This window comes from Rhinoraja longicauda, chromosome 2 (assembly GCF_053455715.1).
Source record: "Rhinoraja longicauda isolate Sanriku21f chromosome 2, sRhiLon1.1, whole genome shotgun sequence".
NCBI classification, from domain to species: Eukaryota; Metazoa; Chordata; class Chondrichthyes; order Rajiformes; family Arhynchobatidae; genus Rhinoraja; species Rhinoraja longicauda.
This window is the reverse complement of record NC_135954.1, coordinates 7,837,217-7,964,712: the sequence shown is the minus strand read 5'-3', so window position 1 is coordinate 7,964,712 and position 127,496 is coordinate 7,837,217. Positions and strand designations below refer to the sequence as shown.

Below are 127,496 nucleotides of genomic sequence, written 5' to 3'. Positions count from 1 at the left end.
AACTCTCTCCAGTGGGTGGTCAGGCAGCATCCCTGGGGGGAAAATGGTGTTGTTTCTCCACTAGTCCAGGACTACAGGTCAACATGCCTCAGAATTACAGGAGGTTCCTTCAGGAAGGAGACGAGGAGGAATTTCTTTAGTGGTGAATTCTTTAGTGGTGAATTCTTTAGTGGTGAATTCATTGCCACAGAAGGCAACAGGATAGCGGAGTCAGGGGGTATGGGGGAGAAGGCAGGAACGGGGGTACTGATTGAGAATGATCAGCCATGATCACGTTGTATGGCGGTGCTGGCTCGAAGGGCCGAATGGCCTCCTGCCCTTCGAGCCAGCACCGCCATTCAATGTGATCATGGCTGATCATTCTCAATCAGTACCCCATCCCTGCCTTCTCCCCATACCCCCTGACTCCGCTATCCTTAAGAGCTCTATCCAGCTCTCTCTTGAATGCATTCAGAGAATTGGCCTCCACTGCTTTCTGAGGCAGAGAATTCCACAGGTTCACAACACTCCGACTGAGAAAGTTTTTCCTCATCTCAGTTCTAAATGGCCTACCCCTTATTCTTAAACTGTGGCCCCTTGTTCTGGACTCCCCCAACATTGGGAACATGTTTCCTGCCTCTAATGTGTCCAACCCCTTAATAATCTTATACGTTTCGATAAGATCTCCTCTCATCCTTCTAAATTCCAGTGTATACAAGCCTTGTCGCTCCAGTCTTTCAACATATGACAGTCCCGCCATTCCGGGAATTAATCTAGTAAACCTACGCTGCACGCTCTCAATAGCAAGAGTATCCTTCCTCAAATTTGGAGACCAAAACTGCACGCAGTACTCCAGGTGCGATCTCACTAGGGCCTCACTAGTCCAGGACTACAGGTCAACAGCCTCAGAATTACAGTAGGTTCCTTCAGGAAGGAGACGAGGAGGAATTTCTTTAGTGGTGAATTCTTTAGTGGTGAATTCATTGCCACAGAAGGCAACAGGGTCTGTTGCCCAGAGTGGGGGAATCGAGGACCAGAGGACACAGGTTCAAAGTGAAGGGGAAAAGATTTAATTGGAATCCGAGGGGTAACTTTTTCACACAGAGGGTGGTGGGTGTATGGAACAAGCTGCCAGAGGAGGTAGTTGAGGCAGGGTCTATCCCAACGTTTCATAGTTAGACAGGTACATGGATAGACAGGTTTGGAGGGATATGGACCAAACACGGGCAGGTGGGACGAGTGTAGCTGGGACATGTTGGCCGGTGTGGGCAAGTTGGGCCGAAGGACCTGTTTCCACGCTGTATCCCTCTATGACTCTGAGGCTGTGGCGACCAAGCCAATGGGTATTTTTTAAGGCAGAGATGGATAGATTCCTGTACGGGTGTCAGGGGTTATGGGGAGAAGGAAGGAGAATGGGGTTAGGAGGGAGAGATAGATCAGCCATGAATGAATGGCGGAGTAGACTTCTTCAGGCAGAACGTCACCTGTCCATGATCTGCTGAGATGCTGCCTGACCCGCTGAGTTACTCCGGCACTCTGTGCCTTTTTTCCAGGGAAGTTATTGCATTGCACAAAATAACTCCCCAATAAAACAAATGCCAATAGGAACCAAACTTAATGTGGGGTGAGACTAACTTATCAAAATCTCACACAATAATAAGAAATCAATTAATAGTCACATAATAATAATAATGATATGATACAATACAACTTTATTTCCCCCAGAGGGAACAACTAGCAACTATTATATTATTACAGATCTGCAAAAATCAATGCAGTACAATAAACTAAGATTGCAGCTCCAGCAGTCCTGAATTGAACGTGGAGGCAGATTCATAAGATCATAAGATTTAGGAGCAGAATTAGGCCATTCGGCCCATCGAGTCTGCTCTGCCACTCGATCGTGGCTGATCTATTTTTTCCCCTCTCAATCCCATTCTCCTGCCTTCTCCCCGTAACCGTTGATGCCATTACTAATTAGGGTTTTCTCCGGGACCTCCGGTTTTTCTCCCTCACTCCAAAGATGTGGAGGTGTCAAGAATCAAGAGTGCTTTATTATAGGCAATAGGTGCAGGAGGAGGCCATTCGGCCCTTCGAGCCAGCACCGCCATTCAATGTGATCATGGCTGATCATTCTCAATCAGTACCCCGTTCCTGCCTTCTCCCCATACCCCCTGACTCCGCTATCCTTAAGAGCTCTATCTAGCTCTCTCTTGAATGCATTCAGAGAATTGGCCTCCACTGCCTTCTGAGGCAGAGAATTCCACAGATTCACAACTCTCCGACTGAAAAAGTTTTTCCTCATCTCAGTTCTAAATGGCTTACCCCTTATTCTTAAACTGTGTGGCCCCTTGTTCTGGACTCCCCCAACATTGGGAACATGTTTCCTGCCTCTAACGTGTCCAACCCCTTAATAATCTTATACGTTTCGATAAGATCTCCTCTCATTCTTATAAATTCCAGTGTATACAAGCCTAGTCGCTCCAGTCTTTCAACATACGACAGTCCCGCCATTCCGGGAATTAACCTAGTAAACCTACGCTGCACGCCCTCAAGTCCACATGTCCCAGATGGAACAATGAAATTCTTACTTGCAGTAGCACAGCAGAATATGTACATGTCGGTATGTAGATTCATTAGTTTGGTATAATTGTAAATTGTCCCTAGTGTGTGCAGAATAGTGTTAATGTGCGGGGATCGTTGGTCGGTATGGAGTCGGTGTTTCCGCGCTGTTTCTCTAAACTAAAGTCATCTAAAACAAACTGAAGGTACGTCCTTTTATTCTGAGGGTGTGCCCTCTGTTCCGAGACTTATCCTCTACTGGAAACATCCTCTGCACATCCACTCCATCTCGGCCTTTCAATGAAACGTGGTGCAAATGCAAATAGCTTTGTATTTCGTGGGCAAAATTTCTGAACATTATTATAAGGAGTGATATCTCTCCCTGGCAATGCCCTCATCAACAACTAGAGGGCAGTCCTGAGCTACTGTCTACCGCATTGGGTCCTTAATCGGACTCTACTGGACTTTATTTTCCACTAAACGTTATTCACTTCATCATGTATCTGTGCACTGTAAATGGCTCGATTGTAATCATGTATTGTCTTTCCGCTGACTGGTTAGCACGCAGCAAATGCTTTTCACTGTACCTCAGTGCACGTGACAACAAAGAGAATGAAAACTTTAAAGTCCAGGTTCAGGAACAGCTTTTTAACAACCTTCAAGCTGCCAGACACTATAAACTCCAACTAAACTCCAAACCACAAACTGTCTGAGTTGCACTAGGGATTTGGGGCTTTCTTTCATGCCCTTCCCCCCCCCCCTCTTAATTAACCCCATTGTCCTCCTCTGTTGAGTTCTAAATTTCTCCCAGTCCTCCGGTTTGCTGCTTCCTCTGGACAATTTACAGTATATGTCTTTTCCTTGGATTTAACACTATCCTTGATTTCCCTCGTCAGCCACGGTTGAGCTGCCTACCCCATTTTATTTTTCCGCCAGATATGGATGAACAATTTTTGGAGTTTTAAATCTTTGCCATTCTATCTCCACTGCCAATCCTTTTAAGCATGATTTGCCAGTCTATCCCAGCCAATTCCAGTCTCAATAGACAATAGACAATAGGTGCAGGAGGAGGCCATTCGGCCCTTCGTGTCAGCACCGCCATTCAATGTGATCATGGCTGATCATTCTCAATCAGTACCCCATTCCTGCCTTCTCCCCATACCCCCTGACTCCGCTATCCTTAAGAGCTCTATCTAGCTCTCTCTTGAATGCACTCAGAGAATTGGCCTCCACTGCCTTCTGAGGCAGAGAATTCCACAGATTTACAACTCTCTGACTGAAAAGGTTTTTCCTCATCTCAGTTCTAAATGGCCTACCCCTTATTCTTAAACTGTGGCCCCTTGTTCTGGACTCCCCCAACATTGGGAACATGTTTCCTGCCTCTAACATGTCCAACCCCTTAATAATCTAATACGTTTCGATAAGATCTCCTCTCATCCTTCTAAATTCCAGTTTATACAAGCCTAGTCGCTCCAGTCTTTCAACATATGATAGTCCCGCCATTCCGGGAATTAACCTAGTAAACCTACGCTGCACGCCCTCAATAGCAAGAATATCCTTCCTCAAATTTGGAGACCAAAACTGCACACAGTACTCCAGGTGCGGTCTCACTAGGGCCCTGTACAACTGCAGAAGGACCTCTTTGCTCCTATACTCAACTCCTCTTGTTATGAAGGCCAACATTCCATGCCTTCAAGGTCTCCTTTCTTTAAGTCCAGGACCCTAGCCTCTGAATTAACCGTGTCACTTTCCATCCAAATGCAGAATTTCACTGTATTATGGTCACTGTTGCCCAAGGGGCTTTGCACAACAAGACCGCCAACTAATCGTCCCTTATTAGACAATATCCAGTCCAGGATAGCCTGTCCTCTAGTCGGTTCTTCTACATATTGATTTTTTAAAAACCATCCCGTATACATTCCAGGAAATCCTCCTCCTCAGCGCTGCTACCAGTTTGGTTGGCCCAATCTAAATTTATATGTAGAATAAAGTCACTCCAAAGTTTCCTAACATCCAAGATAAATACTGCTACCTATCTGAATGGTGTCAAGTTAGGAGGAGGGGGAGTTCAACGAGATCTGGGTGTCCTAGTGCATCAGTCAATGACAGGAAGCATGCAGGTACAGCAGGCAGTGAAGAAAGCCAATGGAATGTTGGCCTTCGTAACAAGAGGAGTTGAGTATAGGAGCAAAGAGGTCCTTCTACAGTTGTACCGGGCCCTGGTGAGACCGCACCTGGAGTACTGTGTGCAGTTTTGGTCTCCAAATTTGAGGAAGGATATTCTTGCTATGGAGGGCGTGCAGCGTAGGTTCACTAGGTTAATTCCCGGAATGGCGGGACTGTCGTATGTTGAAAGGCTGGAGCGATTGGGCTTGTATACACTGGAATTTAGAAGGATGAGGGGGGATCTTATTGAAACATATAAGATAATTAGGGGATTGGACACATTAGAGGCAGGAAACATGTTCCCAATGTTGGGGGAGTCCAGAACAAGGGGCCACAGTTTAAGAATAAGGGGTAGGCCATTTAGAACGGAGATGAGGAAGAACTTTTTCAGTCAGAGAGTGGTGAAGGTGTGGAATTCACTGCCTCAGAAGGCAGTGGAGGCCAGTTCGTTGGATGCTTTCAAGAGAGAGCTGGATAGAGCTCTTAAGGATAGCGGAGTCAGGGGGTATGGGGAGAAGGCAGGAACGGGGTACTGATTGAGAGTGATCAGCCATGATCGCATTGAATGGCGGTGCTGGCTCGAAGGGCTGAATGGCCTACTCCTGCACCTATTGTCTATTGTCTATTGTCTAAAGATAAATACTGCTACCAGAATTAGCCACTAGATGGTGCTAAGAAACAAGTATATGATCCCATTCATTAGCTTCTTACCTGTTGGGTCGAAGGCACAAATCGCTGGAGTTACTCAGAGGGTCAGGCAGTTTCTATAGAGAATATGGAGAGGTGACGTTTCAGGTCGGGACCCTTCTTCAGACTGACCATTCAAGAGGATGAGGGGGTGATCTTATAGAAGTGTACAAAATCATGAGGGGAACAGATCTGGTAAATGCACAGTCTCTTGCCCAGAGTAAGGGAATCGAGGACCAGAGGAAATAGGTTTAAGGTGAAGGGGAAAAGATTCAATAGGAACCCGAGGGGTAACTTTTTTCACACAAAGGGTGGTGGGTGTATGGAGGTAGTTGAGGCAAGTATTATTGCATCATTTAAGAAACATTTAGACAGGTACTTGGATAGGACAGGTTTAGAGGGATATGGGCCAAATGCAGGCAGGTGGGAATAGTGTAGTGTAGATGGGATATGTTGGTTGGTGTGAGCAAGTTGGCCGAAGGGCCTATTTTAACGCTGTATGTCTCTATGGCTGTTTCTTCGTTCCTTATCAGGCTGGGGAGTTCTTAATTATATTGCTTGTTCATCTTTTCATTCTTATCACACAGTCCCTTTGCAAATTGGCCTTATCGTCTCAAGGCCACAGTGAATTGCCAAGAAGTTAAACCCTCAGCTCTACTTTCACTAGATGTCAATTACGAGACTTCTCGTAAGAAGCAAAGTGCTTCTTTGTTTTCATGAAGCGATTAAACCCAATTAGAGTCACAGAGTGATACAGAGTGGAAACAGGCCCTTCAACCCAACGTGCCCACACCGACCAACATGTCCCAGCTACACTAGTCCCACCTGCCTGTTTCCATGCTGTAAGACCCTAATGGGTGACGAAGCACTGTGAAAACGGACTCGTGGTTAGGGGTTGCCAACTATCCCACTCCCAAATAAGGGACAAGGTGATGTCACCGCCCCACGCCCCACGTGACCTCACCCAGCCAGCGTCCACGTGCTCCCGCTCCACCAATGGCGGCAGTCCAGGCCGGGAGGCGGGTTGCTATGCAACCTCCGTTAGGCGGTGCCCGGGCCTACACTGTCCAGGCCTACACTGTCCGGGCCTACAGTGTCCGGGCCTACAGTAACCGGGCCTACAGTAACCGGGCCTACAGTAACCGGGCCTACAGCGCCCCCCGGGCCTAATAAGGGACAAGGGCAAACCAATTTAGCCCAATATACGGGTTGTCCTGGCTAATACGGGACAGTTGGCAACCCTACTCGTGATTCACATCTGGGGAGAGCAGAGCTGAAGTTACCTTCGTGGCGATGCAGTGTGGCCTTGAGACGATAAGGTGTTTGGGAACAGGCGATTTGCAAAGGGACTGTGTGAGAAGAATGCAAAGATGAACAAGCAACATAATTAAGAACTCCCCAGCCTGATAAGGAACGAAGATAAGAGTCATAGAGTCTTACAGTGTGGAAACAGGCCCAACCTGCCCACAACGACCAACTTGTTCCATCTACACGAGTCCCACCAGCCTGCGTTTGGTCCATATCCATCTAAACCTGCCCTATCGATGTACCGGTCTAAACATTTCTTAAATGATGCAGTAGCAACTACCTTAACTACCTCCTCCGGTAGCTTGTTGCATACATTCCTGTAGTCAGGATCTCTGGCCCTGTAAGGCAGCAACTCTATCATTGCACCACCGTGCCACCCTGTATATAGAGAGCAAGAATATCACTGTACTCAAAGTTTCTCTTTTACGTTGTTTCTTAGGGAATATTGACTGGAATCAGTGTTTTGCAAGTAGTCTTAATTCAAACAAAAATCTAATATCATAATCATGGTCAGACCTTTGACCTTGTGTCCCCCCCCCCCCCCCCCCCCCACCCGCCTTTGGCCCTTGACATGACCCCTTTACTCATCTGATCATCAATACTGGACGGCTTCCTCGTATCACAAATCACCCTGCACTCTATGCATCTTATCTCCCCCAACACTTCGCCTGCAATAAATTCTTCGCCCTGCCACTTACAATGTGGCACTTCACGCACAAAGCTAATTCCACTGCTACCAATCAGCTCAACCTTTAATGCTCTATTTTATAAGTCATGATCACATTGAATGGCGGTGTTGGCTCGAAGGGCCAAATGGCCTCCTCCTGCACCTATTGTCTATTGTCTATTGTAAGTTCATAAGTCTGAGGAGCAGAAGTGGGCCATTTGGACATCGTCTTCTCCGCCATTCAATCACGGCTGATCTATCTTTCCCTCTCAACCCCATTCTCCTGCCTTCTCCCCATGACCCCTGACACCCGCGCTAATCAATCTCCGCTTTAAAAATATCCATTGACTTGGCCTCCACTGCCGTCTGTGATAATAAATTGCACTGATTCGCCACCCTCTGACGAAACAAATTCTTCCTCATCTCCTTCCTAAAAAGGTACGTCCTTTTATTCGAAGGCTGTGACCTCTGGTCCCAGACTCTCCCATGAATGGAAGGTCCTCTCCACATCCACTCTATCCAAACCTTTCACTAGTCGGTAAGTTTCAATGAGGTCCCCCCCCCTCATCCCTCTGAACTCCAACGAGTACTGACAAAGTGCCTTCAAACGCTCATTATTTGTTAACCCCCCTCATCCCTGGGATCATTCTTATAAACCTCCCCAGGACCCTCTCCAGCGACAGCACACACTGGAATTTAGAAGGATGAGAGGGGATCTTATCGAAACGTATAAGATTATTAAGGGGTTGGACATGTTAGAGGCAGGAAACATGTTCCCAATGTTGGGGGAGTCCAGAACAAGAGGCCACAGTTTAAGAATAAGGGGTAGCCCATTTAGAACTGAGATGAGGAAAAACTTTTTCAGTCAGAGAGTTGTGAATCTGTGGAATTCTCTGCCTCAGAAGGCAGTGGAGGCCAATTCTCTGAATGCATTCAAGAGAGAGCTGGATAGAGCTCTTAAGGATAGCGGAGTCAGGGGGTACGGGGAGAAGGCAGGAACGGGGTACTGATTGAGAATGATCAGCCATGATCACATTGAATGGCGGTGCTGGCTCGAAGGGCCGAATGGCCTCCTCCTGCACCTATTGTCTATTGTCTATTGTCTATAGCATATCCTTCCGTAGATCTGGGGCCAAAACTGCTCACAATATTCTAAATGTGGCCTGACCAGCGCCATGTGGAGCCTCAGCATTACACCGAAGGTAGACACGAAATGCTGGAGTAACTCAACGGGTCAGGCAGCATCTCAGGAGAGAAGGAATGGGTGACGTTTCGGGTCGAGACCCTTCTTCCTTCACCGTCACCCATTCCTTCTCTCCAGAGATGCTGCCTGACCCGCTGAGTTACTCCAGCATTTTGTGTCTACCTTCGATTTAAACCAGCACCTGCAGTTTTTTTCCCCCTCAGCATTACATCCCTGTTTTTATATTCTAATCCTCTCAAAATAAATGCTAGCATTGCGTTTGCCTTTCTTACTACCGATTCGACTTGCAAATTAACCTTTTTTTTAATCCTGCAGCAGCACTCCCAAGTCCCTTTGCACCTCCGATTTCTGGATTCGCTCCCCTTTTAGGAAATGGTCTGCGCTTTTATTCCTACCACCAAAATGCATGACTCCACACTTTGCTGCACTCTATTCCATCTGCCACTTCTCAGCCTTGTCCAAGTCCCTCTGCAGGGCCCCTGCTTTCTCTGCACTACCTGCCCCTCCACCTATCTTTGTAAATTCTTCTTTAATTAGTAAGGGTGTCAGAGATTTGGGAAGGTTAATGGGGTTAGGAAGGAAAGATAGGTCAGCCATGATTAAGTGTCGGAGTAGACTTGATGGGCCGAACGGCCTAAATCTACTCCTATAACTCCGTATAAACTGGCCGTATAAGCAGCAACTCTACCGCTGCACCGCCCCATTTTCTGCCTGTAGAAATGATTGTTTAGTTTAGTTTAGAGATACAGTGTGGAAACAGGCCCTTCAGCCCACCGAGTCAGCGCCGACCAGCGATCAATAGACAATAGGTGCAGGAGGAGGCCATTCGGCCCTTTGAGCCAGCACCGCCATTCAATGTGATCATGGCTGATCATTCTCAATCAGTACCCCGTTCCTGCCTTCTCCCCATACCCCCTGACCGCTATTATTAAGAGCTCTATTTAGCTCTCTCTTGAAAGCATCCAGAGAATTGGCCTCCACTGCCTTCTGAGGCAGAGAATTCCACAGATTTACAACTCTCTGAGTGAAAAAGTTTTTCCTCATCTCAGTTCTAAATGGCCTACCCGTTATTCTTAAACTGTGGCCCCTGGTTCTGGACTCCCCCAACATTGGGAACATGTTTCCTGCCTCCAGCGTGTCCAATCCCTTAATAATCTTAGATGTTTCAATAAGATGTATACTTGGGGAGGGAGTACACCATGAATGGAAGGACCCTAGGGAAGACAGGGGTACAGAGGGACCTTGGAGTACAGGTACACAAGTCCTTGAAGGCAGCAGGACAGGTGGACAAAGTGGTTAAAAAGGCATATGAGTTACTGGCCTTCATTAGCCGGGGCATCGAATATAAAAGTAGGGGGGTAATGATGGAATTGTACAGAACATTGGTGAGGCCACAGCTGGAGTATTGTGTACAGTTCTGGTCACCACATTATAGAAAGGATGTGATAGCTTTGGAGAGGGTGCAGAGGAGATTCACCAGGATGCTGCCAGGGATGAAGGGCCTCGGCTATGAGGAGAGACTGAGCAGACTGGGGTTGTTTTCCCTGGAGCAGAGAAGGCTGAGAGGGGACATGATCGAGGTGTACAAGATCATGAGGGGCATAGATAAGGTAGATGGCGGGGAACTTCTTCCACTGGTGGAAGGTTCAACAACGAGGGGACATAGATACAAGGTAAGGGGAGGGAGGTTTCGGGGGGATGTGAGAAAGAACTTTTTCACCCAGAGGGTGGTTGGAGTCTGGAACTCACTGCCTGGGGTCGTGGTGGAGGCGGGAACACTCACAACGTTTAAGAGGCATTTGGATGGGCACTTGAAATGCTACAACATTCAGGGCTACGGTCCAAATGCGGGAAAATGGGATTAAAATTAGGCTGTGTTTGGTAACGGGCGGCACGGACACGATGGGCCGAAGGGCCTCTTTCTGTGCTGTAGGACTCTATGACTCTATGACTCTAAGATCCCCTCTCATCCTTCTAAATTCCAATGTATACAAGTCCAGTCGCTCCAGTCTTTCAACATACGACAGTCCCTCCATTCCGGGAATTAACCTAGTAAACCTACGCTGCACGCCCTCAATAGCAAGAATATCCTTCCTCAAATTTGGAGACCAAAACTGCACACAGTACTCCAGGTGCGGTCTCACTAGGGCCCTGTACAACTGCAGAAGGACCTCTTTGCTCCTATACTCAACTCCTCTTGTCATGAGAGCCAACATGCCATTAGCTTTCTTCACTGCCTGCTGTACCTGCATGCTTACTTTCAGTGACTGATGAACAAGGACACCCAGATCTCGTTGTACTTCCCATTTTCCTAACTTGACATACTGCCACCCAGCTTTGTGTCATCGGCAAATTTGCTAATGGTACTTTTAATCCCTTCATCCAAGTCATTAATGTATATTGTAAATAGCTGCGGTCCTAGCACTGAGCCTTGCGGTACCCCACTAGTCACGGCCTGCCATTCTGAAAGGGACCTGTTAATCCCTACACTTTGTTTCCTGTCTGCCAACCAATTTTCTATCCTATTGTCATGAGAGCCTGAAGAAGGGTCTCGACCTGAAACGTCACCCATTCCTTCTCTCCTGCGATGCTGCCTGACCTGCTGAGTTACTCCAGCATTTTGTGAATAGTTATCTATCCATGCCAGTACCCTACCCCCAATACCATGTGCTCTAATCCCCGCACACTCACACTATCCTGCACACACTAGGGACAATTTACATTCATAACAAGCCATTTAACCAACAAACCTGTAGGTCTTTGGAGTGTGGGAGGAAACCGAGGATCTCAGGGAAAACCCACGCAGGTCACGGGGAGAACGTACAAAGTCCGTACGGACAGCACCCTTTAGTCGGGATCGAACCCGGGTCTCTGGCACTGAAATCGCTGTCAGGCAGCGACTCTACCGCTGCGCCACCGTGCCGCCCTTAAGCGGAAAGATAAATGAATAGTCAGCTCACATGTTTTTAATAAGAACAGTTCTGATTAACAGTTCTGATTGACAATTCTGATTAATATTATCAAGAGGTTGTTGTTCCCATGTAAACCAAACTTTGGGTTTTACTTTCCCCCCCAGAAAAGTTGAGTTCTGGTAGAAAGAGGATACACAATACCTGCACATACATTGTCTTTTTAAAATTCACGATATCATTCTTTATTTCCGAGATTACAATGGACATTGCACCCAAATGCATTATGAAAAGATCAACAGGAAAAATGTTTTCGAATCGACAGACAGCGTCGGTAAGACTCTGTATTATTATTCATATATATAAAATTATTACGAAGATTTTCTCACTTCGTTAAATCATTACAACATCTCAGTATATGAAACACATAAAATATATATTGCAATTCCTTTATACACTATATTTGGTCTTCCATTGTTATTCTTTGACATGTCATGGCTAAACAAATCTCTCTCTGAGAAATTGGAATCATCTTATATTTTTTTTACACACGTTACTAATTCTTATGGTCTTTGTGCAAAAGGTCGTGAAGATTCTTAAAAATTCAAATTGCAGTAGTCGGTTTAAGGTATTAAAAAAATAAAATCATTTGCTTCCGTAATATAAGAGTCCCACAAATTAAATCGGATCAACATAGAATCTTGAAGACGAAGTTAATAGATATTGCTTGAAAAGTCCCCCCAATAGTCATAGAGTCATAGAGTGATACAGTGTGGAAACAGGCCCTTTGGCCCAACGTGCCCACACCGGCCAACATATCCCATCTACACCAGTCTCACCTGCACATGTTTGGTCCATATCCCTCCAAACCTGTCCTATCCATGTACCTGTCTAACTGTTTCTTGAATGTTGGGATCGTCCCAGCCTCAACTACCTCCTCTGGCAGCTCGTTCCATACACCCACCACCCTTTGTGTGAAAAAGTTACCCCTCAGATTCCCATTAAATCTTTTCCCCATCACCTTAAACCTATGTCCTCTGCTTCTCGATTCCCCTACTCTGTGCAAGAGACTCTGTGCATCTACCCGATCTATTCCTCTCATGATTTTATACACCTCTCTAAGATTATCCCTCATCCTCCTGCGCTCTAAGGAATAGAGTCCCAGCCTGCTCAACCTCTCCCTGCAGCAATGTGTAAACGCCTTCATTATTCAACTGCTCACTCACCTGAAAATACTCACGTCACTACGGTTACTTCTTACTGTTGATGAAAATGTTTTCTGGAAAATCAGAAACTTTAAGAATCCTTAAAGCCTTCTTTTTCCAAAAATATACTGAATAGTTCACATCACTTTATTTATTATATTGTCGTTAACAGAACAGACATTTCTTTGGTGAATTATTTTTGCTCCTCAGGCAGTTTGTCTTTTTACATCTTATTTGACATCTAATATTTCAGGTTTATTTTTGATATCTCATTTTCAGATATCTTCATATAGTCACAATACTTGGAGTCGCTGTGAGGTTATTCGAAATACAAGAAGTTCAGTAGTCATCTTGTTGCTTTCCACTGCTGGCTACCATTACTAGAAAGTCACACAAACCAAGCTCGTCAGCATTCAATAATTGACACAAATTGCTGGAGAAACTCAGCGGGACAGGCAGCATCTCTGGAGAGAAGGAATGGGTGACATTTCGGGTCGAGACCCTTCTTCAGAAGAAATCTAAAGAAAAATCCCTTCTCAAAAGATGATGCCTGTCCCGTTGATTTTTTTAAAAATAAAGTACTCGTATTTTTGAACCAATTCCTGCGCAGGATTTTTTTTTTCTCTCTCTTAAAAGACGTGTACAAAATTGACGCGGTACCAAAGAAAGAAACCGATGACAGTGTAACCAAAGATACTAGAGGAACAAGATAGACCACTCGACTCTAAAAACCGTAGTACGTAATGGCGCCATTTTAGTAGGCAGAAACTTGCAGAAACATTTTTAAAGAAAAATAACAAAAATCTGTGAATTGATAGATGAGATATATTCTGCATTATAATGGTATCATCACACACACTGTTCCCCCAAAACACTGATTACACTACGAGAGGCATAACGGACAACGGGTTTTGCCTACTAAAATGGCTCCTTAGGGTACGACACTTCAGTATAGACGATTTCAACGGATTGGTCCATCTTGTTCATCTAGTAGCTTTGAGTGTAACCCATTTAAGTAGAGGCAGGCGGTGAAGCAGAAATAAAAGCAAAGGATCAAGTATATCCCAGTCCATGGCTCAGTTTAAGATCATTCCCTTGTTCCCGAGCTTTCTTCCCCTTCTTTTTAAAGAGCAACACTTTGCGCCATCTCATCTTCCATCAATGGCGTTCTGACTGAGTGTGCGGTTCAGTATCCTATACTCCAGGCATTCCAGAGTCGGTGGGTAAGAGTTAAGTTCAAATTTGTTGGCAAACAACGCGTCCTTTTCATTTAACCATTTCAAATCCTCCGGTCCGTAGATGCAAATATTTCTGGAATAATGACCTGCAAGACAAAAAAAAACAGGCCGATACATCTCTTACAGTCTTAGGTTCCCATTGTTCAATTCAGCCACACTAAAAGATGGTGACACGATATCGTCAATTGTACCCCTGGGGCAGTGAAATTCTTTGTTTCTGCGTACACAGAATACACAAGAGAGTCGCCCTAACGACGGGGACAAAGTTACAAACAGTACTCATAATTTCTTCGTTTGCAGCAGATAGCAAAGGGCCAGATTGCAGCAGATAGCAGGGCTCCACAGCACTATAAGTTATAAATCCGCCCTCAGGACTCTAGACTTCAAATCTTAATGGCATGTCAATGACAGAAATAGGAAACTTTTGGCCTGACAATGACAGAAATGTACAGGGCTTGTACTCGCTGGAATTTAGAAGACTGAGGGGGGATCTTATAGAAACATATAAAATTCTTAAGGGGTTGGAGAGGCTAGATGCGGGAAGATTGTTCCCGATGTTGGGGGAGTCCAGAACCAGGGGTCACAGCTTAAGGATAAGGGGGAAGTCTTTTAGGACCGAGATGAGAAAACATTTCTTCACACAGAGAGTGGTGAGTCTGTGGAATTCTCTGCCACAGAAGGTAGTTGAGGCCAGTTCATTGGCTATATTTAAGAGGGAGTTAGATGTGGCCCTTTTTGCTAAAGGGATCAGGGGATATGGAGAGAAGGCAGGTACAGGCTACTGAGCTGGATGATCAGCCATGATCATATTGAATGGTGGTGCAGGCTCGAAGGGCCAAATGGCCTACTCCTGCACCTGTTTTCTATGTTTCTATGTTTCTAAATAGGAAATAGAAATAGGAAGATTGTTGATTCTTTACCGGAGAGAACAAGTATTGTGGTTGTCACAGGATACTGCACAGATGCATTTTAGTTTAGAGATACAATGCAGAAACAGGCCCTTAGGCCCAATGAGTCCATGCCAACCAGTGATCCCCACACACTAGCACCCAGAGATACTAGAGGAGCAAGATAGACCACTCGACCCTAAAAACCGTAGTACGTCATGACGCCATTTTAGTCGGCAGAAACTTGCAGAAACATTTTAAAAGAAAAATAACAAAAATCTGTGAATTGATAGATGATTTTAATGGTATCATCACACATATTGTTCCCCCAAAACACTGATTACACTGCGAGAGGCATAGAAAACGGCGGGTTTTGCCTACTAAAATGGATCCTTTGCGTACTACACTTCAGTATAGGCGATTTCTACGGAGTGGTCCATCTTGTTCCTCCAGTATCTCTGACTAGCACCATGCTACTACACACGAGGGACAATTTACAACTTTTACTGAAGTCAATTAACCCACAAACCTGAGATAGACACAAAAAGCTGGAGTGACTCAGTGGGACAGGCAGCATCTCTGGAGAAAAGGAATAGGCGACGTTTCAGGTCGAGACCCTTCTTCAGACTGAGAGTCAGGGTAGAGGGAAACAAAAGATATCGATGGTGATGTAGGGAGGGAGTGCAGCGTAGGTTTACTAGGTTAATTCCCGGAATGGCGGGACTGTCATATGTTGAAAGACTGGAGCGACTAGGCTTGTGTACACTGGAATTTAGAAGGATGAGAGGAGATCTTAGCGAAACGTATAAGATTATTAAGGGGCTGGACACGTTAGAGGCAGGAAACATGTTCCCAATGTTGGGGGGAGTCCAGAACAAGGGGCCACAGTTTAAGAATAAGGGGTAGGCCATTTAGAACTGAGATGAGGAAAAACTTTTTCAGTCAGAGAGTTGTGAATCTGTGGAATTCTCTGCCTCAGAAGGCAGTGGAGGCCAGAAACCAGAAATGAATCTGATTTTTGTTTAGTGGGTAAACTGGCAGTTTACTGGAGCTGACAGTTGAATCTTGTATTCAGCATTGTTGCCAATAATGTGTCCTCCTGACCTATTCGACACTTAAAGCAGAGTTTTCTGTAAATTCGCTTTGTACTATTACATTGCGAGAGAGAGCTGGATAGAGCTCTTAAGGATAGCGGAGTCAGGGGGTATGGGGAGAAGGCAGGAACGGGGTACTGATTGAGAATGATCAGCCATGATCACATTGAATGGCGGTGCTGGCTCGAAGGGCCGAATGGCCTCCTCCTGCACCTATTGTCTATTGTCTATTGAGATAATGAACAAATGAATGAAAGACATGCAAAGAGGTAACGATGGCAAAGGAAACAGACCATGGTTAGCTGTGTGTTGGCCCCGTAGCAGAAGCGTCCATGTCGTGGGGCTGGAAACTGGAAGCTATTTCTGCTACCACCATCATCTATTGATGGCTCCCACTGATTGTCGCCGGAAGCTTGCGCCCTCTTCAGGACGGACGATGACACTGATGTAACATTTGAAACATAGACGATGGACACGAAAGAAGAAGTTGTGTTTCGGTGAGAACGGGTGCATATCTTTCATTGCTTTGTTCATTATCCCACTGCATCACCATCTATTTGTCTCGTTTCCCATTCCCAGTCTGACTCTCAGTCTGAAGAAGGGTCTCGACCCGAAAACGTCGCCTATTCCTTTTCTCCAGAGATGCTGCCCGACCCGCTGAGTTACTCCAGCGTTTTGTGCCTATCTCCCATTTGAACCAGCGTCTGACACAACCTACAAACCTGCACGTCTTTGGAGTGTGGGAGGAAACCGTGGCACCCGGGGAAAACCCACGCCGGTCACGGGGAGAACGTACAAACTCCGTGCAGACAGCACCCGTAGTCGGGATGGAACCCGGGTCTCTGGCGCTGTGAGGCAGCAACTCTACCGCTGCGCCACCGTGCCACTTTTTCTTTTTGCTATGATGTTGCTGAGAGGAACACAGTTCTTTCCCACTCTGAGGTCAAATAGTACAATTGAGCACTTTACACAAATTAAACAACATATCGGAAAACCATTGCCCTGATATGAACTGGGGCAGCTTTCTGGCAGTCTGTAACTCTGGTTAGATCTTTCGCGAAAAAATCCATTATTGGCTCAAAAGCTGTAATTAAGATGCATTCACAAAATGCTGGAGTAACTCAGCAGGTCAGGCAGCATCTCGGGAGAGAAGGAATGGGTGACGTTTCGGGTCGAGACCTTTCTTCAGACTGATGTCAGGGGGGCGGGACAAAGGAAGGATATAGGTGGAGACAGGAAGATAGAGGGAGATCTGGGAAGGAGGAAGGGAAGGGAGGGACAGAGGAACTATCTAAAGTTGGAGAAGTCGACGTTCATACTGCTGGGCTGCAAGCTGCCCAGGCGAAATATGAGGTGCTGTTCCTCCAATTTCCGGTGGGCCTCACTATGGCACTGGAGGAGGCCCATGACAGAAAGGTCAGACTGGGAATGGGAGGGGGAGTTAAAGTGCTCGGCCACCGGGAGATCAGTTTAGTTAATGCGGACCGAGCGCAGGTGTTCAGCGAAGCGATCGCCGAGCCTGCGCTTGGTTTCGCCGATGTAAAGATGCATGCCCTATCACATCAGGCCAATTGGTGCCAATATCTCAGGATGGACATGCTGGCATTGGAGAGGGCCCAGAGAAGATTGAAGAGAATGATCCTGGGGACGATTGATTTACTGGATGAGGAGGGTTTGACGGCACTGGGCCTGTACTCACTGGAGTTTAGAAGGACGGGGGGGGACCTCATTGAAACGTACCGAATAGTGAAAGGCCTGGACAGAGTGGATGTGGAGAGGATGTTTCCACTAGTGGGAGAGTCTAAGACCAGAGGCCACAGCTTCAGAATTAAAGGGCGTACCGTTAGAATGGCGATGAGGAGAAATCTCTTTAGCCAGAGGGTGGTGAATCTGTGGAACTCGTTGGCCAAGGACAGTGGGTGTTTTTAAAACAGAGGTTGATAGGTTCTTGATTAGTGAGGCCGTCAAACATTACGGGGAGAAGGCAGGAGAATGGGGTTGAGAGGGAAAAATAGGTCAGCCATGCTCAAATGGCAGAGCAGACTCGATGGGCCGAATGGCCTAATTCTGCTCCTTGTGTCTCAAACTTGCCAATATATGGAGCAGGAGCACGGTGGCGCAGCGGTAGAGTTGTGCCTTACAGCTCCAGAGACCCGGGTTCGATCCCGACTACGGGTGCTGTCAGTACGGAGTTTGTACTTTCTCCCTGTGTCCGCTGGGTTTTCTCCGGATGCTCCGGATTCATAGAGTGATACAGTGCGGAAACAGGCTCTTCGGCCCAACGCGCCCACACCGGCCAACAATGTCCTAGCTACCCTAGTCCCATTTGCCTGTGCTAGGTCCATAACCCTCCAAACCTGTCGTATCCATGTACCTGTGTACCTGCTTCTTAAACAATGGGATAGTCCCAGCCTCAACTACCTCCTCTGGCAGCTTGTTCCATACACCCACCACCCTCTGTGTGAAAAAGTTACCCCTCGGATTCCTATTAAATCTTTTCCCCTTCACCTTGAACCTATGTCCTCTGGTCCTCGATTCCCCTACTCTTGGTAAAAGCCTCTATGCAACTACCTAATCTATTCCTCTCGTGATTTTGTACACCTCTATAAGATCTCCCCTCATCCTCCTACGCTCCATGGAATTGAGACCCAGCCTGCTCAACCTCTCCCTATACCTCACACCCTGTTGTCCTGGCAACATCCTTGTAAATCTTTTCTGAACCCTTTCAATTCCTTTCACACTCCAAAGACGTGCAGGTTTGTAGGTTAATTGGCTTTGGTAACAAATTGTAAACTGTCCCTAGTGTGTAGGATGTTGCCAGTGTAAGTAAGGGGTGATCATTGGTTAATTGGCTTGGTATAAATGTTAAATTGTCCCTAGTGCGCGTAGGATAGCGTTAATGTGCAGGGACCGCTGGTCGGCACGGACTCGGTGGGCCCAAGGGCTTGTTTCCGTGCTGTATCTCAAAACTAAAAGGACAACCTATGCCTGATTCTGCTCCAATGACTTACAAACTTTCCATAAAACTTTCTACGTTCACTGGAAGGATAAACAAACATCAGTGATTACTCCCAGTCACCATCCTGGGTATGGAGTCCCTCGACACATTCACTCAGTTACATCGTACCTGAGCAGATTCCCTAAACAGAGAGTATTCTCAGCTCTGCCATGGAAACAGACTTGCAGTCAGACAAAGGAAAGTAGCAAAGAAAGCAAACTCAATGCTAGCATTTATTTCAAGAGGGACTGTATATCTCACTCATAAATAAGGGACAAGGTGACGTCACCGCCCCACGTGACCTCACCCAGCCAGTGGCCACGTGCTCCCGCTCCACCAATGGCGGCCGCCTGGGCCAGGAGGCGGGTTGCTACGCAACCTCAGTTAGGCAGCGCCCGGGCCTCCAGACCTACACTGTCCGGACATACAGTGTCCGGGCCTACAATGTCCGCGCCTACAGTGTCCGGGCCTACAGTGTCTGGGCCAACAGCTCCCCCCCCCCCCCCCCCCCGGGCCTAATGCGGGACAAGGGCGGTCCCATACAGGACAAACCAATTTAGCCCAATATACGGGATATCCTGGCTAATACGGGACAGTTGGCAAGCCTACCTTTATATAGGGCTGCCAACTTTCTCACTCCCAAATAAGGGACAAAAGATGACCTCACCGCCCCGTGCCCCACGTGACCTCACCCAGCCTGCGGCCACGTGCTCCCGCTCCACTAATGGCGGCCGCCCGGGCCGGGAGGCGGGTTGCTATGCAGCCTCCATTAGGCGGCACCTGGGCCTCTGGGCCTACAGCGGCCTCCGGGCCTACAGTGTCCGGGCCCACAGTGTCTGGGCCTATAGTGTCCGGGACTATAGAACCCCCCCGGGCCTAATAGGGACAAGGGCGGACCCAAATGGGACAAACCAATTTAGCCAAATATACGGGATGTTCCAACTAATACAGGACAGTTGGCAACCCTACCTGTATACAAAAACAGGGATGCAATGCCGAGGCTCTATAAGGCACTGGTAAGGCTGCATTGGCAGTATTATGAGCAATTCTGGGCACCATATCTGAGGACGGATGTGCTGGCTCTGGAGAGGGTCCAGAGGAGGTTTACAAGAATGATCCCTGGAATGAGTGGGTTAACATATGATGAGCGTTTGTCGGCACTGGGCCTGTACTCGCTGGCGTTTAGAAGAATGAAGGGGGGAACCTCATTGAAATATACAGAATAGTGAAAGGCCTGGATAGAGTGGATGGGGAGAAGATGTTTCCACTAGTGGAAGAGTCTAGGACCAGAGGTCACAGCTTCAGAATTAAAGGACGTTCCTTTAGGAAGGAGATGAGGACGAATTTCTTTGGTCAGAGGGTGGTGAACCTGTGGAATTCTTTGCCACAGAAGATTTTGGAGGCCAAGTCAGTGGATATTTTTAAGGCCGAGATAGATAGATTCTTGATTAGCATGGGTGTCAGAGGTTATGACCTTATGACGTATGACCGTAAAAGATTCACGGGTGTGACGAGATTCAACACCTTCCAGTAGAACATTAACTGTGTTTCCATCCACAGATGCTGACTGACCTCCAGCATTCCATTTCAATTTTCCAATATCTGCAGTTTCAATAGACAATAGACAATAGGTGCAGGAGGAGGCCATTCGGCCCATCAAGCCAGCACCGCCATTCAATGTGATCATGGCTGATCATTCTCAATCAGTACCCCGTTCCTGCCTTCTCCCCATACTCCCTGACTCCGCTATCCTTAAGAGCTCTATCCAGCTCTCTCTTGAATGCATTCAGAGAATTGGCCTCCTCTGCCTTCTGAGGCAGAGAATTCCACAGATTCACAACTCTCTGACTGAAAAAGTTTTTCCTCATCTCAGTTCTAAATGGCCTACCCCTTATTCTTAAACTGTGGCCCCTTGTTCTGGACACCCCCAACATTGGGAACATGTTTCCTGCCTCTAACGTGCCCAACCTCTTAATAATCTTATACGTTTCGATAAGATCTCCTCTCATCCTTCTAAATTCCAGTGTATACAAGCCTAGTCGCTCCAGTCTTTCAACATATGACAGTCCCGCCATTCCGGGAATTAACCTAGTAAACCTACGCTGCACGCCCTCAATAGCAAGAATATCCTTCCTCAAATTTGGAGACCAAAACTGCACACAGTACTCCAGGTGCGGTCTCACTAGGGCCCTGTACAACTGCAGAAGGACCTCTTTGCTCCTATACTCAACTCCTCTTGTTATGAAGGCCAACATTCCATTGGCTTTCTTCACTTTCATTTTCTAAGCAGCACCCTCTGACAGCGAGGAGCAAGCAGCTCCTTAGTTCGACATTGAAATGCATTTGTGGCGCGCAGCGGTAAAGTTGCGGCTTTACAGCGCCAGAGACCCGGGTTCGATCCTGACTGCGGTTGCTGCCTGTACGGAGTTTGTACGTTCTCCCTGTAACTGCGTGGGTTTCCTCCGGGTGCTCTGGTTTCCTCCCACTCTCCAAAGACGCGCAGGTTAATGGGCTTCGGTACAATTGTAAATTGTCCCTAGTATGTGTAGGAAAGTGCTGGGGATCGCTGGTCGGTGGTGTGGAATCGGTGGGCCGATGGGCCTGTTTCCGCGCTGTATCTCTAAAGTAAAGGTGCTGCCTGACCTGATGAGTTACTCCAGCATTCTACAACCTCTTTACAGTCTGAAGGTAGGGTCTCGACCCAAAACGTCACCCGTTCCTTCTCTCCAGAGATGCTGCCTGTCCCGCTGAGTTACTCCAACGTTTTGTGTCCATCGAAACTAAACTAAACATTTCAATGTCTTAATCTTCAAACCAATCATGTCTTGGTATTCCAAGTTCCATGGAGTACGAATGGTGGTTATGTAAACACTCCTCATGACTCAACCCTTTCTGGCAAATATACAGTTCCCATGGTTAATGCATCCTTGTTATGTTGTGGTGATCAGAACTGCAGAGAGATCTCCAGGCGTGCTCTAACCGTGGTGTTGTGCAATAGTAATCCAATAGTAAGTAGTAATTTAGTGTAATTAGAACACTAAAGGCCAGCGTTCCATTCTGAATGAATAATTCTAAATGGATAATTCTGAATTAATAAGATTGAATTAATAAGCTGCTGCTACAAAATAGTGCAAGAGTGGGGGATGCATTTCAATCTTATTTGCATGTTAGGTCATAAAGATGATCTAATGAAGGTGGACAAAATATATCTTTTTTACACAGAAGATGGACGCAAAATTCTGGAGTAATTCAGCGGGTCAGGCAGCATCAAAGATACTAGAGGAACAAGATGGACCACTCCGTTGAAATCACCTCTACTATAGACAATAGACAATAGACAATAGACAATAGGTGCAGGAGGAGGCCATTTGGCCCTTCGAGCCAGCACCGCCATTCAATGTGATCATGGCTGATCATTCTCAATCAGTACCCCATTCCTGCCTTCTCCCCATACCCCCTGACTCCGCTATCCTTAAGAGCTCTATCCAGCTCTCTCTTGAATGCACTCAGCGAATTGGCCTACTGAAGTGTAGTACGCAAAGAAGTCATTTTAGTAGGCAAAACCCGCCGTTCGTTATGCCTCTCGCAGTGTAATCAGTGTTTTGGGGGAACAGTATGTGTGATGATACCATTAAAATGCAGAATATATCTCATCTATCAATTCACAGATTTTTGATATTTTTCTTTTTCAATGTTTCTGCAAGTTTCTGCCTACCAAAATGGCGTTATGACAGACTACGGTTTTTAGGGTCGAGTGGTCTATCTTGTTCCTCTAGTATCTTTGAGCAGCATCTCTGGAGAAAAGGGCATGGGCGACGTTTTGGGTCGAGACCCTCGGAATACAAGTCCAGAGATTAATTAGAGTTAGTTTAGTTGTTCATAAGTTCTTGGAGCAGAATTAGGCCATTTGGCCTCGCCGATCAAGGTGCCCCATCTATACTAGCCCCATACCATGGTAAAAGTTTGTTTTGGTAACAAAAGCTTTTCACTTTTGAGGGGAAACTTTTTCATAGAAAAAAAGTGGTGGGTGTATGGAACAAGCTGCCAGTGAAGGTAGTTGAGGCTGGGACCATTCCAACGTTTAAGAAACAGTTAGACAGGTACATGGATTGGACAGGTTTGGAGGGATACGGACCAAATGCAGACAGGTGGGACTGGTATAGCTGGGACATGTTGGCCGGTGTGGGCAAGTTGGGCCGAAGGGCCTGTTTCCACGCTGTATCACTCTAAGACTCGATGACACTGTACCACAACGGGGAAATTTGCAGGGTTACAGCAACAAAGTGGATAGCAAAAATAAATAAGTTTTCATTAAAAATAATAAAATAACGGTAATTATCGTTATTTACTGGTCTGCTGGGAGCAGAGCTGGTTGTGCAGTCTGATGGCAGCAGGAAGAAAGGGCCTTCGTTATCTCTCCTTCACACACTTGTGGTGAGGAAGTCTGGCTCTGAAGGAGCCGCTCAGCGCAGTGACATTGTCCTGCATGGGGTGGGAGGAGTCGTCCAGCAGTGATGATAGATTTGCCATCATCCTCCTCTCTCCCACCGCCTGCACTGAGTCGAGGGGGCATCCCAGGATGTCAGGGGTTATGGGGAGAAGGCAGGAGAATGGGGTTAGGAGGGAGAGATAGATCAGCCACGATTGAATGGCGGAGTAGACTTGATGGGCTGAATGGCCTAATACTGCTCCTATCCCTTATGACCTCATGACTTTCATAGTCTGAGGTTGGATTTATGCTACAAAAACCAAGCACCCTTCAAAGTGCAAGCTATCCAGATCTGGCTTCGGCCCAAGATCCTGTCGTTGTGCTTATAATGAGGGTGCAAATGCTTTGTTGGGCCCTCCATGACAACGAACTGCTTAACGTTCAAAAATATACTGCCAGTGTGGAGAGCTGATTCTTTAGCTCCCCACCTCTCTCTCCCCCATATGCTTTGTAGACTTTGGTCTTGTTCAAAATTTAACTGCAAGGCTCAGGATTTAAATGCAGCTCTTTTCGATACAGTCTGTCAAGCGAAGCAAAGGTACAAAGATCTCAAAATATATAAAGCATGTAAGAATGAAATACAGATGCTGGTTTAGACAATAGACAATAGGTGCAGTAGGAGGCAATTCGGCCCTTCGAGCCAGCACCGCCATTCAATGTGATCATGGCTGATCATTCTCAATCAGTACCCCGTTCCTGCCTTCTCCCCATACCCCCTGACTCCGCTATCCTTAAGAGCTCTATCCAGCTCTCTCTCGAATGCATTCAGAGAATTGGCCTCCACTGCCTTCTGAGGCAGAGAATTCCACAGATTCACAACTCTCTGACTGAAAAACTTTTTCCTCATCTCAGTTCTAAATGGCCTACCCCTTATTCTTAAACTGTGGCCCCTTGTTCTGGACTCCCCCAACATTGGGGGATTTAAACCGAAGGTAGGCACAAAAAGCTGGAGTAACTCAGCAGGACAGGCAGCATCTCTAGAGGGAAGGAATGGGGGACTGAGTCTGAGTCTGAAGAAGGGTCCCCCGTTCCTTCTCTCCAGAGATGCTGCCTGTCCCGCTGCGTTACTCCAGCTTTTTGTGTCTATCAAAATATAAAGCCTTCCACTAGTGGGGGAGTCTGTCACAGCCTCAAAATAAAAGGACGTTCCTTTAAGAAGGAGATGAGGAGGAATTTATTTCGTCAGACGGTGGTGGATCTGTGGAATTCATTGCCACAGACGGCTGTGGAGGCCAAGTCAATGGATATTTTTAAGGTGGAGATAGACAAATTCTTGATTAGTGTGGGTGTCAGGGGTTATGGGGAGAAGGCAGGAGAATGGGGTTAGGAGGGAGAGATAGAGCAGCCATGATTGAATGACGTAGTAGAATAGATGGGCCGAACGGCCTAACTTCAATCATTGCTGATCTATCTCTCCCTCCTAACTCCATTCTCCTGCCTTCTCCCCGTAACCTCTGACCCCATACTAATCAGGAATCTATCTATCTCTGCCTTATAAATATCCATTGGCTTGGCCTCCACAGCCTTCTATGGCAATGAATTCCACTTGAACAACTAAAATGGGTGCACATAAAAATCAGGAATGTTGTCTATATTGGTGGGTTTGAGTTATAGGGCAAAATTTGATGGGGTGGTACTATTTTCCTTGGTAGGATGGAGGCTGAGGAGAGTCCTTGTGGAGGTTCATAAAATCCTGAGGAATTTAGAGAGAACAGATAGTTTCAGTTTAATTTATTCAGGGGTATAGATCGCAGTCACGCAGATGGTTGGCATGGTGGCGCAGCGGTAGAGTTGCTGCCTTACAGCCCCAGAGACCCGGATTCGATCCAGACTACGGGCCCCGTCTGTACGGAGCTCGTACGTTCTCCCTGTGACCTGCGTGGGTTTTCTCCGGGTGCTCCGGTTTCCTCCCACACTCCAAAGACGTACAGGTTGATCGGTGAATTGGCTTCGGTTACAAAAATCGTGAATTGTAAATTGTCCCTAGTGCTCGGAATAGTGCTAGTGGTCGCTGGTCGGTGTGGACTCGGTAGGCCGTAGGGCCTGTTTCCACGCTGTATCACGAAACTAAACTAAAATTATTCGAGTTGTGCCAATTGCCGAGTGTTTGAACAGCCAGCCAACCTGGCGAGAACAACATCTAATCCAAAAACACCCTCAAAGCTTCTTTGAAACATCAGCTTTCATAAAGTGTTTAGTTCCTGGTGTGCGAGAGGCTTGAAGCATTGGCTTCGATTCAGTGCTGTGCCAAATCTGTTAGAAACAGCACAATATCTTAATTCAATATTTTGACTTCAGAGAAAAGCAGGAGATATGATGTTACTAATGCCAAACAAAGAGCAAAAAATACTGGAAGTGCTGAACAGATCAAGCCACGTCAGTGAAACGGGCAACAGAGACAACATCTCAACACAAGGACACTTTGCCAGAACTGAGATGGAAACAAAAAAAATAGTTCTTTAAGTTGCAGGGAGGGTGACAGAGCATAACCAAGGCGACCATGGACATAAGGATGGGCGGACACGGTGGCACAGCGGTAGAGTTGCTGCCTTACAGCGAATGCAGCGCCGGAGAACTGGGTTCGATCCCGATTACGGGTGCTGTCTGTACGGAGTTTGTCCGTTCTCCCCGTGAGCTGCGTGGGTTTTCTCCGAGATCTTCGGTTTCCTCCCACACTCCAGAGACGTACAGGTTTGTAGGTTAATTGGCTTGGTAAATAAAAATTGTCCCTGGTGAATGCAGGATAGTATTAACGTGCGGGGTTCGCTGGTCGGCGCGGACCCGGTGGGCTGAAGGGCCTGTTTCCATGCTGTATCTCTAAACTAAACTAAACTAAAATAAGGTGCAAACATGTTTATATGGTCAATAGGTGAATGGAAGCCTTCAGAGAACGCGCATGTAGAGCACGACCAGGTTAACTCCCGGGACGGCGGGACTGACATATGATGAAAGAATGGGTCGACTGGGCTTGTATTCACTGGAATTTAGAAGGATGAGAGGTGGATCTTATAGAAACGTATAAAATTCTTCAGGGATTGGACAGGCTAGATCAACCTTTTTACCCTTGCGGAACCCTTGAAATAATTTTCATGTCTCAGGGAACCTCTACATAAAAATTATTATATATCTTCATTAACTTGATAAATAACACTTAAACAAATAAAACTGAACCCTCCGTTCAAACCTCTCCTGTGGGCATGGCAACCCCCGTTGCGTCCAAGCCTCTCCTGTGGGCATGGCAACCCCCGTTGCGTCCAAGCCTCTCCTGTGGGCATGGCAACCCTCCACCAACGCACGATCCGTGGACCTGTTGGTGGCCGGGGCCGTGGGTGGGCGAGGGGAGACAGGAAAGGGGAGAAGGAGTCACTCACCTCGGCCCCGGGGTCCCATTGGGTGGAAACCTCTCCTGCAGCGGCAAATCGGCGGCCAGGGCCATTTTGTTTGACCCTCTGCCGCCGCGCTGCACCCACGGGCGCCGGTCCTCCCAGCAGGGAGGGGTTGGAAGAGCATTTCAAGTTTCAGCTGGACGGCTCAGCAGCAGCTGGATGGCTCAGCAGCCCCCCCCCCCCCCCCCCCCATTGGCCGCCACTCCCGGCACTCGGGCGGGTGCCTTTCTGAGGTCGAACGCGGCTGAGGGCGGGTGAAAATAGATAACAGGTTGAAGACTTTATTATAATACCCAAGAATTTTCCAATTATATGCCGTGCGTGTATAATAAAATTACAAATATGAAATTAAACACAAAAATGACTCAAAAATTCATTTACATATGATTAGATTATTTATCACTATTTCTCTCGGAACCTCTAGCGACCTCTCGTGGAACCCTAGGGTTCCGGGAACCCCGGTTGAGAAATGCCGGGCTCGATACAGTAAAATATTCCCGATGTTGGGGGAGTCCAGAACCAGGGGTCACAGTTTAAGAATAAGGGATAGGCCATTTAAGACTGAGATGAGGAAAAACTTTTTCACCCAGAGAGTCGTGAATCTGTGGCCAATTCACTGGATGTATTCAAGAGAAAGTTGGATGGAGCTCTTAGGGCTAACGAATCAAAGGGTATGGGGAGAAGGCAGGAATGGGGTATTGATTTTGGATGATCAGCCATGATCACAGTGAATGACGGTGTTGGCTCGAAGGGCCGAATGGCCAACTCCTGCACCTATTTTCTATGTTTCTATAAATAATGATGTAGCAAAATGCTGGAGTAACTCATCGGGTCAGGCAGCATCTTTAGTTTTGTTTAGTTTAGAGATACAGCACGAAAACAGGCCCCTCAGCCCACACCAACCTGCGATCCCCGCACACTTGCACTCGCCTACACACACTAGGGACAACTTACATTTATACCCAAGCCAATTAACCTGTACGTCTTTGGAGTGTGGGAGGAAACCGGAGATCCCGGAGAAAACCCACGCGGGTCACGGGAGGAATGTGCAAACTCCGTGCAGACAGCACCCGTGGTCGGGATCGAACCCGGGTCCCTGCCTCTGAAAGGCAGCAACTCCACCGCTGCGCCACCGTGCCGGCCCTGCATCTCTGGAGAACCCAGACAGGTGACGTTACAGGCTGCGATCCTTCTTCAGACCCTTCGTAGGGTCAATCGACAATAGACAGTAGGTGCAGGAGTAGGCCATTCAGCCCTTCGAGCCAGCACCACCATTCAATGTGATCATGGCTGATCATTCTCAATCAGTACCCCGTTCCTGCCTTCTCCCCATACCCCCTGACTCCGCTATCCTTAAGAGCTCTATCTAGCTCTCTCTTGAATACATTTAGAGAATTGGCCCCCACTGCCTTCTGAGGCAGAGAATTCCACAGATAATATACAATTGGCAATAGACAATAGGTGCAGGAGTAGGCCATTCAGCCCTTCGAGCCAGCACCACCATTCAATGCGATCATGGCTGATCACTCTCAATCAGTACCCCGTTCCTGCCTTCTCCCCATACCCCCTCACTCCACTATCCTTAAGAGCTCTATCCAGCTCTCTCTTGAAAGCATCCAACGAACTGACCTCCACTGCCTTCTGAGGCAGAGAATTCCACACCTTCACCACTCTCTGACTGAAAAAGTTCTTCCTCGTCTCCGTTCTGAATGGCTTACCCCTTATTCTTAAACTGTGGCCAGACAGGTGACGTTACAGGCTGCTGTTACAGATTCACAACTCTCTGACTGAAAAAGTCTTTCCTCATCTCAGTTCTAAATGGCCTACTCCTTATTCTTAAACTGTGGCCCCTGGTTCTGGACTCCCCCAACATTGGGAACATGCTTCCTGCCTCTAACGTGTCCAACCCCTTAATAATCTTATACGTTTCGATAAGATCCCCCCTCATCCTTCTAAATTCCAGTGTATACAAGCCTAGTCGCTCCAGTCTTTCAACATACGACAGTCCCGCCATTCCGGGAATTAACCTAGTAAACCTACGCTGCACGCCCTCAATAGCAAGAATATCCTTCCTCAAGCGTATGTAAACCGATAAGGGGACAAAAAAGCTCAAAAGGTGATTTGCGCCTGTTGTACATTTTATCTTGAATGTATTTGTTTGGCCAGGAACAAACATGATGACTCAGCATTCCATTGCTAGTGCAAGCAACTGCCTAGGTGACTAAACCTGGCAAGAACAATATCTAATCGAAATACTCCCTCAATGCTTCTTTGAAACATCAGCTTTCATAAAGTGTTTGGTTCCTGGTGTGCGCGAGGCTTGAAGCATTGGCTTCGATTCACTGCTGTGCCAAATCTGATAGAAACAGCACAGCACTTAATTCAAATTCTTGATTTCAGAGATAAGCAGGAGATAAGCAGAAAGATGTTACTAATGCCAAACAAAGAGCAAAAGAGTTTTTTAAGTTGTAGGGAGGGTGACAGAGTAGCGGTCCTGGCTCGAAGGGCCGAATGGCCAACTCCGGCACCTATTTTTTATGTTTCTACAAATAATGATATTGTAGCGACCATAGAGAATGGTCCAGGTCGTCGAACCCTCGGATTGGCCAGCGAGGTCACGTGGGAACGTGACCATAGGGATTGGTCCAGAGAGCGACATCGCTGATTGGCCAGCGATGTCATGTGCGCGTTTGGCGCCCGATTGAGTCAGTTCGGCGAAGTCTTCAAGGAAGACAGTAAGTTTGTATTGGTTGTCCTTTACCTTGTTGTTTAACTCTGTATCCGAATATTGCGGCTGCAATAAACTCCTCTTACAACCAACAAGTTTCGGACTCGCCATATTGGTGACCCCGACGTGATCTGGACGATCACCGACTGAGCAGGAACCCGACGCCTCGTTGACGATGACCGAGCAGGGCACACCGGAGTCAAGCGCGGTAGGCGTTCATCTACCGTTGTTTTGGACGCACGCACCGCAAGCTTGGTTTATCCATGCCGAGGCTCAATTTCATATAAAGAAGGTGTCGGACGAATCCACGAAGTACTTCTACCTCGTCAGCGCTCTATCACCAGACACGGGAGCCATCGTCAGCATAGTGCCGCCGACCGACCTCGAAACCAGATCGGGTAAGACAGGTCCCACCCTCATCGCGGTTAATGGCAGCCCAATTCGCACTTTCGGTACACGGAAGATGTCCCTTGTGTTAGGCCTCCGCACGTACGAATGGCCATTCATCATAGCCGACGTCAAACAAGCGATCCTGGGCGCAGATTTTCTCTGGGCTTTTTCACTGGTTCCTGATGTCCGCGGTAACGACCTCCGACCCTCCGCCGAAGATGAGCACGTCGCTCCGACAATCGCCCAGCCCAACTGCCCAGGCCGTCGTCACGGCCCCCGACTCGTATGCTGCGATTCTGGCAGAGTTTCCGGAGCTGCTCGTCCAACGTTTTGACACGCCTTCGGCTAAGCACGGTGTGGTCCATCACATCCGCACCGAAGGCCCTCCCGTTTTCGCTCGGGCCAGGAGACTACCGCCAGACAAACTGGTGGTGGCAAGGGCGGAGTTCAGGAAAATGGAGGAAATGGGAATTGTCCGTCAGTCTGACAGCCCATGGGCCTCGCCGTTACACATGGTCTCCAAAGCATCTGGGGGGTGGAGACCATGTGGCGATTATCGGCGTCTCAATGCTGTCACCACGGCTGATCGCTACCCCATACCGCACCTACAGGATTTTTCATCTGGGCTGGAAGGAGCGGTGGTGTTTTCCAAAATCGATTTGGTGCGAGGATACCATCAGATTCCGGTGCGGCCGGAGGACATACAGAAAACTGCAACAATTACTCCGTTCGGGTTGTTTGAATGGTTGTGTATGCCTTTCGGTTTAAAGAACGCGGCACAGGCTTTCCAGCGACTGATGGACCGCGTGGGACGGGGTTTACCGTTTTTGTTTATTTATTTAGACGACATCCTGGTAGCCAGCCCCTCCGTGCAGGAACACCAGGCCCATTTGCAGACCGTGTTCCAGCGGCTCCAAGACCACGGGCTCATAATCCAACCCTCCAAATGTCAATTCGGCCTTCCTGCTCTTGATTTTCTAGGGCACAGAATTACCCCTGCCGGCGCCTCCCCTTTGCCCGAAAAGGTGGAGGCTATCCGGGCATTTCCTAGGCCCACCACAGTAAAAGGGCTACAGGAGTTCGTAGGCATGGTTAATTTCTACCATAGGTTCGTTCCGGCAGCTGCGCGAGTCATGCGCCCACTCTTCCAATGCCTTGCAGGGAATCCGGTAGAGTTGTTGTGGTCCCCGACCGCTGAGTCGGCTTTTACAGCAGCTAAGGCAGCTTTGGCAGACGCCACCATGTTGGTCCATCCGAGCCCCTCCGCCCCCACGGCCCTGACGGTTGACGCCTCTGACGTGGCGGTGGGCGGGGTTCTGGAGCAGCAGGTCGGTGGCCGTTGGCAGCCTTTAGCGTTTTTCAGCCGGCAACTAAATTCGGCCGAGCTGAAGTATAGCGCATTTGACCGAGAGCTTCTGGCTCTCTATTTAGCTGTTCGTCATTTCAGGTACTTCCTCGAGGGCCGCCCATTTGTGGCATTTACGGACCACAAGCCATTAACATTTGCTTTTTTGAAATTGTCTGACCCATGGTCGGCCCGCCAGCAGCGGCACCTGACCGCTATCTCCGAATTTACCACCGATGTCCGTCATGTCGCGGGTAAGCTTAATGCCGTTGCTGACGCCCTGTCTAGACCTGCTTTTCCCCCTATTTCGGCGGTGGACTGCGAAGTGGATCCCAAGGAGCTTGCGGAGGCACAGCTCCTGGCGGATACCGTTTCGGCTTACCAGTCCACCACTTCGGGATTGAAGTTGGCCCAGGTAGCTTGTGGGTCGGAGGGCACGAAAGTCTGGTGCGATGTTTCTCTTCCCCGTCCCAGGCCGGTAGTACCGCCCTCCCTTCAGCGCCGGGTTTTCGATGCCATTCATGGGCTGGCGCACCCGTCCATCCGCTCCACCTCTGCCTTGGTAGCAGCGAGGTTTGTTTGGCATGGCCTGCGGAAACAGGTAGCGGGGTGGGCACGTTCCTGCGTGCCCTGTCAGACCGCTAAAGTCCAGCGCCACGTCCAGCCCCCCGTACAGGATTTCGAGGTCCCGGCTGTTCGTTTTTTCCACATCCACGTAGATTTGGTCGGGCCTTTGCCTTCCTCCCGGGGCTACACCCACCTCCTCACGGTGGTGGATCGGTTCACCCGGTGGCCAGAGGCTTTCCCATTGTTTGATATTTCGTCAGCGTCTTGTGCTAGGACTTTGGCCCTTCATTGGGTAGCTCGTTTCGGGGTCCCGGCAGTTATAACCACTGACAGAGGGCCACAGTTCACTTCGTCCCTCTGGGCCGCGCTGGCAGAACTGTACGGGTCCAAGTTACAACCCACGACTGCATATCACCCCCAAGCAAATGGACTCGTAGAAAGGTTCCACCGCCAACTTAAGGCGTCCCTCAGTGCAAGGCTTGAAGGCCCGGACTGGGTAGACCAACTCCCTTGGGTTCTTTTGGGCATCCGGACTGCTCCTAAGCCAGATCTCGGTGCGTCGTCCGCAGAGCTAGTATATGGCTCGACACTTCGAGTACCCGGAGATCTGTTTCCGGACTCTTCAGACCTGCTGCCTACAATCCCATCAGTGTTAGCATCTCTCCGGGAACGGGTGGGCTCCCTGGCTCCAGTTCCGACTTCACGTCATGGGTGTCCCATGGTACATGAACCGTCTTCCCTGAAGGACTGTGAGTTTGTTTTTCTGCGTAAAGATGCCCATCGCGCCCCGTTGCAGAGGGTCTATCAAGGGCCGTTCCGGGTTTTGCGTAAGGGAACGGCTACCTTCACCTTAGACATGTGCGGCAAGAGTGAGCTCGTCTCAGTGTCCCGGCTCAAACCTGCCCATTTGGACCCGGATCAACCAGTCCTGGTCGGTCAAACCCCTAGGAGAGGCCGACCTCCGTTAGTTCCGCTCAGTACGGGACCCCCCGTTCCGACAGTTCCTCAAGGACCCCCCGTTCCGGCAGTCCCTCCAGGACCCCCCGTTCCGGTAGTTCCTCCAGAACCTCTCGTTCCGGCTGTTCCGCCAAGTCCGGAACCTCCGGCTCCTGTGGTTCAGGCTGTCCCTCTCCGTACTCGTTATGGTCGCGAAATCCGGCTCCCTGCTAGGTTCCGCACCTCGGGTTCTGGGGGGGGTCATGTAGCGACCATAGAGAATGGTCCAGGTCGTCGAACCCTCGGATTGGCCAGCGAGGTCACGTGGGAACGCGACCATAGGGATTGGTCCAGAGAGCGACATCGCTGATTGGCCAGCGATGTCATGTGCGCGTTTGGCGCCCGATTGAGTCAGTTCGGCGAAGTCTTCAAGGAAGACAGTAAGTTTGTATTGGTTGTCCTTTACCTTGTTGTTTAACTCTGTATCCGAATATTGAGGCTGCAATAAACTCCTCTTACAACCAACAAGTTTCGGACTCGCCATAATATAGCAAAATGCTGGAGTAACTCATCGGGTCAGGCAGCATCTTTAGTTTTGTTTAGTTTAGAGATACAGCACGAAAACAGGCCCCTCAGCCCACACCAACCTGCGATCCCCGCACACTTGCACTGACCTAAACTCACTAGGGACAACGTACATTTATACTAAAGCAGACAGCACCCGTGGTCGGGATCGAACCAGGGTCCCTGCCGCTGTAAGGCAGCAACTCTACCGCTGCGCCACTGTGCCACCCCAGCATCGCTGGAGAACCTAGACAGCTGACGTTTCAGGCTGGGATCCTTCTTCAGACCCTTCGTAGGGTCATCTGGCCAGGTTCTGCAGGGACACTGCCTGAGCCGCTGAGTTACTCCAGCACTTTGTGTTATTAACTAACAGGGGTCAGGAAGGGAGAATAGGAGAACAGGCTAAAGGAATCAAGGGATATGGGGAGAAAGCAGGAACGGGGTACTGATTTTGGATGATCAGCCATGATCATGTTGAATGGCGGTGCTGGCTTGAAGGGCCGAATGGCCTACTCCACGAGGTTAATCCCCGGGATGGCGGGACTACTCCATTTTCACAAGGTTAATCCCCGGGATGGAGGGACAGTCATATGAGGAAAGATTGGAAAGTCTGGGCTTGTATTCACTAGAGTTTGGAAGGATGAGAGGGGATCTTATAGAAACGTATCAAATTATAAAAGGACTGGGTAAGCTAGATGCAGGAAAAATGTTCCCAATGTTGGGGGAGTCCAGAACCAGGGGCCACGGCCTAAGAATAAAGGGGAGGCCGTTTAAAACTGAGGTGAGAAAAAACTTTATCACCCAGAGAGTTGCGAATTTGTGGAATTCTCTGCACAGAGGGCAGTGGAGGCCAATTCACTGGACGGATTTAAAAGAGAGTTAGATAGAGCTCTGGGGGCTAGTGGAATCAAGGGATATGGGGAGAAGGCAGGCACGGGTTACTGATTGTGGATGATCAGCCATGATCACAATGAATGGTGGTGCTGGCTCAAAGGGCCAAATGACCTCCTCCTGCACCTATTTCCTATGTTTTTAAGTTTCTAACTCAACCCTTTTGATTGCAACCTTTTGATTGCAACCCCCAACCCCCACCCTTTGTGCCTCCCCTCTCTTCCCCCCCCCACCCTCCCACCCCTTGTGCCTCCCCTCTCTTCCCCCCCCCCCTCCCCCACGCCCTCCAACCCCCACCTTTTTTGCTGTCTGGGAGTGGAAGACTGAGGCAACCTGACGTGTTGGCCTTGTCCTTCCTGCTCTACATTTTGTACCTCACGCATTCTTTTGGCCGCACGTTGGATCACCAGTGGCGGCACGGTGCCACAGCGGTAGAGCTGCTTCCTCAGAGTCCCTGGTTCGATCCTGACTACAGCTGCTGCCGGGAGACCAGTCTGAGGAAGGGTCTCGACCCGAAACGTCACCTACTCCTCTTCTCCAGAGATGCTGCCTGAACCGCTTTAGTTACTCCTTCATTTTGAGTCTATCTTCCCATACTAAGCTTTCTGTCCTGGGCTTTCTCCATTGTTGGGAGTCAAGGAGAAAGCCACACGTAAAATGGAGGAAGAGCACTTCATATTCTATTTGGGTAGTTTACAACTCAAAGGTCTGAACGTTGAATTCTCCAATTTTAGGCAACTAATACACAGTAAATTTGTAAATTTCCCCGGTGTTGTAAATTTCCCCGGTGTGGGACGAATAAAGGAATATAGACAATAGACAATAGGTGCAGGAGTAGGCCATTCGGCCCTTCGAGCCACCCTTCAATGTGATCATGGCTGATCATTCTCAATCAGTACCCCGTTCCTGCCTTCTCCCCATACCCCCTGACTCTGCTATCCTTAAGAGCTCTATCTAGCTCTCTCTTGAATGTATTCAGAGAATTGGACTCCACTGCCTTCTGAGGCAGAGAATTACACAGATTTACAACTCTCTGACTGAAAAAGCTTTTCCTCATCTCCGTTCTAAATGGCCTACCCCTTATTCTTAAACTGTGGCCCCTGGTTCTGGACTCCCCCAACATTGGGAACATGTTTCCTGCCTCTAACGTGTCCAACCCCTTAATAATCTTATATGTTTTGATAAGATCTCCTCTCATCCTTCTAAATTCCAGTGTATACAAGCCTAGTCGCTCCAGTCTTTCAACATACAACAGTCCTGAATATATTACAAACCAATCCTCCCCTGTTCTTCCTTGTGTCTTGTTGCTCTGGGATCAATGGTTTTCAACTGTGCAGAGAAAATCTGAGGATATTGCCAGGACTTGAGGACCGAGATAGAGGGAGACATTGTGCATGCTAGGACTTTACCTCTTGGAGCGCAGGATGCCGAGGGCTGAGGTAGAAACATTGAAACATAGAAAATATAAGGGGTAGGCCATTTAGAACTGAGATGAGGAAAAACTTTTTCAGTCAGAGAGTTGTGAATCTGTGGAATTCCCTGCCTCAGAAGGCAGTGGAGGCCAATTCTCTGAATGCATTCAAGAGAGAGCTAGATAGAGCTCTTAAGGATAGCGGAGTCAGGGGGTATGGGGAGAAGGCAGGAACGGGGTACTGATTGAGAATGATCAGCCATGATCACATTGAATGGCGGTGCTGGCTCAAAGGGCCGAACGGCCTCCTCCTGCACCTAAATTTCACTGTACCTTAATTGGACAATTAAATTGAATCTTGAACGTAAATCTCCTGTGCACCCTTGCCAATTTGCCAACATCTTTCCTGTAACATGGTGCCCAGAAGAGGACATTTTTGGTCGGCGTGGACAAGCTGGACCAAATGGCCCATTTCCATGCCGTACGACTCTAAATACATCAAGATTTCGGGACCCTTTTAAGATTACTGCTAGAAAATCCGTCTCTTCCAAAAGGTCACAACTGACTTTGAAAGCTTTTTAAATTGCAAAACAAAGCCAGGGTGAACAATGCCTGTTCTCAATGGAATGGCTGGCTTACAACAAACTGAAGTTGTTGACCCAATGTCAAAGGGATCCATGTTGTAAGCTTATGCAAACCGATAAGGGGACAAAAAAGCTCAAAAGATGATTTGCGTCTGTTGTACATTTCATCTTGAATGTATTTGTTTGGCCAGGAACAAACATGATGACTCAGCATTCCATTGCTAGTGCAAGCAACTGCCTAGGTGACTAAACCTGGCAAGAACAATATCTAATCCAAAAACTCCCTCAAAGCTTCTTTGAAACATCAGCTTTCATAAAGTGTTTGGTTCCTGGTGTGCGCGAGGCTTGAAGCATTGGCTTCGATTCACTGCTGTGCCAAATCTGATAGAAACAGCACAGCACTTAATTCAAAATCTTGATTTCAGAGATAAATAGGAGATAAGCAGAAAGATGTTACTAATGCCAAACAATGAGCAAAAAATGCTGGAAGTGCTGAACATGTCAAGCCACTTCAGTGAAACGGGCAACATAGACAACATCTCAACACAAGGACACTTTGCTAGAACAGAGATGGAAACAAACAAAAAAGTCGTGTAAATGTGCGGGGATTGTTGGTCGGTGTGGACTCGGTGGCTTGTTTCAATGCTGTATTTCTAAACTAAACTAAAAACTCTTGGCACTTTCTTAATTCTGACTTGTCAATGACATTTCACAACCTCTTTTGGCCCATCTAATTGCCTGCTTGAATTAGAATCATAGAAAATAGGTGCAGGAGGAGGCCATTTGGCCCTTCGAGCCAGCACCGCCATTCATTGTGATCATGGCTGATCATCCACAATCAGTAACCCGTGCCTGCCGTCTCCCCATATCCCTTGATTCCGCTAGCCCCGATAGCTCTATCTAACGCTCTTTTAAATTCATCCAGTGAATTGGCCTCCACTGCCTTCTGTGGCAGAGTATTCCACAAATTCACAACTCTCTGGGTGAAAAAGTTTTTTCTCACCTCATTTTTTAACGGCCTCCCCTTTATTCTTAGACTGTGGCCCCTGGTTCTGGACTCCCCCAACATTGGGAACATTTTTCCTGCATCTAATTTGTCCAGTCCTTTTATAATTTTATACGTTTCTATAAGATTCCCTCTCGTCCTTCTAAATTCCAGTGAATACAAGCCCATTCTTTCCAATCTTTCCTCATATGACAGTCCCGCCATCACGGGGATTAACATGGTGAACCTTCCTCAAATTAGGAGACCAGAACTGCACACAATACTCCAGATGTGGTCTCACCAGGGCCCTGTACAACTGCAGAAGGACCTCTTTACTCCTCTACTCAAATCCTCCCGTTATGAAGGCCAACATGCCATTAGCTTTATTCACTGCCTGCTTCACCTGCATGTTTACTTTGAGTTTGTTTCTCATTCCTCACAGCCTCTATCCGATTTAATCCTTCTTATCCTTACATACTGTATGCTTCACCAAGAGAGAGTCACGAGTGCCTAAATTTAGTCATATTTACTGAAACGGAACAATGAAAATCCTTACTCGCGGGAGCATAACAGCTTTGTAAACACAATACTCAATAGGTAATACAATAGACAAACAAAATTGGTTAATAACAAAAAACTCAGTATTAGTTGATGACGCATTCATGCAAGAAATTGCAGAGAACAATGGACGCAGCCCAGTCCGTCAAACAAACCAACCTCCCTTCCATTGACTCCATCTACACTTCACGCTGCCTCGGCAAGGCCAGCAGCATAATCACGACCAGTCTCACCCCGGCCACTCCCTCTTCTCCCCTCTCCCGTCAGGCAAGAGGTACAGAATCTCCAGATTCAGGGACAGTTTCTTCCCAGCTGTTATCATGCACTATTATCAACCAGAGAATAGTACTGAGCTGCTATCTACCACAGTGGATTATCTCTAATTGGACTTTACTGGCACCAAACGTAATTCCCTTTATCATGTATCTGTGCACTGTGAATGGCTCAATTGTAATCATGTATTGTCTTTCCGCTGACTGGTTAGCACACAACAAAAGCTTCTCACTGTACCTCACTAACTACACTAAACAAAAGCCCACGGTCCCTGGTGTAACATAGAAACATAGAAAATAGGTGCAGGAGTAGGCCATTCGGCCCTTCGAGCCTGCACCGCCATTCAATATGATCATGGCTGATCATCCAACTCAGTATCCCGTACCTGCCTTCTCTCCATACCTCCCTGATCCCTTTAGCCACAAGGGCCACATCTAACTCCCTCTTAAATATAGCCAATGAACTGGCCTCAACTACCTTCTGTGGCAGAGAATTCCACAGATTCACCACTCCCTGTGTGAAAAAAAACTTTCTCATCTCGGTCCTAAAAGACTTCCCCCTTATCCTTAAACTGTGACCCCTTGTTCTGGACTTCCCCAACATCGGGAACAATCTTCCTGCATCTAGCCTGTCCAACAAAGACAGTTCTTAGTTTGAAGTTTAGTTGGTTGTTTGTAGTGTTCAATAGACTGATGGCAGGAGGGAAGAACCTGTTGCTGAACCTAGACATTACAGTTTCCGTCTTCCTGATGGTGGGAGTGAGATGAGTGAGTGGCCAGGGTGGTGTGGCTCCCTGATGATGCTGGCTGCCTTTTTGGGGAGAGTCTAGGGCCAGAGGCCAAAGCCTCAGAATTAAAGGACGTTCTTTTAGGAAGGAGATGAGGAGACATTTCTTTAGTCAGAGGGTGGCAAATCTGTGGAATTCTTTGCCACAGAAGGCTGTGGAGGCCAAGTCAGTGGATATTTTTAAGGCAGGGATAGATAGATTTTTGATTAGTACAGGTGTCAGAGGTTATGGGGAGAAGGCAGGAGAATGGGGTTAGGAGTGAGATATAGATAAGCCAATATTGAATGGTGGAATAGACTTGATGGGCCGAAAGGCCTAATTCTACTCCTATCACTTATGACTCCTGTGGATTCCTTTGATGGTGGGGAAGTCATACCCATGATGGACCGAACTTTTCTTTTTGACCGTTGGAAGTTTGGAACCGCTGTGATCATCTAGATTCTTTTTTTAGATTTAGAGATACAGCGCAGAAACAGGCCCTTCTGCCCACCGGGTCCGCGCCGCCCAACGATCCCCGCACATTAACACTATCCTACACACCCTAGGGGGAATTTTTACATTTGCCCAGCCAATTAACCTACATACCTGTACGTCTTTGGAGTGTGGGAGGAAACCGAAGATCTCGGAGAAAACCCACGCAGGTCACGGGGAGAACGTACAAACTCCGTACAGACGGCGCCCGTAGTCGGGATCGAACCTGAGTCTCCGGCGCTGCATTCGTTGTAAGGCAGCAACTCTACCGCTGCGCCACCGTGCCGCCCTAGGTTCTTACTTTGCTCTCCTTATCATTCCTCCACACTGGAGGAACATGCCAATCCTGAACTTTAATCAGCTGATTGTTAAACAATTTCCACATGAACAGTGAGGACTTGCTCAATAACAACTGCTTCCAATTTACTCTCCCCGGCTTCTTGCCTAAGAAATGTGATTATCTGCTTTACCCCCAATTTAGTACTTTTCGAAACCATTGACTCCATCTAAACCTCATGCTGCCTCGGCAAGGCCAGCAGCATAATCATGGACCCAGTCTCACCCCGGCCACTCCCTCTTCTCCCCTCTCCCATCGGACAAGAGGTACAGAAGTTTGAAAACGCACACCTCCAGATTCAGGGACAGTTTCTTCCCAACTGTTATTAGGCAACTGAACTATCACCAACTAGAGAGTGGTCCTGAGCTGCCATCTACCTCATTGGAGACTCTTAGACTGTCTTTAATCAGACTTTATCTTGCACTATATGTTCAGTTTAGTTTATTGTCACGTGTACCGAGTAAAGCTTTTGCTGCGTACCAACCAGTCAGCGGAAAGACAATACAGGTATGTAGGTTAATTGGCTGGGTAAATGTAAAAATTATCCCTAGTGGGTGTAGGATAGTGTTAATGTACGGGGATCGCTGGGCGGCACGGACTTGGAGGGCCGAAAAGGCATGTTTCCGGCTGTATATATATGATATGATGATGATAATCGAGCCGTCCACAGTGTCCACAGATACAGGATAGAGGGCGTTATTCCCTTTATCATGTTTCTGCACACTGTAAATGGCTCGATTGTGATCATGAATGAATGAATAAGTAAGTTTATTGGCCAAGTATGTGCATATACAAGGAATGTGCCTTGGTGCTCCGCTCACAAATGACGACACAAAACATACAGTTAACAATTAGGAATAAAGCATAACCACATCAAAACAATAAGGATACAACATTACGGTCTAAACATGTGGGTGAAAATAAACCAGAGCAAAAAAGAGACTACAGACTTTGGTTATTGAGTAGAACTATCAGTCGTGGAGAAAAGCTGTTTTTATGTCTGGGTGTGGCTGCTTTGACAGTCCGGCGTCGCCTTCCAGAGGGAAGTGCTTCGAAGAGTTTGTGGCCAGGGTGAGAGGGGTCAGAGATGATCTTGCCCGCTCGCTTCCTGGACCTTGCAGTGTACAGTTCGTGTACATGTATTGTCTTTCAGCTGACTGGCTAGCACGCAACAAAAGCCTTTCACTGTACCTTGCTACACGTGACAATAAACTAAATTAAATGTATACTGCAAGGTAAAGTCTGATTAAAGATAGTCCGAGGGTCTCCAATGAGGTAGATAGTAGCTCAGGCCTGCTCTCTGGTTGTGGTAGGATGGTTCAGTTGTCTGATAACAGCTGGGAACACCTATCCATGTTCTCCAGAGATGCTGCCTGACCCGCTGAGTTACTCCAGCACTTTGCATTGGGGTTTTTTTGGTATCATCAGTTCCTTGTTTCTACATTGTTAACTAGATGGAAATAATGTGTTCAGAAGTAAATAAGTCATAGGAGCAGAATTAGGCCATTCAGCCCATCGAGTCTAGTTCAATCATGGCTGATCTATCTTTCTCTCTCAACTCCATTCTCCTGCCTTCTCAGGGACATGGATAGGAAAGTTTTAGAAGGCTACGGGCCAAATGCAGGCAGGTGGAACTAGCGTAGATGGGGCATCTTGGTCAACATGAGCATGTTGGGCCGAGGGGCCTGTTTCGATGCTGTATGGCTATTTTATTGGCGCTGTTGACAATCCCCATTGAGGAAAAATGGGATGCATCGTAGACAGCAACTGTAAAGGTCATAAGTGATAGGAGCAGAATTAGACCATTCGGCCCATCGAGTCAACTCCACTATTCAATCATGGCTGATCTATCTTTCCCTCTCAACCCCATTCTCCTGCCTTCTCCCCGTAACCTTTGACACCCTTACTAATCAAGAATCCATCAATGACTGCTTTAGAAATACCCAACGACTCGGCCTCCAAAGCCAATATTGCGTTGAAAAGGTCAATAAGCACAGTTTTTTGTGTTACAGTTGTATTCCTTGAAGCACAGGAGGATAAGGGATGATCTTATAAAGGTGTACAATATCATGTGTACCACCCTTTGTGTAAAAAAAAAAGTTATCCTTCAGATTCCTAATAAATCTATCCTCCCCCTCGCACCTTAAACCTATGTCCTCTTGTTCTCGATTCCCCCACTCTGGGCAAGAGACTCTGTGCATCTACCCGATCTATTCCTGGTAGAAGTTGTTTATAAATGAGGAAGTCTATTTCAATTCCCTTGAACTCCAGACCTGCGTAACTAAAAGTTTAGATTGTATTGTTATCACGCAACATATCTTGCAGAAATGCAAACAAAGGCTAAATGAAGAGGGCGGACATGTACTAAAAATATTATTTTCATGGTGGAAACAAATGCAAAAGAGATGATAACATTTAAGATCAACTCCTGGGCAAGAATTGCAAGTCATGTACTGACTGTGATCCAGTCAACCACCACAAACTGTTTCCACACACTCGCATTTAAAGGCCTCTCTATCCTTTGGAGCGCAGGAGAATGAGGGGTGATCATATATAGGAGGACAAAATCATGAGAGGAATAGATCAGGTAGACATACCGAGACTCTTGCCCGGAGCAGGTGAAATCGAGAACTAGAGGACGTGGGTTTACAGGTGAGGGGGGGAACAGATTTAATAAGAATCTGAGGGGGTAACATTTTCGCATAAAGGGTGGTCCAGGAGTTAATCTTAAATGTTGAGACCTGCCTGGGTTTTCTCCGATATCATCGGTTCCCTCCGGCACTCCAAAGGTGTACAGGTTTGCAGGTTAATTGACTCCAGAATGAAGGAGGGTCTCAACCCAAAACGTCACCCATTTCTTCTATCCAGAGATGCTGCTTGCCTGTCGAGTTACTCCAGCATTTTGTGTCTATTTTCGATGTAAACCAGCATCTACAGTTCCTTCCTACACTTAACCTCAAATGATTTATTATGGAGATACAGCGCGGAAACAGGCCCTTCAGCCCACCGGGTCCGCGCCGACCAACGATCCCCGCACATTAACACTATCCTACACACACTGGGGACAATTTACACTTTAACCAAACCAATCAACCTACAAACCTGTACGCCTTTGGAGTGTGGGAGGAAACCGAAGATCTCAGAGAAAACCCACGCGGTCACGGGGAGAAGGGCGGCACGGTGGCGCAGCGGTAGAGTTGCTGCCTTACAGCGAATGCAGCGCCGGAGACTCAGGTTCGATCCCGACTACGGGCGCCGTCTGTACGGAGTTTGTACGTTCTCCCCGTGACCTGCGTGGGTTTTCTCCGAGATCTTCGGTTTCCTCCCACACTCCAAAGACGTACAGGTATGTAGGTTAATTGACTGGGTAAAATGTAAAAATTGTCCCTAGTTTGTGTAGGATAGTGTTAATGTGCGGGGATCGCTGGGCGTCGCGGACTAGGTGGGCCGAAGGGCCTGTTTCCGCGCTGTATCTCTAAATCTAAAAATCTAAACGTACAAACTCCGTACAGACAGCACCCGTAGTCGGGATCGAACCTAAGTCTCTGGCACTGCAAGCGCTGTTAGGCAGCAACTCTACCGCTGCGCCACCGTGCCGCCCATTTTATCCTTTATCCTTCAGTCTGAGCATTGGTTTTGCAAATCGTGGTGGAAATTAATATTGTTACGTTTTATAATTATACACAAAGGTTCTTAGGGAACGAAACAAAAGCCTTTTGTTTCCTTTGTAGGTCATTGAACAGGAAATAACCCTCTTAACTTTGCAAAGCAAATGGCAGTCGTTAGACTTCCGCATTCCACACTAAATCCAAGCAAACATCCCTGCCAAGAGGAGGCAAATAAAAATAGAACAGCAAGATTAATTATGGTCCGTGACTTCTCTGTAAAGCTGGCACTTTGGTGCAACTGTAGAGCTGCTGACTCACAGCACCAGAGACCCGGGTTGTATTCTGACCTCGGTGAGGAGATTGTACGCACGTTCACTAGTCATTGGAGCAGAATTAATCCAGTCCACTCCACCATTTCAATCATGGCTGATCTATCTTTCCCTCTCAACCCCATTCTCCTGCCTTCTCCCCATAAACCTTGACATCCTTCGTAATCAAGGATCTGCCAATTTGCACCTTACAACATACCCAATGACTTGGCCCCCACAGCCATCTGCGGCAATGAGTTCCACAGATTCACCACCATTCAACCCCATCTCCTTTCTGAAGGCACGTCCTTTTATTTTCGAGGCTGTATTGTCTTTCTGCCGACTGGTTAGCATGCAGCAAAAGCTTTTCACTGCACCTCGGTACAGGTGACGGTAAACTAAACTTGTAAACTGACATGACTGGCAAGATCGGTACAGCATGGCATTCCTCACCCAGTAGAGTGCAATGCTGGAAGCCCTCTGATCCATTCCTCTGATCAGACGATTGTCGAAGACAATCTCCAGTCTGAAGAAGGGTCTCGGCCCGAAACGTCACCCATTCGTGAGTTCATAAGTCATAGGAGGTGAATTAGGCCATTCGGCCCATCGGGTCTACTCCGCCATTCAATCATGGCTGATCTGTCTCTCCCTCTCAGCCCCATTTTCCTGCCTTCTCCCCGTAACCCCTGACACCCGCACCAATCAGGAATCTGCCCATCTCCACCTTAAAAATACCCAATGACTTTGCAAAACTACCCAATGACTGTCTGCGGCATTGAATTCCACAGATTCAATAGACAATAGACAATAGGTGCAGGAGGAGGCCATTCGGCCCTTCGAGCCAGCACTGCCATTCAACGTGATCATGGCTGATCATTCTCAATCAGTACCCCGTCCCTGCCTTCTCCCCATACCCTCTAACTCCGCTATCCTTAAGAGCTCTACCTAGCTCTCTCTTGACTATAGAGACCCTTGTGCCCACAATGTTTTGTGTGGAACATGATACCAAGATAAACTAATCTTATCTGTCCGCTCTTGATCCATATCCCTCCATTCCTGGAATATCCATGTGCCTATCTTAAGCCTCTTAAGTTTGAGTCTGAGTGCAGTTTATTGTCACGTGCACCGAAGGTACAGTGAAGTTCCTCTCCATCTCCTTCCTAAAGGTACATCCTTCTCTCCAGAGATGCGGCCTGCCCCACTGAGTTTCTCTAGCATTTTGTGTCTACCCTCGGTTGTTGCACGACTCCATGAAAGTGGTCGCTCTGTCGGTCTGCCTTCAATACCATCCTCCAAACCAAGCTCATCTGCAAACTCATGTAAGGTGGAGTCCCCACCCACCTCTGCCACTGGATCCTCGACCTCCTCGCCAACAGACGGCGGCGCGGTGACGCGACGGTAGAGTTGCTGCCTTACAGCGAATGTTGGGGGAGGTCCAGAACAAGGGGCCACAGTTTAAGAATAAGAGGTAGGCCATTTAGAACTGAGATGAGGAAAAACTTTTTCAGTCAGAGAGTTGTGAATCTGTGGAATTCTCTGCCTCAGAAGGCAGTGGAGGCCAATTCTCTGAATGCATTCAAGAGAGCTGGATAGAGCTCTTAAGGATAGCGGAGTCAGGGGGTATGGGGAGAAGACAGGAACGGGGTACTGATTGAGAATGATCAGCCATGATCACATTGAATGGCGATGCTGGCTTCTGCACCTATTGTCTATTGTCTATTGAAAGTTTCATTCCATCTCATTTTATAAATGGACCACTTGAAAACAAATCAAACAGAAAGCTGAAAAAGGGTGCAGAGAAGATTTACGAGGATGTCGCCAGGACTAGAGGGTGTGAGCTATATGCAGAGGTTGAGCAGGGTGGGTCTCTATTCCTTGGAGCGCAGGAGGATGAGGGGTGATCTTATAGAGGTGTACAAAATCATGAGAGGAATAGAATGGGTACAGCAGAGTCTCTTGCCCAGAGTAGGTGAATCGAGAACCAGAGGACATAGGTTTAAGGTGAAGGGGAAAAGATTTAATGGGAATCTGAGTGGTAACATTTTCACACAAAGGGCGGTGGGTGTACGGAACGAGCTGCCGGAGGAGGTAGTCGAAGCTGGGATTATCCCAACATTTAAGAAAGATAGACAGGTACATGGATAGGACAGGTTTGGAGGGATATGGACTAAACGCAGGCAGGTGGGACTAGTGCAGCTGGGACATGTTGGCCGGTGTGGGAAATTGGGCTGAAGGGCCTGCTTCCACACTGTATCACTCTGTGACTCTAAATACACTTTGAACAAATCCGATTAAGATAAATAGAAACACTGCGAATCCTGAGAGGAATAATAAAGGGGCCACAGTTTAAGAATAAGGGGTAGGCCATTTAGAACAGAGATGAGGAAAAACTTTTTTAGTCAGAGAGTTGTGAATCTGTGGAATTCTCTGCCTCAGAGGGCAGTGGAGGCCAATTCTCTGAATATATTCAAGAGAGAGCTAGATAGAGCTCTTAAGGATAGCGGAGTCAGGGGGTATGGGGAGAAAGCAGGAACGGGGTACTGATTGAGAATGATCAGCCATGATCACATTGAATGGCGGTGCTGGCTCGAAGGGCCGAATGGCCTACTCCTGCACCTATTGTCTATTGTCTAACAACTCCAAATCACGCAAGTCTTCATGTTACGTAAAAACTGTTATATCCGGTTAGGCTTCACGACAGAAGAATGAAAAAAATTGCTCCCTAAGAAGTGATTTTACACAGAGGGTGGTGGGGGCCTGGAACGGATCGCCAGGGGTGGTGGTGGAGGCAGATACGATGGTGGCGTTTAAGAGGCTTTTGGAAAGCTTTGTGATCATGCACAGGCAGATGAGATCAGTTTAACTGGGAATCATGTTTGGCACAAACATTGTGGGCCGAAGGGCCCGTTTCTGGGCTTGACCGTTCCATTTTCTTTCATCAACCAGTTCAGCGTCAGGATTCCATCTGTAGACTTTAGCGATACAGCGCGGGAACATGCCCATCGGCCCACCGTGTCCGCAATGCCCCGCAATCACCCCGTCCTGACTACGGGTGCTGCACTGTAAGGAGTTTGTACGTTCTCCCCGTGACCTGCGTGGGTTTTCTCCGAGATCTTCGGTTTCCTCCCACACTCCAAAGACGTACAGGTATGTAGGTTAATTGGCTGGGTAAATGTGAAAATTGTCCCTAGTGGGTGTAGGATAGTGTTAATGTGCGGGGATCACTGGGCGGCACGGACTTGGAGGGCCGAAAAGGCCTGTTTCCGGCTGTATATATATGATATGATATGATATACACTAGCACTATCCGACACACTAAGGACAATTTACAATTTTACACATTTTTTTTAAAACCGAAGCCAACTAACCTACAAACCTGTACGTCACGAGATCATAAGGAATAGGAGTAGAATTAGGCCTTTCGGCCCATCAAGTCTGCTGCACCGTTCAATCACGGCCGATCTATTTCTCCCATTCTCCTGTCTTCTCCCCATAACCCCTGACACCCGTACTAATCAGGAATCTATCTATCTCCGCCTATAAATATATCCACTGACTTGGCCTCCACAGCCGTCTGTGGCAAGGAATTCCACAGGTTCACCACCCTCTGACTAAACGTCTTCGGAGTGTGGGAGTAAACCGGAGCACCCGGAGAAAACCCCCGCAGGTCACAGGGAGAACGTACAATCTCCGTACAAGCAGCATCCGTGGTCAGGATCGAACCCAGGTCTCTGGTGCAGTAAGGCAGCGACTTCACCGCTGCGCCACCGTGCCACCCTTCTTCCTACATCTGTTAAACCATTTGACATTACAGAATACATCTACCTCGTGGCAGGTGAATATAAAAAAAATGTAATAAGTAAATATCATTTTGTGTAGTTTCCAACTGGTTATGCAGAGGACTCAAAGTTAAAGGTTAACTAGACCAAGTGGACCCGATGGGCCCAAACCTCTCCTGCATTGGTGCAGCACCCTCTCCCCTCCCTCCCCTCTCTCCATCCTCCCCCACCCCTCCCCCCTCCTCCCCCTCCCACCTTCCCCCCCTCCACCCTCCTCCCCCTCCCACCTTCCCCTCCAAACCTGCCCACCTCCCTCCCCGTCCCCCTCCCTCCAACCCCCCTTCCCCTCCCCCCACTCCATCCCCCTCAACCTCCCTCCTCCCTCCATGCCCCTCCCTCCCTCCCTCCAAAGGAGATAGATTTAACCTTTAGAATGCGAATAACTTTAAAAATAAAACACCGATTTCAATGAAACTTCTTCCATTAGCACCGAAGGGACGACGGTGAGTAAGATGGGCTGAATATTGTCGCGCTACCGTGTACCGTTTTGGCTGCAGTTCAGGAACAAACAAACAAACAAACAAACGCGAGTTTTAGTATATAGATATCAATTACCATGGCAACCATCGTGGGTTTTTTGATCGCTCCATTTTATGGCTCGTAGGTTTCCCTGCCACTTCCCTGTCGGCATTGCACCAGGCACACCTGCAGAACCGAGAGACTGTATTAACAGGGAGCAGAGTTTACAAAAATATAACAACCCTCTCGTCTAGAACCTCTCAGTTCACTTGTCAACAGAACAGGGGCATCACAGTGACGCAGCGGTAGAGTTGCTACGCCATACATTAAACGCTATCCACATTATTCCCTTGATCGTGTATCTGTACACTGCCGATGCAATCGTGCACTGCCTTTCCGCTGACGGGATAGCACGCAACAAAAGCTTCCCCCTGTACACATGCCAATAAGAAGGGATCTTCATATCATCATATCATATCATATATATACAGCCGGAAACAGGCCTTTTCGGCCCACCAAGTCCGTGCCGCCCAGCGATCCCCGCACATTAACACTATCCAACACCCACTAGGGACAATTTTTACATTTACCCAGCCAATCAACCTACATACCTGTACGTCTTTGGAGTGTGGGAGGAAACCGAAGATCTCGGAGAAAACCCACGCAGGTCACGGGGAGAACGTACAAACTCCTTACAGTACAGCACCCGTAGTCAGGATCGAACCTGAGTCTCCGGCGCTGCATTCGCTGTAAAGCAGCAACTCTACCGCTGCGCTACCGTGCCGCCCCTTCTTATTGAAACATATAAGATTATTAAGGGGTTGGGCACGCTGGAGGCAGGAAACATGTTCCCAATGTTGGGGGAGTCCAGAACCAGGGGCCACAGTTTAGGAAATAAGGGGTAGGCCATTTAGAACGGAGGTGAGGAAAAACGTTTTCACTCAGAGAGCTGTAAACCTGTGGAATTCTCTGCCTCAGAAAGCAGTGGAGGCCAATTCTCTTTCAAGAGAGAGTTAGATAGAGCTCTTAAGGATAGCAGAGTCAGGGGAGAAGGCAGGAACGGGGTATTGATTGTGGATGATCAGCCATGATCACATTGAATGGTAGTGCTGGCTCGAAGGGCCAAATGGCCTCCTCCTGCACCTATTGTCTATTATAAACTACCACTCATACTCAAACTCAAAATACGACGTTATGACAATGGAGGACAAATTTGCTACATTATATACTTTTTTAAAAGGTAGATACATTCCTTAATGTCGAAAGGCTTAATAGATGTAGGAGGAATGGTGGCACGGTGGCGCAGCGGTAGAGTTACTGCCTCACACTGCAAGAGACCCGGGTTCGATCCTGACTACGGGTGCTGTCTGTACGTTCTCCCCGTGACCTGCCTGGGTTTTCTCCGGGCGCTCCACTTTCCTCCCACACTCCAATGACATACGGGTCTGTAGATTCATTGACTTCTGTAAATTGTGAATTGCCCCTGGTGTGTAGGCTAGTGCTAGTGCTCGCTGGCTGGCGCGGACTCGGTGGGCCGAAGGGCCTATTTCCGCGCTGTAACTCTAAAGTCTAGAGCTTTCACATTTTTTACCAAAGTTGCTGCAAGTTATAATTGGTTTCTCTAAAGTCCAAAAGCAGTAGCATGTGAAGATACCTCTTGCAGGTGAGGCTTTGTCAAAGTGATGGTTATGAGACAGTGGAAATTGTAGTGAGGCAATTTTTAGATTTTCATTCTGCAGAGTTCGTGTCTCGAAAATACATTTTCATCTAAAGGAGTGTAACTGTTTTTGGATACATCTCTCACCAGTGGAGTTCTTCACTGTGGCAGTCTAACGTAGTGACCTAACTCAGACAATAAAAAGCTTTATAGAACATTACATTATAATGACGTGCTTGCTGTATGTGGTCATCAGCATGGAAAATAATTTGCCATAAAACCGGCATCTAACTGAACCTTTTTAGACTTTTTAAAAAGACTTTTAGAGACCCAGCGCGGAAACAGGCCCTTTCGGCCCACCGGGTCAGCACCGACCAACACCAAGGCTAGTGCACTAGTTCTATCCTGCACGCAGGCAACAATTTACAGGAGCCAATTAACCGACAAACCTCTCCGTCTTTGGAGTGTGGGAGGAAACTGAAAACCCATGCGGTCACATGGGAGCAAAGATGTCCTTCTGCAGTTGTACAGGTGCCTAGTGAGACCGCACCTGGAGTACTGTGTGCAGTTTTGGTCTCCAAATTTGAGGAAGGATATTCTTGCTATTGAGGGCGTGCAGCGTAGGCTTACTAGGTTAATTCCCGGAATGGCGGGACTGTCATATGTTGAAAGACTGGAGCGACTAGGCTTGTATACACTGGAATTTAGAAGGATGTGAGGGGATCTTATCGAAACATATAAGATTATTAAGGGGTTTTGACACGTTAGAGGCAGGAAACATGTTGACAATGTTGGGGGAGTCCAGAACAAGGGGCTACAGTTTAAGAATAAGGGGTAGGCCATTTAGAACAGAGATGAGAAAAAACTTTTTCAGTCAGAGAGTTGTGAATCTGTGGAATTCTCTGCCCCAGAAGGTAGTGGAGGCCAATTCTCTGGATGCTTTCAAGAGAGAGTTAGATAGAGCTCTTGATAGCGGAGTCAGGGGGTATGGGGAGGGGGCAGGAATGGGGTACTGATTGTGAATGATCAGCCATTGTCCATTGTCTATTGAGAGCGTACAAACTCTATGCAGACAGCACCTATAGTCGGAATCGAACCTGGGTCTCTGGCGCTGTAAGGCAGCAATCTTACCGCTGTGCTGCCCTAGCATGTTTAGTTTGGAGGCACAAGAGATTACAGATGCTGGAATATTGGGCAAAACAGAAAGTGTTGGAGGAAGTCCAGTGGGCCAGGCAGCATCTGTGGAGGGTGTGGACATATCACACTCCCTGATCAGAGGGATAGATGCATTCTGGAGATGAACAATGTTTGCTGAGATATCAAAGGTGATGGTGAGTGGTGGGTATAGATTTGGGAGTCAGTTGATGAGGGTAAATACCAGCTCGCCATCTTGGAGGGTAGCCTGGGTAGTATTTGGGTGAGGGTGAAGATGGATGGATCGGGTCTATTGGTGGTGAAGGGAAGGAGGAACCTTGAAGAGCCTGATTTAGTTCAGTTTACTTTAGAGACACAGCATGGAAACAGACCCTTCGGCACACCGTCGGCAACACAGTGGTGCAGCAGTCGAGTTGCTGCCTCACAGTGCAAGAGACTCGGGTTCGATCCTGACTACAGGTGCCGTCTGTACGGAGTTTGTACGTTCTCCCCATGACCTGCGTGGGTTTTCTCCGGGCGCTCCGCTATCCTCCCACACTCCAATGGCATACGGGTCTGTAGGTTAATTGACTTCTGTAAATTGTGAATTGCCCCTGGTGTGTAGGGTAGTGCTAGTGCCAGCGGGCGTGGACTCTGTGGGCCGAAGGGCCTGTTTCCGCGCTGTATCTCGACAGTCTAGAGCTTTCACATTTTTTGCCAAAGTTTCTGCAAGTTAGAATTGGTTTCTCTAAGGTCCAAAAGCAGTAGCATGTGAAGATACCTCTTGCAGGTGAGGCTTTGTCAAAGTGATGGTTATGAGACAGTGGAATTACAAGTGAGGCAATTTTTAGATTTTCATTCTGCAGAGTTCGTGTCTCGAAAATACATTTTCATCTAAAGGAGTGTAACTGTTTTTGGATACGTCTCTCACCAGTGGAGTTCTTCACTGTGGCAGTCTAACGTAGTGACCTAACTCAGACAATAAAAAGCTTTATAGAACATTACATTATAATGACGTGCTTGCTGTATGTGATCATCAGCATGGAAAATAATTTGCCATAAAACCGGCATCTAACTGAACCATTTTAGACTTTTTAAAAAGACTTTTAGAGACCCAGCGCGGAAACAGGCCCTTTCGGCCCACCGGGTCAGCACCGACCAACACCAAGGCTAGTGCACTAGTTCTATCCTGCACGCAGGCAACAATTTACAGGAGCCAATTAACCGACAAACCTCTCCGTCTTTGGAGTGTGGGAGGAAACTGAAAACCCATGCAGTCACATGGGAGCAAAGATGTCCTTCTGCAGTTGTACAGGTGCCTAGTGAGACCGCACCTGGAGTACTGTGTGCAGTTTTGGTCTCCAAATTTGAGGAAGGATATTCTTGCTATTGAGGGCGTGCAGCGTAGGCTTACTAGGTTAATTACCGGAATGGCGGGACTGTCATATGTTGAAAGACTGGAGCGACTAGGCTTGTATACACTGGAATTTAGAAGGATGTGAGGGGATCTTATCGAAACATATAAGATTATTAAGGGGTTTTGACACGTTAGAGGCAGGAAACATGTTGACAATGTTGGGGGAGTCCAGAACAAGGGGCTACAGTTTAAGAATAAGGGGTAGGCCATTTAGAACAGAGATGAGAAAAAACTTTTTCAGTCAGAGAGTTGTGAATCTGTGGAATTCTCTGCCCCAGAAGGTAGTGGAGGCCAATTCTCTGGATGCTTTCAAGAGAGAGTTAGATAGAGCTCTTGATAGCGGAGTCAGGGGGTATGGGGAGGGGGCAGGAATGGGGTACTGATTGTGAATGATCAGCCATTGTCCATTGTCTATTGAGAGCGTACAAACTCTATGCAGACAGCACCTATAGTCGGAATCGAACCTGGGTCTCTGGCGCTGTAAGGCAGCAATCTTACCGCTGTGCTGCCCTAGCATGTTTAGTTTGGAGGCACAAGAGATTACAGATGCTGGAATATTGGGCAAAACAGAAAGTGTTGGAGGAAGTCCAGTTGGCCAGGCAGCATCTGTGGAGGGTGTGGACATATCACACTCCCTGATCAGAGGGATAGATGCATTCTGGAGATGAACAATGCTTGCTGAGATATCAAAGGTGATGGTGAGTGGTGGGTATAGATTTGGGAGTCAGTTGATGAGGGTAAATACCAGCTCGCCATCTTGGAGGGTAGCCTGGGTAGTATTTGGGTGAGGGTGAAGATGGATGGATCGGGTCTATTGGTGGTGAAGGGAAGGAGGAACCTTGAAGAGCCTGATTTAGTTCAGTTTACTTTAGAGACACAGCATGGAAACAGACCCTTCGGCACACCGTCGGCAACACAGTGGTGCAGCAGTCGAGTTGCTGCCTCACAGTGCAAGAGACTCGGGTTCGATCCTGACTACAGGTGCCGTCTGTACGGAGTTTGTACGTTCTCCCCATGACCTGCGTGGGTTTTCTCCGGGCGCTCCGCTATCCTCCCACACTCCAATGGCATACGGGTCTGTAGGTTAATTGACTTCTGTAAATTGTGAATTGCCCCTGGTGTGTAGGGTAGTGCTAGTGCCAGCGGGCGTGGACTCTGTGGGCCGAAGGGCCTGTTTCCGCGCTGTATCTCGACAGTCTAGAGCTTTCACATTTTTTGCCAAAGTTTCTGCAAGTTAGAATTGGTTTCTCTAAGGTCCAAAAGCAGTAGCATGTGAAGATACCTCTTGCAGGTGAGGCTTTGTCAAAGTGATGGTTATGAGACAGTGGAATTACAAGTGAGGCAATTTTTAGATTTTCATTCTGCAGAGTTCGTGTCTCGAAAATACATTTTCATCTAAAGGAGTGTAACTGTTTTTGGATACGTCTCTCACCAGTGGAGTTCTTCACTGTGGCAGTCTAACGTAGTGACCTAACTCAGACAATAAAAAGCTTTATAGAACATTACATTATAATGACGTGCTTGCTGTATGTGATCATCAGCATGGAAAATAATTTGCCATAAAACCGGCATCTAACTGAACCATTTTAGACTTTTTAAAAAGACTTTTAGAGACCCAGCGCGGAAACAGGCCCTTTCGGCCCACCGGGTCAGCACCGACCAACACCAAGGCTAGTGCACTAGTTCTATCCTGCACGCAGGCAACAATTTACAGGAGCCAATTAACCGACAAACCTCTCCGTCTTTGGAGTGTGGGAGGAAACTGAAAACCCATGCAGTCACATGGGAGCAAAGATGTCCTTCTGCAGTTGTACAGGTGCCTAGTGAGACCGCACCTGGAGTACTGTGTGCAGTTTTGGTCTCCAAATTTGAGGAAGGATATTCTTGCTATTGAGGGCGTGCAGCGTAGGCTTACTAGGTTAATTCCCGGAATGGCGGGACTGTCATATGTTGAAAGACTGGAGCGACTAGGCTTGTATACACTGGAATTTAGAAGGATGTGAGGGGATCTTATCGAAACATATAAGATTATTAAGGGGTTTTGACACGTTAGAGGCAGGAAACATGTTGCCAATGTTGGGGGAGTCCAGAACAAGGGGCTACAGTTTAAGAATAAGGGGTAGGCCATTTAGAACAGAGATGAGAAAAAACTTTTTCAGTCAGAGAGTTGTGAATCTGTGGAATTCTCTGCCCCAGAAGGTAGTGGAGGCCAATTCTCTGGATGCTTTCAAGAGAGAGTTAGATAGAGCTCTTGATAGCGGAGTCAGGGGGTATGGGGAGGGGGCAGGAATGGGGTACTGATTGTGAATGATCAGCCATTGTCCATTGTCTATTGAGAGCGTACAAACTCTATGCAGACAGCACCTATAGTCGGAATCGAACCTGGGTCTCTGGCGCTGTAAGGCAGCAATCTTACCGCTGTGCTGCCCTAGCATGTTTAGTTTGGAGGCACAAGAGATTACAGATGCTGGAATATTGGGCAAAACAGAAAGTGTTGGAGGAAGTCCAGTGGGCCAGGCAGCATCTGTGGAGGGTGTGGACATATCACACTCCCTGATCAGAGGGATAGATGCATTCTGGAGATGAACAATGCTTGCTGAGATATCAAAGGTGATGGTGAGTGGTGGGTATAGATTTGGGAGTCAGTTGATGAGGGTAAATACCAGCTCGCCATCTTGGAGGGTAGCCTGGGTAGTATTTGGGTGAGGGTGAAGATGGATGGATCGGGTCTATTGGTGGTGAAGGGAAGGAGGAACCTTGAAGAGCCTGATTTAGTTCAGTTTACTTTAGAGACACAGCATGGAAACAGACCCTTCGGCACACCGTCGGCAACACAGTGGTGCAGCAGTCGAGTTGCTGCCTCACAGTGCAAGAGACTCGGGTTCGATCCTGACTACAGGTGCCGTCTGTACGGAGTTTGTACGTTCTCCCCATGACCTGCGTGGGTTTTCTCCGGGCGCTCCGCTATCCTCCCACACTCCAATGGCATACGGGTCTGTAGGTTAATTGACTTCTGTAAATTGTGAATTGCCCCTGGTGTGTAGGGTAGTGCTAGTGCCAGCGGGCGTGGACTCTGTGGGCCGAAGGGCCTGTTTCCGCGCTGTATCTCGACAGTCTAGAGCTTTCACATTTTTTGCCAAAGTTTCTGCAAGTTAGAATTGGTTTCTCTAAGGTCCAAAAGCAGTAGCATGTGAAGATACCTCTTGCAGGTGAGGCTTTGTCAAAGTGATGGTTATGAGACAGTGGAATTACAAGTGAGGCAATTTTTAGATTTTCATTCTGCAGAGTTCGTGTCTCGAAAATACATTTTCATCTAAAGGAGTGTAACTGTTTTTGGATACGTCTCTCACCAGTGGAGTTCTTCACTGTGGCAGTCTAACGTAGTGACCTAACTCAGACAATAAAAAGCTTTATAGAACATTACATTATAATGACGTGCTTGCTGTATGTGATCATCAGCATGGAAAATAATTTGCCATAAAACCGGCATCTAACTGAACCATTTTAGACTTTTTAAAAAGACTTTTAGAGACCCAGCGCGGAAACAGGCCCTTTCGGCCCACCGGGTCAGCACCGACCAACACCAAGGCTAGTGCACTAGTTCTATCCTGCACGCAGGCAACAATTTACAGGAGCCAATTAACCGACAAACCTCTCCGTCTTTGGAGTGTGGGAGGAAACTGAAAACCCATGCAGTCACATGGGAGCAAAGATGTCCTTCTGCAGTTGTACAGGTGCCTAGTGAGACCGCACCTGGAGTACTGTGTGCAGTTTTGGTCTCCAAATTTGAGGAAGGATATTCTTGCTATTGAGGGCGTGCAGCGTAGGCTTACTAGGTTAATTCCCGGAATGGCGGGACTGTCATATGTTGAAAGACTGGAGCGACTAGGCTTGTATACACTGGAATTTAGAAGGATGTGAGGGGATCTTATCGAAACATATAAGATTATTAAGGGGTTTTGACACGTTAGAGGCAGGAAACATGTTGCCAATTTTGGGGGAGTCCAGAACAAGGGGCTACAGTTTAAGAATAAGGGGTAGGCCATTTAGAACAGAGATGAGAAAAAACTTTTTCAGTCAGAGAGTTGTGAATCTGTGGAATTCTCTGCCCCAGAAGGTAGTGGAGGCCAATTCTCTGGATGCTTTCAAGAGAGAGTTAGATAGAGCTCTTGATAGCGGAGTCAGGGGGTATGGGGAGGGGGCAGGAATGGGGTACTGATTGTGAATGATCAGCCATTGTCCATTGTCTATTGAGAGCGTACAAACTCTATGCAGACAGCACCTATAGTCGGAATCGAACCTGGGTCTCTGGCGCTGTAAGGCAGCAATCTTACCGCTGTGCTGCCCTAGCATGTTTAGTTTGGAGGCACAAGAGATTACAGATGCTGGAATATTGGGCAAAACAGAAAGTGTTGGAGGAAGTCCAGTGGGCCAGGCAGCATCTGTGGAGGGTGTGGACATATCACACTCCCTGATCAGAGGGATAGATGCATTCTGGAGATGAACAATGCTTGCTGAGATATCAAAGGTGATGGTGAGTGGTGGGTATAGATTTGGGAGTCAGTTGATGAGGGTAAATACCAGCTCGCCATCTTGGAGGGTAGCCTGGGTAGTATTTGGGTGAGGGTGAAGATGGATGGATCGGGTCTATTGGTGGTGAAGGGAAGGAGGAACCTTGAAGAGCCTGATTTAGTTCAGTTTACTTTAGAGACACAGCATGGAAACAGACCCTTCGGCACACCGTCGGCAATAGACAATAGACAATAGACAATAGGTGCAGGAGTAGGCCATTCAGCCCTTCGAGCCAGCACCGCCATTCAATGCGATCATGGCTGATCACTATCAATCAGTACCCCGTTCCTGCCTTCTCCCCGTTCCTGCCTTCTCCCCATACCCCCTCACTCCGCTATCCTTAAGAGCTCTATCCAGCTCTCTCTTGAAAGCATCCAACGAACTGGCCTCCACTGCCTTCTGAGGCAGAGAATTCCACACCTTCACCACCCTTTGACTGAAAAAGTTCTTCCTCATCTCCGTTCTAAATGGCCTACCCCTTATTCTCAAACTGTGGCCCCTTGTTCTGGACTCCCCCAACATTGGGAACATGTTATCTGCCTCTAATGTGTCCAATCCCCTAATTATCTTATATGTTTCAATAAGATCCCCCCTCATCCTTCTAAATTCCAGTGTATACAAGCCCAATCGCTCCAGCCTTTCAACATACGACAGTCCCACCATTCCGGGAATTAATCTAGTGAACCTACGCTGCACGCCCTCCATAGCAAGAATATCCTTCCTCAAATTTGGAGACCAAAACTGTACACAGTACTCCAGGTGCGGTCTCACCAGGGCCCGGTACAACTGTAGAAGGACCTCTTTGCTCCTATACTCAACTCCTCTTGTTACGAAGGCCAACATTCCATTGGCTTTCTTCACTGCCTGCTGAACCTGCATGCTTCCTTTCATTGACTGATGCACTAGGACACCCAGATCTCGTTGAACTCCCCCTCCTCCTAACTTGACACCATTCAGATAATAATCTGCCTTTCTATTCTTACTTCCAAAGTGAATAACCTCACACTTATCTACATTAAACTGCATCTGCCATGTATCCGCCCACTCACACAACCTGTCCAGGTCACCCTGCAGCCTTATTGCATCATCCTCACAATTCACACTACCCCCCAACTTAGTATCATCTGCAAATTTGCTAATGGTACTTTTAATCCCTTCGTCTAAGTCATTAATGTATATCGTAAATAGCTGGGGTCCCAGCACCGAACCTTGCGGTACCCCACTGGTCACTGCCTGCCATTCCGAAAGGGACCCATTTATCCCCACTCTTTGCTTTCTGTCTGTTAACCAATTTTCTATCCATGTCAGTACCCTACCCCCAATACCATGTGCCCTAATTTTGCCCACTAATCTCCTATGTGGGACCTTGTCGAAGTTGCTGCCTCACAGTGCAAGAGACTCGGGTTCGATCCTGACTACAGGTGCCGTCTGTACGGAGTTTGTACGTTCTCCCCATGACCTGCGTGGGTTTTCTCCGGGCGCTCCGCTATTCTCCCACACTCCAATGGCATACGGGTCTGTAGGTTAATTGACTTCTGTAAATTGTGAATTGCCCCTGGTGTGTAGGGTAGTGCTAGTGCCAGCGGGCGTGGACTCAGTGGGCCGAAGGGCCTGTTTCCGCGCTGTATCTCGACAGTCTAGAGCTTTCACATTTTTTGCCAAAGTTTCTGCAAGTTAGAATTGGTTTCTCTAAGGTCCAAAAGCAGTAGCATGTGAAGATACCTCTTGCAGGTGAGGCTTTGTCAAAGTGATGGTTATGAGACAGTGGAATTACAAGTGAGGCAATTATTAGATTTTCATTCTGCAGAGTTCGTGTCTCGAAAATACATTTTCATCTAAAGGAGTGTAACTGTTTTTGGATACGTCTCTCACCAGTGGAGTTCTTCACTGTGGCAGTCTAACGTAGTGACTTAACTCAGACAATAAAAAGCTTTATAGAACATTACATTATAATGACGTGCTTGCTGTATGTGATCATCAGCATGGAAAATAATTTGCCATAAAACCGGCATCTAACTGAACCATTTTAGACTTTTTAAAAAGACTTTTAGAGACCCAGCGCGGAAACAGGCCCTTTCGACCCACCGGGTCAGCACCGACCAACACCAAGGCTAGTGCACTAGTTCTATCCTGCACGCAGGCAACAATTTACAGGAGCCAATTAACCGACAAACCTCTCCGTCTTTGGAGTGTGGGAGGAAACTGAAAACCCATGCGGTCACATGGGAGCAAAGATGTCCTTCTGCAGTTGTACAGGTGCCTAGTGAGACCGCACCTGGAGTACTGTGTGCAGTTTTGGTCTCCAAATTTGAGGAAGGATATTCTTGCTATTGAGGGCGTGCAGCGTAGGCTTACTAGGTTAATTCCCGGAATGGCGGGACTGTCATATGTTGAAAGACTGGAGCGACTAGGCTTGTATACACTGGAATTTAGAAGGATGTGAGGGGATCTTATCGAAACGTATAAGATTATTAAGGGGTTTTGACACGTTAGAGGCAGGAAACATGTTGCCAATGTTGGGGGAGTCCAGAACAAGGGGCTACAGTTTAAGAATAAGGGGTAGGCCATTTAGAACAGAGATGAGAAAAAACATTTTCAGTCAGAGAGTTGTGAATCTGTGGAATTCTCTGCCCCAGAAGGTAGTGGAGGCCAATTCTCTGGATGCTTTCAAGAGAGAGTTAGATAGAGCTCTTGATAGCGGAGTCAGGGGGTATGGGGAGGGGGCAGGAACGGGGTACTGATTGAGAATGATCAGCCATTGTCTATTGTCTATTGAGAGCGTACAAACTCTATGCAGACAGCACCTACAGTCGGAATCGAACCTGGGTCTCTGGCGCTGTAAGGCAGCAATCTTACCGCTGTGCTGCCCTAGCATGTTTAGTTTGGAGGCACAAGAGATTACAGATGCTGGAATATTGGGCAAAACAGAAAGTGTTGGAGGAAGTCCAGTGGGCCAGGCAGCATCTGTGGAGGGTGTGGACATATCACACTCCCTGATCAGAGGGATAGATGCATTCTGGAGATGAACAATGCTTGCTGAGATATCAAAGGTGATGGTGAGTGGTGGGTATAGATTTGGGAGTCAGTTGATGAGGGTAAATACCAGCTCGCCACCTTGGAGGGTAGTCTGGGTAGTATTTGGGTGAGGGTGAGGATGGATGGATCGGGTGTATTGGTGGTGAAGGGAAGGAGGAACCTTGAAGAGCCTGACTTAGTTCAGTTTACTTTAGAGACACAGCATGGAAACAGACCCTTCGGCACACCAAGTCAGCAGCACAGTGGTGCAGCAGTCGAGTTGCTGCCTCACAGTGCAAGAGACCCGGGTTCGATCCTGACTACGGGTGCTGTCTGTACGTTCTCCCCGTGACCTGCGTGGGTTTTCTCCGGGCGCTCCGCTATCCTCCCACACTCCAATGACGTACGGGTCTGTAGGTTAATTGACTTCTGTAAATTGTGAATTGCCCCTGGTGTGTAGTGTAGTGCTAGTGCCAGCGGGCGTGGACTCTGTGGGCCGAAGGGCCTGTTTCCGCGCTGTATCTCGACAGTCTAGAGCTTTCACATTTTTTGCCAAAGTTTCTGCAAGTTAGAATTGGTTTCTCTAAGGTCCAAAAGCAGTAGCATGTGAAGATACCTCTTGCAGGTGAGGCTTTGTCAAAGTGATGGTTATGAGACAGTGGAATTTCTAGTGAGGCAATTTTTAGATTTTCATTCTGCAGAGTTAGTGTCTCGAAAATACATTTTCATCTAAAGGAGTGTAACTGTTTTTGGATACGTCTCTCACCAGTGGAGTTCTTCACTGTGGCAGTCTAACGTAGTGACCTAACTCAGCATTGTTCATCTCCAGAATGCATCTATCCCGATGATCAGGGAGTGTGACATGTCCACACCCTCCACAGATGCTGCCTGGCCAACTTAACTTCCTCCAACACTTTCTGTTTTGCTGAATATTCCAACGGATTTTGCATTCGTTGAGTTTGGATGGCGGGTAGAGAACATGGAGGTGTTTGATGTGGGTAAGCACCAGCTTGCTAGCTTGGAGGGTAGCTGGGGCAGTATTTGAGCGAGGGTGGGGAAAGATGGATCAGGTGTATTGGTGGTGAAGGGCAGGAGGAACCTTGAAGAGCCTGGTTTAGTTCAGTTTACTTTAGGGATACAGCATGCCTTCCAGATACCATTTGCCTTCCTAAATACAGTACCTGAATGTTTGACCTCAGGAACAAGTGTACAAAAGTGCACCTCTACCATTCCCACAGTGGCGTAGCGGTAGGGTTGCTGCCTTACAGCACCAGAGACCTGAGTTCAATCCTGACTACAGGTGCTGTCTGTACGACGTTTGTACGTTCTCCCCATGACCTGCGTGGGTTTTCTCCAAGATCTTTGGTTTCCTCCCACACTCCAAAGACGTACAGGTTTGTAGGTTTATTGGTTTGGCATAAAGGTAAAATTGTCCCTAGTGTGTGTCGGGTAGTCTTAATGTGCGGGGATCGCTGGTCGGTGCAGACCCGGTGGGCCGAAGGGCCTGTTTCCACACTGTATCTCAAAACTAAACTAAACTCAACTAAACCGGGCCGGGATAGAGTGGATGTGGAGGGAATGTTTCCACTAGTGGGAGAGTCTAGGACCAGAGACCACAGCCTCAGAATAAAAGGACTTACCTTAGGAAGGAGATGTGGAAGACTTTCTTGGGATTACTTGGGAGGGCAAATCAAAGGATATTTTTAAGGCAGAGATGGATAGATTCTTGATTAGTGCGGGTGTCGGGGGTTATGGGGAGTAGGCAGGGGAATGGGGTTGAGAGGGAGAGATAGATCAGCCATGATTGAATGGCGGAGTGGACTTGATGGGTCGAATGGCCTAATTCTGCTCCTATCACTTATGAACCTTTCAAATTCTTTGTGTTTGGATAACAAATTGGATCATTTGATATTTAGCCGGACAAAACTGCAACTCACCCCACCTCCAGCCTCGCGTCATCTGCAAACCTGGAGCTTACGTTTAGTTTGCTCGTCCTGATCTGCCCAACACTGAACCCTTGTCACACTCTGCTCACTTTCTCCTCCCCCAGAAAGTAAACGCCCATTAATTACGACATAGTCTCCCACTTGCCAACTAATTGTTTATTCGGATCAGTACCGTGCCTTCACTATGCACTAACCTCCCATATTAGACCTCACTAAAGGCCTTCTGAAACAATGGACCCGGCGTGGGGGGAGACTGCCGGGAGGGAGGGGAGAACAATGGAGGAGCCAGCTCAGGGGTACTTTGTAACTTTATGGCGACTATTTGCAGACCTTGAGTATGCATGCAAAGAATCTCACTGTGCCTTGTCACATGTGACAATAATGTATTCCGTTCCAACTCCAAAAACCAGGTCCACTGGTTAATTTGCACATTCGAACAGTTGCCAACAGTCAATAAACTACAGCAGACTTCTTGGTAGAATACCAAGATCACAAGTTAAACTTGGTTGTCAGAACAAAACCGTGTTTACATTGGCCAATCCTTAACTGTTTATCAAGTGCTGTAGGAAGGAACTGCAGATGCTGGTAGAAACCGAAGACGGACACAAAATGCTGGAGTAACTCAGCGGGACAGGCAGCATCTGTGGCGCAGCGGTAGAGTTGCTGCCTTACAGCGAATGCAGCGTCGGAGACTCAGGTTCGATCCTGACTACGTGCGCCGTCTGTACGGAGTTTGTACGTTCTCCCCGTGACCTGCGTGGGTTTTCTCCGAGATCTTCGGTTTCCTCCCACACTCCAAAGACGTATAGGTATGTAGGTTAATTGGCTGGGTAAAATGTAAAAATTGTCCCCAGTGGGTGTAGGATAGTGTTAATGTGCGGAGATCGCTGGGCAGCGCGGACTCGGTGGGCCGAAGGGCCTGTTTCCGCGCTGTATCTCAAAATCAAAAAAATCTCTGGATAGAAAGAATGGGTGACGTTTCGGGTCAAAGGGTCTCGCCCCGAAACGTCGTCCATTCCTTCTATCTAGAGATGCCACCTGTCCTGCTAAGTTACTTCTGCATTTTGTGTCCATCTACTGTTTATCAAGTGTTTTATCCTTGCACCTTCTATAATCAACTCTGGCATATTTCTGTTCAGTTCGGTTTTAGTTCATTGTCATGTGTACCGACAAACAGTGAAAAACTTTTGTTGCGTGCTAACCAGTCAGCCATCCACAGTGTACAGATACATGATAAGGGAACAACGTTCAGTGCAAGGTAATGCCAGCAAAGTCCGATCAAAGATAGTCCGAGGTCCCTGATGAGGTAGATTGTAGTACAGGACTGCTCTCTAGTTGCGGTAGGATGGTTCAGTTGCCACAATTGAAATGCTCACCATTTCTACTACTGACATTAGGCTTTTGTCTGTAATTGTTATTTCAAATGTGTGGTTACATGTGCACCTCTTTGATCTGTACAATGTGCTCTAGCGTCTAAGAAAAATGAACACCAATGAGCGGCACGGTGGCGCAGCGGTAGAGTTGCTGCCTTACAGCGAATGCAGCGCTGGAGACTCAGGTTCAATCCTGACTACGGGCGCCGTTCTGTACGGAGTTTGTACGTTCTCCCCGTGACCTACGTGGGTTTTCTCCGAGATCTTCGGTTTCCTCCCACACTCCAAAGACGTACAGGTATGTAGGTTAATTGGCTGGGTAAAATGTAAAAATTGTCCCTAGTGTGTGTAGGATAGTGTTAATGTGCGGGGATCGCTGGGCGGCGCGGACTTGGTGGGCCGAAGGGCCTGTTTCCGCGCTGTATCTCAAAATCAAAAAAATCTCTGGATAGAAAGAATGGGTGACGTTTCGGGTCAAAAGGGTCTCGCCCCGAAACGTCGCCCATTCCTTCTATCCAGAGATGCCACCTGTCCTGCTAAGTCACTTCAGCATTTTGTGTCTATCTACTGTTTATCAAGTGTTTTATCCTTGCACCTTCTATAATCAACTCTGGCATATTTCAGTTCAGTTCGGTTTTAGTTTATTGTCACGTGTACCGAGGTACAGAGAAAAACCTTTGTTGCGTGCTAACCAGTCAGCCATCCACAGTGTACAGATACATGATAAGGGAACAACGTTCAGTGCAAGATAATGCCAGCAAAGTCCGATCAGGAATAGATAGATCAGCCATGACTGAATGGTGGAGTAGGCTTGATGGGCCGAATGGCCTAATTCTGCTCTGTCCCACTGCTGCTGTACAGGGCCCTGGTGAGACTGCACCTGGAGTGTTGCGTGCAGTTTATGGTCTCCTAGTTTGAAGAAGGACATTCTTGCGATTGAGGGAGTGCAGCGTAGGTTCACCAGGTTCATTCCCGGGATGGAGGGACTGACATATGATGAAAGAATGGGTCGACTGGGCTTGTATTCACTGGAATTTAGAAGGACGAGATGGGATCATATGGAAACAAATAAAATTCTTAAGGGTTTGGACAGGCTAGATGCAGGGAAAATGGTCCCGATGTTGGGGGAGTCCAGACCCAGGGGTCTCAGTTTAAGAATAAGGGGTAGACAATTTATGACTGATATATAACAAACATATAACATATAACAACTACAGCATGGAAACAGGCCTGTCCGGCCCTACCAGTCCACGCCGACCATTCTCCTTGACCTAGTCTCACTCTACCTGCACTCAGACCATAACCCTCCAATCCCCTCCCATCCATATACCTATCCAATTTACTCTTAAATAATAAAATCGAGCCAGCCTCCACCACTTCCACCGGAAACCCATTCCATACAGCCACAACCCTCTGAGTAAAGAAGTTCCCCCTCATGTTACCCCTAAACCTTTGTCCCTCAATTCTGAAGCTATGTCCCCTTGTTGGAATCTTCCCCACTCTCAAAGGGAAAAGCCTACCCACGTCAACTCTGTCCGTCCCTCTCAAAATTTTAAAAACCTCTATCAAGTCCCCCCTCAACCTTCTACGCTCCAAAGAATAAAGACCCAACCTGTTCAACCTCTCTCTGTAGCCTAAGTGCTGAAACCCAGGCAACATTCTAGTAAATCTCCTCTGTACCCTCTCCATTTTGTCGACATCCTTCCTATAATTTGGCGACCAGAACTGCACACCATACTCCAGATTCGGCCTCACCAATGCCCTGTACAATTTTAACATTACATCCCAACTTCTATACTCGATGCTCTGATTTATAAAGGCAAGCATACCAAACGAGATGAGGAAAAACCTTTTTAACCCAGAGAGTTGTGAATCTGTGGAATTCTCTGCCACAGAAGGCCGATTCACTGGATGTTTTCAAGAGAGAGTTAGATTTAGCTCTTAGGGCTAACGGAATCAAGGGATATGGGGAGAAACCAGGAACGGGGTACTGATTTTGGATGATCAGCTATAATCATATTGAATGGCCGTGCTGGCTCGAAGGGCTGAATGGCCTACTCCTGCATCTATTTTCTATGTTTCCATGACTCTAAGTGTTTCTAGGTTTGCTTTGTGAAGGGCGTTGTTCTGAGCTAATTTCATCTTCTCTGGGTGGGGGCCAAAAAAAAAAGGAAGTGAATTTTCTGTATCTACTCCGACAAATCGTCTAATATTTAAACCACTGCTGATAAAGGAGTGCGTTGGTGTCTAATTGATTATCATTCTCCAGAATTAGTCAGAAACCAAGCAGATAAGATAGACAATAGCCTTTTGGCTAAGATCAAGTGTAGTATCTGTTCTGGCACAATCTAATGTTCTTATAAGAACAGTGTAAGTATAAGAGCAGTATTTGCATTGGATCATCGACGAGGAGCGGAGGTCAGGAGCACGTGTCTGGTTTAGGGGTGGATCCATGCTGGTTGGGTAACCAACCTAACACCCTTATCCAGGTGGGATGGCAGCAGCAAGTGGAGCTGGAGGGCAGGGTATCCGGAATACCCTGCGAGTATCGGTGAAGGACCTCAAGGAGGGGAACCCTTTCTCAAGGGATCTCTTCATCAAGAAGGTGCTGCTGGAGGCCTGTGGATTCAAGGCCGGGGACATCTTCTGCCTCCAGGACTTCCCAGGTAACGGATATTTCGACGTTACCTTCCAGAACCCGGCGGGATGGCAGAAGTTGCTGCAGGACTTCCGGGAGAAGGGGGATGAAGCCCCGCTGTCGCTCCTGAAGGTGCAGCCGCTCTTCACCCTCCCCACCCAGAGGGAACGGATGATCACGGTGCACATGTTTAACCCACATGTGCCCGTCGTGGATGTCCTCACCTTCCTTGCGCGCTACGTCGAAGGGGCCGGGAACTGCGTGGATATAAAGGACTTGTTCGGGATCTGGACGAGCAAGAGGCAGGTAAAGGTGAAGCTGAGGGTGGACGGGAAGGGATTCATTGTCCACCCTGCCTCGGTGTTCGCTATCGGAGGGAACCGGGGCTACATGACGTACGCGGGGCAGCCCAGGGTGTGCAGGAAATGCAACAAACCTGGGCACGTGGCGGCAGAATGCAGGACAGTCGTCTGCAGAAACTGCAAGTTAGAAGGCCATGAGACAAGGGATTGTAAAGAGAGTAAGAGCTGCAACCTATGTGGGGGGGCAGGCCACCTTTACAGGGCCTGCCCTAAAAGAGCAAGCACTTATGCACAGGCGATAAGAGGGGCCGCTGCCAGCACCCCCAGGGTGGAAGAGACGCCTCCTACCACGGAAAAAGTCCAAAAAGGAAAGGAGAGCAGGGGCGAGGACAACGCGACCACCAGGAGCCCCCAACCGCAGGACAGAGCCCCCCAGGCCCCCGCCCACGAGGGCGAGTCGATGGAAGAGGGGGAACAGGAAGAGGAGGAATGGAAGGTGGTACAGTCGAGGAAAACATTGAAGGCTGTGCGCACGGAGAAAAAGGCGGAGGGGGCAAGCAAGTCCCAAAAAAGAGTCCTCTCCCAGGACGAGGCCAGCAGCCTCTCCGCATCGGAGGATGAGACGACCAGGAAGAGCCGACAACGGAGGCAGAGGCAGAGGAAGAAAACGGGGGAGGAGGAAGGTAAGAGAAAGAACGTGTCTGTTGCCCCCCAGCCCCAGGAGACCGTGAGCGGCACAACGGCCAATGGGCCCCTGCCCCAGGAGACCGTGAGCGGCACAACGGCCAATGGGCCCCTGCTCCGGGAGACCGTGAGCGGCACAACGGCCAATGGGCCCCTGCTCCGGGAGACCGGGAGCGGCACAATGGCCAATGGGCCCCAGCTCCGGGAGACCGGGAGCAGTGCAGTGGCCAATGGGCCCCAGCTCCGGGAGACCGGGAGCAGTGCAGTGGCCAATGGGCCCCAGCTCCAGGACACTGGGAGCAGCGCAGTGGCTTCGCCAGAAAATACACCCTGTGCTGAGGAAGCCACCAACCTGTACCACTACCTGTGCGACAAAAATGTGCAGGAACTCAGCCAGATGATTGGCATGCGGGAGGATCGCCTGGGACAATAAAGGACAATGGAGCTGAAACTGGCATCCTTAAACGTGCGCAGTGTGAAGAGCACTGCGCGATGTGTATCCGCCTTGCAGTACCTGGCCAAGGTAAAGGCGGATGTGACCTTTTTACAGGAGTGCGGGCTGCCACACCTTCGCTGCTATCGGAGGTGGTCGCGATGGTGGCCCCACGGACTGTCTGTATGGTCGGGGGGAAATGATTGTCGTGCGTCCGGTCTGGGGATCTTGCTGCAGGGAGGGGGCTTCACCATCACTGAGGTAAGGGAGGTGGTGGGGGGTCGTCTCTTGGTGGTGGATGTAATGTACCGTGGTTCTCCGCTCCGGCTGATTAATGTGTATGCCTCACCCAGGTGGAGCGAGCGGGTGGCCGTCCTCCAGCAGCTCCCACCGCTGCTGGCCACGTCTAGACCGCTCGTTCTGGCCGGTGACTTCAACTGCATCATCGATGCGGCTGGACGATCCGGCAGTGCCAACCACAGACTGGACGGCACCTCCAAACTCCTGGTGGAAACGGTCAAAGATGCAAAGCTGCGCGACGCCTTCAGTGACCCTGCAGGCGGAGTCCAGCCACGGTTCACCTGGTCAGGACCAAACGGTTCAGCCCAGTCCCGGATAGACTTCCTCTTCACATCGAGGGCCGTCACGGTCAGACACACCGACCTCGCCCCGGTGTTCTTCTCTGACCACTGCCTCCTTCAGGCCACCTGTCACCTACAGGAGGACCGGAAGGCGGGCAGAGGGACGTGGAAGCTAAACGTGGAGCTGTTGACCCCGGAGAACGTTAAGGAGCTAAAGAGGGACTACGCATGTTGGAGAACTGTGAGGCCCCTCTTTGACTCCCAGACACTCTGGTGGGAGGCAACAAAGGAGAACATCAAGAAGTTCTTCGTCTCCAAAGGTGTTCAGAGAGCAAGACAGGGTAAGAGGGAACTGTGTCAACTACAGACAGATTTGCAGCAGCTACTCCTTCTGCAGAGGAGAGGGGTGGATGTGAGGGAGGAACTGAGAGAGTTGAAGGGCCGGCAAGCTCGGCTCTTTACCTCTGAATCCTCCAAGATCATCTTCCGGTCCAGGGTCCGCCATGTTGAGCAGGATGAGACGTGCTCACGTTACTTCTTCCATAAGGTTCACAGGGGGAGCTCTGTGATCAAAAGCCTTAGGGAGGAGGACGGCTCGGTAACATCCTCGCAGACAGACATGCTCAAGATCTGCAGATCCTTTTATAAGGATCTGTACGATGTAAAGACCACAGACAGCACCGCCTCCCAGAACTTCCTGTCCTCCATCACGGAAGTCTTGGACGACAGCAAGCGGGAGAGTCTGGACCAACCACTGACCCTGGAGGAGCTGACTGGCTCCATCCGTTCCTTTGACTCGAGTAAAACTCCCGGAGGCGATGGCTTACCGGCAGAGTTGTACTCGGCTCTGTGGGACTGGGTGGGCCCGGACCTGCTGGAAGTGTACAACGATATACTTCTAGCAGGCAGCATGTCAGACTCTATGAGGAAGGGCAACATCACCCTGATCTACAAGCAGAAGGGGGAGATGAATGACTTAAGGAATTGGAGACCCATCACATTGTTGAATGTAGACTACAAGATCCTGTCTAAGGCCATCGCCAACCGGGTCAAGTCTGCTCTGGGACAGGTGATCAACCCGGACCAAACCTGTGCTGTACCTGGCAGGAAAATCTCAGACAGCCTGGTGCTGCTGAGAGATACCATTGCCTACGTGCAGGACAGACGGGTGGATGCCTGCCTGGTCAGCTTGGACCAGGAGAAGGCCTTCGACAGGATATCGCACACGTACATGAGGGACGTGCTCTACAAAATGGGCTTTGGGGAGGGAATCAGGAAGTGGATACAACTGCTCTACTCTGATATCTGTAGTGCAGTCCAAATTAATGGGTGGGAATCAGACAGCTTCCCCGTCAGGTCTGGAGTCAGGCAGGGTTGCCCTCTTTCCCCTGTCTTGTTCGTCTGTTGCATTGAACCCTTTGCCGAATCCATCAGGAAGGATGCGAGCATAAGAGGAGTGACATTGCCAGGCAGTGGGGGCACTCAGGTCAAGGCCTCCCTGTACATGGACGATGTCGCCGTCTTCTGCTCGGATCCAGGGTCGGTCCGCAGACTGATCAGCGTCTGCGACCAGTTTGAGTTGGCCACGGGGGCCAGGGTAAACCGCAGGAAGAGCGAGGCCATGCTCTTTGGCAACTGGCCTGACCGATCTTCCATCCCCTTCACCATCAAGCCTGACTTCCTGAAGGTGCTGGGGATCTGGTTCGGGAAGGCTGGGGCATGTAACAAAAATTGGCTGGAGTGGATAGCCAGGGTGGGGAAGAAGCTGGAGCTGTGGAAGCAGCGCTCCCTCTCCATCACGGGGAACAACCTGGTCATCAGGTGTGAGGTGCTCTCGGGGCTGCTGTACTTGGCGCAAGTGTGGCCCGTCCCTCCCTCCTACGCCACGGGGATCACCCGGGCCGTCTTCCGCTTCATCTGGGGGTCGGCGATGGACCGGGTGCGACGAGCCACAATGCACAAGTCGGCAGACAACGGGGGTAAAGACGTGCCCAACGTCGCCCTCATTCTGATGGCCACTTTCGTGGGTGGCTGCATCAGGCGGAGCATAGAGCCAAGGCACGTGGGCACCAAATGCTACTACCTGCTGAGGTTCTACCTGTCCCCGGTGTTGCGAAGGATGGGCCTGGCGCAGATGCCACGCAATGTGCCAGTCAGCTGGACATTGCCGAACCATCTGTCGTTTGTGGACAGGTTCTTCCGGACCAACACCTTTGACCACAAGTCCATCGGGCAGTGGTCAGCACGGAACGTCCTGCAGGCACTGCAGGGGAATGACTCCATGGATCCTGTGGCGTGGTTCCCAGAACAGACAGCCCAGCTTGTCTGGCAAAATGCCTCATCGCCAGTACTCACCAACAAGCACCAAGACCTGGCTTGGCTGGCGGTGAGGGGAGCCCTCCCAGTCTGATCCTTCCTGCACCGCCAGAACCTCACTACCAGCGCACGCTGCCCTCGGGACGGCTGCTACGGAGAGGAAACGGTGGCCCACCTCTTCAAAGAGTGTGGATTTGCCAGGAGAGTCTGGAGAGGTCTGCAGGGGTCCCTGTCACGATTCATTCCGAGCAGCTCCGTCACAGAGGACTCTGTGCTCTACGGACTGTTCCCAGGGACGCATTCCGAGACTGACATCGAGTGCTGCTGGAAGGTCATCAACTCGGTGAAAGACGCTCTTTGGTCTGCCCGATCCTTGTTGACCTCCCAGCGGAGCGAGCTGTCCGTCAAGGAATGTTGCCGACTGGCCCACTGCAGACTGCAGGAGTACGTGCTGAGGGACGCTCTGAAGCTCGGTGCAGCCAACGCCAAGGCCCTGTGGGGGAGGACCACAGTCTAGGGTCCTTCCGCTGCTGGACATGGGGGGCAGGGTGTGGTGGAGAGAGACGCCCCTCCAAATAACGGATATGTATGTAAATGTATGTAAATGTCTAAGTAAATGCCTGTATTGAATATGAAACCTCCGGAAATGTCGGATGGGTTTGTTTAAAAATGATGTTTTGTAAATGATATTTATTACTTGAATAAAGTATTTTTTGATAAAAAAAAAAAGAAAAAAAGTGTTGTTTAGCTCAGAGGGCCAGATGATCCATTAGTGCTGGCGTGTGCCATGCTGCCCTGGAGAGCGAAGGCCCAGCCTCCCAGCCGTTCACCACCAAACCTTCACAAGAATCTTTCTTTAGACCTTCGGCTTATCCTCAGACTAGACTTATCTAGACTAAATTATCCCAGGAATGAGTCGGATTAACCTATGATGAGCATTTGTCGGCACTGGGCCTGTGCTCTCTGGAGTTATTGAAGAGCGAGAGGGGGGCTCATTGAAACGTGCAGAATAGTGAATGGCTTGGATAGAGTGGATGTGGAGAGGATGTTTCCACTGGTGGGAGAGTCTAGGACCAGAGGTCATAGCGTCAGAAATGAAGGACGTTCTTTTCGGAAGGAGATGAGTAGGAATTTCTTTTGTCAGAGGGTGGTGAATCTGTGGAATTCTTGGTCTCCACAGCCTTCTGCGGCCAAGTCAGTGGATATTTTTAAGGCAGAGATAGATAGATTTTTGATTAGTACGGGTGTCAGAGGTTACGGGGAGAAGGCAGGAGAATGGGGTTAGGAGGGAAAGATAGTTCAGCCACGATTGAATGGCAGAGTAGACTCGATGGGCTGAACGGCCTAATTCCAGTCCAATCACTTATGACTACAGAGATACAGCGCAGAATAAGTCATACCATCAGTGATAGGAGCAGAATTAGGCCATTCGGCCCATCAAGTCTACTCCCACCAATGGAAACATCCTGGCCCTTCGGCCCTTCCGAATCAGGCCCTTCGGCCTACTGAGTCTATGCCGACCAGAGATTACCCCGTGTACTAGCACTATCCTACACGCCTTCTGGCAGCACAGTGGCGCAGTGGTCGGGCTGCCGCCTTACAGCGCCTGAGACCCGGGTTCGATCCCGACTACGGGTGTTGTCTATGTGGAGTTTGTACGTTCTCCCCGTCTATTGACGTTCTCCCCGCCTATTGAGGGCGTGCAGCGTAGGTTTACTAGGTTAATTCCCGGAATGGCGGGACTATCATGTGTTGAAAGACTGGAGCGACTAGGCTTGTATACACTGGAATTTAGATGGATGAGAGGAGATCTTATCGAAACGTATAAGATTATTAAGGGGTTGGACACGTTAGAGGTAGGAAACATGCTCCCAATGTTGGGGGAGTCCATAACAAAAGGCCACAGTTTAAGAATAAGGGGTAGGCCATTTAGAACTGAGATGAGGAAAAACTTTTTCAGTCAGAGAGTTGTGAATCTGTGGAATTCTCTGCCTCAGAAGGCAGTGGAGGCCAATTCTCTGAATGCATTCAAGAGAGAGCTAGATAGAGCTCTTCAGGATAGTGAAGTCAGGGGGTATGGGGAGCAGGCAGGAACGGGGTACTGATTGAGAATGATTAGCCATGATCACATTGAATGGCGGTGCTGGCTCGAAGGGCCGAATGGCCTCCTCCTGCACCTATTGTCTATTGTCTATTGACCGCGTGGGTTTTCACCGGGCACTCCCGTTTCCTCCCACGCTCCAAACACCTGCAGGTTTGTAGGTGAATTGGTAAAATTGTAAATTGTCCGCAGTGTGTGTGTGTGTGTGTGTGTGTGTGATAGCGTTTGCGGACTCGGTGGGCCGAAGGGCCTGTTTTCCGTGATGTCTCTCTAAACTTAACCAAACTAAACCAAATTTTCTCTGGAAGCTTTCTTTACACTTTAGACTTTAGAGAAACGGCACAGAAACAGGCCGGTCGGCCCACCAAATCCGCACCGACCAGTAACCCCCCCCTTCACATTAACACTACCCTACACACGCTAGGGACAATGCACATAGTATCTTGCCCAGAGTAGGGGAATCGAGGACCAGAGGACATAGGTTTAGAGTGAAGGGGAAAAGATTTAATAGGAATCCGAGGGGTAACCTTTTCACACAAAGGGTGGTGGGTGTGTGGAACAAGCTGCCAGAGGAGGTAGTTGAGGCTGGGACTATCCCATCGTTTGAGAAACAGTCAGACAGGTACATGGATTGGACAGGTTTGGAGGGATATGAGCCAAGCGCAGGCAGTTGGGGAACTGGTGTGGCTGGGATGTTGTTGGCCGGCATGGGCGAGTTTGGGGCCAAAGGGCCTGTTTCCACGCTGGATCGCTCCATGACTGTGGATGATCAGCCATGATCAATAGACAACAGGCAATAGGTGCAGGAGTAGGCCATTCAATGTGATCATGGCTGATCATTCTCAATCAGTACCCCGTTCCTGCCTTCTCACCATACCCTCCCCTGATCACAGTGAATGGCAGTGAAGGCATCAATGCCTGCACAATCCGCAGGCATTGCCACTTTCATTTCACTGCACATCTTATAGACAATAGACAATAGGTGCAGGAGGAGGTCATTCGGCACTTCGAGCCAGCACCGCCATTCAATGTGATCATGGCTGATCATTCTCAATCAGTACCCCGTTCATGCCTTCTCCCCATACCCCCTGACTTCACTATCCTTAAGAGCTCTATCCAGCTCTCTCTTGAATGCATTCAGAGACTTGGCCTCCACTGCCTTTTGAGGCAGAGAATTCCACAGATTCACAACTCTCTGACTGAAAAAGTTTTTCCTCATCTCTGTTCTAAATGGCCTACCCCTTATTCTTAAACTGTGTGGCCCCTGGTTCTGGACTCCCCCAACATTGGGAACATGTTTCCTGCCTCTAACGTGTCCAACCCCTTAATAATCTTATACATTTCATAGAAACATAGAAAATAGGTGATGGGGTAGGCCATTCGGCCCTTCGAGCCTGCACCGCCATTCAATATGATCATGGCTGATCATCCAGCTCAGTAACCTGTACCTGCCTTCTCTCCATTACCCCCTGATCCCTTTAGCCACAAGGGCCACATCTAACTCCCTCTTAAATATAGCCAATGAACTGGCCTCAACTACCTTCTGTGGCAGAGAATTCCACAGACTCACCACTCTCTGTGTGAAGAAATGTTTTCTCATCTCGGTCCTAAAAGACTTCCCCCTTATCCTTAAGCAGTGACCCCTTGTTCTGGACTTCCCCAACATCGGGAACATGTTTCAATAGACAATAGACAATAGGTGCAGGAGTAGACCATTCAGCCCTTCGAGCCAGCACCGCCATTCAATGCGATCATGGCTGATCACTCTCAATCAGTACCCCGTTCCTGCCTTCTCCCCATACCCCCTCACTCCGCTATCCTTAAGAGCTCTATCCAGCTCTCTCTTGAAAGCATCCAACGAACTGGCCTCCACTGCCTTCAGAGGCAGAGAATTCCACCCCTTCACCACTCTCTGACTGAAAAAGTTCTTCCTCATCTCCGTTCTAAATGGCCTACCCCTTATTCTTAAACTGTGGCCCCTTGTTCTGGACTCCCCCAACATTGGGAACATGTTTCCTGCCTCTAATGTGTCCAATCCCCTAATTATCTTATATGTTTCAATAAGATCCCCCCCTCATCCTTCTAAATTTCCTGCCTCTAACGTGGACAACCCCTTCATAATCTTAGGTATTTATTCACAAAATGCTGGAGTAACTCAGCAGGTCAGGCAGCATCTCGGGAGAGAAGGAATGGGTGACGTTTCGGGTCGAGAAGAAGGGTCTCGACCCGAAACGTCACCCATTCCTTCTCTCCCGAGATGCTGCTCGACCTGCTGAGTTACTCCAGCATTTTGTGAATAAATACCCTTAATAATCTTATACGTTTCGATAAGATCCCCTCTCTCATCCTTCTAAATTCCAGCGAGTACAAGCCTAGTCTATCTTCATAAGATCCCCTCATGATTGTGATGGATGTGTCTCACCCTGTCCAACAAGTGGAGTGGCGATCCTAAGGCAAGCCCTTACCCGGTATCCTGTTCAGCGTCACCCAGTAGTGCTCGTCGGGGCTGTAGGTGTCCGCCGACCACTTCAGCAGGTCCAGGGCCCGCCGGTCGTGGAGGACGAAGTCCACGAAGGCCGTGGTCAGGGCGTAGTAGGCAGAGCCGAAGTAGACGGTGAGGTTGTGGGGCGGCGGGTGCTTGATGGCCTTGGTGCGGATGACCCTGGAGTTGTTGAGGGAGAGGACCTGCCTGTGGACGAACTTGGTGCGGCCGACGATATAGGCGGGCGGCAGCACCCCGGGGGTGATGTTCTTGTCCTTGAAGCCCTTGAGGTGCCGCACGATCTCCAGGTTGGTCCTGAGCGGGTAGTCCTGCCCGCACAGGTTGAGCACGTACCTCCAGCCGCCCCTCAGGGGCAGGAGGTCCCGCAGGCAGTGGAGGTCGGCCTGCACCCGGGAGATGCCCGCGTAGACGATGGGCTCGCTCCTGGAGGACAAGAAGACGTTGGCGAAGCAGCTCTGGAGCAGGTGCAGGCGCCTCTGGAAGAGGCCCGGGCTCTTCTGGTCCACGTGGATGCAGTAGACGTTGTGGGCTCGGTAGACGGCCCCGAACAGCCTCTCGAAGGTGGGGAAGTCCTTGTGCAGGGTGATGATGAAGGCCAGGGGGAAGGCCATCTCCTCCTCACCTGGGGGGCTCCTGGAGGCCAGCAGCAGTGGCCGGAGACGCCTGCAGTAGCCCCCCTCCTCCCCCATCTCTAACCTCTCCCTCTCCCTCTCCCTCTCCTCCGCCCCCCTCCTCCACCCAAACGCCTTGCTGCCCTGGAAGTAGGCCTCGCACAGGGGGCGCAAGGCGTCCCCCACCCACAGAGAGGGACCTCGGGCTCGGTCCCAACGAGCCTTCAGTTGTCCACCGCATATCCAGCAACAAACCACGGCCAGCCCCGACAACGCACAGAAGGTCAGCATCTTGCAGCTCGACATCATCACTCAAAGCAAGCCACAACCTTCTTCCCTCTCTCCCTCTCCCCTTCCCTCTCCCCTCCCCTTCCCTCTCTCTTCTCTCTTCCCTCTCTCCTTCCCTCTCTCTCCCCCTCCCTCTCCCCTCCCCTCCTCCCTCCTCTCCTCTCCCCTTCCTACCCTCTCCTCTTCTCCCTCTCTCTTTCTCACCCTCCTCCCTCCCCTCCCTCTCTCCCCTTCCCTCCCTCTTCCCTCTTCTCCCTCTCTCACCCTCCTCCCTTCCCTCCCTCCCTTCCCTCCCTCCCTCCTCTACCTTCTCTCCTCCTCTTCCCTCCCTCTCTCCCCTTCCTACCCTCTTCTCCCCTCTCTCCCCTCCTCTCTCTTTTCTCTTACCTCTCCCCCTCTCCTCCTCTCCCCTCCCTCTCTTTCCTCTCCTCTCTCTCTCCCCCCTCCTTCTCTCCTCTTACCTCTCTCCCCCTCCTCTTCTCTCCGCTCCCTCTCCCTCCTCTCCTCCTCACCCCTTTCCCTTGGCGGCGGCGGCAGTAGCGAGAGGCGAACCCTCCACGCCCGCCTTGGTTGATCCGGGGGGGTGGGGAGGTCACACCGGGAGGTGAGGTGCCTACAGCGCGCTCTCCACCAGCATCTATCTATCAGTCTGTCTGTATCTGTTTATCTAACCTTGCCAGCGCTGGGTTCGCGGGGAAGATGCGAACAATGTTCGGAACTTAACACTTCCCACTCCGGAAACTTTGTGCGGTCTCATCAATTGCTTCTAGCTCTTAAAGTGGCCGTTTCCAGCACTGCGGTTTGAGCTGCAGAAGTTAAAGTCATATTACGATACGATACAATACGAAAGACCTTCATTTAACTTGGGTATTTATCCACAAAATGCTGGAGTAACTCAGCAGGTCAGGCAGCATCTCAGGAGAGAAGGAATGGGTGACGTTTCGGGTCGAGACCCTTCTTCAGACTGGCTTGATTTGCACTTTTTGGAAAATATTTTCAGCATTTTAGGTGTAAAACCCATTTATTATTTATTAGAACTGAGGCCATTTAGAACTGAGATGAGGAAAAACTTTTTCAGTTGTGAATCTGTGGAATTCTCTGCCTCAGAAGGCAGTGGAGGCCAATTCTCTGAATGCATTCAAGAGAGAGCTGGATAAAGTTCTTAAGGACAGCAGAGTCAGGGGGTATGGGGGGAGAAGGCAAGAACGGGGTACTGATTGAGAATGATCAGCCATGATCACATTGAATGGCAGTGCTGGCTCGAAGGGCCGAATGGCCTCCTCCTGCACCTATTGTCTATTGTCTATTATGTTTTTTATTGGTTTTATTGATATTGGTATTTGTTGTGTTGGTTCCTATGTTTCTGCGATTGTCTTTGGAAGATTTACACTGTCGCACTGTTTCAGATGTAACACTTCTAATTTTGTTGTACTGTTCGTACAATGACAATAAAGGCATATTATTATTATTATTATTTTTATCTCTTGCCCACAGTAGGGGAATCGAGGACCAGAGGACATAGGTTCAAGGTGACGGGGAAAATAGGAATCTGAGGGGTACCTTTTTCACACAGAGGGTGGTGGGTGTGTTATGGAACGAGCTGCCAGAGGAGGTAGTTGAGACAGGGACCATCCCAACGGTTAGACAGGTTCATGGATAGGACAGGTTTGGAGGGATATGGACCGAGCACAGGCAGGTGGGACTAGTGTAGCTGGGTCATGTTGGCCGGTGTGGGCAATTGGGCCGAAGGTCCTGTTTCCACACTATCTCTCAATAGACAATAGATAATAGGTGCGGGAAGAGGCCATTCGGCCCTTCGAGCCAGCACCGCCATTCAATGTGATCATGGCTGATCATTCTCAATCAGTACCCCGTTCCTGCCTTCTCCCCATACCCCCTGACTCCGCTATCCTTAAGAGCTCTATCTATCTCTCTCTATGACTCCCTCAGGAGGGAGTTTGATCTGCCACCAGTCATAAAAACACAAGATACATGAAATCAAAGGGACGAATGGAAAGGATTGGGGATGTGGAAAAATTGGGGAGGGGGAGGGGAGTCAGTCTCAGTCTACCCCAGGACGGAAGGGGGAGGGGTTGTACAGTTTGATAGCCACAGGGAAGAAGGATCTCCTGTGGCGTTTTGTGCTGCATCTTGGTGGAACCAGCCTGTTGCTGAAGGTGCTCCTCAGGTTGGGAGAGTGGGCAAATAAGTGACAGATGGAATACTGTGTCGCATAGTGTGCAGTCATGCATTTTGGTCATAAAATCATGTGATAGTAGAATGAGGCCATTCAGCCCATCAAGTCTACTCCACCATTCAATCACGGCTGATCTATCTCTCCCTCCTAACCCCATTCTCCTGCCTTCTCCCCATAACCCCTGACACCCGCACTAATCTATCTAGAATCAAGAATCTATCTATCTCTGCCTTAAAAAAAAACATGCAGTGGGCACATCCAGTATGGTGGGAGGAATAAAGGCGTAGACAATTTTCTAAATGCAGAAATCAGTGGTGCAGAGGGACTTAGAGTGCTGGCACAGGATTCCCGAAAGGTTAATTTGCAAGTCAAATCGGTAATAGGGAAGGCAAATGCAATGCTAGCATTAACACTACCCGACACACACGAGGGACAATTTACAATTTTTGCTGAAGCCAGTTAACCTTCAAACCAGCACGTCTCTGGGGAGTGGGAGGAAACCGGAGCACCCGGGGAAAAACTCACACAGGTCACGGGGAGAATGTACAAACTCCGAGCAGACGGCACCCCGCGTCCCACATAGGAGATTAGTGGGCAAAATTAGAGCACATGGTATTGGGGGTAGGGTACTGACATGGATAGAAAATTGGTTGACAGACAGAAAGCAAAGAGTGGGGATAAATGGGTCCCTTTCAGAATGGCAGGCAGTGACTAGTGGGGTACCGCAAGGCTTGGTGCTGGGACCGCAGCTAGTTACAATATAGATTAATAACGGATGAAGGGATTAAAAGTACCATTAGCAAATTTGCAGATGATACAAAGCTGGGTGGTAGTGTGAGCTGTGAGGAAGATGCTCTGAGGTTGCAGGGTGACTTGGACATGTTGTGTGAGTGGGCGGATGCATGGCAGATGCAGTTTAATGTGGATAAGTGTGAGGTTATCCACGTTGGTGGGAGGAATAAGAAGGCAGATTATTATCTGAATGGTCTGAAGAATTATCGTCTGAAGAAGGGTCTCGACCCGAAACGTCACCCATTCCTTCTGTCTTGAGATGCTGCCTGACCTGCTGAGTTACTCCAGCATTTTGTGAATAAATACCTTTGATTTGTACCAGCATCTGCAGTTATTTTCTTACACTATCTGAATGGTGTCAAATAAGGAAAGGGGGACGTACAACAAGATCTTGGTGTCCTAGTGCATCAGTCACTGAAAGGAAGCATGCAGGTACAGCAGGCAATGAAGAAAGCCAATGGAATGTTGGCCTTCATAACAAGAGGAGTTGAGTATAGGAGCAAAGAGGTCCTTCTGCAGTTGTATAGGGCCCTAGTGAGACCGCACCTGGAGTATTGTGTGCAGTTTTGGTCTCCAAATTTGAGGAAGGATATTCTTGCTATTGAGGGCGTGCAGCATAGGTTTACTAGGTTAATTCCTGGAATGGCAGGACTGTCATATGTTGAAAGACTGGAGCAGCTAGGATTGTATACACTGGAATTTAGAAGGATGAGAGGGGATCTTATCGAAACATATAAGATTATTAAGGGGTTGGACACATTAGAGGCAGTAAACATGTTCCCAATTTGGGGGAGTCCAGAACCAGGGGCCACAGTTTAAGAATAAGGGGTTGGCCATTTAGAACGGAGATGAGGAAAAACTTTTTCTGTCAGAGATTTGTAAATCTGTGGAATTCTCTGCCTCAGAAGGCAGTGGAGGCCAATTCTCTGAATGCATTCAAGAGAGAGCTAGATAGAGCTCTTAAGGATAGCGGAGTCAGGGTGTATGGGGAGAAGGCAGGAACGGGGTACTGATTGAGAATGATCAGCCATGATCACATTGAATGCTGGTGCTGGCTCGAAGGGCCGAATGGCCTACTCCTGCACCTATTGTGTATTGTCTATTGTCTATTGAGAGCGTACAAACTCTGTTCTGTCCAAGCGCAGAAAAATGTTCAGTCCAAACTACTGATGCATGAAAGAGGTTAGGAGGGAGAGATAGATCAGCCATGATTGAACGGCGGAGAAGACTTGATGGGCCGAATGGCCTAATTCTGCTCCTATCACTGATGAACATGTACATTGCCAACAAAATCTGCCTCAATGACTTCCCTTTTGTTCCAAACACTACATAATTTTGTAGTATATAAAATTATGAGATGCATAGATAGGGTAGACAGTCAGGACCTTTTTCTCAGGTTATATCCAACCTAGAGGGCATAGCTAGATGGGTGGCACAGTGGCACAGCGGTAGAGTTGCTGCTTTACAGCGCTTTCAGTGGCAGAGACCCAGGTTCGATCCCGACCACGGGTGCTGTCTGTACGGAGTTTGTACGTTCTCCGCATGGGTTTTCTCCGAGATCTTCAGTTTCCTCCCACACTCCAAAGACGTACAGGTTTGTAGGTTAATTGGCTTTCTCTCAGTGTAAAATTGTCCCTAGTGAGTGTAGGATAGTGTTAGTGTGCGGGGATCGCTGGGCGGCGCGGACTCGGTGGGCCGAAAGGCCTGTTTCAGCGCTGTATCTCTAAACTAAACTAAACTAAAAGGTGAGAGGGTGATGGCTTAATGGAGATTTGCGGCCATGTCTTTTTCGAAGAGGGTGGTGGGGTGGTGATGGAGGCAAAGTGATCAAAGCATTTCAGATGCTTTCAGATAGGCACATGGAGATGGAGGGACATGGGCTATGTCCAGATAGAGTGGGACTAGTGTAGATGGGACATGTTGGACGGTGCGGGCAAGTTGAGCAGAAGGGCCTGTTTCCACACTGCATGACCCTTGATAAGCGAAGGTCATGGCTTCATGTTCGGCAAAGACACTGTGGGCTGAAGGGCCTGTTCTTGTGCTGTACTGTTCTGTGTTCTATGACACATGTGTATGCAAGGAATGGAGGGATATGGATCAGGTGCAGGCAGAGGGGATTGGTTCATTTTGGCACCATGTTTGGCACAGAGGTTGTTCAAAGGTAAACCTCAGGTGTGCCTTGTGAACATACAGGTGCCAGGTGGGAAGGTTATTGATTAAAATAATTTGTACTTTAGTCAGGTAAACACTTTGGAGCTGTGCCGAAGGGCAGTTATTTTTAATACTAACCGTGTACATGATGGCTTCAAGAAAACATCACATTCTCTTCACAGGTTTGGAGGGATACGGACCAAGCGCAGGAAGGTGGGACTAGTGCAGCTGTGACACGTTGGCCGGTGTGGGCGACCTTGGGCCGAAGGGCACTGTATCACTCTAGGACTCTCTCCAAATCCGTCAGGAAAATGTTGCAGAAAAGTGGTCGCAGTTCTGATCGCCCCCATTTCAGCAAAGACGTGGAGAGGGTGCAGAGAAGCTTTACCAGAATGCTGCCTTGGATCAGAAGGTTTCGGCTACAGGGAGTGGCTGGACAGACGTGGGTCGTTTTCTCTGGAACGTCGGAAGTTGAGGGGAGGCCTGATAGAAGTATATACAATTCTGAGAGGCCTAGATGGGGCAGACAGTCAGGAAACCTCTTCCCAGGGTGGCAATGGCCAACACTAGAGGGCATAGTTACAAGATGAGAGAGGGAAAGTTAAATGACGATGTGCGGGTCGCCTTTTTCGTTACACAGTGGAGAGTGGTGGGGGCCTGGAACACACTACCAGGGTCAAAAGGACATAAGGTCATGTGATAGAGTGGAATTATGCCATTCGGCCCATCGAGTCTACTCCGCCATTCAATCATGGTTGATTTATCTCTTCCCCCTAACCCCGTTCTCCTGCCTTCTCCCCATAACCTAAGACACCTGCACTAATCAAGAAACGATCAATCTCTGCCTTAAAAATATCCACTGACTTGGCCTCCACAGCTTTCTGTGGCAAAGAATTCCACAGATTCAACACCCTCTGACTAACGAAATGTCACCTCATCTCCTTCCTAAAAGAATGTCCTTTAATTCTGAGGCTATGACCTCTAGTCCTAGACTCTCCCACTAGTGGAAACATCCTCTCCTAATAATAATAATAATAATAATAATAATAATAATAATAATAATAATAATAATAATAATAATAATAATAATAAAAAAAATTATTTGTCATATGTATGTTGGCACAGGGTCAACGGTACAATGAAATGTATTTGACAAGACAACGGGTCACCTCAGCAGTAATATTCCAAGGATAAAGAAGATTTTTTAAATGACATTAGTAAGGTAAAAAGACAATATTAAAAATAGGTAAAAAGACAATATTAAAAAATAATCAGCATATATGATTTGAAATGTGTTTATGAGTTCAGAAGCCTGATGGCCTGATGGTAGAAACTGTTCTTAAGTCTGGTGGTACGCACAGCCATACTCCTGTATCGTCTGCCTGACGGTAACAAGGAGAACAGCCTGCGTGCTGGGTGGCTGTGGTCCTTGATGATGCTGCGTGCCTTCCGCAGGCACCGCCGGTAGGAAATGTCCTGAACGGCCGGGAGACAGTTGCCAGTGATGTGCCGTGCTGTGCCGTCTTCACCACTCTCTGTAGTGATTTGTGGCTGTGGGCAGAACAGTTCCCGTACCAGACTGTCATGCAGCCCGTCAGCAGGCTCTCGATGGTGCATCTGTAGAAGTTTGTGAGGATGCTGGCGTTCATGCCAAACTTCCTCAGTCTTCTCGGGAAAAAGAGCCGCTGCCGGGCCTTCTTTGTTATTGTGTCCGTGTGCAGTGTCCAGGAAAGGTCCTCAGTGATGTGCACACCGAGGAACTTAAAGCTGCTGACCCTTTCAACCTCAGCATCACCGATGTGGATGGGGAGGTGTCCACTCCCCTGCTGACTCCTGTAGTCCACGATCATCTCTTTAGTTTTGCTGACATTGAGAGAGAGGTTATTTTCTTGGCACCAGCTGTTTAGTGCCTTGACCTCCTCTCTGTAGGCCGTCTCATTGTTGTCTGTGATGAGGCCCAAGATGGTCGTCTCATCACAGTTTAACCCACTCATTCCTGGGATCATTCTCGTAAACCACCTCTGGACCCTCTCCAGAGCCAGCACATCCTTCCTCAGATATGGGGCCCAAAATTGCTCACAATAATCCACATGCGGCCTGACCAGCGCCTTGTAGAGCCTTAGCGTTACAACCTTGGGGTGGTGGTGGAGGCAGCTATGATAGTGGCGTTTAGGTTTTTAGATGGAAGTGCAGAGAATAGAGAGATATGGATCATGTACAGGCAGATGAAATCAGTTTAACTTGGAAATCAGTTTATCATGTTCGGCACAAACATTGTGGGCCGAAGGGCCTGTTCATGTGCTGTTCTATGTTCTAGCACAGAGTTCTCTCAGCAGTTTGTTTTTTAACCCCGACATCAGCATCAGCAGACTTTTCTTCTACTATATTCCCTACCCCATTGCGAATTCGCTTTGAGGAGTTCCCAATTTGAAGAAGTTTTCTCGATCGGAAGGTGGAGAGAAAGAGGGAGGGAGAGAAAGAGCAGAGTGGTAGAGTTGCTGCCTTACAGCTCCAGAGACACAGGATCGATCCTGACCATGGGTGCCTCTCTGAACGGAGTTTGTACGTTCTCCCCATGACCTGCGTGAGTTTTCTCCGAGATCTTCAGTTTCCTCCCACACCCCAAAGGCATACAGGTTTGTAGGTTAATGTGTGTTTACGAACCAAGCTGTCCAAAGTACACATGATAAAAGGTACAACATTTTTCGATAAAGATAGCTCAAAGGTTTCCAATGAGGTAGATGGGAGGTCAGGACCGCACCCTAGCTGGTGAGAGGACGGTTCAGTTTTACTTTAGACTTTAGAGATCCAAGGCGGAAACAGACGCTTTGGCCAACCTAGTCTGCACCGAGCAGTGATCACCCCGAACACTCGCACTATCCTACACGCACTCGGGACAATTTACCAAAGCCAATTAACCTACAAACCTGCACGTCTTTGGAGTGTGGGTGGAAACCGGAGCACCCGGAGAAAACCCACGCAGGTCACGGGGAGAATATATAAACTCTGTACAGACAGCACCCGTAGTCAGGATCGAACCCGGGTCTCTAGCGCTGTGAGGCAGCAACTCTACTGCTGTGCCACCCACAGTTCTACCTGTCACAGAGTTCAGTTCAGTTCCGTTTAGTTCAGTTTAGTTTATTGTCATGTTTACCGAGTTACCGTGAAAAGCTTTTGTTGCGTGCTAACCAGTCTGCGGAAAGACAATACATGATTGGAATCGAGCCATTCACAGCGTGCAGGTACATGATAAAGGGAATAACATTGAGTGCAAGATAGTCTGAGCGTCACCAATGAGGTAGATAGTAGCTCAGCACTGCTCTCTGGTTGTGGTGGGATGGTTCAGTTGCCTGATAACAGCTGGGAAGAAACTGTCCCTGAATCTGGACATCACATTTAGTGCAAAGATCTAACATGAGGCCGAGCAACAAAAAGGGAGGCCGGAGCCTCGCAGGCTGGAACTTCGCGAGCCGGAGGTAGCGCCTCATGGGCTGGTGGGGAGCCTCGCGGGTCGGAGCCCAGACCTCGCGGGTCGGAGTCCACGTGGGTCGACGAAGCCGACGAAGCCTGGGTCCGCGGAGCCCACGGTTGGGGCCCGGGTCAGTGCTGCGGAGGTGTCCGGTGAGGACCCGGCGGCGGCGATAGAGGAGATGTCGGTGTGGCGGCCGGCGACGGTGCCGACCGACGGACGAGGACGGACACGTGGAAGCGAGGACGCCGCTGCCGGGGGAAGGAACAAAGGAGGACCCGGCGTGGGGGGGGGATCGCCGTGACGATGAGGGAAGAACAATGGGGGGCCCGGCATGGGGGAGGATTGCCGTGACGATGAGGGAAGAACAATGGAGGGCCCGGCGTGGGAGGGGATCGCCATGACGATGAGGGAAGAGCAATGGAGGGCCCGGCATGGGGGAGGATCGCCGTGACGATGAGGGAAGAACAATGGAGGGCCCGGGGTGGGGGGATCGCCGTGATGATGAGGGAAGAACAATGGAGGGCCCGGGGTGGGGGGATCGTCATGACGATGAGGGAAGAACAATGGAGGGCCCGGGGTGGGGGGATCGCCGTGACGATGAGGGAAGAACAATGGAGGGCCCGGCGTGGGGGGCCACCGTGAGGGAGGGGGTAAGAACCAAGAGGGACCAGGTGCGAGGTGGGTGGGGGAGAGGGGGATTTGTAACATTGTCGGCGCCCTTTACGTGGCGACTATTTGCATACCTTGGTTGTGCAAACAAGGAATCTCACCATGACTTCTCACATGTGACAATAAAGTATTCTATTCTATTGAGCCACCTCCAGTTTAAATTCCATTTGGAATATTTTGGAAGACCAAAAACCGAGAGCCGTCTCAGTGGGAGTGGGGCGCCACGGTGGCGCAGCGGTACAGTTGCTACCCGGTACGACCCCGACTACGGGTGCTGTCTGTACAGAGTTCGTATGTTACATAGAAACATAGAAAATAGGTGCAGGAGTAGGCCATTCGGCCCTTCGAGCCTGCACCGCCATTCAATATGATCATCCAACTCAGTAACCTGTACCTGCCTTCTCTCCATACCCCCTGATCCCTTTAGCCGCAAGGGCCACATCTAACTCCCTCTTAAATATAGCTAATGAACTGGCCTCAACTACCTTCTGTGGCAGAGAATTCCACAGATTCACCACTCTCTGTGTGAAGAAATGTTTTCTCATCTCGGTCCTAAAGGACTCCCCCCTTATCCTTAAGCTGTGACACCTGGTTCTGGACTTCCCCAACATCGGGAATAATCTTCCCGCATCTAGCCTCTCCAACCCCTTAAGAATTTTATATGTTTCTATAAGATCCCCCCTCAGTCTTCTAAATTCCAGCGAGTTCTCCCCGTGACCGGCGTGGGTTTTCGCCCCGGGTGCTCCGGTTTCCTCCCGCGCTCCAAAGACGTGCAGGTTTGCAGGATAATTGGCTTGGTGGAAGTGTAAACTGTCCCCAGTGTGTGTCGGGTAGCGTTAGTGTGCGGGCACCGCTTGTCAGCGGGCCTGTGTCTCTAAACTAAACGAATGTAAATTAGTGGTGAGGGCTTTGTCGTCCAGGACAGTGCAATGTTCCTCCTGCAGGATGCGTGACGTTTGCAGTGATCACCCTGACCTTGCCTGCAGGAAGTACGTCCAGCTGTAACTCTGGGCCCATTGCCCGGAGCTGGGGAAGAACTCCCTCTGGGCCATCTGCACTGTGACACGCTGGGCATCTGGGAGAGGCGGCTCAAGTTGTGTAGGGGCCGGCTCCCGGGATAGGAAGCATGCAGGTACAGCAGGCAGTGAAGAAAGCCAATGGAATGTTGGCCTTCGTAACAAGAGGAGTTGAATATAGGAGCAAAGAGGTCCTTCTGCAGTTGTACAGGGCCCTAGTGAGACCGCACCTGGAGTACTGTGTGCAGTTTTGGTCTCCAAATTTGAGGAAGGATATTCTTGCTATTGAGGGTGTGCAGCGTAGGTTTACTAGGTTAATTCCCGGAATGGCGGGACTGTCATATGTTGAAAGACTGGAGCGACTAGGCTTGTATACACTGGAATTTAGAAGGATGAGAGGAGATCTTATCGAAACGTATAAGATTATTAAGGGGTTGGACACGTTAGAGGCAGGAAACATGTTCCCAATGTTGGGGGAGTCCAGAACAAGGGGCCACAGTTTAAGAATAAGGGGTAGGCCATTTAGAACTGAGATGAGGAAAAACTTTTTCAGTCAGAGAGTTGTGAATCTGTGGAATTCTCTGCCTCAGAAGGATAGCGGAGTCAGGGGGTATGGGGAGAAGGCAGGAACGGGGTACTGATTGAGAATGATCAGCCACGATCACATTGAATGGCGGTGCTGGCTCGAAGGGCCAAATGGCCTCCTCCTGCACCTATTGTCTATTGTCTATTGGCTCGATGAGCAGTTCCGGCGGAGCGGGGGGGGGTTCGGCCGGAATCGCTCCAAGCACACGCCGCTCCCCGACACCCACCGCGACAGGTTGAAGACCAGCCCCCCTCGCTGCCACAACACCCCCCTCCCCCTGAGGTGCATCGCGCTGACTGAAGATGACCAAATTCCTCACTCTTAACACATCGCGGTAAAACCTTGGCATGTCCCGTGTGGCGGGTCGACTGATGCCCGCCACCGGGAGCCGCCATTAGGCAATGGCCCTGGCGGAAAAAATACGTGGCCAGAGCGTGCCACCTGGGAGGATGCTCCGCGTACACGTACCTCCGCAGAGTCCTGAAACGGAGAGCCACCACCTGGGTACGCACGCATACCAAGGACTGGCCACCCTCCTCTAACGGGAGACTCAGGACTGCTGCAGAGACCCAGTGTTTCCTCTCTCCCCAAAAGAAATCCACTAGCCTCTTCTGTACAGCAGTTACAAAGGTAGAGGGCGGGACAAGAGTGGCCAGCCGGTACCATAACATTGAGGCCACCTGCTGGTTTATGACCAGCACCCTACCTTGGAAAGAAAGAACCCTGACCAGCGTCCCAGCCGGGCGACGACTTTCGTCTCTAGCTCCCGCCAGTTCGCCGGCCAAGCATCTTCAGTGGGACTCGGGTAGATCCCCAGGTAGAAGAGGTGCGTGGTGCTCCACGCATAATCTTTCATCTCCTCCGGCAGGGAGTCCACCAGCCACTGGCCCACTAGAAGTCCGGAGCACTTACTCCAGTTGACCCTAGCGGACGAAGCAGCTGAGAACACCTGCTGGTATTCGCGCATCCTCCGCAGGTCAACAGGATCAGTGAACGTAAGAAGAACGACATCGGCATAGGCCGAGAGAACCACCTCCACCCCCGGTCCTGGTAGAACCAGGCCTGCCAACCGCCTCTGAAGAAGACACAGGAATGGCTCCACACAGACCGAGTACAACTGCCCAGACATGGGGCACCCCTGGCGTACCCCCCTCCCAAAGCGAATGGGAGCCAACAATGCACCGATAACCTTTACGAGACACTCTGCTGCGGTGTACAAAAGCCGGACCCGGGCCACAAAATGCGGTCCAAAACCGAATGCTTGCAGTGTCCCGAAAAGGTAATCATGGTCCACCCTGTCAAAAGCCTTCTCCTGATTGAGGGATAGAAAAGCAGCTGACTGACCAGTGCCCTGGGCCAGATGGATCAGGTCCCTAACCAAATGGATGTTATCTTGGATGGGCCGACCAGGGACTGTATAGGACTGGTCCGGGTGGATCAGTTGGGACAGCACAGAGCCCAGGCGATTTGCCATCGCCCGTGCAAAGACTTTATACTCTGTACAGAGGAGAGAGACCGGGCGCCAGTTCTTCAACAGGCGGAGTTCGCCCTTCTTGGGCAGCAGGACAACGACTGCCCTGCGCCACGAGAGGGGCATCTCCCCGGTCGCCAGGCTCTCCCCCAGAACCTTCATGTAGTCGCCCCCCAGGACATCACAGAAGGCTCTAACAAACTCAACCGTCAGCCCATCCAGCCCAGGGGACTTACCCTTCCTGAGCTGGTGCAGGGCACGTGTCAACTCCTCCAGTGATAAGGGGGTCATCAGGCTGTTCAAACGCCTCTCTATCTATAGTCGGTAGCACCTCCCACAGAACCCGCTGAGCCTCCCCGCTGACACCATCCGCGGAGAACAGAGTTCCATAAAAGGACCGAACTAACGCACACATCCTCTCTGGGTCTGTGACCGAGGAGCCATCGTCCGCGAGCAGCTCGACGAGCTGTTTGCGGGCTCCTCGCCCTTTCTCCCTTCTCAGTCCAGGTCAGGCAGCATCTGGACTCGTGACCTCACGTAAGCACCTCAGGACCGCTCAAGCTGCAGGTCCCTCAGTGCTTCCTTCCTCTCCTGAAACTCTCCCCACTCACAGGAGTCCTCACCGATTCAACCAAAGCGAGACTCTGCTTCGAATAACTCCCTCTCGAGTCGCTCGACCGCCGCGTCCCGCCTTCTGGTCGCCCCCCACGTGTACTCCAAGATGGATGTAAGTCTTTCCCACATCCCACCACTGCCTAAGTGAAGGGAAGCCCCTCTGCCTCTCTCTCCACTTCACCCAAAACCGCCTGAAAGACTCCTGGAATCGGCGATCCTCCAGCAGCTGGTTATTAAAGTGCCAGTACGCGGACCCAGCCCGTGTGCGCGCTGGGATAAAGTCCACTCGCACCAGGCAGTGGTCCGAACACGGCACCGTCCACATAGAGGCCGCCAAGACCCGGGAGACATACGCTCTGGAGATGTACACACGATCGATACGGGTACCACCCCCCTCAGACCTCCGCGAAAATGCGTTGGAATCAGGGTGGAGATTCCGCCACGCATCAACCAGCTCGAAAGATTCAATCGCGCCTCTCAACTTCTTCGCTACTGCAGGGGCACACTGAGTACCAGAGCGATCTCGCGCCTCAAGGGTACAATTGAAATCCCCCCCAAGGGAGTACAGAGAAGGTTCACCAGATTGATTCCTGGGATGGCAGGACTTTCATATGAAGAAAGACTGGATAGACTCGGCTTGTACTCGCTGGAATTTAGAAGATTGAGGGGGAATCTTATAGAAACTTACAAAATTCTTAAGGGGTTGGACAGGCTAGATGCAGGAAGATTGTTCCCGATGTTGGGGAAGTCCAGAACAAGGGGTCACAGTTTAATGATAAGGGGGAAGTCTTTTAGGACCGAGATGAGAACGTTTTTTTTCACACAGAGAGTGGTGAATCTGTGGAATTCTCTGCCATAGAAGGTAGTTGAGGCCAGTTCATTGGCTATATTTAAGAGGGAGTTAGATGTGGCCCTTGTGGCTAAAGGGATCAGGGGGTATGGAGAGAAGGCAGGTACGGGATACTGAGCTGGATGATCAGCCATGATCATATTGAATGGCGGTGCAGGCTCGAAGGACCGAATGGCCTACTCCTGCACCTATTTTCTATGTTTCTAAATCAAAAGAATGAATCCTGGTAAACCTCCTCTGCAGCCTCTCCAAAGTCTCCAGGTCCTTCCTGAAATTGAGCGACCAGACTACACGTAATTTGGAGTAGTGCAAGAGCTTCTGGTCACCCCATTACAGGAAGGATGTGGAGCCTTTGGAGATGGTGCAGAAGTGGTTTACCAGAATGCTGCCAGGATTACTCAGTTTCATTACTCAGGGAGGGGTTGGATAGACTTTGGTTGCTTTTTCTGGAACGTTAGAGGTTGATAGAAGTGTGTAAAATTTTGAGCGGCATTGATAGGGTAGACAGTCAGAACCTTTTTCGTAGGGTGGAAATGTCCAGCAATAGAGGGCGTCAACTCTAAGGTGAGAGGGGAAAAGTTTAAAGGAGACTAGACCAAGTGGACCCGTTGGGCCCAAACCTCTCCTGCATTGGTACAGCACCCTCTCCTCCCCCCCTCTCCTCCCTTTCCTCCCCTCCCCTCCCCCCCACTCCATCCCCCTCAACCCCCCCTTCTCCTCCCCCTCCCTAGGAGATAGAATTAAACTTTTAAAATGTGAACAACTTTAAAAATATAACACCGATTTCAATGAAACTTCTTCCATTAGCACCAAAGGGACGACGGTGAGCACGGTGGGCCTAAGAAATGTCGCGCTACCGTGTACCGTTTTGGCTGTAGTCCAGGAACAAACAAACAAACAAACGAGAGTTTTAGTATATAGACTAGAAAAGAGGGCCCGTTGGGCCCGTCCCCACACCCCCCATTCTCTCCTCCCCCAGCCCCACCCTTACTCTCCAAGTGTGCCCGTTGGGGAGGGCCCGTTGGGCCCGTCCCCACACCCCCCATTCTCTCCTCCCCCAGCCCCACTCTTACTCTCCAAGATGTTTTTTTTTTTTTTCCTAATCAGATGTGCAGTACTTTGGTCAACGTGGGTTGTTTTTAAATGTGCTATACAAATAAAAGTGACTTGACTTGACTTGACTTGACTTGACTTGCAATAACAAAAAAGACTTCTTGGAAGCTTTTCGAAACAATGTAGCCGTCACAAGCTGAAAACTAAATCCTTGCTGAAAACTAAATCCTTTTCTGGAAACTTTTGGAAACAAATGTAGCCCCTTGAAGAAAAGGGTTAGAAATGAAAAATTTAAACTTTAATATCTCTCTAGCTTTAAAAAGGTAGCTTCAATTTGAACGAAAGTACTTACAATAGTTGCCCAGGTTAATGGTGAATACGGCGGTACAAAAATCGTAGCGCTTTGGTGTACCGTCTAGGAGGAGTAGGGTTTGTAAGTAATCTTCCGTACATACACATATACATACATACATACGGAATGTTGGACCGCAGAGTTTTAGTATTATACTAGAAAAGAGGGCCCGTTGGGCCCGTCCCCACACCCCCCATTCTCACTCCCCCAGCCCCACTCTTACTCTCCAAGTGTGCCCGTTGGGCCCGGAAAAGAGGGCCCGTTGGGCCCGTCCCCACACCCCCCATTCTCTCCTCCCCCAGCCCCACTCTTACTCTCCAAGTGTGCCCGTTGGGCCCGTCCTCCTGATCTGTGTATGTCAAGTGACCACTATAGCCTTCATTCTTTTTTTTTTTCCCTAATCAGATGTTTGTTTGTTTTTTCCTAATCAGATGTGCAGTACTTTGGTCAACGTGGGTTGTTTTTAAATGTGCTATACAAATAAAACTGACTTGACTTGACTTGACTTGCAATAACAAAAAAGACTTCTTGGAAGCTTTTCGAAACAATGTAGCCGTCACAAGCTGAAAACTAAATCCTTGCTGAAAACTAAATCCTTTTCTGGAAACTTTTGGAAACAAATGTAGCCCCTTGAAGAAAAGGGTTAGAAATGAAAAATTTAAACTTTAATATCTCTCTAGCTTTAAAAAGGTAGCTTCAATTTGAACGAAAGTACTTACAATAGTTGCCCAGGTTAATGGTGAATACGGCGGTACAAAAATCGTAGCGCTTTGGTGTACCGTCTAGGAGGAGTAGGGTTTGTAAGTAATCTTCCGTACATACACATATACATACATACATACGGAATGTTGGACCGCAGAGTTTTAGTATTATATAGATAGATAGATATAGATGTGTGTTTTTAACACAGAAGTCAAGTCAAGTCAAGTCAAATTTATTTGTCACATACACATACACGATGTGCAGTGAAATGAAAGTGGCAATGCCTGCGGATTGTGCACAAAAATGAATTACAGTTACAGCATATAAATAAAGTTAATAAGTTACTATAGAGTCGACAAAAAATTTAGTCTCTGGGGTTATAAAAGTTGACAGTCCTGATGGCCTGTGGGAAGAAACTCCGTCTCATCCTCTCCGTTTTCACAGCGTGACAGTCCGTTACTGGGGTGGCAGGGGTCCCTCATGATCTTGCTTGCTCTGGATCTCCACCTCCTGATGTATAGGTCCTGCAGGGGGACGAGTGTAGTTCCCATGGTGCGTTCTGCCGAACGCACTACTCTCTGCAGGGCCATCCTGTCCTGGGCAGAGCTGTTCCCAAACCAGACTGTAATGTTGCCGGACAGGATGCTCTCTACAGCCCCAGAGTAGAAGCAATGAAGGACCCTCAGAGACACTCTGAATTTCCTCAGTTGTCTAAGGTGGTAAAGGCGCTGCTTTGCCTTACCCACCAGTGCGGCAATGTGCGTTGCCCACGTCAGATCCTCTGTGATGCGGACTCCCAAGTATTTAGGTGGTGGGGGCTGGAACGCATTGCCAGGGGTGGTGGTGGGGGCAGATACGATAGTGGCGTTTCACAGGCTTTTAGATAGGCGCAGGGAAGTGCAGGGAAGAGAGGGATAAGGATCATGTACAGGCAGATGAGATCAGTTTAACTGGGAATCATGTTCGGCACAAACATTGTGGGCTGAAGAACCTGTTCCTGTTCTATGTTCTTATGAAGCCGGAAATGTGAGGTGATAAAAGAGTAAATGAACTAGATGGGTCCCAGTTCTCTTTGACAGAGTTTGTGAAGGGGTGACCCCCACAGAGGTCTTTAGTTTAGTTTAGTTTAGAGATATAGCGCGGAAACAGGCCCACCGAGTCCGCGCCGACCAGCGATCCCCGCACATTAGTACAGGGCCCAAGTGAAACAGCACCTGAGGGCTATTGAGGGCGTAGGTTTACTAGGTTAATTCCTGGAATGGCGGGACTGTCATATGTTGAAAGACTGGAGTGACTAGGCTTGTATACACTGGAATTTAGAAGGATGAGAGGAGATCTTATCGAAACGTATAAGATTATTAAGGGGTTGGACACGTTAGAGGCAGGAAACGTGTTCCCAATGTTGGGGGAGTCCAGCACAAGGGGCCACAGTTTAAGAATAAGGGGTAGGCCATTTAGAACTGAGGTGAGGAAAAACATTTTCAGTCAGAGAGTTGTAAATCTGTGGAATTCTCTGCCTCAGAAGGCAGTGGAGGCCAGTTCGTTGGATGCTTTCAAGAGAGAGCTGGATAGAGCTCTTAAGGATAGCGGAGTGAGGGGGTATGGGGAGAAGGCAGGAACGGGGTACTGATTGAGAGTGATCAGCCATGATCGCATTGAATGGCGGTGCTGGCTCGAAGGGCTGAATTGCCTACTCCTGCACCTATTGTCTATTGTCTATTGACACCTCTGGGTACAGAAGTTTAAGGTGAGGGGGGGGGTGCGAGAAGATTTAATCAGAACCTGAAGGGCAACGTGTCGTAGCGAGTATATATTTTGAGTGGCCAGAGAAGGTAGTTGAGGCAATAAAAAGTCGAGGCAATAAAATGTCGACACAAGCAATTACAGATGCTGGTTTAAAAAAAACCAAAAAAACACAAATCACTGAAGTAACTCAGCAAGTCAGGCAGCATTTCTAGAATATTTTGATGGATGACATTTCGTGCTGGTACCTTTATTCACTCTGAGATGCCACCTATGCGGGTCATGCAGAAATGCTGCCTGACCGGCTGAGTTACTCCACCATTTTATTTTAGTTGAGGCAGATACAGTACAACAGCTTAGAGGCAGACAGGTTCACTCAAGTTCACAAGGTATTGGAGTAGAATTAGGCCATTCGGCCCATCGAGTCTACTCCGCCATTCAGTCATGGCTGATCTCTGCCCCCCCCCCCCCCCCCAAACCCATTTTCCTGCCTTCTCCCCATAACCCTTGACACCCGTTCTAATCAAGAAAAAGTATGGATAGGAAAGGTTTAGAAGGATGTGGGCCGTAGTGTGTAGGGTAGTGCCAGTGTACAGGGTGAAACATAGAAACATAGAAAATAGGTGCAGAAGGAGGCCATTCGGCCCTTCGAGCCTGCACCGCCATTCAATATGATCATGGCTGATCATCCAGCTCAGTAACCTGTACCTGCCTTCTCTCCATACCCCCTGATCCCTTTAGCCACAAGGGCCACATCTAACTCCCTCTTAAATATAGCCAATGAACTGGCCTCAACTACCTTCTGTGGCAGAGAATTCCACAGATTCACCACACTCTGTGTGAAAAAATGTTTTCTCATCTCGGTCCTAAAAGACTTCCCCCTTATCCTTAAGCTGTGACCCCTGGTTCTGGACTTCTCCAACATCGGGAACAATCTTCCCGCATCTAGCCTCTCCAACCCCTTAAGAATTTTATATGTTTCTATAAGATCCCCCCTCAGTCTTCTAAATTCCAGCGAGTATAAGCCTAGTCTATCCAGTCTTTCTTCATATGAAAGTCCTGCCATCCCAGGGATCAATCTGGTGAACCTTCTCTGTACTCCCTCTAAGGCTAGAATGTCTTTCCTCAGATTAGGAGACCAAAACTGTACACAATACTCCAGGGTGATCGCTGGTCGGCACGGACTCGGTGGGCCGAAGGGCCTGTTTCCATGCTGCATCTCTAAAAGTAAAATGTCACCTATCCATGTACTCCAGGGATGCTACCTGATGTGCCGAGTTACTCCAGCACTCTGTGTCATTATTTTGAAAGGTCAGGGTGGGAGATGAAAGAAGCCTTAAAGTGGCAAGTAACTGGATTCCCAAGGATGCTTCTGCACACTGAAGGAAGGTGTTTAGTTTAGTTTAGAGATACAGCGCGGAAGAAGGCCTTTCGGCCCACTGTGTCCATGTCAACCAGCCACCCTAGCTCATTAACGCTATCCTACACGCACTGGGGACAATTTACACTTATACCAAGTATACGAACCCAAGCCAATTAACCTACAAACCTGTACGACTTTGGAGTGTGGGAGGAAACCGAAGATCTTGGAGAAAACCCACGCGGGTCACGGGGAGAACGTACAAACTCCGTACAGACAGTGCCTGCGGTCGGGATCGAAACCGGGTCTCCGGCGCTGCCAGAGCTGTAGAGCAGCAACTCTAAAACTGAGCCACTGTCCAGTGTTCATCGAAAAAGTACCGATGATAAAGGTAACAGGCCATTTGGGTGAAAACGTGAAGCTGGTGCAACTTGGGGTGGGGGAAGGATAGAGAGAGAGAGAGGGAATGCCAGGGCTACCTGAAGTGAGAGAAATCAATATTCAAACCACTGGGCTGCCAAATATGAGATGCTGTTCCTCCAATTTGCGTTTATGTAGCCTCACTCTGACAATGGAGGGGACCTGGGACAGAAAAGGCTGTGTAGGTATGGGAAAGAGAATTAAAGTGTCCGGCAACCGGAAGATCAGGTAGGTTCTGGCGGACTGAGCGAAGGTGTTCCCCAAAACCATCGACCAGTCTACGTTTCGAAGGTATTTATTTCACAAAATGCTGGAGTAACTCAGCAGGTCAGGCAGCATCTCAGGAGAGAAGGAATGGGTGACGTTTCGGGTCGAGACCCTTCTTCAGACTGATGTCAGGCGGGCGGGACAAAGGAAGGATATAGGTGGAGACAGGAAGATAGAGGGAGAACTGGGAAGTGGGAGGGGAAGAGAGGGACAGAGGAACTATCTAAAGTTGGAGAAGTCAATGTTCGTAGACCAGTCTACGTTTGGTCTCGCCGAGTATAAGAGTCCACATCTTGAACAACGGATACAGTAGATTGTCTGTACGGAGTTTGCACGTTCTCCCCGTGACCTGCGTGGGTTTTCTCCGAGATCTTCGGTTTCCCCCCACACTCCAAAGACGTACAGGTTATGTAGGTTAATTGGCTTGGTAAATGTAAAAATTGTCCCTAAGTGTGTGTAGGATAATGTTAATGTGCGGGGATCACTGGTCGGCGCGGTGCCGAAGGGCCTGTTTCCCGTCTGTATCTCTAAACTAAACTAAAAAAACTAAAACGAGGTTGAAGGAGGTGCAAGCGAACCTCTGCCTAACCTGAAGGAACTGTCGGGGTCCCTGGACGGAGTCGAGGGAGGAGGTACAGGGACAGGTGTTGCATCTCCTGCGGTTGCAGGGGAAGGTACCTGGGGAGTGGGTGGTTTCAAAGGTTTCACAGGTCTGCTTATGGTCACGTGTACCAACTAACCTACAGTGAAACTCGATTTACCGAGTCTGCGCCGACCAGCGATCCCTGCACGCTAATAGTGTACTACACACACGAGGGACAATTTACCATTTAACCTACAAACGTCTTTGGAATGTGGGAGGAAACCAGAGCACCCGGAGAAAACCCACACAGGTCACGGGGAGAACGTGCAAACTCCGCACAGACAGCGCCCGGAATCAGGATTGAACCCAGGTCTCTGTCGCTGTGCAACTCTACCGCTGTGCCACCTAAACTAAACTAAACTAGAGTACAATAGGTTGAGCAACAGGGCAGATAAAGAGTGCAGAATATAGTCCTCAGCATTGTAGCCCTTCGAGCATCAGTTCCAGAGACAGAGTCCAATGTCCGCAGTGGGGTAGAGTTGGATCGGACTGTACTCTAGCTTATGGAAGGAGCGAACAGAAGCCTGATAACAGAGGGAAAGAAGCTTAGTTTAGTTTAGTTTAGAGATTTTTATTTATTTATTTTTTTTTAATAATTTTTTTTTTCAATTTACAGAATTTATTGTAGCATTTTGTCCAAAAAAGTTTGCAAATGTCTGTAACCAATTATGGAGATACTGATCTTTTTCCAGTGTTCGTTGGTATACCTGTTATCGTAATCTTCTTGCTTCACGTTCAGACTCCAAAAGTGTGAGCACATCTCCCTCATGGACTGGTCCTTTCACATTCCTAATGATGGATCGGTTGCTGTCATCCATAAACTCCACACGAACCTGTGTACACTGTCCCTGGGAACCAGTTCTTCCAAGAACTTTGGTAACCCGCGCCAGTTTGACGGCCTGTGTCCGCGGTCCCTCCATGATGGCGGCGCCTCAGCGTGGAAACAGGCCCTTCTGCCCACCGAGTCCGTGACGACCAGCGATCCCCGCACACTAACACTATCCTACACACCCTAGGGATAATTTACCATTTAACCAACTAACCTGTGCGTCTTTGGAGTGCGGGAGGAAACCGAAGATCTCGGAGAAAACCCACGTGGTCACGGGGAGAACGTACAAACTCCGTACAGACCGTAGTGAAGATGGCGCCCGGGTCTCTGGCGCTGTGAGGCAGCAGCTCGACCGCTGCACCGCACTGTTCCTTTGTGTTCCCTGATTCAATGACTAAGAAACCACGATGGGTCTTTGACATTGTAACTTTTAGCCTCTATTCAAGAGCGACATCATCCAGAGAGAATGTGAACACTGTTTATCAGCAGTGTAGGCAGAGTGCGAGCAATAAATCCAAACAAACAGAGCAGAACAAGAACAAACAACCAGATTACATCAATTCAATATTGCCCCTTTTAATCAGTAATTGTAAACTTAGGGAGGACATTTTAGTGAGAGTCATGTGCAGGTCGGACAGCTGACAGCCGCATTGCACTGTGTAGGAAGGACTGCAGATCCTGGTTTAATAGACAATAGGTGCAGGAGGAGGCCATTCGGCCCTTCGAGCCAGCACCGCCATTCAATGTGATCATGGCTGATCATTCTCAATCAGTACCCCGTTCCTGCCTTCTCCCCATACCCCCTGACTCCGCTATCCTTAAGAGCTCTATCAAGCTCTCTCTTGAATGCAATCAGAGAATTGGCCTCCACTGCCTTCTGAGGCAGAGAATTCCACAGATTTATAACTCTCTGACTGAAAAGGTTTTTCCTCATCTCAGTTCGAAATGGCCTACCCCTTATTCTTAAACTGTGGCCCCTGGTTCTGGACTCCCCCAACATTGGGAACATGTTTCCTGCCTCTAACGTGTCCAACCCCTTAATAATCTTATATGTTTCGATAAGATCCCCTCTCATCCTTCTAAATTCCAGCGCATACAAGCCTAGTCGCTCCAGTCTTTCAACATACGACAGTCCCGCCATTCTGGGAATTAACCTAGTAAATCTACGCTGCACGCCCTCAATAGCAAGAATATCCTTCCTCAAATTTGGAGACCAAAACTGCACACAGTACTCCAGGTGCGGTCTCACTAGGGCACTGTACAACTGCAGAAGGACCTCTGCTCCTATACTGAACTCCTCTTGTTATGAAAGCCAACATTCCATTGGCTTTCTTCACTGCCTGCTGTACCTGCATGCTTCCTTTCAGTGACTGATGCACTAGGACACCCAGATCTCGTTGTACGTCCCCTTTTCCTAACTAGACACCATTCAGATAATAATCTGCCTTCCTATTCATACCACCAAAGTGGATAACCTCACACTTATCCACATTAAACTGCATCTGCCATGCATCCGCCCACTCACACAACCTGTCCAAGTCACCCTGCAACCTCATAGCATCTCCCTCACAGTTCACACTACCACCCAGCTTTGTATCATCTGCAAATTTGCTAATGGTACTTTTAATCCCTTCATCCAAGTCATTAATGTATCTTGTAAATAGCTGCGGTCCCAGCACCGAGCCTTGCGGTACCCCACTAGTCACTGCCTGCCATTCTGAAAGGGACCCATTTATCCCCACTCTTTGCTTTCTGTCTGCCAACCAATTTTCTATCCATGTCAGTGCCCTACCCCCAATACCATGTGGTATAATTTTTCCCACTAATCTCCTATGTGGAACCTTGTCAAGGCTTTCTGAAAGTCAAGATACACCACATCCACCAGCTCTCTCCAGTCAATTTTCCTAGTTACATCCTCAAAAAATTCCAGAAGATTAGTCAAGCATGATTTCCCCTTTGTAAATCAATGCTGACTCGGAACGATCCTGTTACTACTATCCAAATGCTCCGCAATTTTGTCTTTTATAATTGACTCCAGCCTCTTCCCCACCACTGATGTCAGACTAACTGGTCTATAATTACCCGTTTTCTCTCTCCCTCCTTTCTTAAAAAGTGGGATAACATTAGCTACCCTCCAATCCACAGGAACTGATCCTGAATCTATAGAACATTGGAAAATGATCACCAATGCGTCCACGATTTCTAGAGCCACTTCCTTAAGTACCCTGGGATGCAGACCATCAGGCCCTGGGGATTTATCAGCCTTCAGTCCCATCAGTCTACCCAACACCATTTCCTGCCTAATATGAATCTCCTTCAGACTATTTCTTTCCTCTTCACATACCTAAAAAAGCTTTTACTATCCTCATTTATATTATTGGCTAGTTTACCCTCGTACCTCATCTTTTCTCCCCGTATTGCCTTTTTAGTTAACTTCTGTTGCTCTTTATAAGAGTCCCAATCCTCTGGCTTCCCACTCTTCTTTGCTATGTTATACTTCTTTTTTATTTTTATGCTGTCCTTGACTTACCTTGTCAGCCACGGGTGCCTCTTACTCCCCTTAGAATCTTTCCTCCTCTGGGATAAATTGATCCTGCAACTTCTGCATTACTCCCAGGAATACCTGCCATTGCTGTTCCACCGTCTTCCCTGCTGGGGCCTCCTTCCAGTCAAATCTGGCCAGCTCATGCCTCTGTAATCCCCTTTGCTATGCTGTAATACTGACACTTCCGATTTTCCCTTCTCCCTCTCAATTTGTAGAGTAAAACTACACTGAAGGTGGACACAAAGTGCTGGAGTAACTCAGCGGGACAGGCAGCACCTTTGGAGAGAAGGAATGGGTGACGTTTCAGGTTGTGACCCTTCTTCATACCCTGCTGCAATGCACTGTTTGCTTTACTTCTGTGTTGTAAAACATTACAATAGACAATAGGTGCAGGAGGAGGCCATTCGGCCCTTCGAGCCAGCACCGCCATTCAATGTGATCATGGCTGATCATTCACAATCAGTACCCTGTTCTGCCTTCTCCCCATACCCCCTGACTCCACTATCTTTAAGAGCTCTATCTAGCTCTCTCTTGAAAGTATTCAGAGAAATGACCGCCATTGCCTTCTGAGGCAGAGAATTCCACAGATTTACAACTCTGACTGAAAAAGTTTTTCCTCATCTCCATTTTAAATGGCCTACCCGTTATTCTTAAACTGTGGCCCCTTGTTCTGGACTCCCCCAACATTGGGAACATGTTTCCTGCCTCTAACATGTCCAATCCCTTGATAATCTTATATGTTTCAATAAGATCCCCTCTCTCTTAACTACATTGTCCAAAGACGTATGGGTTTGCAGGATCAATTTATTCCAAAGAGGTGGAAAGACTCTAAGGGGAGTAAGAGACACCTGTGGCTGACAAGGGAAGTCAGGGACAGCATAAAAATTAAGGAGAGGAAGTATAACATAGCAAAGAAGAGTGGGAAGACAGAGGATTGGGACTCTTTTAAAGAGCAACAAAAGTTAACTAAAAAGGCAATACGAGGAGAAAAGATGAGGTACGAGGGTAAACTAGCCAATAATATAAAGGAGGATAGCAAAAGTTTTTTTAGGTACGTGAAGAGGAAAAAAATAGTCAAGGCAAATGTGGGTCCCTTGAAGACAGAAGCAGGGGAATTTATTATGGGGAACAAAGAAATGGCAGACGAGTTAAACCGTTACTTTGGATCTGTCTTCACTGAGGAAGATACACACAATCTCCCAAATGTTCTAGGGGCTGGAGAACCTAGGGTGATGGAGGAACTGAAGGAAATCCACATTAGGCAGGAAATGGTTTTGGGTAGACTGATGGGACTGAAGGCTGATAAATCCCCAGGGCCTGATGGTCTGCATCCCAGAGTACTTAAGGAGGTGGCTCTAGAAATAGTGGAAGCATTGGAGATCATTTTTCAATGTTCTATAGATTCAGGATCAGTTCCTGTGGATTGGAGAATAGCAAATGTTATCCCACTTTTTAAGAAAGGAGGGAGAGAGAAAACGGGTAATTATAGACCAGTTAGTCTGACATCAGTGGTGGGGAAAATGCTGGAGTCAATTATAAAAGACGAAATTGCTGAGCATTTGGATAGCAGTAACGGGATCGTTCCGAGTCAGCATGGATTTACGAAGGGGAAATCATGCTTGACAAATCTACTGGAATTTTTTGAGGATGTAACTAGGAAAATTGACAAGGGAGAGTCAGTGGATGTGGTGTACCTCGACTTTCAGAAAGCCTTCGACAAGGTCCCACATAGGAGATTAGTGGGCAAAATTAGGGCACATGGTATTGGGGGTAGGGTACGACATGGATAGAAAATTGGTTAACAGACAGAAAGCAAAGAGTGGGGATAAATGGGTCCCTTTCGGAATGGCAGGCAGTGACCAGTGGGGTACCGCAAGGTTCGGTGCTGGGACCCCAGCTATTTACGATATACATTAATGACTTAGACGAAGGGATTAAAAGTACCATTAGCAAATTTGCAGATGATACTAAGTTGGGGGGTAGTGTGAATTGTGAGGAAGATGCAATAAGGCTGCAGGGTGACCTGGACAGGTTGTGTGAGTGGGCGGATACATGGCAGATGCAGTTTAATGTAGATAAGTGTGAGGTTATTCACTTTGGAAGTAAGAATAGAAAGGCAGATTATTATCTGAATGGTGTCAAGTTAGGAGGAGGGGGGGTTCAACGAGATCTGGGTGTCCTAGTGCATCAGTCAATGAAAGGAAGCATGCAGGTTCAGCAGGCAGTGAAGAAAGCCAATGGAATGTTGGCCTTCGTAACAAGAGGAGTTGAGTATAGGAGCAAAGAGGTCCTTCTACAGTTGTACCGGGCCCTGGTGAGACCGCACCTGGAGTACTGTGTGCAGTTTTGGTCTCCAAATTTGAGGAAGGATATTCTTGCTATGGAGGGCGTGCAGCGTAGGTTCACTAGATTAATTCCCGGAATGGCGGGACTGTCGTATGTTGAAAGGCTGGAGCGATTGGGCTTGTATACACTGGAATTTAGAAGGATGAGGGGGGATCTTATTGAAACATATAAGATAATTAGGGGATTGGACACATTAGAGGCAGATAACATGTTCCCAATGTTGGGGGAGTCCAGAACAAGGGGCCACAGTTTGAGAATAAGGGGTAGGCCATTTAGAACGGAGATGAGGAAGAACTTTTTCAGTCAGAGGGTGGTGAAGGTGTGGAATTCTCTGCCTCAGAAGGCAGTGGAGGCCAGTTCGTTGGATGCTTTCAAGAGAGAGCTGGATAGAGCTCTTAAGGATAGCGGAGTGAGGGGGTATGGGGAGAAGGCAGGAACGGGGTACTGATTGATAGTGATCAGCCATGATCGCATTGAATGGCGGTGCTGGCTCGAAGGGCTGAATGGCCTACTCCTGCACCTATTGTCTATTGTCTATTGTCTATTGTTAATTGGCTTGGTATAAAAGAATGTAAGTTGTCCCCAGTGTGTGTAGGATGGCGTTAATGTGCGGGGAATGCTTGTTGGTGCAGACCCGGTGGGCCGAAGGGCCTGTTTCCATGCTGTATCTCTAAATTGAACTGAACTAAACTAATCTAAACATTATCGAATATTGGAGTTTAGAAGAATGAGGGGCGACCTCATTAAAACATACAGAATAGTGAAAGGCTTTGGATAGAGTGGATGTGGAGAGGATGTTTCCACTAGTGGGAGAGTCTAAGACCAGAGGTCAGAGCATCAGAATTAAAGGACGTTCTTTTGGAAAGGAGATGAGGACTAATTTCTTTCATCAGAGGGTGGTGAATCTGTGGAATTCATTGCCACAGAAGGCATCTCCGTTGAGGTAGGAGATTGAAAAAAAGTTTCCCCCAAATCCCCCCCACCCCCCACATAAAACAAACCAAGAAACACTAAAACATACTTTTAACACATACTTAAAATAATTAAAAAACGGTCGCAAGGGACAGACAGACTGTTGGCGAAGCAGCCAGTGTTGGTGGCGCCACCTGGTAAATCATTGTTAGCTGGGAGAAGTTAATAACAAGGCAAGGAGAGATAAAATGTAGGTAGGCACAAATTGCTGGAGTAACTCAGCGGGTCAGGCAGCATCTCTGGAGAGAAGGAATGGGTGACGTTTCGTGTCGAGACCCTTCTTCTGACTGATGTCAGGAGAGGGGGGGGCGGGACAATGAAAGGATGTAGTCGGAGACAGTAAGACTGGTGAGAGAACTGGGAAGGGGGAAGAGAGGGACAGAGGAACTATCCGAAGTTAGATAGATAGAGCTCTTAAGGATAGCGGAGTCAGGGGGTATGGGGAGAAGGCAGGAACGGGGTACTGATTGAGAATGATCAGCCATGATCACATTGAATGGTGGTGCTGGCTCGAAGGGCCGAATGGCCTACTCCTGCACCTATTGTCTATTGTCTATTAGAGATGTCAATGTTCATACCGCTGGTCCCTCCCCCTCTCCCTCTCTCCCCCCCTTTACAATGCGAGAACATAAAACCAGTAGCAGTGAAATCAAAACCACTGTCTCGTTTCTCTACATTGAAGCCAGAGGGATAAATAAGTCCCATGGTACATGTTCACTAACATCTTTCACACAAAGAATGAATCAACCCTATTGTGTTCGGGCTGACAATCCAGGGCTGGAGTTCAGGAGAGGCATGTTGTAAGATGACACTTTAAAGCAAACTTCCTCAAGTGGATATAAAAGAGCCTTTATCGATTTAAGACAGTGTCCTGGCCAATGGTTCTTTCCCACCATCTGCGGTTCCCCTTTCACATCTCCACATAATGTAAGCTTTGAGATTTCCCATCATTTTGAAAGGTGATGGTTATGTCCAAATTCTTTGCTTTGAAATATTCCCCATTGAAGTAATTGATAGCTAATTATCTGACTGTAAGGAATATAAATATCATTAACACGCTGAACATCACCAGGGACGAGGTCACACCCTGGTCACTCCCTCTTCTCCCCTCTCCCATCAGGCAAGAGGTGTGTGACATCGCAGCGGTAGAGTTGCTGCATCACAGCGCCAGAGATCAGGGTTCGATCCTGACTACGGGCGCTGTCTGTACGCGGTTTGCACCTTCTCCCCGTGACCTGCGTGCGTTTTCTCTGAGATCGGTTTCCTCCCACACTCCAAAGACATACAGGTTTGTAGGCTAATTGGCTTTCTTCCTGGCTGTTATCAGGCAACTAAACTATTCAATAGTCAATAGTCAATTTATTTGTCACATACACATAAATGTGCAGTGAAATGAAAAATTACCCGCAGTTCAACAATAAGACCAATAAGAATAATCAATAAAAATCCAATAACACAAACAATCATAAACTAACACCAAACAAAAGAAACATCCATCACAGTGAGTCTCCTCCAGTCTCCTCCTCACTGTGATGGAAAGCCAGAATGTCTTTTTCTCTTCCCCTGCCGTCTTCTCCCGCGGTCAGGCTGTTGAAGTTGCCACGTTGGGGCGGTCGGGGCTCCCGACATTGAAGCCCCCGCCGGACGGTGAAAATCCCGCAGCCTATTTCGGGCCGTGCCAGACGGTGAAAGGTCTGCGGCGGGCCGACCCAAGCCCCGCGATCCGGGGCGGGCGAAGACGCTGCCGCTGCCACTGCCGGAGCTCCCGTTGTCGGCCCCCATCCAGGGGCCTGCGGGCTTCCGACGTCCACGCGGCCCGCGCCGGAGCCTCCGGAAACGAGTCGCAGCCGCTCCCGCAGCCTCTGAAGTGGTGAGTCCAGGCCGCGGGCTCTGCGACCGCCAGCTCCAGGTGCATGGCCGGTGGTAGGCCGCAGCGGGAACGGAGACACGACACAGAAAACAAAGGCCGGGTGTCCGTTTGGGAGAGACAATGTTACAGTTCCCACCCCCCCCCCCCCCCCCCCCCCCGCCCCCACATAACACACAACCACAAACACTACATCATATTTAAACTACAATTAAGACAAAAACAACAAAAGACAACGGACTGCAGGCAAGCCGCAGCTGCTAGGGCAGTGCTGGCTCTGAGTTTTCTACCATAAACAGAGAGCGGTCCTGAACTACTATCTACCTCATTGGAGACCCTCGGACTATCTTTAATCGGAATTTATTGGACTTCATCTTGCACTAAACAGTTATTTTCGTTATTCCCTTTATCATGTATCTGTACACTGTGAACGGCTCGATTGTAATCATGTTTTGTCTTTCCGCTGACTGGTTAGCACGCAGCAAAAGCTTTTCACTGCACCTCGGTACACGAGACAATAAACTAAAGTAAACTAAACAGAATTAAACTAAACTAAACTAAGGTTCAGGAGTACATCCAGAGACGGAACGTGTCATTCGCTACTTATATCGTTCAAGTACTTGAGGGCATAGATTTGCGTAAGAGGGGCAAAGTTTAAAGGAGATACTGGGGCAGGTTTTCTTTTTACACAGAGGGGTGGTGAATGCCTGGAATGTGCTGGCTAGGGGCGGAGGTTAAAGCAGATACAATAATGGCATTTAAAAGACTTTTGGAGAGGCACGTGGATATGCAGCGAATGGAGGGATATGGGTTATATATGCAAGTCGACAAGCGATGGTCTTAGCAATATGGACTGGAGTTTTACACTCCCATCATTATTTTTCTGCATTCGTGAGCAGTTTTGGCCACCATATCCGAGGAAGGATGTGCTGCCGTTGGAACGGCTCTGGAGGAAGTTTACCAGAATGATCCCAGGAATGAGTGGGTTGACATATGATGAGCGTTTGTCGGCACTGGGCCTGTACTCGCTGGAGTTTAGAAGGATGAGGTGGGGGGGGGAGGGCTCATTGAAACTTGGAGGCCTGGACAGAGTGGATGTGGGGGAGGATGTTCCCACTAGTGGGAGAGTCTAGGACCAGAGGTCACAGCCTCAGAATTAAAAGACATCCCTTGAGGAAGGAGATGGGGATGAATGTCTTTAGTCAGAGGGTGGTGAATCCGTGGAATTCTTTGGCACAGAAGGCTGTGGAGGCCAAGTATTGTTAAGACAGAGATTGACAGGTTCTTGATTAGTACGGGTGTCAGGGGTTATGGGGAAAAGGCAGGAGAATGGGGTTGAGAGGGAAAGATAGAACAGCCATGATTGAAATGGCAGAATTGACTTGATGGGTCGAATGGCCTAATTCTGCTATGGCCGAAGGCTTATGAACTTATGAACTCCTGCAGTCTGTACCAAGATGGAGGTTTGCATGGCCTCACCAGTGGGCAGAAGCTGGGATGCTGATGGAAACAGGGTACCCCAACATATATCGTGACAATGACGCTTTTTTGCATCTGTCCAGTCGATAAGGTAGAGAGTCGGACCCTTTCTCCCCAGGATGGAAATATCAAAAAGACCAGAGATGAGGGGGCAGAGTTTGAAGATGTGCGTGGGGCACGTTAGATTTACACACAGAGGGTGGTGGGTGCCTGGAACGTGCTGCCGGGGGTGGTGGTGGTGGAGGCAGATACCAAGGTGGTGTTTAGCTGTCTTTTGGACAGGCACACAGATTTAGACTTTAAAGATAGAGCGTGGAAGCAGGCTCTTAGGCCCTCTGAGTCCGCACCGACTAGTGATCACAACACTAACTAGGATTGCCAACTGTCCCGTATTAGCCGGGACATCCCGTATTTTGGGCTAAATTGGTTTGTCCCGTATGGGCCCGCCCTTGTCCCATATTAGGCCCGGACGTTGTAGACCCGGACGCTGTAGACCCGGACGCTGTAGGCCCAGATGCTGTAGGCCCAGATGCTGTAGGTCCGGACAGATGCAGGTCCAGAGAGTGTAGGTCCGGAAGCCCGGGCGCCGCCTAACAGAGGTTGCATAGCAACCTGCCTCCCGGCCCGGACGGCCGCCATTGGTGGAGCGGGAGCACATGGCCGCTGGCTGGGTGAGGTCACATGGGGCGTGGAGTGGTGACGTCACCTGGTCCCTTATTTGGGAGTGAGATAGTTGGCACCACTAACACTAAGCCACACAATTTTTGCAGGCGTGCAGTGAATGGAGGCCTGCACGGTGGCGCTGTGCCTCACAGCACCGGGTTCGATCCTGACTATGTGTGCTTGACTGTGCGTAGTTTGTATGTTCTCCCTGTGACCTGCGTGGTTTTCCTCCGAGATCTTGGGTTTCCACCCACACTCCAAAGACGTACAGGTTTGTAGGTTAATTGGCTTGGTATCAATGTGAACAAGTTGTCCCGAGTGTGTGTAGGGTAGTAGTTTCCAAACCTACCTTCAGGGAATTGAATTTTCTTGAGAATTCCTCAATTCTCCTTCCGATTCCCATACAGACCTGTCTGTCCTAGGTCTCCTCCATTGTCAGAGTGAGGCTAAACACAAATTGGAGGAACAGCATCTCAAAGTTTGCTTGGGCAGTTTACAGCCCAGTGGTTTGAATTCCCTCTCTCTCTATCCCTCCCCCACCCAAGTCGCACCAGCTTCTCGTTTACACCCAACAAACAGCTAACAGTGGCCTGTCTCCTTTATCATCGTCACTTTTTTGCATGTCTTTCATTCGTTGTTCTTTATCTCTCCACATCACCGTCTATATCTCTCGTTTCCCTTTTCCCTCACAAGTCTGAAGAAGGGTCTCGACCCGAAACGTCACCCATTCCTTCTCTCCAGAGATGCTGCCTGTCCCGCTGAGTTACTCCAGCTTTTTGTGTCTATCTACAAAGGACATAGTCAGGCAGAGTACACTTCCCCATAGACACAACACGCTGGAGTAACTGAGCTAGTCAGGCAGCATCTCTGGAGAAATAGGATGGGTGACGTTTCGGGTCAGGACCCTTTTTCAGACTGAAAGTAGGGTGGGATACCCTCTCCCATCGGGCAAAAGATACAGAAGTGTGAAAACGCACACCTCCAGATTCAGGGACAGTTTCTTCCCAGCTGTTATCAGGCAACTGAACCATCCTACCACAACCAGAGAGCTACTATCTACTTCATTCGAGACCCTCGGACTATCTTTGATTGGACTTTACTGGCTTTACCTTGCATGAAACATTACTCCTTTTACAAGCAAGTAATAAAACTGAGACAATGAGAGTTTCGACATATATAAAACATTGGCTTCTTGGTTAATAAAATTGAGGAAATTAAAAACAGAAAATAAGGAAGTGATAGAGAGATTTTGAGCAAATATTCTGTATTTACACTCGAGTTTAGTTTGGCTTGGTTTATTATTGTCACGTGCACAATAATAAAGGAACAGTGAAAAGCTTTTATTTTGCGTGCTGCCCAGTCAGCAGAAAGACTACAGTCTCGACCCGAAACGTCACCCATTCCTTCTCTCCCGAGATGCTGCTTGACCTACTGAGTTACTCCAGCATTTTGTGAATAAATACCTTCGATTTGTACCAGCATCTGTAGTTATTTTCTTATACTATATGAAAGACTACACATGATTGCAATCAAGCCCTCCACAGTGTACAGATAGATGATAAAAGGAATAACATCTAGTGCAAGATAAAGGCCAGTAAAGTCCGATTAAAGATAGTCCGAGGGTCTTCAATGAGGTCGATGGTAGATCTGGACCGCTCTCTAATAGTTGATAGGAGGGCCCAGTTGCCTGATAACACCTGGGAAGAAACTGCTCCTGAATCTGGAGGTGTGCGTTTTCAAACTTCTGTACCTCTTGCCTGATGGGAGAGGGGAGAAGAGGGAGTGACCAGGGTGAGACTGGGTCCTTGATTATGCTGCTGGCCTTGCCGAGGCAGCGTGAGGTGTCGATGGAGTCAACAGAAGGGAGGTTGGTTTGCGAGATGGTGTGGGCCATGCTGCCTCAATGTAGGAATTACTGCGATCACTGTTCATAAGGTCATGAGTAATAAGAGCCAAGTTAAGCCATTCGGCCCATCAAGTCTACTCCATCATGGCTGATCTATCTTCCCCTCTCAACCCCATTCTCCTGCCTTCTCCCCATAACACCATGGCACTATTTGATTAGTACAGGTGTCAGGGGTGATGGGGAGAAGGGGGTTAGGAGGGGGAGATAGATCAGCCATGACTGAATGGCAGAGTAGACTTGATGGACCGAATGGCCTAATTCTACTCCTATCGCTTATGACCTTATGTCCAAATGACCCATCACTGTAGGAACGATACAGAACAAATCAATGGAACTAAAGACAATAGACAATAGGTGCAGGAGTAGGCCATTCGGCCCTTCGAGCCAGCACCGCCATTCAATGTGATCATGGCTGATCATTCTCAATCAGTACCCCGTTCCTGCCTTCTCCCCATACCCCCTGACTCCGCTATCCTTAAGAGCTCTATCTGGAGAGCTTTCAAGAGAAACAGGTCTCGCGGAATAACTAATGTACGAGCCTCCACCACAGAGTGTTAAAATACGAGGCTGCGGAGAGAGCAATTGCATTGGCTGTGATCTTTTAAAATTCCCTAAATTCTGGAAAGAAGCCGGCAATTGGAAAATTGCAAAAGGGAAGCAGACAGGAAAACTGGATTTATATTTCCGTGTCATCACACAGCTGTTTGCCGATAACGAGCAAATGTTAGTGCCACGTGGTTGGCCTCTGCAAGATCCTTTACAGTGCGTGTGTCATGCAGCATGTCACAGCTCAGGAGATGTTCCATAGTCTGGAGGCCCCGTCCACACTGGCAGTCTGCCGCATCGTCAGTGCATCCCCACTTCAGCACGTTCCATTTGCTCCTCCCCACGCCTGTCCACAGTCTGTTGAGACGGCGCCAGGTTATCCACAGTTGGTCGGAAGCTGGCGGGAGTTTCTCAGAGGGATCGATTGCCTTGTGAGTTCCTTCTGGAGATTTCTCCAGTCTCCCTTCCCGGAGTTTGAGCCTTCTGGACGATGCACTGCAGTCCAGGGGATGGACAGAAGAGAGGAAACTGGATCTCAGACCAAGATCCTGCTGGACATGAAGTAATACACAACATGCTGGAGTAACTCAGCGGGACAGACAGCATCTCTGGAGAGAAGGAATGGGTGACGTTTCGGGTCGAGACCCTTCTCCTGTTCGACATGACCTTACTGAGTGACAGAGGAGGCCCCCGGGGGTTGTGGCCTACCCGTGCTCCTATTTCCGACATTCTGACATCTTGCTGCAAAATTTGCCACAATGCCTTCAATTCTTAAACTCCAAAACTAACAGCAAACGTTGCTCTCTATCCCTTTCAGTTCAAGAGTCAAGAGTCATAAGGTCATAAGGACATAGGTGATAAGAGCAGAATTAGGCCATTCGGCCCATCAAGTCTGCTCCGCCATTCAATCACGGCTGATCTATGTCTCCCTCCTAACCTCAGTCTCCCTTGACTCTCCCTTCTCCCCATAACCCCTGACACCCGTACTATTCAAGAATCTATCTATTTATGCCTTAAAAATATCCATTGGCTTGGCCTCCACAGCCTTCTGTGGCAAAGAATTCCACAGATTCACCACCCTCTGACTAAAGAAGTCCCTCCTCATCTCCCTCCTAAAGGAACGTCCTTTAATTCTGAGGCTGTGACCTCTAATCCTAGACTCTCCCACCAGTGGAAACTTCCTCTCCACATCCACTTTACCCAGGCCTTTCACTATTCTGTATGTTTCGATGAGGTCCCCCTCTCATCCTTCTAAACTCCAGCAAATAAGTGTGTGTATATATACAGTATACACACACACACACATATATACACACACACATACAGGATATACATATGTGTGTATATGTATATATATATATACCTCTCTGAAACTAAAACTAAAAACCTGAGCTGTTTCTCCACCTTTAAACGTGGGTAGCGCTTCATTCAGTGGGAATTGAACTTTACTCCAGTGGAGTTGACCTTCAGCGCTAGGCTCAACATGTCTGGTTCAAGTGGCCCACAAAGTCAACAACTGTAATGCCTGCAAGTCTTGTTTTGTGAGGGGAAGATTATGGAATGCTAAATCACAAGAGTTAACCCAGTAAACAAGTGTGTGTAACTGACCTCACATTTATGCTATCAAAAATGGTACAGAAACACTGCCTGCTCAATCTAGTCTGTAGTTTGCTTAATCGTTCTCCTTGCTTGACTCTCCCTCTCCCCTTCTCATTCCCACACTGACCTTTCTGTCCTGGGCCTCCTCCATTGTCAGAGTGAGGCCCAGCGCAAATTGGAGGAACAGCACCTCATATTTCGCTTGGGCAGCTTACACCCCAGCGGTATGATATTGATTTCACTAACTTCAAGTAACCCTTGCTTTACATCTCTCTCCGTCCCTCTCCTGCCCTAGTTCTCCGACTAGTTCCACTGTCCTCCTGATTAATTTTACTGATTGTATGTCTCGTTGTCACCTTCCCCTCAGCTAGTCCAGAACCAGGGGCCACAGTCTTAGAATAAAGGGGCGGCCATTTAAAACTGAGGTGAGAAGGAACTTTTTCATCCAGAGAGTTGTGAATTTGTGGAATTCTCTGCCACAGAGGGCAGTGGAAGCCAAATCACTGGATGGATTTAAGAGAGAGTTAGATAGAGCTCTAGGGGCTAGTGGAATCAAGGGATATGGGGAGAAGGCAGGCATGGGTTACTGATTGTGGACGATCAGCCATGATCACAATGAATGGTGGTGCTGGCTCGAAGGTCCGAATGGCCTCCTCCTGCTTTTATGTTTCTAACGCATACAGCACATAATCCTCTGACAGTCTCGCCACCTCCAGCGGGATCCCACACTAGCCACATCTTCCCATCTCCACTCCTTTCCGCTTTCCGCAGAAACCGTTCCATCTGCAACTCCCTAGTTAACTCGTCCCTTCCCACCCAAACCACCCCCTCCCCAGGTACCTTCCTCTCCAACCGCAGCAGATGCAACTACCTGTCCCTATACCTCCCCCCTCGACTCCGTCCAAGGGGCCCCGACTGACTTTTCAGGTGGGGCAGAGGTTCACTTGCACCTCCTCCAACCTCATCTACTGTATCTGCCGTTCCAGGTGTGGATTCCGGTATATCGGCCAGACCAAGCGCAGGCTCGGCGATCGTTTCGCTGAACACCACTCGGTCCCCCTAAACCTACCTGATCTCCCGGTTGCTCAGCATTTTCACCCCCCCTCCCATTCCCAATCTGACCTTTCTGTCCTGGGCCTCCTCCATTGTCAGAGTGAGACCCAGTGCAAAATGGAGGAACACCACCTCATATTTTGCTTGGGCAGCTCACACCCCAACGGTATGAACATTGACTGCGCTAACTTCAGCTAACCCTCTTTCCGTCCCTCCCCTGCCCCAGTTCTCTGACTAGTTCCACTGTTCTCCTGATTAAATTTACTAGTTGTATACATCGTTGTCACCTTCCCCTCAGCCAACATCGAACCATTCTACATTTTCTTGAGCCTCGTCTGCTTTGATCTGTCGTTTTCACACCTCACCCTTCCATATCTCTAGTCTCCCTCTCCCCTGCCTCTCAGTCTGAAGAAGGGTCTCGACCCGAAATCTCAGTCATTCCTTCTCTCCAGAGATGCTGCCTGTCCCGCTGAGTTACTCCAGCATTTTCTGTCTATCTGCTTGCTTGACTGTTGTCCTTGACTGGAAAGTTATTGCGAATAAAGAACTTGTTAACTCTCGCTCACGTCTCGTAAGGACATGTGATTGGAGCAGAATTAGGCTATTTGGCCCATCACGTCTACACCGCCATTCGATCATGGCTGATCTATCTCTCCCTCCCAACCCCATTCTCCTGCCTTCTCCCCATAACCCCTGACACCCGTACCAATGAAGAACCTGCCTATCTCTGCCTTAAAAATATCCACTGACTTGGCCTCCACAGCCATCTGTGGCAAAGAATTTCCCAGATTCACCACCCTCTGGCTACACCGTACTAATAATAATAATAATAATAATAATAATAATAATAATAATAATATTCATTTATTGTCATTGCAACGAGTACAACGAAATTAAAAAATAGCCAATCCTGACGGTGCGTAAAAACATATATGCAATAAATGCAAAAACAAATAAATACAATTATATTAAGTACAAAAGTTTTAACAGTGTTGCCTAGTGCAGAAGGTAGTGTTCTGTTCTCGTATGGCCCTGGGGTAAAAACTATTCTTAAGTCTGTTTGTTCGGGATTTGATCGACCTGAAACGTCGACCAGAGGGCAGATGAACAAACAGACGGTGGCCGGGGTGGGATGGATCTTTTATTATTTTGCCTGCTCTACTGAGGCAGCGTAGGCTGAACAGGTGCTCCAGGGAGGGCAGTGAGCAGCCGATGATCTTCTGGGTCATCGTGATGACCCTCTGAAGGGCCTTCCTGTCCTTTTCTGAGCAGCTGGCATACCATGTGGTTATACAGTATGCCAGCACACTCTCGATGGAGCAGCGATAGAAGGACATCATGAGCTTCTCCTGCAGGTTGGTCTTCCTGAGGATCCTGAGGATGCTCTTAGGGCTAAAGGAATCAAGGGACACGGGGAGAAAACAGGAACAGGGTCCTGATTTTAGATGATCAGCCTTGATCATATTGAATGGTGGTGCTGGCCAGCTACTGCACCTATTTTTCTATGTTTCTTTGTTTTCTATATTTCTCATGTAGTGTAAATTATCCCGACACCCCCTTGTCCTCTGCTCCAGTTCCTTTCCACTTGTATCCCTACATCTCCAAAGGCATTTTCCAGTTTGACCATTTCCAATTCCCTAATCCCAATGAACTTATCTTTGACTCCTTTTTAAGGGTGGCCGCGGTGGCGCAGCGGTTGAGTTGTTGCCCCACAGCGCCAGAGACCCGGTTCCATCCCGACCATGGGTGCTCGTCCGTACGTTCTCCCCGTGACCTGCGTGGGTTTTCTCCGGGTGCTCCAGTTTCCTCCCACACTCCAAAAGACGTGCAGGTTAATTGGCTTCTGCAGATTGTAAATTGTCCCGATTGTGTGTAGGATGGTGGCTCGTGTGCGATGACTGGTCGGCCCGGACTCGGTGGGCCGAAGGGTCTGTTTCCATACCGTATCTCTAAAGTCTATAATTGTATCTCACGTTAATGAATGAACTGTACAATGTAGACACAAAATGGTGGAGTAACTCAGCGGGTCAGGTGGCATCTCGGGAGAGAAGGGAGGGGCGACGTTTCGGGTCGAGACCCTTCTTCAAACTGATGTCAGGGGAGGGAGCGGGACAAAGGTAGAATGTAGTTGGAGACAGGAATACTGGTGGGAGAACTGGGAAGGCGGGAGCACTGACCAGTGATCCCCGCACATTAACACTATCTTACGTACACTTTACACGTACACCAAGACAATTAATCTACAAACCTGCACGTCTTTGGCGTGTGGGAGGAAACCGAGGTGAGAAAGAACTTTTTCACCCAGAGAGCTGTAAATTTGTGGAATTCTCTGCCACAGAGGGCAGTGGAGGCCAAATCACTGGATGAATTTAAGAGAGAGTTAGATAGAGCTCTGGGGGCTAGTGGAATCAAGGGATATGGGGAGAAGGCAGGCACGGGTTACTGATTGTGGATGATCAGCCGTGATCGCAATGAATGGCGGTGCTGGCTCGAAAGGCCAAATGGCCTCCTCCTGCACTTATTTTCTATGTTTCTATCTCGGAGAAAACCCACGCAGGTCACGGGGAGAACGTACAAACTCCATACAGACATCACCCGCAGTCGGGATCGAACCCGGGTCTCTGGCGCTGCAAGCGCTGTAAGGCAGCAACTCTACCGCTGCGCCACCGTGGTCTTCAACCAATGTGACCGTTGAACTCTCCAATCCCTCTGCCTCACACCATCTGCCTTAATGTCTACCTTTATGGTGAGGAGGGAAAGATTTAATAGGAATCTGAGGGGTAACGTTTTCACACAAAGATTGGTTGGTGTATGGAACGAGCTGCCAGAGGAGGTAGTTGAGGCAGGGACTATCGCAACGTTTAAGAAACATTTAGACAGGTGTAGAGGGATATGACCCAAATGAAGGCCGGTGGGACTGGTGATGATGGGACATGTTGGTCGGTGTGGGCATTGGGCCGATGGGCCTGTTTCCACACTGTTTCACTCTATGACTCTTATAGAAACATAGAAAATAGGTGCAGGAGTAAGCCATTCGGCCCTTCGAGCCTGCACCGCCATTCAATATGATCACGGCTGATCATCCAACTCAGTATCCCGTACCTGCCTTCTCTCCATACCCTCTGATCCCTTTAGCCACAAGGGCCACATCTAACTCCCTCTTAAATATAGCCAATGAACTGGCCTCAACTACCTTCTGTGGCAGAGAATTCCACAGACTCACCACTCTCTGTGTGAAGAAATGTTTTCTCATCTCGGTCCTAAAAGACTTCCCCCTTATCCTTAAGCTGTGACCCCTGGTTCTGGACTCCCCCAACATCGGGAACAATCTTCCCGCATCTAGCCTCTCCAACCCCTTAAGAATTTTATATGTTTCTATAAGATCCCCCCTCAGTCTTCTAAATTCCAGCGAGTATAAGCCTTATGTTCTAACCATCTATCAACCACAGGCAACCTATTCCTCTCACCTCTGGCAACCTATTACCTGCCACGCTTTGTCCTGCCTCTCCTCTCTCTAATCTCCCCCCCCCCACCCCCTCCCCCTTACAATCAGTCTGAAGAAGGGTCCCGATCTGAAATGTCACCTATCCACTCTCTCCAGAGATAGAACATAGAACAGTCACAGCACAGGAACGGGCCCTTCGGCCCACAATGTTTGTGTCGGACATGATGCCAAATTAAACCGATCTCATCTGCCTGTACGTAACCCATAATCCTCTATTCCTTGCACTTCCATATGCCTATCTAAAAGCCTCTTAAACACCACTATTTTACCCGCCTCCACAGCCAACCCTGGCAACGCATTCCAAGCCCCCACCACCCTCTGTGTAATACACTTCCTCCACACACCTCCATTAAACTTCTTAACTTCTGTTGGATCACCCCTCAGGCTCCAATGCTCCAGAACCAACAATCCATGTTTGTCCAATCTTTCCTTATAATTATTACCCTCTAATCCGGGCAGCATTCTAGTAAACCTCTTATAGACAATAGACAATAGACAATAGGTGCAGGAGTAGGCCATTCAGCCCTTCGAGCCAGCACCGCCATTCAATGCGATCATGGCTGATCACTCTCAATCAGTACCCCGTTCCTGCCTTCTCCCCATACCCCCTCACTCCGCTATCCTTAAGAGCTCTATCCAGCTCTCTCTTGAAAGCATCCAACGAACTGGCCTCCACTGCCTTCTGAGGCAGAGAATTCCACACCTTCACCACTCTCTGACTGCAAAAGTTCTTCCTCATCTCCGTTCTAAATGGCCTACCCCTTATTCTTAAACTGTGGCCCCTTGTTCTGGACTCCCCCAACATTGGGAACATGTTTCCTGCCTCTAATGTGTCCAATCCCCTAATTATCTTATATGTTTCAATAAGATCCCCCCTCATCCTTCTAAATTCCAGTGTATACAAGCCTAATTGCTCCAGCCTTTCAACATACGACAGTCCCACCATTCCGGGAATCAACCTAGTGAACCTACGCTGCACGCCCTCCATAGCAAGAATATCCTTCCTCAAATTTGTAGACCAAAACTGCACACAGTACTCCAGGTGCAGTCTCACCAGGGCCCGGTACAACTGTAGAAGGACTCTCTGCTCCTATACTCAACTCCTCTTGTTACGAAGGCCAACATTCCATTGGCTTTCTTCACTGCCTGCTGTACCTGCATGCTTCCTTTCAGTGACTGATGCACTAGGACACCCAGATCTCGTTGAACATCCCCTCTTCCTAACTTGACACCATTCAGATAATAATCTGCCTTTCTATTCTTACTTCCAAAGTGAATAACCTCACACTTATCTACGTTAAACTGCATCTGCCATGTATCCGCCCACTCACACAACCTGTCCAAGTCACCCTGCAGCCTTATTGCATCTTCCTCACAATTCACACTACCCCCCAGCTTAGTATCATCTGCAAATTTGCTAATGGTACTTTTAATCCCTTCATCTAAGTCATTAATGTATATCGTAAATAGCTGGGGTCCCAGCACCGAACCTTGCGGTACCCCACTGGTCACTGCCTGCCATTCCGAAAGGGACCCATTTATCCCCACTCTTTGCTTTCTGTCTGTCAACCAATTTTCTATCCATGTCAGTACCCTACCCCCAATACCATGTGCTCTAATTTTGCCCACTAATCTCCTATGTGGGACCTTGTCGAAGGCTTTCTGAAAGTCGAGGTACACCACATCCACTGACTTTCCCCTGTCAATTTTCCTAGTTACATCCTCAAAAAATTCCAGTAGATTTGTCAAGCATGATTTCCCCTTCGTAAATCCATGCTGACTCGGAATGATCCTGTTACTGCTATCCAAATGTCGACATCTTTCTGCTACAGAGAGTGGAACTGAACACAATACTCTAAATGTAGCCTAACCAATATCCTATAAAACCTCACCATGACTTCCTGACTCTTATACTCAATGCCCCGACTAATGAAGGCATTGGCCTTCATTACCATGCTATCTACTTGTGTTGCCACTTCCAGGAAACTATGAACTTGCATCCCAAGATCCCTCTGTACATCAATGTTGTAAAGGGTCTTGCCATTAACTCTATTACATTTCACCACCCAAAATGCTTCACCTCACGCTTGCTCGGATTAAACTCCATCTGCCATTTCTCCGCCCATTTCTGTCGTTGATCCGTATCCCACTGTATATTTTTGATACACTTCCATTCAACCCATCTATATTTACGTCCGAGCTGTTCAGTTGCCACTTTCAGGGAGCTGTGAACTTGGACCTCAAGATCCCTCTGTACAAAACACTTGCCCCGCGCCTTTAAACTTTCCCCCTCTCACCTTACAGCTACGCCCTCTAGTGGATAGATATTTCCATCCTGCGAAAGTTCTCCTGTCTACCTTATCTGTGCCTCTCTTAATTTTATACACTTCCATCAAGTTCTGACATTCCAGAGATGCTGCCTGATGACCTGCTGAGTTACTCCACCAATTAGACATAGAAACATAGAAAATAGGTGCAGGAGGAGGCCATTCGGCCCTTCAAGCCAGCATCGCCATTCATTGTGATCATGGCTGATCGTCCACAATCAATAACCTGTGCCTGCCTTCTCCCCGCATCCCTTGATTCCACTAGCCCCTAGAGCTCGATCTAACTCTCTCTTAAATCCATCCAGTGATTTGGCTTCCACTGCCCTCTGTGGCAGAAAATTCCACAAATTCACAACTCTCTGGGTGAAAAAGTCTTTTCTCACCTCAGTTTTAAATGGCCTCCCCTTTATTCTAAGACTGTGGCCCCTGGTTCTGGACTCGCCCAACATTGGGAACATTTTTCCTGCATCTAGCTTGTCCAGTCCTTTTATAATTTTATATGTTTCTATAAGATCCCCTCTCATCCTTCTAAACTCCAGTGAATACAAGTCTAGTCTTTTCAATCTTTCCTCAAATGACAGTCCCGCCATCCCAGGGATCAATCTCGTGAACCTACGCTGCACTGCCTCAATTACAAGGATGTCCTTCCTCAAATTAGGAGACCAAAACTGTACACAATACTCTAGATGTGGACTTACCAGGGCCCTATACAACTGCAGAAGAACCTCTTTACTCCTACACTGAAATCAATTTGTACCCTTTTGCCCACAGCAAAAAAATGCAGCACAGTAGCACAGCGGTAGAGTTGCTGCCTCACAGCGCCAGAGACCCGGGTTCGATCCTGACTACGGGTGGTCTGAACGGAGTTTGTACGTTCTTCCCGTGACCTGCGTGGGTTTCCACCGGGTGCTCTGGTTTCCTCCCATACTCCTAAGACGTACAGCTTTGCAAGTTTAATTGGCTTTGGTAAAATTGTAAATTTGTCCCTAGTGTGTGTAGGTAGGATAGTGCTAGTGTACAGGGTGATCGCTGAAGGGCCTGTTTCTGCACTGTATCTCTTGAGTCTAAAGTCCACACATGAGGACCACGGGTGAGTGAAGCAGGCTTCAAAGCACGGTCCCAGTCCCTTCCATCTCTTCGGAAAGTTCCCATTTCTTCACAAGGCACCGCAAACAAAATATAGTAACACAATGTTAGAGGAATGAACTGCAGATGCTGACTTAAACCAGATATAGACACAAAAAGCTGGAGTCACTCAGCGGGCCAGGCAGCATAGAAACATAGAAAATAGGTGCAGGAGGAGGCCATTAGGCCCTTCGAGCCAGCACCGCCATTCATTGTGATCATGGCTGATCATCCACAATCAGTAACCTGTGCCTGCCTTCTCCCCATATCTCTTGATTCCACTAGCCTGTAGAGCTCTATCTAGTCAAGTCAAGTCAAGTCAAATTTATTTGTCACATACACATACTCGATGTGCAGTGAAATGAAAGTGGCAATGCCTGCGGGTTGTGCACAAAAATAATTACAGTTACAGCATATAAATAAAGTTAATAAGTTACTAAACATAGCACAAAAAGTGTCGACAAAAATTTAGTCTCTGGGGTTATCAAAGTTGATAGTCCTGATGGCCTGTGGGAAGAAGCTCCGTCTCATCCTCTCCGTTTTCACAGCGTGACAGCGGAGGCGTTTGCCTGACCGTAGCATCTGGAACAGTCCGTTACTGGGGTGGCAGGGGTCCCTCATGATCTTGCTTGCTCTGGATCTGCACCTCCTGATGTATAGGTCCTGCAGGGGGACGAGTGTAGTTCCCATGGTGCGTTCTGCCGAACGCACTACTCTCTGCAGGGCCATCCTGTCCTGGGCAGAGCTGTTCCCAAACCAGACTGTAATGTTGCCGGACAGGATGCTCTCTACAGCCCCAGAGTAGAAGCAATGAAGGATCCTCAGCGACACTCTGAATTTCCTCAGTTGTCTAAGGTGGTAAAGGCGCTGCTTAGCCTTACCCACCAGAGAAGGAATGGGTGACGTTTCGGGTTGAGACCCATCTTCGGACAGACAGTAACATAATGGTCAGGCTAAGAGGAAGACCAATGAGGAGTGTTGTAACATTTAGAACAATCATTGAATCATGTACTCTGCCCCTGTGGCTACATCTGATAGCAGCTCAGGACCGTTCTCTGGTTGTGGTAGGATGGTTCAGTTGCCCGATAACAGCTGGGAAGAAACTGTCCCTGAATCTGGAGGTGTGCGTTTTCACACTTCTTTTACCTTTTGCCAGACGGGAGAGGGGAGAAGAGGGAGGGTTGTGGTGGCAGGTGAGTTGTTTCTTGTTTGTTTTGTAGATATTATTGTGGTAAATAGTTGAATAAATTTAGTTTTGATTAAAGAAAAGGTCTGATGTGTCATTGCAGACTAAACAAGTTCACAAAGGCTTTTTTTAAAGTTTCACATCGTACTTTATGGACCAACATCACACAGAAAGTTTGCACAAGGGCTGGGCAATTTGTTTAAACGTTTAACGTGGCCATTTCAAAAGTAGCTCAACAAATTACAAACAAACATAACAATGACACCGCATATTATTTTTACAAGGCAAGTAATCTGTAGTCACCTTCACAATGTGCAGCCACAATGGTTTTTCTTTCATCCTATGGCGGCATAGTCATACAGCACAGAAACAGACCCCTGCAGGACCTATACATCAGGAGGTGCAGATCCAGAGCAAGCAACATTATGGGGGACCCCTACCACCCCAGCAACGGACTGTTCCAGCTGCTACGGTCAGGCAAACGCCTCCGCTGTCACACTGTGAAAACAGAGAGGATGAGACAGAGTTTCTTCCCACAGGCCAGCAGGACTGTTAACTCTCATATCACCAGGGACTAATTTAATTTACTGTATTAATTTATTTTTTGTGTTGATCTTTTTTTTCTTTCTATTCTGTTTTGTAGTTTAGCACAATCCGCAGGCGTTGCCACTTTCATTTCACTGCACATCTTGTATATGCATGTGACAAATAAACTTGACTTGACTTGACCCTTCGGCCCAACTTGTCCATGGCGACCACGATGCCCCATCTCCATTAGTCCCGACTGCCTGTGTTTGGCACATATTCCTCTGGCTGAGAGCAAGGTGCCAACGAGGCATACAATCAGTAAAATTAATCAGGACAGTGAAACTAGTCGGAGAAACTATGGCAGGAGAGGGACGAAGAGAGGGCTATTTGAAGTTGGAGAAGTCAATGTTCATGCCGCTGGGGTGTAAGCTGCCCAAGCGAAATATGAGGTGCCGTTCCTCCAATTTGCGCTGGGCCTCGCTCTGACAATGGAGGAGGCCCAGGACAGAACGGTCAGTGTGGGGATGGGAGGGAGAGTTAACGTGCTGAGCAACCGGGACTTTAACTCCCCCCCCCATTCCCAAGGGACGATGGAACTGGCCTGATGACGGACGGGAAGGGTAGGGTTGCCAACTGTCCCGTATTAGCCAGGACATCCCGTTTATTGGGCTAAGTTGGTTTGCCCCGTACAGGACCGCCCTTGTCCCGTATTAGGCCCTGGGGGGCGTTGTAGGCCCAGATAGTGTAGGCCTGGACACTGTAGGCCCAGAGGCCCAGGCACCGCCTATCGGAGTTGCTTAGCACTCCGCCTCCCGGCCCGGCATTGGTGGAGCGGGAGCACGTGGCCGTTGGCAGGATGAAGTCACGTGGGGCCCGGAGCGTTGACGTCACCTTTTGTCCCTTATTTGGGAGTGAGAAAGTTGGCAAGGAATGAGTCCAGAGGAGAGGAGTGAGAACTGGGGTCCGGCCCCTAGTGTGGGAGGCTCCCCCCCCCCCACCCCCGGGGAAAAAAGGTGGCTGGGTGAGGAGAGGAGAGGGACGTGGGGTCGCTGGTCGACCAAGGAAGGTGACGGCTGGAGGCCCCGCAGCAGCCTGGGACCCGCCTGGATTGGGCACCGCTCACGACAACTGGAGCACGGACTGGACTTGGAAAATGGCGCCTAAATATGGCGTCTCTTGTGGACTATTTCTGTACACTTGCTAATCAGGAATCAAGGGGTATGGCAATACTCTACTGAACTCTTGGTAAGAAAAGGAATTTCACTGTGTTAGCACTTAGCACATGTGACAATAACAATACCATTGGACCATTGGGGTAGAGGGAAGACCTGATAGAAGTATATAAAATTATGAGAGGCACAGATAGGGTAGGCAGGCCCAGAACCTGTCCCCCACTAGCTGGAAAATTTATTGGTAATGTCAAAGACAGGGCATAGCTTTAAAGGGCAGAGGGACAAAGTTTAAAGATGATTAATCTTTAATCATCTTTAATAATTGCTATATTTAAGAGGGAGTTAGATGTGGCCCTTGTGGCTAAAGGGATCAGGGGGTATGGAGAGAAGGCAGGTACGGGATACTGAGTTGGTGTTATGCTCTGGGGCACACAGGAACTGGACTCAAACGCACGACTCACACACAAGAGTCAATTTGGAGAAAATAAAGGCGTTCTTTAATTTTCACATTAAAGAACACTGCGATTCGAACCAAAAAACTCTAAACTTACTCAGCTACAAAAACATTAGTTACAAAAATTACTTACTAGCTATACTACGACCAAGAGCACATGAATCAGAGCACATGAATCACAATACAAACTGGCACAGGACAAAGGGAGACGTGGACTATATATACATGATGTAAGGGCACACAGGTGGAAACAATCAAGGCGGGGCTGACAATTACAATGGCAGGAAGTCAAGGGACCTGAAATGAGAATCTAAACACAGAACATGACACAAGACTAACAGATATGACGGGACATTACAGTTGGATGATCAGCCATGATCATATTGAATGGCGGTGCAGGCTCGAAGGGCCGAATGGCCTCCTCCTGCACCTATTTTCTATGTTTCTATGATTAGTTTTATTTTTAGTTTAGTTTAGTTTGGAGATATGGCGTGGAAACAGGCCCTTCGGCCCACTGGGTGCGCACCGACCCAGCGATCCCCGCACATTAACACCACCCTTGACATGCCAGGGACAATTTTACATTTATACCAAGCCAATTAACCTACAAATTAACCGACATGTGATATGCGGGGCATGTTTTTCTGACACGGAGGGTGCCTGGAAGGTGTTGCAGGGGGTAGTGGTGGAGGCATTAATGATAATGGCATTAAAGAGGCTTTTGGACAGGCACAGGGCTATGCAGGGGGTAGAGGGATATGGATCACCTGTCGGCACAGTAGATTAACTTGGAATCATGGACATTGTGGACCAAAGGACCCGCTCCTCCGCTGTACTGTTGTATGTTAGACAATAGACAATAGACAATAGGTGCAGGAGGAGGCCATTCGGCCCTTCGAGCCAGCACCACCATTCAATGTGATCATGGCTGATCATTCTCAATCAGTACCCCGTTCCTGCCTTCTCCCCATACCCCCTGACTCCGCTATCCTTAAGAGCTCTATCTAACTCTCTCTTGAATGCATTCAGAGAATTGGCCTCCACTGCCTTCTGAGGCAGAGAATTCCACAGATTCACAACTCTCTGACTGGAAAAGTTTTCCTCATCTCCATTCTAAATGGCCTACCCCTTATTCTTAAACTGTGGCCCCTGGTTCTGGACTCCCCCAACTTTGGGAACATGTTTCCTGCCTCTAACGTGTCCAACCCCTTAATAATCTTATATGTTTCGATAAGATCCCCTCTCATCCTTCTAAATTCCAGTGTATACAAGCCTAGTCGTTCCAGTCTTTCAACATATGACAGTCCCGCCATTCCGGGAATTAACCTAGTAAACCTACGCTGCACGCCCTCAATAGCAAGAATATCCTTCCTCAAATTTGGAGACCAAAACTGCACACAGTACTCCAGGTGCGGTCTCACTAGGGCCCTGTACAACTGCAGAAGGACCTTTATGCTCCTATACACAACTCTTCTTGTTATGAAGGCCAACATTCCATTGGCTTTCTTCACTGCCTGCTGTTCTATAAGACACACACGTAAATTTAGGAAGGAGATGAGGAGGAATTTCTTTAGTCAGAGGGTGGTGAATCTGTGGAATTCTTTGCCACAGAAGGCTGTGGTCAAGCCAATGGATATTCTTAAGGCAGAGATTGGCATATTCTTGATTAGTACGTGTGTCAGGGGTTATGCAACGAAGGCAACGAGAATGGGGTTATGCAACGAGAATGGGGTTGAGAGGGAAAAAATAGATCAGCCACGATCGAGTGGCAGAGCAGACTCGATGGACCGAGTGGCCAAATTCTGCTCCTAAGTCTTGTGATCTTATGAATCTGCCTCCTTATTCAATTCGGGGCTGTTGGAGCTGCAATCTTAGTTTACTGTATCGCTTTGATTTTTGCAAGGTCTATAATAATACAATAATTGGGCCAAATGGCCTATTTCTGCTCCTATAAACTGCTAGAATTTATGGACTTCTATTCAAGCTAATATGAATATATTTTGAGGTAACTAAGATCTCCAGAGATCAGGCATGAAAGAGGGAGAGAGATACAGAAGATAGACACAAAAAGCTGGAGTAACTCAGCAGGTCAGGCAGCATGGTAGACACAAAAAGCTGGAGTAACTCAGCAGGTCAGGCAGCATGGTAGACACAAAATGCTGGAGCAACTCAGCGGGACAGGCAGCATCTCTGGAGAGAAGGAATGGGTGACGTTTCGGGTCGAGACCCTTCTTCAGAATGAGTCAGGGGATACAGAGTTAGGCTTCATAAAATCATAAGTGATAGGAGCAGAATTAGGCCACTCTGCCCATCAAGTCTACTCCGCCATTCAATCATGGCTGATCTATCTCTCCCTCCTAACCCCATTCTCCTGCCTTCCCCCTGTAACAGAGTTCAGCTTGATCTAACGGAATGGCCGAGTGTGTGTCAAGCAGCCTACAGCTTTTTTCCTGTCAGTAAATGATCCCTTTAAATCATTTAATCCAGTTAAATTATTTAATCCTGTAAATGATCCATTTCTCAAGTGCCTTTGGTTGCAGACTCCTCTGTGAACACAAGCAGCATTTGCCTTGTTGTCCAGTCAGTACTGCTCAGCAATCTGACGCTCTATCAAATCTAGCCACACCTTTCACTGTTCCAAGGACAATCCCAACTACTGCAGTTGCTAAATTTAACTGAACTCCCTTCCGCTGTTATTTGTGAACTTGAGCACAATAGTCTTGTTTAGTTCAGAGATACAGTGCGGAAACAAGCTCTTCGGCCCACCGAGTCCGCGCCGACCAGCGATCCCCGCACGCTAACACTATCCTACACACACACTTGGGACAATTTACTATTTTACCGAAGCCGATTAACCTACAAGCCTGCTCGTCTTTGGAGTGTTGGAGGAAACCAGGGAAAACCCACGCAGGTCACTGGGAAAACGTACAAACTCCGTACAGACAGCACCCGTGGTCAGGATCGAACCAGCCAGGTCTCTGGCGCTGTAAGGCAGCAACTCTACCGCTGCGCCACCGTGCCGCCCTAATACTCCAACTGCAATCCGGTTAATGTTATAAAGGGTTAGCATCCTTTTTTTTGTTGTCTATGCCTATTGTTCATATCACCACTTGTCATCTTCAGAGAAGTACAAGCACCTAGAACGAGGCGAGAAAGGTGCCTTGAACTTGGTGTCACAGGTAGATCGGGTGGTCAAGAAGGGTTTCGGCACATTGGCCCTCATCGGTCAGAGTATTGAGTACAGATGTAGCGTTGTACTATGACGTTGGTGAGGCCACATTTAGAGTATTGTGTTCATTTCTGGGCACCATGTTATAGGAAAGATGTTGTCAAGCATGAAAGGGTGTAGAGAAGATTTACCTAGATGTTGCCAGGACTCAAGGGACTGAGCTATAGGGAGAGGTTGAGTAGGCTGGGTCTCTATTCCTTGGAGTATGGGAGAATGAGGGGAGATCTTATAGAGGTGTACAAAATAATGGGGGGAACAGAACGCACAGTCTTTTGCCCAGAGTAGGGGAATCGAGAACATAGATATGACGTGAGGGTGGGAAAATTTAATTGGAACCTGAGGGCTAAAAAAATGTTTACACACCAAGGGTGGTGGGTGTATGGAACGAGCTGCCAAAGGTGGTAGTTGAGGCAGGTATTAAGAAACATTTAGACAGGTACATGGATAAGACAGGTTTGGAGGGATATGAATCCAAAACAGGCAGGTGGGATTAGTATAGGTGGGGCTAGTGTAGAACGGGCACGAAGGGCCTGTTTCCGTGCTGTATGACTCTAAGACTCCGTTTACTCTGTCGTGCAATAAAACACTTTGGACAGTTCACCCACATTTACGGCCAATTATTTTAGTACTGGAATATCTTCCCGGAAGGTATATTTTAGGCTGAACAGGTGATGCAAGCTAGCAGACACGCTTTGCGTAACACTTTCGGCAGCTGAATGCAAAGCTCGAAAGCTAAAATCCAGATAAAATACCATGCATGTACCTGCCAGCAAAACTCATCGTACACTTAGAATGACAATAGACAATAGGTGCACGAGGAGGCCATTCAGCCCTTCGAGCCAGCACCGCCATTCAATGTGATCATGGCTGATCATTCTCAATCAGTCAGAACGACACAGAAGGAGACCATGGGAGACCCATTACAGTTACATAGATGCCAGGCGAATCGACACCAATACATAACATGACTACAGTTTACTTCATCGTTACATGGATCAAATGATTTGGACGATTAACAGAAAGAACATCATTTAGAGTTTAGTTTAGTTTAATACAATATATTGTATTAAGCATTCTATAGGTAATATAGTGTAATATTCTACAGGTCCACCAGCGACGTTCCGGCAACAGGTTCCTTTAATGCGGACAAAATTACAAGAGCAGACTTGAACCCCCCGCCCCCTCGGATTTCCCCCCCGAAAATGTGTCGCCCAGGTCGGGTGAGGCGGCCGATCTACACCTCATCGGGACTTCCGCGGCCGAACGGCGGGTCGAATCTGCCCCCCTGCGGCCGGGGATCTGGAACTCCGGCCCGGCAGAACAGTTCCCATCGCCGATTCCCGAGGCTGACTTTGCCCCTCGGCGGAACGTTCCGGTACCGTTGGACTCCTCTCTGTCGGTCTGGCAAAATGGATAATCCGGCAAGTGCTCTGGAGCCGAGGGTGCCGGAAAATCGGTGGTGGTCGTGTAAAATACGTCCAAACATACCGAAAGTGCAATCCAAACAGGCGCGTCATATTTAGCCTGTGAAGGATGTGTTTGAGGCAAAGGCATAGAGTCCCCAGTATACATAGATAAAAAAATTTGGAAGCTAAACAAATGGTTGGAGCTTCATATTCCGGTTCTTGCTCATACCTGCACGTAACATGAATTTTTAATACTGGCTTTTACCAAAACCGTAAAGATTTGGAGCAGTCAGTGGCAGTTTATTTGATCCATTGCATTTTTACAAAAAAATACCAGCTGAACATTTAACACGATTACTTATCCGTAATGTTACCAGAAGTATTAACTCAAAATAAATGAGCTAGCACCTGCATTCGAGCAGCAAGCAGTGAAATATAAAGCTAATTATCAGCAATATTAATTTCTGGACTCCAAACAATATGAGAAGCGAGTACATTATTTTGTTATAAATAGTTTAACCATAATGTATGCCCAGTGCTAGCTCAGTCTACCTCAGTGTAATATGCACAGCATAAAATATTATAAATATAATTATTTTTTAAACTACAAAATATGTTTTTAAAAAACCCACAAATTACCATGTCCCCCATCGATCTTTCGGCAACTGATAGTCCAGCACCTCCTGTAACCCGGTCAAAATAACGAGAGCACTCTTTCGGGACTGTCACAAAATGCTGGAGTAACTCAGCAGGTCAGGCAGCATCTCAGGAGAGAAGGAATGGGTGACGTTTCGGGTTGAGACCCTTCTTCAGTCTGAAGAAGGGTCTTGACCCAAAACGTCACCCATTCCTTCTCTCCTGAGATGCTGCCTGACCTGCTGAGTAACTCCAGCATTTTGTGATACCTTCGATTTGTACCAGTATCTGCAGTTAATTTCTTACATTACTCTTTAGGGACTTGTGCGTCTGTCCTAAAAAAATAGTTAATTGCTCACTTCTTTTGTTAATT

At 48.4% G+C, this 127,496-nt stretch overlaps 1 protein-coding gene and 1 pseudogene across 1 annotated transcript; both read right to left on the bottom strand.

Moving 5' to 3' along the window:
- Positions 1-12,823: 12,823 nt before the first annotated feature.
- Positions 12,824-75,476, bottom strand: LOC144602035 (N-acetyllactosaminide beta-1,6-N-acetylglucosaminyl-transferase-like). Its single transcript, XM_078414702.1, has 3 exons — positions 74,455-75,476; positions 47,917-48,006; positions 12,824-14,011 (listed from the first exon to the last, which is right to left on the bottom strand). The coding sequence occupies exons 1-3, from the start codon at positions 75,410-75,412 to the stop codon at positions 13,836-13,838; spliced, it is 1,224 nt and encodes a 407-aa protein (XP_078270828.1). The 5' UTR covers positions 75,413-75,476; the 3' UTR covers positions 12,824-13,835.
- Positions 75,477-96,367: 20,891 nt separating this feature from the next.
- Positions 96,368-96,681, bottom strand: LOC144608829 (small ribosomal subunit protein eS28 pseudogene; annotated as a pseudogene).
- Between the last annotated feature and the right edge of the window lie 30,815 nt (positions 96,682-127,496).

What these genes read in the sequence shown, in the direction of transcription:
- LOC144602035 (XM_078414702.1), bottom strand. Translation starts at nt 75,412, where the DNA reads ATGATGTCGAGCTGCAAGATGCTGACCTTCTGTGCGTTGTCGGGGCTG. An exon ending in GACGCTGAACAGGATACCGG is followed by an intron (nt 48,007 to 74,454) that starts GTAAGGGCTTGC and finishes TCGGTTCTGCAG; the next exon opens with GTGTGCCTGGTGCAATGCCG. An exon ending in AACCCACGATGGTTGCCATG is followed by an intron (nt 14,012 to 47,916) that starts GTAATTGATATC and finishes TTTGTCTTGCAG; the next exon opens with GTCATTATTCCAGAAATATT.